General features: G+C 43.0%; 1 protein-coding gene across 1 annotated transcript; it reads right to left on the minus strand.

Moving 5' to 3' along the window:
* Positions 1-14105: 14105 nt before the first annotated feature.
* Positions 14106-78590, minus strand: SLC5A9 (solute carrier family 5 member 9). Its single transcript, XM_032218843.1, is given in 18 exon segments — positions 14106-14700; positions 32276-32311; positions 32314-32388; positions 32391-32430; positions 34666-34820; positions 34823-34880; positions 36345-36513; positions 37311-37461; positions 37569-37676; positions 38466-38601; positions 40989-41211; positions 42900-42956; positions 43531-43649; positions 44445-44609; positions 46702-46806; positions 72814-72885; positions 75224-75428; positions 78415-78590. Coding segments are annotated over 17 exon segments (2040 nt in total). The 5' UTR covers positions 75353-75428; positions 78415-78590; the 3' UTR covers positions 14106-14458.
* Between the last annotated feature and the right edge of the window lie 65589 nt (positions 78591-144179).

Raw genomic sequence — 144179 nt, forward strand, 5'->3', positions numbered from 1 at the left:
GGGGGGACAAAAGCTCATTAGCCCCAGGCCTGTCGGAACAGCCAGGTTTTAAGGGCTTTGCGGAAGGCCTGGAGGGTGGTGAGGGTTTGAATCTCCACAGGGAGCTCGTTCCAAAGGGCCAGAGCAGCCACATAGAAGGCCCTCCTCCGGGTGGTCGCCAGTCGGCATTGGCCAGTGGATGGAATTCAGAGGAGGCCTAATCTGTGGGATCTAATCGGTCTATTGGAGGTAATTGGCAGCAGGCGGTCTCTCAAGTACCCAGGTCCAATACCATGAAGGGCTTTATAAGTGACAACTAGCGCCTTGAAGCGTATCCGAAGACAATAGGCAGCCAGTGCAGCTCGCGGAGGATAGGTGTAACGTGGGTGTACTGAGGTGCACCCACAATCGCTCACGCGGCTGCATTCTGGACAAGCTGGAGTCTCCGAATGCTCTTCAAGGGCTGCCCCATGTAGAGCACGTTGCAGTAGTCATCTCAGTGAGGGGGATTCCTCCTTCTGGGCCCAGCCAGGTTTCAGTAATACATGCCAGGTCTGCCCCCTCATCTAAAATTAAGTCCCGGACGAGGGGAGCCTTGTGCACCACAGACCTGGCATTTAGCAACAGCAGCCTGAGCCCAGGGCCCTGACTACTCATGCCATCTGGCCTTGGAGTGGGACTAATAGGGCCGGAAGGGGGGATCTCTGTGACGTAGTGAACCCTCCTTCCCCGGTAATGGCCAGCCCTAAAGTCCCCGCCATATCTGCCCCTCCCAGTTAGGACCATAATGCTCCAGCCCACTCCTGTGCCCATGGGCCCCCCACCCTCCCCCATAGCCACCATGTTCCCCGGCAGGCCCTTCGAATCATACATACTAAGGACGGGATCCAACCTGGGCCCCCCTAACACTTCTGCAAAGCACTCAGTGTAGGAGGTACCCAGTCACAGCCCCAGCCTTCACACCATACACAATCAAACAACCAGGCAATCCCCACAACAATTTAAAAACACAGATACAACAATATAAAAATAAAAGTGGGTACATCCATTCAACCACACTCATACCATGCAGAGTAGCGGGGGGGGGGCGTCCAGGATGACGATGGCGGTGGTAGACACAGCCAGCCGCCGAATCCGCCGATCCCGAAAATCTCCGCCAACCCCCGCCGTTCTAGCTGGTACTAACGAATAAGTCCCCTGGCTCCCCTAGCTCCCTACTCACCGTTCAGATGGAATCGATCAAGAAAGAAAGGCGGGTGCCAGAGATTGGCAAAAACGCTGCATTCAGCAGCACGGCGCCCCCATCTTCTCCTCCACGCCGCATAAACAGCTCCAGCTCTAGGCCACCACAGTTCCGCAGCTGGGAAAACGACCAGAGGCGGCTGTTATTCAAGTGCCGATCCTCACACACTCCGCGAATTTCAGCCCTTTCAGGACCTTTTGTTTGAAGTTGTAATAGACTCTGGAGGCTCTCCTAGATCTTCTTTCTCCTCACCGGCTTCTATAGAGTGAGAAGCCAGGCAGCCATCCGGGTCCCGCACATGCGCAGTTAAGGTACCTTAACTGACAACTGTATTTTCCCTAGCTAAGATGACATTTAAACTGGAGACTTCGACATATCAGCTCCAGCTTCATAGCCTTAGAGTGGAAGGGGGGTTTGCACTCATCCCCCTTCTTACGGAATTTAGCTGTTGGACTACAGTTCTTATTTGAATCCCAAATGAAACCAAGGGCAAAAACGAAAAGAGAATATACTCTGAGAATGAATTAAGCAGCCTGCAACTTTTTACTATCAGAGAGCTAACTCACTATCTAAAATGTACTCTTAGCTTCACATTCAAACTTTCTTTCAATAATATCCCAGTTTAGAAGCTGGCAAGGAAGACATTTACTGCCATTGCTGCTACTGGGAGCCACAATCCTTTTGTGCTCTGCTAAAATCTGTAGAGGGTTAGCCGTGCATCACAGCCTCCATTCCCCATGGGAGGAAAAAAACCATCAAAAGACGGTTGTCTGAGATGACCAACCAATGTGCTCGTGGCACTTACTGTCTGCAAACAAAAGAGGCTTTCCCAACCACCACCCATCCTCTGGACGGGTCAGGCTTGCATGGTCCCTAACAGGATACTAAAAATCTCCAACCCTTTTTGAAGGGAGCCCAATTATTGGGAGGGGCATGTAGGAGTCCTAAAACTTGCAGGGGACACTTTGAGTGCACAACATCCTCAGGTTCCCATCCTGTGGAGAGCCTACTCTCATCCCGAACCATTCGTTAACATCTCTTTATCAACCGTGTTGTCTTAATCTCTCCCCACCCATCACCCATCCCCACTCCTCCAAGGAAAATAGCCGCTCAATCACCCCTTATCTTTCCTTTTCTATCAATCGCGCCTCGTGACCATATTGATAACTGCCAAAAGCTGAGCACCCTTGTGTCTTAGCAATAAGGATCGGGATGGGGGAGGCGCGGATCGCAACCTTCACAAGACAGAGGGGAGAGGTGAGAGAGGGGACACTCTGCTGGCGTTGGGGGTGGAGGAAGAAAACCAACCCCGATCATCCTTTCTATCCCACCGCAACAGTCTCGGAGAGTCCCAGTCCTGGGCCCTTCCCCTTGGCAGGACAAAGAGCAGCCCCCACTGGCGCCTTGCCCCAGTCGTGGCGCCTCTTCCTGTAAAATATTCCTAGTTATTTTAAAAAGGGCCAGCAACAGCCATGCTGCGCCCTGATTGGCTGGGGCGCAGCATAGGCTGTTGCTAGCCAGATAATGTTCATTGATTGGCCGAGGTACTGCGTCAGCAATTGCTGAACAGTACTCGGCCCCCGATTGGTTGTAATATAGTTACATTGCTAGTATAAATACCTTGGCGCGATCTTCGCTGTTTTGAATCGCTGTCAGCTCCTGTTCTGCTTGCAATAAAGCTGTTCTTGTTGAAGTCCTGGCTCTCGCGTCGTTCCTACCTCGATCCTCTAAACTGGCAACGAAGGTGGGATCCAGCGATTCCCGCAGAGCCTAGGACAACGAGCGAGGGAAGAACATTAGCCAGCCACACAAGCCGCGATCTCTCGCCGGCATGCGAACGCTGGGGAAGAATTTTTTTTCTTTTCTCTCTCTCCGCTCCTTTGCTATTTTCATCAACACACGGGCCACCATGGCATCCGCGCTGCCTCCATTTGCACCCTTCGGATCGGCTGGTGAAACCTGGGAAGGGTTCATAGAGCGATTCGCTTCCAAGAACCATGGCCAGCCGGAGGAGGAAAAGTGCAGTTTTTTTCTTAGCTGTTGTGGCCCCGCGATGTTTGCGTCGGCCAGAGCCTTGGCCGCACCAAGGCCCGCTTACAAACTGGGATGGGACAATTTGATGGCCAAACTCAAGAGCCACTACACCCCAACACCATCCAGAATCGCCCACCGTTTTGCTTTCCGTCGCCGCGTCCAGAAGCCAAACGAGACTGTTAGCCAGTTTCTGGAGTCGCTCCGCGTCACAGCGGCTCAGTGCGACTTCCAGAATCTGGATGAAAACCTGGTGGAGCAGTTCGTGTGCGGCGTGAGGGATGTCAACCTGCGGAGCCGAATGTTCAGGCACCATGACATTACCTTGCTGCAAGCCGTGGAGACTGCCAGAGCAGCTGAGCTCTCTGAGCAATCCACGGCTGACATTGAACGCCTGCAACTGGCTTCACCCATGCCTGCCCAGGTGCCAGGATGCCCTCCTCCTGCTTCTCAAGCTTGCCTGGTGGATGAGCTGCTACCACCTGAGGACCCCTCCAACGAGGTAGTGGGGCAACTTAGGGCGCAGCCTAGGCGCACCCCACCACCACCTCCAGCTGCGTCTCCTGCCTACGGGTGTGTTGGCTGTGGCGGCCGCCATGCCCGCACAGCCTGCCCATTCAGGAACACCACCTGCCGCTGCTGTAATAAGAAGGGGCACATCGCCCAGGTGTGCCGGGCCTCTCTGCCTGCTCCTTCTTTCCTGCAACCGACCGCACTGTCCCAAGCGCAGCCGCGCCGCCAGCCGCCGCGGCCCACTCGGCAGGCTGAAGACTGCCATACCGTCTACCTGCCTGACACCGCCGAGGGCACCGTGAGCCAGGCGTCTGCCGGAGCCCGGAAAGTTGCTGCCTCGGTCCAGCTGGAAGGTCAGCCCTGCCGGATGGAGGTGGACTCCGGCTCTTCTCGCTCCCTGATTTCCTGGGCTGCCTTCTCCTGTCTCTGCCCCCAGGTCTCCCGTGCCCAACTCCTGCCTGCGGACACGACCCTACGGGACTACCAGGGGTCCTTTATTCCCTGGGGTCCTTCCCCATCTCTGTAGACTATGGGACCTTCCATGGAAAACTGCCCATCCTAGTGGTTAAGGATTCCCTCCCTGCATTGCTTGGCCTTGACTGGTTTGCTGCCTTGGGTTTGTCTATTGGGGAGGTGTATAGGGTGGCTCCCTCCTCCCTTGAGGACGTCCTGTTAGAATTTGCAGACGTCTTCGATGGCCAATTGGGCTCCTACAAGGGCACCCCCATCTCCCTCAACCTCGATCCCCAGGTTGCTCCTATTCGGCTAAAGGCCCGCAGGGTGCCCTTTGCCTTAAGGGCTAAGGTTGACGCCGAGCTTGACAAGCTCCTGGCGCAGGGCATTCTCGAACCCGTAGATCATTCGCACTGGGAGACCCCAATCGTCCTCCCGGTCAAACCTGACGGGTCGGTGCGGATCTTCGCCGACTACAAGTCGACGATCAACCTTGCCCTTCAGGCAAAGGGCACCCTGCGGGGTGTGGTGCAACACCTGCTCCATTCCTTGGGGCAGGGTTGCACATTTGCCAAACTGGATATGGCGCAGGCCTACCAACAGCTCCCGGTGGATGACAATGCGGCGGCTGCCCAAACCATCGTCACCCATCGTGGGGCTTTTCGTTGCCGCCGCCTTCAATTCGGCGTTTCCGTGGCCCCGGGGATCTTCCAGAGCCTCATGGAGCGATTGCTCCATGGGCTCCCAGGCGTGGTTCCGTATTTCGATGATGTTCTGATCGCTGCGGCCAGCCGCTCAGAACTCATCGAGATGCTGAGGAAGGTCCTCTTACGTTTCAGGGGCGCGGGCTTAAAACTAAAACGCAGCAAATGTTCATTTGCTGTCCCTAGGGTGGAATTCTTGGGCTTGTTGATTGACGCCCAAGGCATCCACCCCACACCTTCTAAGGTGTCAGCCATTAGAAATGCCCCTGCACCCACCTCCAAGGCGGAGCTGCAAGCGTTTCTAGGGCTTTTGAACTTTTATGCGCCATTTGTACCGCACAAGGCGTCACTAGTCGAGCCGCTGAATCGGTTGCTCGACCGATCAGCGGCCTGGCGCTGGGGGAGCCGCGAAGCGCATGCGTTCGCGGCTGTCAAAGAGACGCTGACGTCATCGGCAGTCCTGGTTCAGTACAATGACAGGCTGCCGTTGACGTTAGCGTGTGATGCCTCCCCCTATGGTCTAGGGGCTGTCCTGAACCATGTCCTCCCAAATGGCTCAGAAGCCCCTGTGGCTTTTTACTCCCAGACACTCTCCTCCGCGGAGCGCAACTACAGCCAGATTGACAAGGAGGCTCTGGCTGCAGTGTCCGGGGTTAAAAAGTTTCACGACTATATCTATGGTCGGCACTTTACCCTTGTCACTGACCATAAGCCTCTCCTTGGGCTTTTGGCAGGCGACAAGCTGACCCCCCCCATCCTCTCCCCCCGGATGACACGCTGGACGGAGTTCCTTGCAGCGTATTCATATACGCTGCTCTACCGTCCGGGCAAGCAGCTAGGGCACGCTGACGCCCTCAGCTGCTGCCCCCTGCCGGAGACTGACCCCTCCCCCGTGCCAGCCCTGTCAGTCCTCTCGATAGCGTCTTCCGGCCTGCCCATTTCAGCCGCGGATGTCGCGGCCTACACGAAGGCCGATCCAATTCTCGCCCAGGTCTGCTCCTGGGTTCTGAGGGGATGGCCTACGGACAAGGTGGCTGATGGCTTCCGGCCCTTTAAGGACCGGCAAGCGGAGCTCTCCCTTCACGGGGGGTGTCTCATTTGGGGGGATCGGGTCGTGATCCCTGCTTCACTTCGGCCCCAAGTCCTGCCCCTGCTCCACAAGGACCACCCAGGCATAGCGCGCATGAAGGCATTGGCCCGCAGCTATGTCTGGTGGCCTTTGCTGGACACAGAGATAGCGGCCTATGTAGGCCGTTGTACCACCTGCCAGCTCTCCAGGCCAAACCCCCCAGCCGGGCCTGCTCTAGAGTGGGAGGCTCCGAGAGGCCCGTGGTCATGCCTCCACGTGGATTTCGCCGGCCCCTTCCACGGCCAAACCTTCTTGATCGTGGTGGATGCCTACTCTCGGTGGGTGGAACTAGTAATCATGACCTCCACCACAGCCGAGAGTACGGTCAGGGCCCTCCGCCGGCTGTTCGCAACCCACAGGTTGCCGGACGTCCTCCTCTCCGACAACGGGCCGCAATTCACCTCCACCACGTTCCAGGAGTTCTTGGCCAAACAAGGGATCCGGCATGCGCCCACAGCCCCGTACCACCCGGCCTGCAATGGCCGGGTGGAGCGGGCGGTCCGCTCAGCAAAGGAGGCGCTGGGCCTCATGGACCGGGGCGACTGACAGACGAGGGTGGTGGCTTACTTGCTAAGCCAACACTCCACTCCCTGCCCAACAACCAACAAAAGCCCCGCGGAGCTCTTGATGGGCCGGCGCCTGCGGACCCCCCTGGATAGGCTTCATCCGCTCTATTCAGGGGACCAGCCGTGCAACCTGGGGGTCCTCCCTTCCCGCTCTTTCAATCCGGGGGACTTAGTCTGGGCCCGTTCATTTGCAGGGGAGACAAAATGGGTACCAGCCGTGATAAACTCCCTGACCGGCCCGTGTTCTTACAGGGTCGGACTGGCCAATGGATCCGAGTTGAGGCGCCACTTGGATCAGTTAAGGAGGCGCCTCCCTACGGAGCCCAGCGAGCCTGGGGAACCGGGACCGGACAACACGGCCACTCTTCAGCCAGAGTCGACGTTTCAGAGCCTTCCCAAATCCAGGCCCGGCCTACCCGGTGTTAACAAACAGTTACGCTCCAGTTGAGCCTCCTCAATCCGGCCCATTGCGTCAATGGGCCTTCCCAAAGTCAGGCCCAGCCTACCCGAGCGCCCCCTATTGGAAAGCGCCCCAGTCATCTCAAGCCACCGCAGAATGCTCGCCAAGTTACACTCCTCCCTCTGTTTACAAACCCCAGCTACCCTACACTCCAGCTACGGCCGCGCTACCCCGGCCCGGCCTACCTCTGTTGGTGAGCCCGCCTTCTGGGCCGTCTCAAGATGGCGTCACTCGGAGCTACACTCCCTTCAGGGAGGAGCTACCACGAGCAGGTCCTACCCCTCCGACGACTGAAGGCGAACTGAGGAGATCTGGGCGGGTCTATTTGGATGACTACGCATGCTCCACCGGGGGAGCATGCGCAGAACTGGGGGAAAGGGGTGTAAAATATTCCTGGTTATTTTAAAAAGGGCCAGCAACAGCCATGCTGCGCCCTGATTGGCTGGGGCGCAGCATAGGCTGTTGCTAGCCAGATAATGTTCATTGATTGGCCGAGGTACTGCGTCAGCAGTTGCTGAACACTACTCGGCCCCTGATTGGTTGTAATATAGTTACATTGCTAGTATAAATACCTTGGCGCGATCTTCGCTGTTTTGAATCGCTGTCAGCTCCTGTTCTGCTTGCAATAAAGCTGTTCTTGTTGAAGTCCTGGCTCTCGCGTCGTTCCTACCTCGATCCTCTAAACTTCCAGAGCTTTATATCCGCCTCCGATGATGGCAGCGCCGGTAGGGGAGTCGCGTGAGATAGGAAGAAGGAGAGGGATATGCGCGGTGTGGGGAGCGCCTGCCCAACGGCGTCCGCAGCTCCCACCAAGCGTAAGGTGGCCAGATTATAACACAGGGCGACAGATGATAGTTTGAGCGGGCACGGCCGGCGCAAACTACCATCAGTCGCCCCGCGCTCATCAAAACAAGTCCGGGGATAGTAGGTGTTGGACAGGAACGCTTCTGGTGGCTCCCGGGCGGTGATGACACCACCATCCGCTCGCCGGCTCTTCCCGTCCAGACGTCCGAAGCCTTCCAGCCCGCCCGGAGCGAGTCAGCTGTGGTGCAGCCGGTGGTGGGCAGGAAGGCTTCTGGCGGCTCCCAGGCGGCGATCCCACTGGCATCCACTCGCAGCTCTTCCCGCCCGGACACCCGAAACCTTCCAGCCTGCCCGGGGCGAGTCAGCTGCAGCACAGCCGGTGGTGGGCAGGAAGGCTTCTGGCAGCTCCCGGGTGGCGATCCCACCACCATCCGCTCGTGGCTCTTCCTGCCCGGATGCCCAAAGCCTTCCAGCCCACCTGGGGTGAGTCAGCTGCGGTGCATGGCGGTGGCATCTTCGCTGCGAAGCAGAGGTGCAGCAGCGCCAGCAGCAGGGCAGCCTCCATCAGCCTGCCCTGCGACTCCTGTTAGTGAGTCCACAGGTTTGATGAGAATAAATTCTATAAGAGTCAAAAGAAATATTGCTTGAGAAAGAAAGCTGCAATTTGGATCATTCTTGCCTGTATCAGGTGCATCACATCACTGCCCAAAAAATATGTATGGCCACTAGATGGCAGCAATGAAACACTGGACATTATGAGAGCCAGTTTGGTACAGGGGTTAAGGTGCTGGTGTAGAAATTGGGGGTCCCATAATTCTAATCTTCTGATAGGTATAAAAATTGGCAGTTTGACTTTGAGTCAATCATATTCTTTCAATGTGACCTGTCTCACAAGTTGCTACTATGGCAGTGGTGAAATTAAAAAATTTTTACTACCAGTTCTGTGGGTGTGGCTTGGCGGGTGTGGTGTGGCTTGGCGGGCGTGACTTGCTGGGCGTGGCAGGGGAAGGATACTGCAAAATCTCCATTCCCACCCCACTTTGGGGCCATCCAGAGGTGGCATTTGCCAATTCTCCGAACTATTCAAAATTTCCACTATCGGTTCTCCAGAACCTGTCAGAACCTGCTGAATTTCACCCCTGTGCTGTGGGCAAAAGTGGAGATATGAGAGCTTTGTAATTCAATAAGGAATATAATTCATAATAAACATTATATATTATATAACAATAATAATGATAATTCAGCCTTATGAACAGTTTGCCTCCCAGAGTAAGGGATGCTCCATTGGTGGAGGTTTTCAAAAAAGAATGCACATCCGTTTGCCTGGCATAATTGATTTAAGATCTCTTGTTTTACATCATTCTTCCCTTGGAGGACTAGAAGACCTCCAAGGTCCCTTCCAACACTACAATTCTATGTTTCTATGTATCCCACTTTGAATGTACAAATAAAGACAGAGTGTTTTACTGACAATTAGTAGTTGTTCAGATTTTTCCAGCCCATATATGGTACTTGTGTTAGGAGGGGTGTGGTACCCTAGAGGTGGAGCTCTCGCCTCACAATCAGGGGGCTGTGAGTTCGATCCTAGGTAAAGGCAGATATTTCTCTCTCTGAGCACCATTAGAATATATCTGCTGAACAAACTGCATTGGCAACAGGAAGAGCATTCCACCACTAAATACTCTGCTAGCCCGATTCAGTTGCAAAGACTCCACCCCGCAAGGGATTATGCAGACATACTTGGGGCTCTCCTTTTGCTAAATTCTTGGACTGTAACTGATATGTGCATCTTCTGACTTCAACTGATCTTTTTTGCACATTAATTTTCATTTTATTTATTTATTAAATGCATATACCATCCATCTCTCCCAGAGGCAACTCTGTGTAGTGCACAACCAAGTAAAAGTAACAAAATAAAACATCAAAACATTAAAATAATAAATATTAACATTAAAATAGACTGAAAATGAACAAAGACGGCCAGAAGGAGTGCAGGATACACAGGGTGTGGAGGTAGAGTCTTATCTCAGCCTATTAATCATCTCTAATGTGAAATGTTCCCAAAAGAACTCCAGGCCTATTGGCAGAGCCAGGTTTTCAGGCCTTTTGGAAGGCCAGAGGGTGCAGATCTCACCTCAAGGGGTATAATGTTCCAGAAGGCAGAAGCCACAGAAGAAAATGTTCTTCTTGTGGAACTTATAGAAGACAAGACGTTACTTGGCCTTATGAAGAATCTCTGTACCAAAACTCTACATTGCCATAGAACCTTTACTAATGAGTTAAGGTAAAGGTAAAGGTTCCCCTCGCACATATGTGCTAGTCATTCCCGACTCCAGGGGGTGGTGCTCATCTCCATTTCAAAGCCAAAGAGCCAGCACTGTCCAAAGACATCCCCGTGGTCATGTGGCTGACATGACTAAATGCTGAAGGTGTACAGAATGCTGTCACCTTCCCACCAAAGGTGGTCCCTATTTTTTACTTGCATTTTACATGCTTTAGAACTGCTAGGTTGGCAAAAGCTGAGACAAGTAATGGGACCTCACACCATTACGTGGCACTAGGGATCCGATCCACCGAACTGCTGATCTTTCTGATCGACAAGTTCAGTGTCTTAGCCACTGAGCCACCACATCCCTATTAGTGGGTTACTATGTCACAAAATATGCCCAAATACTCATGAATATATAGCAAGACCAATCATCAGTTAAATCTCTGAATAAAGTTGAGTATTTTAAAAAAAAGAATTGGGATGCATATTAGTTACATAAATGGTCTCTTAACAGCACAGTCTTTTATATTTGAATGAGCGTTCAATATATTTTGAATACTGGATGAAATAGATTGTAATGTTACAAGTGGCTTAACTGGTAAGCAAGTATCTTATTAATTTTTTCTGCATTTAGAACAAAAAAATGAAAAGCAATTTACAGACTTGCCGTTCGTCTTCCTTAATTTTTTGCAAATTTGTTTTGCTTACGTGTACTAAAAAAAATTGCCTAACCAAGCAACTAGTTTGAATGAAATATAACACAATAACATTTTAAAACATTTTCCCAATGAATTAGTGTAGTGACATATTTGTAAGAGTTTTGTTGTTAATTTCATTTCCTTTTGCTCAGTAAGCCTGACAAAAAACCCCAGCAAGCCATTCATCTTAGTTTAAAAGAAGAACCTTTTTTTCCTGGAGCAGCAATGAATGACCTTGATAGATTTGTCAAGAAAATGAATGATAATCATTTGCTGATTGACATAGCCTTAGCAGCAACGATTAGTAAAGAAATATAGACTGAGTTCTTTAAAAATGCCTGCTGCCTATGGATTTGGTTCTCAGTTATAACTCAAAGCACTGCAATTGTTTGCAATTGCATGCATGTCTCCTATGTTGTTGATAACTTACTTTGCAAGAAAAACATAAAAATATATTCAGGTGCCGTGATCACAAACGCCTGCATATAGCTAGAGTCTGAAAATAATCTATGTTGTAAATTGATAAATACTGCACATTGTTTGCTATGGTGATACAAGCAGAGCCAGGGTTGAGTGCTCTTTAAAACAGTGGCCCCCAACTTTCTGGGCACTAGGGATCGGTTCCGTGGAGAGAGATTTTTTTCACGGACCAGAGGGAGCATGATTTCTTGTGCTGCCTGAATCCCGTGGATGAGGATTCTCTTGTTTGCGAGGCCCAGTTGATGGCATGCCATGGCCCAGTGCCAGTCCCAGGACTAGGGGGTAGAGAATCCTGCTCTAAACGAATGCTCCTGTTATTATGGCTGAACAATATGAATCCAATCTATTAAAGAGCAGCAGACTTGCCACCACATTCAGATCCAGAATGTATGCCAGCCAACAAAAACAATAAGAAAGAAGTGGCTCCCAAACTAATAGTCACCTATAGGTAGCCCTGTCAGGTGATGAAATAAATGTCCTTCTGGGTTCGGCTCCAAGTGGGGAAAAAGACACTGGAGACATGGAGGCTGCTTGGAAAGATGGTTTATTGTGGACAGGGCCACATGGCTTGAGCCCTGAACAGAAAAGGTGATCACATGCTTCAATGTTGGTGGAGAAGAAGTGAAGGGCTGAAGGAGGGGCTTGCTAGGCTTTTTATAACCTGTTCAGTCCCACCTCTCTGTTTCCTGTTCCTGTGTAAGAAATGTATTCTGATTGGTTGTCAGACTCCCATGGGGCCATGGAGGGGTTACTCTCTAGGCTGTGTTTTGAATTCAGGTATGGATGAGTTCTCAGATGCCATGTGGTCAGTTGGGGCCAATATTATCATGCTTTCCTGTAGCTGCTGGTGAAGTCTTTATTATGTAAAGTGGACTAGCTTGGCCGTCTTAATGGCCCATTAATTAATGGGCAGGAAGCTACAAGCAACTATTCTGTCTTTTAAAACATGTTTCTTTCTTTTCACATCCAGAGAACTATTCTGCCCTTTCAATATTTCCTAGGATATTTCATTTTTCTGGGAGAGGGCTGGATGATAACTTCCCACACAGGATTCCAAGTAACACCCCTAATGAAAGAAGACAAGGCTTGAGTTTCCTCAAAATTCCATTTTATTAGAGATGTCATCTTGGCACATCTGGGAAAACCTGTATCTGAAAGCTTCCAGTTTTTCCCTACCCAAAAGGAAGTTCAAGTCCCTGCCTAGCACCCACATGCACATCACATGATCCAATCAGACACCATCCAAAACTTGGAGATGCCACCAAGTCACCTCATCGCAGCTGCAGGGCAAGGTGTCCTGGACTCTCTGAGAAAGAATGTTATTTTGACTATATGTCACCTACACCCTATATAATCCCTCCCTCCAGTGGTGGGTTTCAAAAATTTTTAGTGGTGGGTTTCAAAATTTCTTCTGTAGGTGTGGCCTGCTTTGTGGGAGTGGCTTTCCAGCCATGTGACTGGGTGGGCATGGCCAACTAGTAAAATGTGGTGAAACTCACTTAACAACGCTCTTGCTTAGCAACCAAAATGTTGGCTCAGAAACTGAGCCAGTTGAAGCACGCAAGTCTTAAAGCTGGTTTATATTAGTTCTTACTAGGTTTATTAATAAGGTCAATAAAATAATTGACAGAATGTATGCCAGGGAAGACTTGAATCAGAAAAACAATCCATATCTGATTGGCTGCAGAAAGACTGTTGCATTGTTATCATCAACTCTAGGAGTGCACTGATCCCAAAAGGAATGGTTGAGGTCTTAGCTTGGTGATTCGGGAGATTAAATCAAGAACTGCCCCAGGTCAGAAATAAGACCCAAAACTATACAGAGAAGAAAAAATTAACGTTCTACAACCTCTTTGATTTGAGTCACTGTTTCAGCACAAACAATAGGTTTAAATAAAAGATAAAGGTAAAGGTTCCCCTCGTGCACATGTGCTAGTCATTCTTGACTCTAGGGGGCGGTGCTCATCTCTGTTTCAAAGCTGAAGAGCCAGCATTGTCTGAAGATGTCCCCGTGGTCATGTGGCCAGCATGACCGAGGTGGCGCAGTGGTTAAATGCAGCACTGCAGGCTACTTCAGCTGACTGCAGTTCAGCAGTTCAGCTATTCAAATCTCACCGGCTCAGGGTTGACTCAGCCTTCCATCCTTCCGAGGTGGGTAAAATGAGGACCCGGATTGTTGGGGGCAATATGCTGACTCTGTAAACTGCTTAGAGAGGGCTGAAAGCCCTATGAAGCGGTATATAAGTCTAACTGCTATTGCTATTGCTATGACTAAATGCTGAAGGTGCACGGAACGCTGTTACCTTCCCACCAAAGGTGGTTCCTATTTTTCTGCTTGTGTTTTTACATGCTTTTGAACTGCTAGGTTGGCAGAAGCTGGAACAGGTAAAGGGAGCTCACTCTGTTATATGGCGCTAGGGATTCGAACTGCCAAACTGCCAACCTTTCTGCTTGACAAGCTCAGCATCTTAGTCACTGAGTCACCGCGTCCCATGTAAATGTTATTGCAGGAAATGCTATCATGAACAAAAGCAATTTCATCATATCTGCTGGAGTTAATGCTAGACTGGAAAATATGCCACTACGCATTCTTTCAACTGCACTACTGTAGTTCTTTTTGAGAATTTTTCATGTGAGCTTTTGTGGCTCCAAGGCAATTCATGTAATATTGCCTTTATACTCCCCTTTATTTCTTAAAGGAGAAGCTTTATTTCTTAAGGAGAAGCTTATTCATGCCAAAAGGATTTAGAACGAAGTATTATACAATGACAAGAACTCTCTGTAAGAACACCTTTGGTATTTATTGAAGTTTATCTTGTTTTACAAAAACCCTTTGAGGTAAGTCAAGTCTGTTTCTTACTTCCCTGAGAATTTCTGTCATTTGAAAACTAAAAGTTAAAACTACAAGGAGTGACATGAAAAGGAGAGATTACTTTTTCTACACGTCTGAATAGTTTGTTTTCAATCTTTTCAAATTAGGTCAAAGACCAAACAAAAGTAAGCCAGGCCTTGGATTGCAAATCATTTCTGGTGGTCCATTTACTGGTCTCAACAACAATTTATAACTCGTTTCTTCAAAGTATGTTCATTGTTATTATCTAGCACTTGGGTTGTTCTTTTAAACTAAACCTAATCTTCTGAGTTTTTTAGGAGCTTACTCAGTTCATCCGAAGTAACCCATAAAAAGATATTGATAGCTAAAAGAATAACAGCATTGCTATTACAAACAGCTTTCCACAGTGGCTCTTCCTTGATGTTGGTGAGCTTCTTCTGAGCGGCTGCTTCCTCTTCTCTGGTTAAAGGGGATTTGGGGTTGACAGAAATTCCACAGAACCAGAAATAAAGTTTTTTCCAGAAAGGATATTTCACTTCTGTAAGAAAGAAAAGAATAAATTAGTATGCCTTGGAAGCTTTCTCTCTCTCTCTTCTATATAGTGATTACAGACACACTGGAACAGGTATGGTTCAGGTATGGAACAGCTGCTGGTGCGAGGCAGGATGGCCGCTGGTTCCCTCTGCTCTGTCCGGTGGAGCAGAAAAACGCTAAAATAAACCGGCGTTTCGGATCGGAGCCCTACAAAACAGGGTCCCTGCAACGGAGCGAGATCCAGGGGACCTGAATAATCAATCTCTCAGAGGGTCGACGCTCCCAAACGTACTTCTCCCATGCGGCAGCCTGGAGTGTGCTTTGCAGCTCGTTTAGGCTGACGGAAATGGCGGCGCTTCACTAAAGTCTTCGCTTCGGCGTTTTAAGCCTTAGGCGTTTTAGGCATTTACAATCTCGTAGGATACCTGCTCCGGAGCTTGTCGGGTGTGAGTCCCTACTGGTGAAGTTGGACCTCAAGGGTCAAGTGGGTTTGCTGCTAACGTACCTGCCTCCCAACAGCGTTGCAGCAGCCCTCCCCTCGCTCCTCGAGTCGGTAGCCGAGCTAGCAATTGAGTTCCCCAGGCTTATGGTCCTGGGGGATTTCAATCTGCCTTCGCTCGGTGAACACTCTGATGGGGCGCAGGAGTTCATGGCTTCCATGACAGCCATGGGCTTGACCCAGGTAATTCGGGGCCCAACTCACTCAGTGGGTCACACGCTCGACCTCGTATTCCTCTCGGAGCAGTGGAGTTATGATCTTGGTCTGAGGGGTAATGAGATCATACTCCTGTCGTGGTCAGACCACTGCCTACTGAGGCTTGACTTTCGGAGGCCAAACCCCCACTGTAGGGAGGAGGAACCGACCAGGTGGTTCCGCCCCAGGTGACTTATGGACCCTTTGAGGTTCCAGACGGAGCTTGGGGTTATTCCTGATACTCTCGCCCACAGTCCGGTGGAGACTCTGGTTGCTGCCTGGCACTCGGCAGCATCGGAGTCCCTTGACTGGATTGCGCCACTACGGCCCCTCCGGGTTGGCGGATCCCGGAGGCCTCCTTGGTTTACCGAGGAGCTCCGGAGAGGAAGCACCGGAGGAGACACCTAGAGCACCTATGGAGGTCCGATAAATCCGAATCGAACCGAGCACTCTTAACAACTTGCCAAGGAGTACATCAGGGCACTGAGGACAGCAAAAAGATCGTATATTGCCACCTTGGTTGCGTCCGCTGAGTCCCGCCCAGCCGCCCTGTTTAGGATAACCCGCTCCCTCCTAAATAGGAGGGATACGGGGGACCCCTTGGAGGGTAGGGCTGAGGATTATGTCCAGTTCTTAGCGGACAAAGTTGCTCGGTTTCGGTCGGATTTGGACTCCACCTTTGCAGATCCAGCCGAGGCACAAGAGGATAAATTGGCAGACCATCCCTGGGTTGAGTTTCAGGATGTTGCCCCTGGGGATGTGGACAAGGCCATGAGAGCTGTGAGTGCCTCCACTTGTGTACTGGACCCGTGTCCCTCCTGGCTGGTTGCCAACAGCAGTGAGGTGACACGAGGCTGGATCCAGGCGGTCGTTACCGCCTCCCTTCGGGAGGGGCACTTCCCCTCTGCACTTAAAGCGGCGGTGGTGAGACCCCTCCTGAAGAAGCCATCTTTGGATCCAGCCGTTCTCAACAATTACCGTCCAGTCTCCAACCTCCCCTTTGTTGGGAAGGTTGTTGAGAAGGTGGTGGCCTTCCAGCTTCAACAGTCCTTGGAGGAAGCTAGTTACCTTGACCCTTTCCAGTCCGGCTTCGGACCTGGTTACAGCACAGAAACTGCTTTGGTCGCATTGACCGATGATCTCTGGAGAGCCAGGGATGGAGGCCATGCATCCATCCTGGTTCTCCTTGACCTCTCGGCGGCTTTCGATACCATCGACCATGGTATCCTTCTGCGACGACTGCGGGAGGTGGGGGTGGGAGGCACTGTTTTGCAGTGGTTCTCCTCCTACCTCTCGGACAGGTCGCAGTCGGTGTTGGTTGGGGGGCAGAGATCGACCCCTAGGCCCCTAACATATGGGGTGCCGCAGGGTTCGGTCTTATCCCCCCTACTATTTAACATCTACATGAAACCGCTGGGCGAGATCATTCGGAGGCACGGGATAAGATACCACCAATACGCGGACGATACCCAGTTGTATCTGTCCGCCCCGTGCCAACTCACGGTGGACGTGATGAGCCAGGGTCTCGAAGCCGTTAGGGACTGGATGAGGGCTAACAAACTGGTACTCAACCCGGATAAGACTGAGTGGCTGTTGTTTTTCCCTCCCAATAATTTGGCTAGTGTTCCATCACTCAGGCTGGGGGGCCAAATTTTACACCCCTCAGACAGGGTTCGCAACTTGGGAGTCCTCCTGGACCCACAGCTGACCTTTGACCACCATCTGTCGGCTGTGACCAGGGGGGCATTTGCCCAGGTTCGCCTGGTGCGCCAGTTGCGACCCTACCTGAACCGGGAGGCTCTCACAACAGTCACTTGGGCCCTTGTGACCTCTAGGCTGGAATACTGCAACGTGCTCTACATGGGGCTGCCCTTGAAGAGCATCCGGCGACTTCAGCTAGTCCAGAATGCGGCCGCGCAAATGATTGTGGGTGCACCACGGTTCGCCCACATAACACCTATCCTCCACGAGCTGCGCTGGCTACCTGTTGATCTCCGGGTGCGCTTCAAGGTGCTACTTACCACCCATAAAGCCCTCCATGGTAGTGGATCTGAGTACTTGAGAGACCGCCTCCTGCCAATTACCTCCTTACAACCTATTAGATCACACAGATTAAGCCTCCTCCGAATTCCATCCGCCAGTCAGTGTCGACTGGCAACTATGCGGAGGAGAGCCTTTTCAGTAGTAGCTCCGACCCTTTGGAACGATCTCCCCGTGCAGATTCATACCCTCACCACCGTCCAGACCTTCCGCACAGCCCTTAAGACCTGGCTATCCCGTCAGGCCTGGGGATAAAGATTGTAATCCGTCCCCACCCGAATGATGAATGAATGTTGTGTTCTACTTTTACTTATGTATTGTTTTATGTCTTACTGTCTTGTATTCCCCTCCCCATAAATTGTAAGCCGCTCTGAGTCCCCTCAGGGAAAAGGGCGGCCTATAAATAATAAACCATAAACCATAAACCATACAAACAGCCTCGGACCAGCGTTTTTACGATCTTTTATCGTCCTAGCTTTGGCCCTATTTCCTCTGCTGATTGAGAGGACCCTGGTGTTTATTGTCTCCGGAGGACTACTGTTATCAAAGGAGGTGGGTGATTCGAACGAGGCTGGGTGAGGCAAGGCAGCTGGTTTTCTCCTGGCTGCTGTAGTCTCCCTAGGCACCCCCCCTCCCTCTCTACTCTGGTGGATTTATTACTGGGTGTTTTGGCGTTTTTGACATCTTTGGCCCTGTTTCCTGGTATCTCCTTAGACTCTGTTGACCGACTTATAGTGGGGTAATTGGTCTAATATGGGGCGGTATAAGACCTGGCAGTCGGCCTTACAGCCACTACCACAACCCCTTAACCTACCCCCAAGGCCTTTTCTACAGCACGGCCTCTCTTTTTCTCCCTGGCCCTCGGTTTGCTCTTACTTATACGGGACTTCACCATATGATTCCTTACTTACAGCTACTGGACACCGGACCTACGATCTAGTCCTGGTTGGTACAATCATTGCCGCCCGTTGCAGTTAAGAGACTCCGTCTTAGCCCTTTTGGTGCTCCTATCCCAAGACTACTTACACCACTTTTACCATCTATTACGCAAGAAGAGGGAAGATAAAATCTTTCTCCCTCTTTATATCTCTGTGAATCCACCGGACTGGACTTTATATGAACCCATCCACAGACTTTACCTGAACTTGCACACTTTTTACATCTTTTAATACTTGCGCAATTATTCTTGTATGGTGAGTGTATGGGATATGCATGTGATTGAGTGAATGATCCCACTTTTATTATCCTATTATTGTTGTATTTTCTGTGTTTTAATTACTACGTGGGGACTGCTTGGGTGAACGAATGAGTGTGTTTGATTCGGAGGACCTGTCGAGGAATGCGGGAGCCATAGGGGTGGTTGGTGGAACTACGGACACGGGAGTGGGCCGGAGCATTACGGTCTTAACAGGGAGGGGCAGATATGGCGGGGACTTTAGGGCTGGCCATTACCTGGGAAGGAGGGCTTGCTACGTTACAGAGATCCCTCCTTCCGGCCCTATGAGTCCCACTCCACAGCCAGATGGCGCGAGTAATCAGGGGTCTCAGGCTGCTGTCGCTAAATGCCAGGTCTGTAGTTCATAAGGCTCCTCTCGTTCGGGACTTAATTTTAGACGAGAGGGCAGACCTGGCATGTATTACTGAAACCTGGCTGGGCCCGGAGGGAGGAGTCCCCCTCGTAGAGATGTGCCCAGAGGGCTTTCATGTGCTCCAGCAGCCGAGGGCCCAGGGAAGGGGTGGGGGTGTGGCCATTGTTATCCGAGAGTCTCTAGCACCTCGTAGGATCCCTGCTCCGGAGCTTGTCGGGTGTGAGTCCCTGCTGGTGAAGTTGGACCTCAAGGGTCAAGTGGATGTGCTGCTAACGTACCTGCCTCCCAACTGCATTGCAGCAGCCCTCCCCTCGCTCCTCGAGTCAATAGCCGAGCTGGCAGTTGAGTTCCCCAGACTTATGGTTCTGGGGGATTTCAACTTGCCTTCGCTCGGTGAACACTCTGATGGAGCGCAGGAGTTCATGGCTTCCATGACAACCATGGGCTTGACCCAAGTAATCCGGGGACCAACCCACTCAGCGGGTCACACGCTTGACCTCGTATTTCTCTCGGAGCAGTGGAATTGTGATCTTGGTCTGAGGGGTAGCGAGATCTTGCCCCTGTCATGGTCGGACCACTACCTATTGAGGCTTGACTTTCGGAGACCAAACCCCCACTGTAGGGAGGAGGAACCGACCAGGTGGTTCCACCCCAGGCGACTTATGGACCTTTTGGGGTTCCAGACGGAGCTTGGGGTTATTCCTGATACTCTCGCCCGCAGTCCGGTGGAGACTCTGGTTGCTGCCTGGAACTCGGCAGCGACGGAGTCCCTTAACCGGATTGCGCCTCTACGGCCGCTCCAAGGCAGTGGATCCCGGAGGGCTCCTTGGTTCACTGAGGAACTCCGGGAGATGAAGTGCCGGAAGAGACGCCTAGAGCACAATTGGAGGTCCAGTAAATCTGAATCGAGCCGAGCACTTTTAACAACCTGCATCAGAGAATACATTCGAGCAATCAGGACGTCTAAGAGATCACGTATTGCCTCTCTGATTGCGTCCGCTGAGTCACGCCCAGCCGCCCTATTTAGGATAACCCGTTCCCTCCTAAATAGGAGGGACACGGGCGATCCGCTGCAGGGCAGGGCTGAGGATTACGTCCAATTCCTCGCGGACAAGGTTGCTCGGCTCCGGGCGGACCTGGACTCCAATCCTGCAGAACCAGCCGAGGCACTAAGGGATAATCTGGTAAGCCATCGCTGGATTGATTTTCAAGCTGTTACCCCTGAGGACGTGGACAAGGCGATGAGAGCTGTTGGCGCCTCCACATGTGTGCTGGACCCATGCCCCTCCTGGCTGGTTGTAAACAGCAGAGAGGTGACACGAGGCTGGATACAGGCGGTTGTTACCGCCTCCCTTCGGGAGGGGGTCTTTCCCCCCGCTTTAAAGGTGGCGGTAGTGAGACCCCTCCTGAAGAAACCATCCTTGGATCCAGCCATTTTAAACAACTATCGTCCAGTCTCCAAACTCTCCTTTGTGGGGAAGGTTGTTGAGAAGGTGGTGGCCTTTCAGCTCCAGCGATCCTTGGAGGAAGCCAGTTATCTCGATCCATTCCAGTCCGGCTTCAGACCTGGCTACAGCACAGAAACTGCTTTGGTCGCATTGACCGATGACCTCTGGAGAGCCAGGGATGGAGGCCATGCCTCCATCCTGGTGCTCCTTGACCTCTCGGCGGCTTTCGATGCCATCGACCATGGTATCCTTCTGCGACGACTGCGGGAGGTGGGGGTGGGAGGCACTGTTTTACAGTGGTTCTCCTCCTACCTCTTGGACAGGTCGCAGTCGGTGTTAGTCGGATGGCAGAGATCGACCCCTAGGCCCCTAACACATGGGGTGCCGCAGGGTTCGGTCCTGTCCCCCCTTCTTTTCAACATCTACATGAAACCGCTGGGTGAGATCATTCGACGGCACGGGATAAAATACCATCAATATGCGGACGATACACAGTTGTATTTGTCCGCCCCGTGCCAACTCAATGAAGCGATGGACGTGATGAGCCAGGGTCTTGAGGCTGTTAGAGACTGGATGGGGGTTAACAAGCTTGTGCTCAATCCAGAAAAGACCGAGTGGCTGTTGTGCTTCCCTCCCACGAATTGGCCAAGTGTTCCATCTCTGAGGCTGGGGGGTCAAATTGTACGCCCCTCAGATAGGGTTCGCAACTTGGGAGTCCTCCTGGACCCTCAGCTGACTTTTGAACACCATTTGTCAGCTTTAACCAGGGGGGCATTTGCCCAGGTTCGCCTGGTGCACCAGTTGCGTCCCTACCTGAACCGGGAGGCCCTCACAACAGTCACTCGTGCCCTTGTGACCTCTAGGCTGGAGTACTGCAATGTGCTCTACATGGGGCTGCCCTTGAAGAGTATTCGGCGACTTCAGCTGGTCCAGAATGCAGCCGCACGAGCGATCGTGGGTGCACCTCGATTCACCCACGTAACACCTATCCTCCGCGAGCTGCACTGGCTGCCTGTTGATCTCCGGATGCGCTTCAAGGTGCTAGTTGTCACCTACAAAGCCCTTCATGGTATTGGATCTGGGTACTTGAGAGACCGCCTACTGCCAATCACCTCCACTAGACCGATAAGATCACATAGATTAGGCCTCCTCCGAATTCCATCAGCCAGCCAGTGTAGACTGGCAACTACTCGGAGGAGAGCCTTCTCGGTGGCTGCTCCGACCCTCTGGAATGAACTCCCCGTGGAGATCCGGACCCTCACCACCCTCCAGACCTTCCGCGACGCACTTAAAATCTGGCTATCCCGGCCGGCCTGGGGTTAAAGATTTTAACCCCTACTCGAATTGTATGACTGTTGAGTTCTTAAATGATGTAATGCTTTTATGTTGTAAATTGTTTGTCCTTCCCCCACCCCTTTTGAACTGTGAGCCGCCCTGAGTCCCCCCAGGGAAAAGGGCGGCATACAAATAAAGTGAACTGAACATATATTTTAGAAACAGCGTAAAATAGGGAAGGATGGTTATGAACAGATGAAGTTATACGTAGTCCACAACTTATGACCATAAGTGAGTCCAACATTTCTGTTGCTAGGCAAGGCAGTTGTTAACTGAATTGGGTCCTTTTATGACCTTTTTGCCATAGTTTGTTAAAGCAACTATGTTAAGCACTTGCTAAGTGAATCCTGTGCTAAACAAATCTGGCTTAATGTTAACTTTGTTTCTCAGAAGCTGGCTGGAAAGGTCATTAATGGTGATCATTTTATTTTTTTTATTTATGTATTTATTTATTTATTTATTTGTTTATTTGTTTGCCTATTTATTTGATTTGTCAAGCATGTATGAGAAAACAAGTATAAGTATGAATATAACATATAAACATCTAAGTATAAGCAGGTATATGTATATACATAAGAAATGAGTATGAATAAATGGGGACAGTAGGATAGGGGTGGTAGGCACGCTAATGCGCTTATGCATGGCCACTTAGGAATGGGGTGAGGTCCACGGTAGACAGTCTGATGTTAAAGTTTTGGGGGTTTGGGGAAGAAACCAGAGAGTCAGGTAGTGCATTCCAGGCGTTGACCACTCTGTTGCTGGAGTCATATTTTCTGCAATTGAGTTTGGAGTAGTTTACTTTAAGTTTGTATCTATTGTTTGCCCAAGTATTATTGAGGTTGAAGCTGAAGTAGTCATTGACAGGTAGGACGTTGTAGCAGACAATTTTGTGTACTAAGCTTAGGTCAGACTGTAGGCAGCATAGTTCAAGGTTGTCCAGGTCCAAAATTTCAAGTCTGGTGGCATAAAGTATTCTATCATATGCCCCTGGGACAGTCCAAAAAGTTGACCACTTCTCAAGAACAGTATTGTGCCTACTCAAAGCAGAAGGAAGGAGGGTGAAAAATGTGGCTCATAGAAAAAGGCTCCTTCTAGTTTCTGTCCTGTTCATCATAGGTTTGAACCTTCCATGAAGAGCTTGTTACCTTGACTGATCTTTCTTGGTGAATCCCCCCCCCAAACTTCAGTCTTACCATCTATAATACACATAAGGAGAACTCTAGTTCTGAGCTCCTTAGTTAAGAGGTGCAGCTAAATCCTGGATTGTTCATTCAGCCCGCTTTCCGTAAATTCTCTCCAGCAAATTAATTCTATTTACATTCTGATTAGTCTCAGCTGCAACTGCTTATAGAGCATTAACTTTGTATTAACCAATTATGAGGGTGTCTAATTTTCCATGCATGCTGGCTTTGCACAATCACCAGGGAATAGGACTGTTGTGTGTTCTCCTGCCCTTTGTCTCTCTTGACTCTTGTCCTTTTAACAGTGTCTCATCCCAGAATGTGTGGTATGAACAGCCTGCCGGGGAGAATGGAGGCTACGGGAGGGGAAGTGGGGCCTACGGGTGCGGGGATGGGCCGGTGCATCCCGGTCATAGTTGGGAGAGGCAGGTTTGATGGGAGTTATAGGGATAGCCATTACCAGGGAAGGAGGGTTCGCTACGTTACAGCGATCCCCTCTTCCGGCCCTGTTAGCTCCACTCCAGGACCAGATGGCGAGAGTTGTCAGGGCCCTGGTCTCAGGCTGCTGCTGCTAAATGCCACGTCTGTGGTTCACAAAGCTCCCCTCATCCGGAACCTAATATTAGATGAGGGGGCAGACCTGGCATGTATTACTGAAACCTGGCTGGGCCATGAGGGAGGAGCCCCCTCACTGAAATGTGCCCAGAAGGGTTTCAGGTGCTCCACTAGTTGCGACACCAGGAAGGGGTGGGGGAGTGGCAGTCATCATCCGAGAGTCACTAGTTCCTTGTAGGATCCCTGCTCCGGAGACTGTCGGGTGTGAGTCCCTTCTGGTGAAGTTGGACCTTGGGGGTCAAGTGGGTTTGTTTCTAACGTACCTACCTCCCAACTGCATTACAACAGCCCTGCCTGTGCTCCTTGAGTCAGAAGCCGAGCTGGCGGTTGAGTTCCCCAGACTTATAGTGCTGGGGGATTTCAACCTGCCGTCGCTCGGTAAACGCTCTGATGGAGCACAGGAGTTCATGGCTTCCATGACAGCCATGGACTTGACCCAGGTAATTCAAGGTCCGACTCATACAGCGGGTCACACGCTCGACCTCGTGTTCCTCTCAGAGCAGTGGAGATGTGATCTAGATTTGAAGGGCATTAAGATCCTGCCCTTGTCATGGTCAGATCACTTCCTATTGAGGCTCGACTTTCGGAAACCAATCCCCCACTGTAGGGTGGTGGAACCGATTAGGTGGTTCCGCCCCAGGCGCCTGATGGACCCTATGGGATTTCAGACGGCACTTGGGGAGATACCTGACTCTCTGGCCCACAGTCCGGGGGAGTCCTTGGTTGCTGCTTGTAATATAGCGGCGGCGGAGGCTCTAAACCGGATTGCGCCTTTACAGGCCCTCCGCAGCAGTGGATCCAGGAGGGCTCCTTGGTTTACTGAGGAACTCCGGGAGATGAAGCGCCAAAAGAGACGCCTAGAGAGATGCTGGAGGGCTAGTAACTCTGAATCCAACCGAACACAATTAAGAGCCTTTATTAGGACTTATCTAGTGGTGATATAGGTGGCAAAATGTGCACATTTTTCCTCTCTTATTGCATCTGCAGAATCGCGCCCAGCCGCCCTGTTAGGGATAGCCCGCTCCCTCTTGAAAGGGAGGGATACGGACGAGCCTTTACAGGGTAGAGCTGAGGAATTTGTTCAGTTTCTGTCGGATAAAATCACTCGGATTTGGACGGACCTGGACTCCACTTGGGACGGTACCAGCCGAGACGCCGGGGGAAGGTCTTGATCGGATTTTGTGGAGCGAGTTTCAACTTGTCGCTCCTGAGGAAGTGGGCAAGGCCATGGGAGCGGTGAGTGCCTCCACCTGTTTACTGGACCCGTGTACCTCCTGGCTGGTCTCGACCACAGGGAGGTGATACGTGGCTGGCTCCAGAGGATTGTTAACACCTCTCATCGGGAGGGATCCTTCTCGCACCCTCTAAAGGATGCGGTGGTGAGACCCCTCCTTAAGAAACCTTCTCTGGATCCAGCCATCTTGAACAACTATCGCCCAGTCTCCAACCTCCCATTTGTAGGGAAGATTGTTGAGAAGGTGGTGGCCTTTCAATTCCGACGGACCATGGATGAAACAGATTATCTGGATCCCTTTCAGTCGGGTTTCAGGCCTGGTTATGGCACCGAAACTCCTTGGTCGCGCTGATTGATATCTCTGGCAAGCCAGGGATAGAGAACATTCCTCTATCCTAGTGCTTCTTGACCTCTCAGCGGCCTTCGATACCATCAACCATGGTATCCTTCTGCGACGGTTACGGGAGGTGGGAGTGGGAGGCACCATCTTAAGGTGGTTCTCCTCCTACCTCTCGGACAGATCACAGTCGGTGTTGGTTGGGGGAAAGAGATCGACCCCTAGGCCCCTCAAATATGGGGTGCTGCAGGGTTCGGTCCTGTCCCCCCTCCTATTTAATATCTACATGAAGCCGCTGGGTGAGATCATACGCCGGCACGGGATCAAATATCATCAATATGCGGACGATACTCAATTGTATCTGTCCGCCCCGTGCCAACTCAGTGAAGCAGTTGATGTGATGTCCCAGTGCCTGGAGGCTGTCAGGGTCTGGATGGGAGCGAACAAGCTTGCACTCAATCCAGATAAGACCGAGTGGCTATTGATGCTGCCTCCCAAGGATAGTCCAGACATTCCACCTCTTAGCCTGGGGGGTGAAATTATACACCCCTCGGAGAGGGCCCACAATTTGGGTGTCCCCCTGGATCTACAGCTGACATTAGAACACCATCTGTCAGCTGTGACCAGGGGGGCCTTTGCCCAGGTTCACCTGGTGCACCAGTTGCAGCCCTACCTGGACAGGGAGGCACTTCAAACAGTCACTCATGCCCTTGTCACCTGAAGACTGGATTACTGTAACACGTTCTACATGGGGCTGCCCCTGAAGAGTGTTCGAAGACTACAGTTGGTCCAGAATGCAGCCGCGTGAGCGATAATGGGTGTACCTAGATACACCCATGTTACACCTATCCTCTGCGAGCTGCACTGGCTCCCCATTGGTCTCCGGACGTGCTTCAAGGTACTAGTCATTACTTTTAAAGCCCTACATGGTATAGGACCTGGCTACCTGAGAGACCGCCTCCTACCATTCACCTCCCAACGACCAATAAGATCGCACAGGTTGGGCCTCCTCCGGGTGCCGTCGACCGGTCAATGCTGGCTGGCAAACCCGTGAGAGAGGGCCTTCTCTGTAGCTGCACCGGCCCTGTGGAACGATCTACCCATTGAGATCCGGACCCTTACCACTCTCCCGGCCTTCCGTAAAGCGACCAAGATCTGGCTGTTCCGGCAGGCCTGGGGCTGTTGATTAATATCCAGCCCCACTTAGACTGAATGGATGGTGTATCAGTTTTAATAATTGTATCTTTTCTTAACTTTTTAAAATGTTTTTATTTTGCTTGTGAGCCGCCCACAGTCCCAATGGGAGTGGGCGGCATATAAATTTTATTAAACTGAAACTGAAACTGAAATTGTGTGCCTGCCAAGAGAAGCCTCATCTGCTGAAGATCTGCATCTCTCTTGGGGTAGGCAGATGAGAAACAAAGAAGTTCCAATATCTTTCCAGAACCATTTAGAAGAAACAAGTTCTTCTTATGTGTTCATATCAAAGGTCTCTCTTCTACACAGCTTCTAAATACAGAGGTGCCTTGATCCCACACATTTCCTACAGGAAGGAAAGAAGGAAGGAAGGAAGGAAGGAAGGAAGGAAGGAAGGAAGGAAGGAAGGAAGGAAGGAAGGGAGGGAGGGAGGGAGGGTGGTCCCCAGAAAAACAACAAGGCAACCAGAGGTGATATTCATCAAGTTCTAACCAGTTCTAGATAACTAGTAGTGGAAATTTTGAGTAGTTCAGAGAACCGGTAAATACCACCTCCAACTGTCCCCACCCACATCTATTCTCTGCCTCCTGAGTCCCAGCTGATTGGGAGGGAATGGGGATTTTGCAGTAACCTTCCCCTGGAGTGGGGAGGAAATGGAGATTTTACAATATCCTTCCCCTACCATGCCCACCAAGCCACATCAAGCCACGCCCACAGAACCGGTAGTAAAATTTTTTGAATCTCATCACTGAAAGCAATTTTTTAATTGTTTAAGGAAAACTCTATATACCTCAATGGTAGCCAAATTTGGGGGAATCCCTAATGATTTGCGGTTCAAACTCTTCAGTATAAAATTGGTCATGAAAAAGCCTATATTTCAATGTGCCATTTTCTTCCCCACTGCCTTCTAGTCAGTCTTAACTTCTGGTAATTGCCTGGAGAAGTCCATGCAGTTTTTTTGGCAACATTTTCAGAAGTGGTTGCCATTGCTTTCTTCGTAGGGCTGAGAGAGAGTGTCTGGCCCAAGGTTACCCAGGTGGCTTTGTGCCTAAGACAACATTAGAAGTCACATTCTCCTGGTTTCTACTCCAGTGCTTTTAGTAACTACATGAAGCTGGCTCTCTTGTATGGGTATTATATTGTTAATTGTCAACTTTGTTCTCGTTTCCAAGAATCAATTCCTCTACCTTTAAAAGCTGTACAAGCAAGACACCAACAGCCTCCACTTTACAATGTGTGAGTTACCAGGTGTGACATTATGATAGGAGGCCCATTGCTTTTATAGGGATACTATCATTGCAAGCACAAAACAAAAGGGGCAGGACTTCATAACACAATGCCTGCCATTTTACAGATTTTGAAATTACCCTTTCTACCATGGATAACCATGAGAGAGTTGAAGACAGGGGTGTCCAACCTTGGCAACTTTAAGACTTGTAGACTTCAATTCCCAGAATTAATTCCCTGTCCTGGTTTAAGATCTTATGATGGAAGCATGGGTATTTACACAATCTTGACTTAATGAAGCTACTATGAGAATGGAAATTCAAATGGAGCTTGTAGAACTGCAGTATGTATGAGAATAAAATAAACACACCCACATACAGTCTTTCTATAATAATGCAATGATACAGTTTATGAAAAGATGTTACATTTCTTTTACAGTTGGTGCTAATAACCTAATAAAGATAACTGTTGATCCTCAGAGGTGAGGACAGATGAGATGGATTATGTGCAAACAAGATGACAAATAATTACAACTTTAGTCTCAACAGCTGCTTCAAATATGAATTAAAGTGCCCACTGGAACTTCAGATTACAAAGTCTGGTTTCCTTCTTGTCACTCCTTAATAGCTATCAAATTTAATTCTTTTGAATGCTCCCAAAATAAGAACCACATATTGTAATTAAGATACTTCTTTTTTTACTTTACTGTACCTCTGATAATTTACTTACTTCAAGCAATTGGAATTTAAAGTGTCCATACATTTTAACTTTAGTTCTCAGACACTAAATGATGGGTCAGAGAATTCTAAGTGCACAATTTCATGAATAAAAGTCACTGGTTATGGGGGGTGGAGCCTGGATGCCGTGACAAGAAGACGTGCGATCTCAAAGCTCTGAGATCGCACTCGATACTTTTATTGCTGGGGGGTTCCAACGGACCTAAATCATCCCAAAGAGATGGTGAACAGGAAGATTACATCTTGGTGATCTTGGGGATATCGCAAATCTCCGAGAAAAGCAGATCTAAAGTCTTCTGCTGGCAGTAAAAATTCCAGTCTTTCAAGGCTGACAAAGTCAGGGCAATTTGGAGGAGAAGTGTTTAGCTGGTAAGAAACTTTTATTGTTTAAAGAAAAACAGACTGCCTAAAATTTTTTTACAACTAACTTAAATCAAAGAATAGAAGATCTTAGCGGCGATTTTGATCTTTCCAATGGTTCTGGACAGTGATTATCTTACTTTTTAAATGTTATTTACATGGATTGATTCTAAGTAAACCTTTTCAAATGGATGGATTACATCTCGACATTTTTATTGCTTGGCTGTTCTGGCTTAAGATCTGATAAGATTGTACAGCTGTTCCTTTGTAGTTTGTTTTTTCTTGCGAATCTTTCAGTTTTGCTGAGCTTTAAGAAAAAATACAACTGCATATAAACATGGCGGTCTCTTCAAGCATCTCTCCAAGTGATACTTTCAAGCGTTGAAGAGGGTGTTTGATACAGAGGAAAGATTTGAGGGAAAATTGGATTATTTGGTGTATTTGGCAACAAATTGTGATGAAAAACTAAGGATGTTCATCAAATACAAAATAAGAAGATGGAAATTCAAAAAATTGAAATGGAAAAACGGAGATAAAGAATTTGAGCTTGTTGATATTCGTGACAATTGGTTTATTTCTGAGGGAGGAAAGAATGGAATATTTGAAGAGGAGTTAAATGGAGAGAAAATTTACTTCAAAGGACAGGACATAGAAGGAGAAGAAAGCACTAAAGAACTTATGGACTATGAAATACTATTTGCAAAACATTTGATAACACTGCTGAGAATTAAAGACAAGCTGATAAAGGAAAACAAAGGAGGGTGTCAACATTATATGAGAGATACCACAAACAAGAAGGTGCAAAGATCACTTTGTATGGACTTGTTCAAAAAGATGTTTGGAGAATTGGATCCACAAATGGCAGTAGATATAAGATTGTTCTGTTATTGGAGAGATTACAGGTTGATAGATGGAAGAGTATAATTCAAAATTAGCTAAACTTAGTTAAATCCATTGGTAATAGGTATAGTTAAATAAAAATTGATAATGATAGTAATGTATACAATGTTGAGCTGTTATGATAAGTAATAATTGAATATGAGAAGGGAAGGTTAGAAATATTTTTGGACTATATATAAAGATTATTAATAACAATAATAATTATAATTAAAAAATAAAACTATATACAGTTAAGTTTTAACTAATAGGGGGAAATGTTATGATATAGGATATAGTTAAATAAAGGATAATGATAATAAAGTTATACATGGAGGATTAGAAAATTTTGGTATTAAATATTATGGATGTTTAGCTAAAACAGGATATGAGGATTTAATGTTAATGGAGGATTTTACAAATAAGTAAATGAAATGCCAGCATATGGCTATGTGTTGAATTTTGGTATACTTAAGGATGAAGGATGTTTAAATAACTGTAGTCAAATAAAAGTGGAGGTATGATGATGTTAATATAGTAAATATTTGAGTTAAGAAATTTGAGTTAATATGATTATATTTGATGACGGTGGAAGAGATGCACAAAAGCTTTTTGTAACCAACTGATATACTTTCTACAATATATGTTTGTTTTGAAAATAAATAAATAAATAATTTTTTAAAAAAGTCACTGGTTATAAGCAGAGAGTAGATACAGATAGTCCTCGTCTTACAACAGTTCATTTAGTGACCAAAGTTACAACGGCACTGAAAAAAGTGATTTATGATCATTTTCCACACTTATGGCCATTGAAGCAACTTCATGGTCATGTGATTTGCATTCAGATGCTTGACAATTGACTCACATTTATGACGGTTGCAGTGTCCCAGAGTCATGTGATCCCTTTTTGTGACTTTCTGACAAGCAAAGTCGTGGGAAATCAGATTCATTTAACAACTGTGTTACTAATTTAACAACTGTGTTACTAATTCAACACGGTGGTGATTTCCTTAACAAATGTGGCAAGAAAAGTTATAAAATGGGTAAAACTCATTTAACAAATTTCTCAGCAACATAAATTGAGGGCTAAATTGTGGTTGTAAATTGAGGACTGTTAGGGATGTAATCTTAATCTTGGGTTGGATATATATATATATATATATATGTATTTGTGCTGATAAATAAATAAAGGGAGACTAGTATAGATCTATTTCAAGCTATTTAGCTCTCATCAGCTAGCCATACCCTTACTGGGATTCGAACCTGGGCTGTATTACATATTAGGCAGATGTGTTAACCACTAAGCCACAGGCTCTCCTCCTTTATCAGCTGAGCCAGGGAAATAGATATGTAATTTGGGTATGCCCAAATATGGGAGGAAGCTCACTGCTTCCATTCTCTGTCTATCGGCTCGCCACAAGAGACCATCCAGACAGAAACCCAATATTTTTACTGTTGCCTTTGTTACATTTGTGTTGTATTTGTGTTGATAAATAAATAAAGGGAGACTAGTATAGATCTATTTCACTCCCATATTTGGGCATATATAATATAGCCAACCCAAGATTAAGATTATATATATGCTATGATTGAAATAATGTTATCTGTCACTTTAAATGCTCAAGTGAGATGCGATTGGATGCTGTTGCTTTAATCAGCCATAAGAGGGAGTAGAAACTACTACTGGTTGTTCCTGGTTGTTCCTGTATGTTCTCCGTGCTTGTTATTGGAGTTGAATACTGTATAATGGATGGTGGCTACTCTGTATGTTAGTTACCTGTCTACATGGTGAATTGAGAGTTCAGGCATCTGAAAATCAACGTGTTGTATCATAGACTGTGTATATAATCAGACTACTTATCGCTTGTTTTGGGAGAATGTTTATCCTACTTTATTTTTGTTAACGCAAGTAAAGTTATCCTTGTTTTAACTTCGCAGCTGTGATTGATAGTGTGACTATTCAGCGGCACATTCCTTTTTACCTTCTGCTACTGCGACCAAATGTATTTGATCAACATAGCTCAGCAAGAACTAGAGTGGGGATAGGAAAGCTATTGTTTTATTTAAGTGTTTATATGTATACCATCAATCATTTACTGTGTTCTCAAAATACAAAATGGAAACTGCATTTGAATAGAATTATGTCTAGTAATATAAAAATAATATTTAAAAAAATGACTTCAGGGTGGCAAAGAAATGAAACAAAGACTATATACTTTCCCATTATTTATTCAATCTATACACTGAGTGTATCTGAAAAAAAAAGCTGGATTGAAAGTAGAAGAAAGTGGCTTTAAATTAGAGGAAGAATCACTAATAATTATGCTATGCTGATGACAGTTCTCTCGTATCCAATTGCGAAGGAATTCAAGCTCAATTAATAAAATAAATCCCACCCAAATTACCATAATTTGTCCTGGATTGGGCTTTCCCTATGAGACCTGGGAAAAAAAAATAACTCTATCCTAGAAACCCATGTGTATATATATATATACAATTGTGAAGACCTGTGGGTGGGTGTTTTTTTTAAAGGGGGCTTATAGAGGCTGATTATTTTTCAAAATGTGGTCCCTTTATTTAGTGGGGATAAGTAGTTAGGATTACTGTTATTATTTATTATTATTATTTATTTTTATGTTATTATTTATTTTTGTAAACGGAGTGGGGAAAGGAAGGAAGGAAAGAAGGGAGGAAGGAAATGTTACAAACCGCCATGTTCTTCGTCTGTGAAATCTATGTTCTCCATGACGAAATCACTGAATCCTTCTCCTTTTGGGAAGTATGTTCTGTATTTTGATGGATGCAACTCTCCATGTCTTTTCAGGTGTTTCACTGTATCTAGTCCACCATGTTAATCTGGCAATCTGAATAATTGAAAATTAGAAACAACAAAATAAAAGTTAGAAAGCTGCTTAAGTCTGATGGTTTAACAAGGAAGAACACTATGTGCCTATCATTTGGCTGGATAAGATAAGATATACTACAACTCACTTTGTAGATGCTTAAGCCCAAATTTATATAATTCTACTGAGTATAAATCCCATTGAAGTCACTGTCTCTCAATCTCAAATCAATGTAACTTGTATCTTAGAAAAAGCCATGTATATTACATTTCTTATGCAAAAATGGGCCCACAATCAAACACTGACTGTAGTTTAAACTCAGACACACTGACTGGATTAGATACCTTCTATTTTAACCAAATTACTGAGCAAGATGGGAATATAACATGGAAGAATAGTTAATACTATTCTGTATAGCTTTTCAACAGCATCTAACTTGTAATTTGTTTGGAATGTATATTTATTTAAAGCTTGTTTCTATAGCTAAACCATTTCTTTATTTTTCCTTGGCATTGCTACAGTTTCTAAAATTACTGCTGCAGTCTTTTATTTTATTGAATGACCAGACATCTTTCTGCCTATTCTTTGCTTCAGATTTGCTTCCTCCCAAGCTGCTTCTATAAATATATATGGACAGTGCGGGGCCTCTACATAAAAAAGTAACTCTCAAAAGCTGCCTTATAAAAGAAGAGAAGTTTAAGTAGTTCGAATTTCAGGCATAAATATAGAAGACGGTTTCAAGTTGTCACAAAAAGCTATATAATCTTCCAAAGATTGATTGCTTTGTTTAGAATAGAATAGAACAGAACAGAATAGAATAACAGAATTGGAAGGGACTTTGGAGGTCTTCTAGTCCAATGCACTGCTCAGGTAGGAACCCTATACCATTTAAGACAAATGGTTATCCAATCTCTTCTTTAAAACTTCCAGTGTGGAGGTATTATAACTTCTGGAGGGAAGCCCTTACACTGATTAATTGTTCTAACTGTCAGAAAAGTTATCCTTAGTTCTAGGTTGCGGCTCTCCTTGATTAGTTTCCATCCATTTCTTCTTGTCCTGCCTTCAAGTGCTTTGGAGAATAGCTTGACTCCCTCTTCATTGTGGCAATCCCAGAATAGTGGAACACTGCTCTCATGTCATTCCTTCTTTCATTAAACTACCTAACCAATTCCAGCAACCAGTCTTTATATATTTTAGCCTCCAGTCACCTAATCATCTACGTGTTCTCTGTACTCTTACTAGAGCATGGGTGTCAAACTCACGGCCAGGAGCCAGATCTGGCCTGCAGGGTGCTTAGATTTGGCCCATGGGGCTGCCTTGGAAACAATAAAGGACTGGCTTGCAATGCCTCTGCTAGAGAAAATGGAGCTTGGGAGGACCATGTGTAGCTCTCCTGAGTTCCGTTTTCACTGGCAGAGGGATGCAGGAGGCCATTGCAGCCGAAAATGAAGCTCGGGCGCCCCTTTTTGCTGGCAGAGCACTTGAGCCATCACAGGCACCTCCGACACAAGTGAATAGAGCTGGCCATGCCCAACCTGGCCACGGCCCCCACCCCTCCCAGGTCAAACACAACCCTGATGTGGCTCTCAATAAAATCAAGTTTGACACCCCTATACTAGAGTCTCAACATCTTTTTTACATCATGGCGACCATGTGTTGGCTTTTTCTAATCACTTCTAGCAGGATATGGAAATTTCCTACATTGAAGACAGACATCTAATGAATCACAAACTCATTTCATAAAACCAGTGATATTTAAATGAAATGTTTATGTACTTGCTGGAGTAAAACTTTTTGTGTCTCTTTTAAAGTAGCGAAAGAAATCAAATTCTTTGTTACTAAACTTTGATTGTACAATGTAATTGAGATTGGTTTGGAATGAAATGCTCTTTTAAATGCCAGAGCTCCAACAATATTAATCTTTTAGCTCACAAGATTGATGCTGTCTCTACTGAAATACAAAAGAGGGTTCAATTAGCTCCATTACATTTCCTCCTCAGCTGCCTGTTGTAATATAATTTCTTATCCACTGTCTGTCTCTCTTCTTGATAGCATGTGCATTGTGCATTAGTTGCTTCACAACGTGGAAACCAGGCTGTTCTCCATTTCCATTTACATGTACATATTCAAGAACTTTGTACAGCAAGAGTTTACCAAAATATTACTATCCCAAACACAATGCTCTTAAGATAATAAAGCAAGCAGAGGCTAAAAATAGATTTGAAACAATAGATTTCAAGCTAAAATATCACTTACATTTTCTTCTGGAATTGGTGGTGTGCAGAGACTCACAAAAACTATAACAGCAACTGTGAGCCCAAACAGAATAATAGCAAAGTACAAATAGTGAACATTTTTCAATACAGATGGTCTTTGATCCTCCTCACCACATGAAGGTGCTTTATAGATAATTCCATAACCATCCGAATAAATCCCACTACTAGTCCAAACATTAGGCCCCAGAAAGCTCCCTAGAAAAAATACAAAAAGATACTGCTATTGACATAAATCTGGGTAACTTCAGCTTATTTACAGGCTTCATTGCTGAGTTTACGTTGAAAGAGGTTTCTTTACATACTTATTTTAGGGTAAATTTGATTTAAAGTACTTTTATTTAAAATTAAACAAAATTTACAATGTTAAAATTGTAACAGAGAGATATTTATGAAAGCCAGTGTTGTCTCAAAACTAAAACAGTGATATATAAATCTAATAGAGTTCCCAGATCAGGAGTACAGGATTCTCTACTACAAATGTTGAATCTCTTTACTGTCATCTAATAAGAATCCAGATGTTTTAGCCCAGATGTAATAGCCATAAATGTAGAATGTCATCTATTAAATCTCTATTTCCAAGTCATTTATGTAGCAGTTTCTTTTACTCATAAGTTATTGAGAGACTTACCAAATCTGGGTAGCAAAATCTGGATGGCAGCAAGATATTAAAGTTTTCTATATCCATTTGCCGCCATCTAATGTATTAAGAGTTTTGCATCCCAGATCTATATGAGAGACTATAATAAATTAAAAGATTAAAAATTATACAACAACAGGTTTGTTTGAAAGCTCGATCAAATAACCAGAAAATGTTATACTTCTAACAGTAGGCTAAAAGAAACTACTTATCACACTTTGTTTTTGTTCCTTTTTGTAATTTATCTTCTTTACCAAAAATAAGACAATGGTTATTATCTTTTCCCCACTGACTCTCCATCAGTTAGGTTTTATTTTGTGTAGTCAATATTTGACATGATTTCCCCCCCAAACTTACTGAACTTTTGTTGCACACCATGGGTTTTGGACATGCACAACTATTGTTCTTAAAAAAGAAAGGGCATGCTATTTGTGATGCATCATGGAATAACTGCATTGTGATTATTGACTCTTGCAGCAAGTTAAGCAGAAATTGACTTGTGGGGAATTATGGAACTTAGTTTGACTTGCTGATATAAGGATAGGATAAGAAGAAAAGCTATTTATTAAGTTTATTGAAAAGAGACTAGTGAAATAGCACTTGATTCCTGTGGATAGATCTCCCACATAATTATAAAAGGCTGGGCTCTCTTGAAGTCTCAATCAAAGCAGATTTGATGGTTGGAAGATTAAAAGTAGGAAAATTCTGTCTCAGAATAAGAATTACTTTCTAAACTTTGGGAGGAAATAAGAGAATGCAATTCTTTATAATATTTCGTTCTCCTCCCCCTTTCCATTCCTTCCTAAGCCTGTCACTATTTTCCGTTAAACCAGTAATCAAAGTCTTAAGAATCTTTTTAAAGTGAAACTGTGCTCTAATGGGACTAAATTCCAAAGATGTTGCATTCAGCAGTCAATATAATTGTAATGAATGGTCTTGTCTGCCCTTAAAAAAACTATGAAATGATGACATTGGGGAGATACTATTATTCATATAAATCTTCTCATTGATTCTGTACTTACTGGCTCATTGATTCTCCTGCAGAAGATTGCTAGGATAAACAGAGCAGTGATGGGTGGCGCTAGGTAACTGGTTATTGACTGAATATAGTCGAAGAGCTGACCGCTATTGGCTGTCTGGATGATGGGGATCCAAAGGATGCTAATGGCAACGAGAATCAGAACAAACACCCTGAGAGAAGGAGAGAAAGTACAGTTACTTTTGTACAACTTGAACAATCTAACTTCTTTCACTGAACTTCTTGGAAAATAAAGTGGGGAGGGAAGCATTACACTCCTGGACTTTGGGGAAACTGAACAAAAGATTACTTTAAAACCAGATACAAAACCAGATACAAAAATATTTCATAAATCAAAATGAAGAAAGGGGAGGAATCTTATTACAAGACATATACAAAGCTACTATCCAAAATGATTGCTTCACATCCCATAAATGTAAGACATAGGTGGTGACTATGACAATTTACATACAGATGTCATTTTCAATGCTGCAGGGCTATCCCTTAAATGTTTAAAAGCAGATAACTAATATCCCAGAATGCAGAACTGTGAATGGAGATTGGGGGTCATCAGTTCTGGAGGCCAGTGGTTGATATGGTTATCTGCTTTGGTATCAGAGCTTTTGTGGTGTTATTTGGGCTGCTTCAGCTTTTATTTAAAATTATGCACAAAGCCCTTGCTAGGACTTATACTTGGCTCTATGAGAAAGGGTTGCAGTCTTGTCATCGCTGTAGAATTATTTGGTCTCCAACAAGATTTTATCAGAAGCCTCTGCGAAGAATACTTGGCAGATGGATACATGAAGCTGCCACAGAAGCAGCGAACCAGATGTTGATGAATACAATGTGGAACTGAGTACATCAAATTAACCTTGTCAAATATGCTACCCGCTAAACGTTTTTGGATTTCAACTCCCAGAGCCCTAACCATTCAGGTAAGTGCACAAAACTCTAGTAAGACAAAAATTACCTTCCAACAATCATGAGTTCCTGCTCTGTAGCTTTTTTACGAAGCTGCTGCCAGATATCTATGGCAAAGAGAGTACTGCTGCTATTGAAAATGGAGGTAAGAGAGCTCATTAAGGCAGCCATAATCACAGCAATCATGAGACCACGGAGTCCTAAGCAACCAAAAAGAAACTGGAGTTAGCTTCTATGTGCAAGGGAGCCCTAAAATAGCTGATTCAGAATCTCCCCTCATTCTCAGAGTAAATGAAGCTTATCTCACCAACAGGCATGAGTTCCATTATCAGTTTAGGGTAGGCAATGTTGGAACATCCCACTTTAGCACCACAAACTATTTCACAGATTACTGGATCTACACAGCCCACTTCATCTGGCGTAAGGAAACAAAAGCATTGCAATTCAGCTTTACAGATCTCGTGGAGAATAAGAGCCCCAAAGACAAAGGTCTTTCATACTTCCGTGTTACTTCATATTTCTATTCAAATGTTATGAGCTTTCCTATTCTGCCTACAACCGAGATGGGGAGCTATGGCCCCTTTCTGATTTGTAAGACGTCAACTCCCAAATTCACGAGCCAGGGATGCCTGGAGTTGAAGTCCACTGATCATAAAAAGGGCCATGGGGGCCCACCTCTGGCCTAAAGAAAATAAAGAATAGCATTCTAAGATACTTATGGGCATGCTTGTAATATTGGTCTGAAAGGCTTCTTCTAAAGAACATTTGTTCATTAGTTTTTCACCTTCCTGGGACATAGCTGAGAGCACAGGAGAAAGCAGGACAAAAATATTTGGAAAATGTTGATTGTGGAGACTTTGTAAATAAATTATATTGAACAGGTACACTAAACTTTCCTGGAAGAAATAAAAAATGCACAGCTGAAAATAGCCTTTTATTGCCAAACATTTCTAGTGCAATTTTCAGGGGGCCCTGGAGACTGAATGTGGAAATATGTGAGCTTCCAACAGAACATCTCTGGTTGCTCTTAGGAGGGCCTTTTCTTACACTTTCAGCCAAATTAGATATTTCCATGACTAAACTCCAAGCAATGTTTGTTCTACCATGTGGGTATCCAATTCTCTAGATCATTGACTGCTGCTCAGTTAATGAAAAATGATGTCTGAAAACACCCATGGCATTCCCACACTGAGAAGCAGCTTACCTGGAAAAAGAGCTCTGCTAATCATTCCTGGCATGACAATAAAAAACATAGGGAGGATTTTCAAATATCCACCAAGTATTGATCCACCTTTGGCATGAGAGATGTTCTTGGCTGAGATCGACCTTTGCACAATGACCTGCAATGAGAAACTTGGTGGTAATGATTTCCTTCTCATTTCTTTGGCCAACCGAAACAAACGGAGCTGTTGTTTTACTTTAACTGATGGAAAAACCTTTCAATCGCCAAAATTTTGAAATTTCTATAGAGTGCCCAGTGCTTGCGAAAGACAACATCTAATATTAAGATAAAGTATTTGCCTAATAAACCTTTGTCAGACGAAAAAACCTTTGCCAGACCAATCCTTGAATACAGCTTGTCTGCCTGGAATCCACACTATATATTGGACGTTAATACAATTGAGTGGGTCCAGAGGTATTTTACGAGAAGAGTACTCCACTCCTCTGCTCACAATAGAGTACCTTATGTCCCCAGGCTTGAAATTTTGGGCTTGGACAACCTTGAACTAGGCCCCTATGGTCTGACCTAAGCAGAGTACAAAGTTGTCTGCTGCAATTGCTATCTTCAAATGACTACTTCAGCTTCAAACTGCAATAATCACGGGTAACAAATAGAGACAACTCAAAGTAACCACTCCAAACTCGATTGCAGAAGATACGACTTCACATAGAGTGGTCAATGCCTGGAATGCTCTACTTGACTCCATTATTATTTCCTGAAACCCCCATAGCTTTAACCTGAAACTGTCTACTGTGAAACTCACTCCATTCCTAAGAGGTCTATAAGGGGCGTGGCATAGCGCACCAGCATGCCTACCAACCCTATCCTACTGTCCCATTTATTTGTATTGTCCATGTTTATACTTATACTGTTATCTTGTACATGTTTGACAAACTAATAAATAAGTAAGAAATAATAAATTTGTCGAACGATCAAATATTTAAAATACACATCAATTCAGTTAAAATAAGGTAGCCCTCAACTTACAACCACAACTGTTGTGGCCTGTTGGCCACTGACCCCTCCAGCAGCCGAATCAGAGGAGGAGGAGGTGTGAGAGTCAGGGTCAGCATCAAGGCAACCTGTGAGCTCCAATGGGGAAGAGGTAATGGAGCTGGCAGAGAGAGAAACAGAGACAGAGCCTGGGTCAACCCTCAGATGGAGAGTCAATGCCCCTCAGGTGTGGTGGTGGCTGATGAAGAAGAAGAGGAACATCTGGGTCCAGTGCCTGACACAATGATGCACAGAAGGAAGAGGAGAGGAGAGCAGTGGAAATCCATGGCCAATCCTTGGGAGGGAAGAGCCACCGCTGCTAGCAAAGCCCTACCCTGGCTCTGGGGATAAAAGGCGTGGGGGTGGTGGGAGATGAATAGATGTGGCAGACAACTATTCATCTTCCCACCGGTCGGACTTATTACCCAGCATTGAGAGAGACTGGCTGCTGGCGCTCCTAATAAAGGAATCTTTGAGTTAACTTCAGTGGGTCGTCGTGTTGGGGAGCTGGGCCAGAAACAGGAGCCCAGAATTTCTGTTGATAAGTTAGAAGGTTTGTTAAGTAGTTTTTACCACCATTTACAACTTTCTTGCCACAGTTGTCAAGTAAACCACTGCAGTTGTTAGGCTAGTAACCAGGTTGGTAAGTGAATCTGTCGTTGCTACTGATTTGCTTCTCAGAGGTTGCAAAAGGAGATCACAACAGCCCTGAGACTCCGCAAACCATCGTAAATATGAGTCATTTGCCAAGCCTCTGAATTTGAATTAGGTGACCATGGGGGTACTGCAAGGGTCATAAGTGTAAAAAACAGTCTGTGTAAAAGTGTAAAAACCACTTTTTTCCAGTGTTGTTGTAACTTGAAAGGTCACTAAATGAATAATTGTCAGTTTAGGACTGCCTGTATACACATTTTCATGTAGTATTTAACAAATAGAAATGAATTTTCCAAGTGTGAATTTTAACACATTGATTAATATAGGTGACTTCCCTGCTAGCTGAAGTAGGCGAGGTGGAATTGACATCATTTGTTTCTTTACATCATTTATGTAATAACATCATTACACAAATGGCATCTGGCAATGTCAATACAATAGAAATTTGAACCTGAAGTGCACTGCACTGAGGTCCATTAAATCAAGGTTTCACTCGAATGTATGTTTGACTGTGGCTATGAAGATGAATTTGCTTCTTTAACTGTGGTAGCCCCAAAGGTCAGAAAATATATTTTGTATTTCATTGTTTCCCTCTCTTCCTGCCCAGCAACAGAAGGCTTTATCCTTCTTTTTCCCTAAAAGCTGAGCGATACAAATTATTCTGGGTACTGTAAGCGTAAGGAAGGAGAGCTCTCACATCCTTCTCATGCATCTTTACTGAAAAATTAAATGGCTTTTTGATTCCATTGTAATGTTTTCCATATGTATTATTCAGTAGGAAGCATTGTTAACATCCTTCCATGGAAGTGAATCATCAATCTAAAGTTCAAGGGAAGGGGAGAAAGAGATTTATTTTACCTGATCAGTGCACCAGCACCAGAGAGCAAGAACCGAGAGGCCAAATAGAAGCCCGGGCCATGGAATATCCCCAGTGATGGGGTCTCTCATCATATGGAAAGCATCTTGTCGTGGCAGGTGGCAAGTTGTGTTTGGGACAGTGATGTTAGGTATTGCCTGACTGTACTTCTCTTGCAGTCCTTCATACCATCCAACTTTCTCAAAACCTGAAAAGAAAAAAAACCTACTTCGTTCATTCATTCATTCATTCATTCATTCATTCATTCATTCATTCGGTCGGTCCCAGATTGTTGGAGGCAATATGCTGACTCTATAAACCACTTAGAGAGGGCTATAAAACACTTGAAGCGGTATATAAGTCTAAGTGTTATTGCTATTGCCATTGATTGATTGATTGATTGATTCATTCATTCCTGCTCCCCCCGTGTAATGTACTCTCTCTGAGCCAAAATAGAAGCTAAATTTGTTATACAGGCTGGCATTTTGTGATTAGTTTTCATTAAGAAACATCTCACATACATGAGGTGATGGAAGGGAGATGTAACCATTTATCTTTAACCTTCAGCCATTTAATTTGAATCTTATCTGCCATTCTAAATGGGAGGGATTTTGGTGCTGATATGTGTTCTTTGAAAAGTATGATTATAGTTTAAAACAGAAACACAAAGTATAAATAGTGCAATATGATATGTGACACAAGCCATATGTTTAAGCTTACACATTATATAAAAATAAAAAAACATTAATTATATTAAATTAATATTATTTAAATTATATTTAATATATTAATATTACTATATTAGAATTTCTGGATTGTTGGGTATGTAATTACTACACTGCTGATAATTGTCTGCCAGTCTGAGCCATCAGCGCAATTTCTTTCTTGACCAGACTGTCTGATATGATGAATAAATATTTCATGGTGACATTGTTCCAAATTTTGAAGCATTACAGTGCTACTTTGTTTGATCAGTACTTAGATAACACAGGATTTTATACTCTTTTAGGTCATTGTGTAAAAATTTTGGTAAATGAAGCAGGGCTGGGCTGCTGCAGGTTTGTCCAGGTTCAGGAGAAACTGTAACTAACGTTATGGCCACTTCAGAGAACCTCCAAATCCCTCCTCTGGCTGGCACCACCCACCCACCCCACACCTCCCAGGAGTCTCCACTCAGCCCATTTTGGATGCAAGGTAAGTGCAGGCCCCACTTGGGGAGGGGGAAAAACGGGCCTCCTGGAAGGCATCTGGAGCCTGTGGGAAGCAGTTTTCACCCTCTTAGAGGCTCGAGGAAAGCCTCAGGGGCCTGGGGAAGGTGAAAATGCCCCCTCTGCCATGGTGCTGGAGGTCGATTAGACCATGCCCATCATGGCCACGCCCACCCAACAACCAGGCAGAGAACCCATTGCTGAACTTTTTGAAGCCCACCTGAAGTAGCTGAAGGAACAACTATGTTTTAGTCTGTATCCCCCTCTGCATATTAAAAAAATGGTTTTATTCCAACTGGTTTGATTCAGGTGACCCTGAGGGTACAGATAAACCCCCAAGTGGCCTCAGTGACTCTCAGAGAGTTAATGACAGACCAATCTTCAGAGTATTAATGACCAGATGACTGCTAAGGAATATAAATTCTTCTGTTTCCCACCATTCAGCCAGAACTGAAGAAGCTTCTTGGATGAGAAGTAAAATGTATTCAAGGAAAAAAAACCCAATAAAGTCTAGTTGTCTTTTGAAAAACACCTTTGACCTCAATGATTGAGAATTAGATATTCCAACCATAAGATAAACTTCTTTTGCACCACATATTGCTAACCTCTGATGACCTTTTCAAAAGCAAAACTCAAGAAATCTATACTAAATTAGAAATGAGAATAAGAAAGTAATCAACGCAATTCCTTCTTCTTACTTATGACATAAGAACCAAAGCACCAAGTACCATAATTACAGTTTGTAGAGCATCTGTGTATATACTGCAGTCAAACCACCTGCATATAAAAAGAAAAACAAAGACTGATTCAGCCACAGGTGCTTCTAAATAGTGATGATCAAAGTAGCATATTCACATTAGCTATATGCTATTTACATTGTAAACAACTATGTGCATTCATTTTAATTTACTTTGATATGAAGAAAGCTAGGAAGCTAATATCAGTTCAGTTCCATTAGCCCGTTCTTATTTATTCTTAGGCTAGGACATCCATAGGGTGAAAAAATGTCAAGATGTCAACCATGACCACCAATTGTAACCATCTTCCTTTCAGATCCTGTAGACTTGATATTTTTGATTCCTGTCCCACCCTATGGATGCTCCTGGATTCTGGGATAATGATAGTCTTTCATGGTGACTTTCATAGTAGAAAAAAGGAAGAAAGTGGTTCATTGTTCTGAAGTACTTTGATGGTTATTTCAGAACCCAGTTATGAGTTGAGATACTCATACTCATATTTTACAGAGTGCTCTCATCCAATGTAACACATGGGCTATTTCATACATACAAATTATTTCTGACCAGGATTAGTTGTTCATGCACTGTTATACTTCTACACAGCATAGTTACCTGCAATAGTGTAGATAGCTGTCACTATTAACAAGATCACCGTAGAGAGATAGAGATTCCAACCAAGGGACATTTGGATAAAAAGTGCACCAGAAAAAATATCTGTCTGAAGTAAATGGAGAAAGAGAGAGAGAGAGAGAGAGAGAGAGAGGGAGAGAGAGAGAGAAAAAAAAGAGGGGGGAGGGAGGGAGAGAGAAAAAGAGTGAGAGGGGGAAAGAGATGTTAATTGTGCTAGTTATTATAGCTTGACTCTTGCAAGTAAAGCAGGTGCCAAAGCTAGAAAAAGTGTCACCTTTGATACTGGTGTATGGATGGCATCTATCGCTGATACAAATAAGAGAATAACAACGGTAGAAGGAGGTGTTCTAGTCCAACCCCTGCTCAGTAGGAAATCATATATCATTTTTGACAAATGCTGTTCAATCTCTTTTTAAAACCTCCAGTTTTGGACAACCCACAACTTCTGGAGGCAAGTCATTCCACTGACTGATTGCTCTGACTGTCAGGAAATTTCTCCTTACATGTAGGTTGATTAGTTTCTACACATTGCTTCTTGTCCTGCCTTCAGGTGCTTTGAAGAGTAGGTTGGCCTCTTCTTCCTTGTGGCAGCCTCTTAGATATTGGAACATTGCTGTCATGTCACACTTAGTCCTTCTTTTCATTAAATTTACTTTATTTACTTTGCTTTTTATCCAATTTATTTTATTAGTTCTTTAAACTATGTGAGACAGTCAGGTTGGCATCTTTAAAATTCTTTTAAGGAAGTAGTGGCAACATGGACATGCTCTATTAGAACAATTATTGCAATTGAGAATAGTGGGATGACTTATCCAAGCAAACATCCTTGAGTACTAAGTAAACCATATATCCCAAGGCTATGATTTTTGTCTTGGATACATACCGATATTTTGGTGAATATATACAAAATGAGGGATAGTACAGATAGGTAGATTTGAATCCTTTGTCCTCCAAATCTTTTCTTCATATATTCTGGCATGGTAACGACTCCAGAAGAGAGGTAAACTGGTACAAAGATCCAACCAAGGACTAGCAATGCCCAGGTGGCCTATCAGGAACCAAAAAGAAAGATACCACATATGCAAATAGTGTATAAAATTATTTATTGCTAGTAAATGGCAAAAGAAAAATTGTGAAAACAAATAATATAAATGACAGTAGGTAGATGAGAGAAATGATTCCTTGAATGAATAGCACATCTTCTAGAACAGTGGTTGTCAACCTTCCCAATGCCGCAACCCTTTAATACAATTCCTCATGTTGTGGTGACGCCAACCATAAAATTGGTGTCTCGGTTCCTAAGACCATCGAAAATATGTCTTTTCCAGTGGTCTTAGGCAACCCCTGTGAAAGGGTTGTTCGACCCCCAAAGGGGTCCTGACCACAGGTTGAAAACCATTGTTCTAGAACATTAAAAAAAACCTTTCTTTTGAGGGTAGGTCAAAAGATCTTAATTAAGTGAATTTATAGGGCATCAGAAAATCCAACATCAAAATGAATGATCTTGCTCACACTTTAAAATCACATTTTCACTTACATTAAACCCTTCCTCCTTTTTTCTGTTGATTTTAGGTACAATTTATTCTGAACTTTTATTTCTGTCAAGTTTTCAAGGTATAGATAAAGTGATGAGGCTTTGACACTGGACTTGGCGGCTTATACTATTAGTCTTAACACCACATAAGCAGGTAATAAAGCCTAGAAAACTTGGCTTGCTTTGAGAATCAGACCTAGTTAATTCTTAAATAGAAGAACCTCAGAAAATCCCAAGACAGAAAGCTAGACTGTGGAAGTTGAAAAATATCCCAGAAGATGACAACGTCATCCATTTTATCACTACGCTTAGGACTTTGATGGCTTCTGGAGATTCCTTTTTTCATTCACTACCATATAAGTTACTGGACTCCAGCCTTGCTTCTTTGCTGTTCTAGTAAGTGTGCACGAGGAAATGTATTATTGGGTGACCTTCAGCACCAAGAGAAATAATTCATCTTAGAAAAAGCTGAGCTCCAGTTTTTTGGCAGCTGAGAAGTTCAGATATCCCTCAGGACTGCGCCATGAGTGAAATATTGTAACTGCAAGCAATGTTACTCAAAGCATGGAACAATCTTGGCCTTCAAACGATTCTAAGACAAAGTTGGCTTTTAAGTTCACTTGGATTACTACAAAGACAAGGGTCAAGGGTCACAATATTGTAGGGACTTCTCTGCTGGAGCAACACAATTTAACCTGAATTCGTCATGAGTTTATGTTCAGTATGTTTTAAAATGCCAGTTTTTGCCAGCCTTTTCTTTAGAACTAGATCTTTTCTTGAATATTTAGTAAATTCTTTTCACACTGGATTTTCAACCCAGTGGGGTAATTTTTTCCTTGGCTACCACAGAGATCATATAATCATTATAATCACATGGAATTGATTGAAATTAAATATCATTTTCTGGGTGCAAAAAGATCTTTAAAATATATAGGAACTCTGCCACAATGAATGAATCAGGCCATATCAATCTGCTAAAAATAATCAAAAATGACATCCATTCAAGTACATTAATTGTGCTATCACAAGGGAAGTTCTGCCCCTTTTGTATATATTGTGTGACATAACATAATGGATTATATTGTACTTCTTCTAAACATTAGCACGTACATTTTCTGAAATGGACAGTGAAACTACGGTACATGTAATCCTTGTTTAATGTTCACTCACACAACAACTGTTCAAAGTTATAACAACATTGAACAATGATACTTATGACAGGTCCTTGCAGTTGCAGCTGTTGTTACATTCCTGTGGTCACAAGCTACACACTTGGCAAGTGGCTTGCAATTATGACATTGCAACATCTTGTAAACACGTGATTGCCATTTGCCACCTTCACTGTGGGTTTCTAATAAGCAGGCCAATAGGGAAACTGGGAGGTCTCAAATGGTGATCATGTGACTGTGGTATGCTGTGATTGGTCAGAAGTTGCCTAAAAACAGCAACTTGGACTGCTGGAACTGTAACTTAGTGTGGTCACAGGACATTGCATCTTACAACCATGTCACTTTAGCAACACAATAATTTGACCAAACCCACACAGGAATCCCATAGGAGTCCTCCAAAACCACCCATTTGTAAAAACAAAGCAAAGTCATCTCACATTCCACTCAAAGCCTCCAACAGCCAGTCCTCCTGCAGCTCCAGTGCCTGCTAGACCAATAAATAGGCCACTCCCCACATTGCTTGACATCAATGATGCGCCAATCTGAAACATATAATATACAGAGATTAGCTCAGAGATAGGAAAAAGAGCATTCATGCAGTAGTGAATAAACATAGAGGAAAATATCCAGGACTGTTCATTGATGGTGGATTTTCTTTGTCTTAAAAGAAAATCTGAATAACCTTATCCCAAAGTTTTACAGCAATAATGGAAATAATCAGTATGCTCTTTTGTGTAAAATCTTGCCAATCTGTGGACTATTGAAAAATAACTATGAGGCAGGGACGTGCAGTCACCGGAGGCAGGGGAGGCAGGGCCTCACCAGTCTCATGAGGAAAAGGAAATAAATTTTAAAATAATTAAAAAAGCCAAAGTAGTTGCTGCCAGACTCCAAGTCACAGTGACTCTGAGTCTGCTTAGTGCTAACTGTAGGGGGAGGCGAGAGAACTATGGGCCTCCTTTGCATAAGGAATTTTTCACCTTTAAGAGTTAAGCAAGGGTTAAAAAGCGAAAAATTCCTTATGCAAATGAGACACGTGATTCTCTTGCCTCCTCCTGCAGAGGGCAGTTTGTTTAGAGGCTTTTTTAAAACATTTAAGCGGAGTCATCCATGTGGTGATTCTAGCAGCAACTATCCTAGCCTGCCTGGCCCTGGCTAGACCAAATCTTGCATATTTGACACAGCTGGAAAGTATGTGGGTCAGAGAGAGGGGGCAGGAATCTGACCAGGGATAGGACAAGTTAATTAAAAATTACGCCAGCTGAGAAAGAAGATGCCTGCAGGCAAATATCAAAAGAATTGTAGACCCACTCGGTTAAGGAGTGGAAGAGGGGGCCCGATCACCCCCCTGGGCCCGGGATAGCGTCCCTTCCAAACGGAACCAGTGTATCCTAATGAGGCTCTAGGTTTGTGTGGGAGGTTAATCTGCTGCATTTCCTGTTGGTGGCCATGAGCTCCCGGGGCCGCAGGTCAGCAAAAAGTGTGTTAGAAATAGAATATGGGAGGGTGGAGAGTGTTCCTTGAACGCCCCTCCAATACATGTTGGAAAAAAAAAACCTTCAGAAAAGTTTTAGTAAAGTCTCTGGCAGAGAAATTACCCTCACCCCCATTGCACAAGCCTCAAGGAGGTTGTTTGCAGGGATCGGTAGTTAGAGACACATATGCTGTTGTTAATTTGAATTTGAATTTGAATTTGATATTATTTGTATGCGCCCTTTTCCCTGAAGGGACTCAGGGTGGCTCACAACTCAAAAGGTTATCAGGGTGCGGCAGCCTGTCTCAGTTGTGAAAAAACAACCCAAAGATAGATGGAAAAACTTCCTTGGAATCCTTCTACAGGGCTCCCAGGTGCTGTGTGGCTAATAGATTCCCCACAATAGTCCCAGAAATGGGATTAGAGATCTCTTGTTTTGTGTGTACTAAAAGACATTGTTCCAAGATTTGGGGTGCCTTTCTGCAGGGCATCAGATTCTGGCCCCATGAGATGAATCAAGGCCCCACCCAGATGCAAATGATGTGTTAATGATCTTTAAAAATATGCCAGCGTGGGCTGGGAGATCAAGAATTGGACTTTTAAAAATATGCCACGTGGCTAGGAAATCCAAGATTATGGAACACCCCAAGGCAGAGGCAGGTATTAACCATCTATTGCATAAGGAGATAGAACATTGGGCATAACTTTGAGCAAACGTAAGGCATTTAGCAGGTAATAAAAAGGTAAAGCCTATTGAATGGGACGATCTCGGTAAATTGGACTTGATTAATTTTATGTACTGTCTGTTGAAATTCTAAGGTGTGTCTAAGTCTTTGTGCACCCTCAAGGTAATTGAAACTAAGATGTCTCCAATCCAAAAGGACACGAGAAAAGTTTCATTCTTGTAGTTATTGTGTGTTTAAATTATTTGATTTAACAACAAAACCAACTAATAGGAGACAATTATGAAGGGGTTTTTTTTGGTTGTAGCAGGGTATTGTAGAATATGGATACTGAATTTTGCCCTCCTAGTCAAACCACCATATGAATCCACAAAAGAGACATAGATAAGAGATAAGAAACAAAAGAAAAAGAGGGCGTCTGAATGTTTTAGCTTGCATGTTTGTCTTTGTTGATGTGTTTAAGTGTTTAAAAAGAGAAAGAGTGAGTGTGTCTCTGAGATCAGTGCCCTCCACCTGTGTAGCCTTAACATGAAGTGGTTGACACTGAAGGGGTAGGAGACCCAGGGAGACAAAAAAGTGGAATCAGATATTGGTTAGAATGAACAAACGGTCCCATTAGGTGGGGCCAGGAGAAAGGAAACCAAAAAAGGTTACAAGAGGAACAAATCAAGTGGACCACAAACCTGGTCCAGAGGGAGCAGTTGAGACAAAAACTCAAATTGCCCCTAAGGAAAATTTTATTGCCAGAAGCTGAGGGGGAGCTACATAAGGTGTGGATATGCGCCATTCTCAATGACTGATTTATATAAGTGGAAAAATCAAATTCCTGCATATAAGAAAATCCAGATGAGATGCATGTCCATCCATTTTTCTGACTCACCAGTCCTGCTTGAGCTGACATACAAATTCTGATGGAAATTTTATTAACCCCAGAGAAAAGAAGACGGGTGAAGATAACCATGAATAAGCCTTTGCAGAAGGAACATGAAAAAAAAATCCAGACTGACAGGGTTACTGAAGGAACCAGATTGGGACCTAGTCCATTCAGCTGAAAACTATGGACCTTAGTTTTGGTAGGATTCACAAAAGTTAAGAATTCAGGAAGGTCTATATAAATTCAACAGAAATAGGAAGGAAAATCTAGAGGAAATCCTAGAATGCATTTATCAAAAACTTTAGGCAAAATATCACATTCGAATCTGAGTTTGAAGAAGTAAGAGAATGATCAATATGATCTTCATTGGTCACTCTGCAGATGACATTAGGGGTAATAAATAAATAATACAGAAGACAAAAAGGGGGGGCATGACAAAACGTATTATTGGGCTCAATTTCAGAGAGAAAGACAGAAAGAGTGGGAGGCTATGGAAACTTGCCAGAAGAATTGTCGAGGGAGGGGCCAAATAGATAGATCCATGCCCATCAGAGAAAGACCTTCCAGTTAGCAAGAAAAGAAAGCCTGAAGGTCTGTGTGGCTTGAATAAATGAAATGCATGAAAGGTCTTTAGAAAGAAAGAAAGAAAGAAAGAAAAGAAAGAAGAAAGAAAGAAAGAAAGAAAGAAGAAAGAAGAAGAAAGAAAGAAGACAGGATGCAACGTAAAGCTGAATTGCTGACAGTTGCGTTGTCAAATAATTCCAAAGCAGAGGTCAATGTATTTGGTGAAAAGAAAAGAAAAAGGCCACTGACTACAAAATGTCCCAAGACATGCCTGAATGCCCAGTTCCTCTTTTGAGGTGTGATCCTATGCAAAATGGGAGTTACACTGTCCTTTGAGGAAGAAAAAATGGCCCTAAAATGAGGCACCCCCCCAGATGAGATATGGCGGTAATGGTGGTTCAAGAATTTAATCCACCAGGCTATGCATCTCATCATGTACCACTAATATACAAGTAAAGCCTCCAGCCATGCCTGTCTGCCTACCACCTCAATACATAGAGACAGCCAAAAACTGTTTGCTTTGGGGAAAACCTAGTAACTGGTCACAAGAGGCAGTTTGCTTGCCAAGGATTTGAAAAAATAATAATTCACCTACCTTTTTGGCAAAGTAATGCGCTACTCCAATAAGACAATAGGAAATGAGTGAAAAGAAGCTGTGTGCCAAATTGCAGGATGAGGATTTCAAATTTTGCACTTCTAGCCAAACCTCCTTACACATTTGCAAAGCGGGGTGAAAAGAACCCTTTGTTTGGGGTTTAAAGCAGAAACAAGTGTAAAAAGCCCTGAAGTCAGGCTCTGATAAGAAAAGGGAAGTTGGCAACAAACTGTGGCTTATCTATGTAAACAACTGGACTGTGTTGCAAAAGGCTGGCCACATTGCCTAAAGATTCTAGCCACCACGGCTCATGATAGAAGAAGCTAATAAATTAACTTTTGGACAGGCTACTTTTATTTACACAAGCCATGCAATTCAAAGAATTTTAGAAATGAAGGGACATTTATGGTTAACAAAGCCAAGTAGCAAAATTATGGGCTTTATATGGAGCATTACAAGAGAACAAAGAATGAAGGGTGAACTTCTGAACTGACTCTATATGCCTTCCTTACTTTGCATATCAATACTGCTGATTATGGGGAAAGGTGTCTTTTAACAGCCTCAGGAAAGAAATTAAGCAAATGTGTGAATCGCACTGTTAAGGAAAAGATAAGATTTACCCCACGTAAAGGACTCTAAATCTGGATGGTTGGATCCAGCAGAAAAGGGAAAAGCAGCTGACAGAAAAACAAGGCTGTCAGCAACCCGAGGTGATCAGAAGCCACCCTGACATGATAACTTATGCAGCATTGAAAATGTGAAGGAGACTGAGCTCCAGATATTCCAAAGCAGAAGAACTCCATCTTACATTGACCACTTACATGCACTGTGTGCCCATGTAAGTGAAAGGTGTAGCATGTGTGCTCAGTCAACTCAAAGGATATTATCCCATGGATTCATTAGCTATTGATTTCACAGACATGCCCAAGTGTGGGCTATATAAGGCAATTGTAGCCATAAATGGGTGAATGCATTGCCAATGGCAACTTTAGTCTGTGTGATACTCTATGCAAAAGGGATTGGGTTATCTCCTTTTGAAGTGATGTTTGGGAGACCCCCAGTTATAAGTGCTAACTTGAAAAATCATATAGGGCACCTAGGTCAAATAGGGGCCTATGGGTGAACCAAAATGGTGAGAGAACTGAAAAGAAATACAAGAATCCAGCAATACTGTGTGTCCCTCAGTCCACCATGTCTGATCACCCCTAGTCATAATATTCAGGTGGGAGAAAAAGTATAGGAAAAAACACTGGAAAGGAGAAGAATTTGAAACCTAGATGGAAGGACCCGTATACTGTGGTCATGTAAGTAAAAGTGTTGGAATGCAAGTTTTGGATCACTGGACTCAAGTTAAGCCAGCTGCTGATGTGTATTGGAAGGCAGACCAGGATGAAGCCCATCCTCTAGTGATATGCTTTAAAGAAACACTCCCTATAAGCTTCCCTACCGGCAATGGTAAGCTCTACAGGGCAGAAGAAGAAGCCCTACTGAAGTCACCCTCTGGAAGCTGACTTCTCAACGTACGACTGAAGAATTGAAGGAAGGAAGACAACGTTCCATTTATTAGCTATAAGATGTATTAGAAAGTTTGAGCACCTGTCAGGAAATGGCAAGCCAAGTATTCATAGACATAACTACTTTATCTCTTGCTTTAGTGAATGTACTTAATTGTGTATTGCATATTCATCCCCAGGAATTGCCCCCTCCAGAGGAAGACAGTTGCTGAGGCTAAAATCATTGACTGTGACAAAGAGGAGTGTGAATCTTCTGTCGACACTTATGTTTGAGGAACCGTGGGAATGGGTTCTTTGCAGTATAATAGGAGCCTGGCATTCCTGTTCCTATCAGAGGAACAATGCCCATCTGAAATGTATCTTATGTATCCGCGAGCTGCACTGGCTACCTGTCGATCTCCGGGTGCGCTTCAGGGTATTGATGACCACCTTTAAAGCACTCCATGGTAGTGGATCTGGGTACTTGAGAGACCGCCTTCTGCCGATTACCTCCCTTCGACCGATTAGATCGCACAGATTGGGCCTCCTCCGGATTCCATCTGCCAGTCAATGTCGACTGGCGACTACACGGAGGAGAGCCTTTTCTGTTGCAGCTCCGACCCTGTGGAACGATCTCCCCGTTGAGATTCGTACCCTCACCACCATCCAGACCTTCCGCACGGCCCTTAAGACCTGGCTCTCCCAGCAGGCCTGGGGATAAGTTTTTAAATTACCCGCCCGAGTGTTGGTTGACTGTTGAATGCAAGTTGGTGTTTTATTATCTATCTTGTTTACTCACTGTTTGTCTTGTATTATTGCACCCCCTTCCCGTGATTGTAAGCCGCCCTGAGTCCCCTCAGGGAGAAGGGCGGCCTATAAATCGTAATAAATGTCTAAAAAAAAAATGTCTAAAAATCTTGCCCCCAGGAAAATCCTTGTAGATATAAAATTGATTTGCATCATGTCTCTGCTCACAAGATCTTCCAACAGAAAGTCACCTCCACTTGTTTTTTTTAACCGAAGGGAGGGAAATTTGACCACTGGAAGCTGCCCAAGGCCATTCCACCCACCCTGAATTCCCGTTTGGCTTTCAAAACAATCCAATATGGGAATTTGTGTTCACTTTTGCAATATCTCTTTGAAGGACCAGGCCTCAGGAATAAGTTAATGGATCCTAATCAAGAAGTTCCATTATAACTCCTGAGTGATATGATCCTAGCAGGAATCTTACAAGTCTGGACTAATGAAAGGAACCTCCGAGCCCATGCCTTCTCCATGAACATCAGCATATGTGTAGGAGAAAATGGAGTTTTCTTTCTATGTGGGAGAAATGCATATCTATGTTTATCCACCAATTGGACTGGCACATGCACTCTAATAAACCTCCTCCCTAAAATGGGTGGTAAGTAGGGAACAGACCTTCCCTGTACCCCTCATGGGACATGTCCAGAAAAGAGTGCAGCTCCTAATTCCGCTATTAGCAATCTTGAGAATAAGGACTGCAGTTGGAACAGGTGTAGGTGGAATGACCCACTCCATTACACAGTTCAGGCAGCTGTCAGAAGAATTCCAAGAAAGCCTGAACCAAATTGTGAACTGGCGTGTCATACATATTTTAACTGCTGAAAAACGTGGGCTATGTGTATTCCTGGGAGAAGATTGCTGTTTCTATATGAATAAATCAAGAGCGATCTGGGGAGGGGTAGTTAAAGAACTACGAAACCCAGCTTCCTCAATTGGTTAAAGACCACAAGACTCTGAATGGTTCTCTTGGCTACCAGAAACAGGTTGGATTAAACAAATGCTGTTGCTTTTATTATGTGGAATTGCAAGATATTATCCCTTCCATAATATCCTTGCTTAAACAGCTTGTTATGAGGTCTGTAAAAGAGATACGGGCTGAAAAGGAGTTAATGTTAATGGAAAGCCTAATCCCACATACCTTCATGGAAGATGAAGCTTCAGATACTAGCTCCTATATTCAAATTGCACTCATAGAAGAAGGGAAAGTGATTCTGGAAGACAAGCCCTAAGATGTGTATTGATGTGCTATAAGATTTGCTATTCTGTATTCTGCATGCTTGTATTTTTAATCTAACAGGCTAGACTCAATTGTGGGTATTAATAGAGTCTAGAAGGGGGGGATAAAGCAGCCGTAAAGTGAGATTTGGACATTAAGTGTGAAAGCTACTGGGTCAGGCTGGACAGCCTCTTAGAACCCCTTTACTTCTATATTAAAAGTCACATAGACAAGAGTTGGAACTTGCAATAGAATAACAGGGACAGTTAGAAGTTACTTAAAGGAAGTGTCCCCATTCACTAACCACAGGATGTTCTCGCCAACGTCCCTATGTCGAAACTTATGTTGAAAGTCCAAACCACAAAGTTCAATTAAAGTTCGTTAATAACACGTAAGCCATACCTGAAACAAAAGGAGAAGTAAGATCCCATCTCCTTATAAGGTTTTCTCCTCAAGGTAACCACTAAGAAATGTGTTAAGTATTTCCGTGTTGCAATGCTTTTGAGAATGTATAAGAATGTGTGCTTCGATAATTAAGGGGGTTCAGAACTTGCAATGCTAAGCCATGGGCTAGCTTTCTGAACCTGGCTGCCAAATAAACTTTTCCTGTATCCTGAGAAATCTAACGCCTGTCATTTTCTGCAACAAAAATGCCCCAAACATTTCCTGCTTTAATTATACCACTTCCTGGTTTGTTCCAGCAAAAGAGCCACCTCATCATTTCATTACGTTTTTAAATGCTGGTGGAATCTCTGCCTGCTGCCTATAAGGATTTTAAAAGCAAAGACAAATACCCACTGAACTTGGCTTGTGCATAGCATTTAGTATTGCTATTGATCTGTTGGGCTTGATTTATTCGATTTATTCCCAACAGAACCTACAAAGCAATTCTTGGACATTCTTATATATAATCCTACAGATTAGTCTGAACCACTGGTCTCCAAACTTTTTGATTTTATCAATGCCATCTGAAAGAAGAAAAAAGAGCATGAATTCCAAATGGATGTTTTCTTATTTATTGATATATTATATGCATGTACTACTGCATATATATTGGCATACTGCATGTACTATAAAGCATTTATATTGCAAATGCTTTAAAATATCCCCCAAATATATAGTTTATATATTCAGTTCACTATTAATGCAGCTTAATTTCCTGCTTTTTAAGTATAAACATTAAATGGAAATACAACATTCTAACATTTTCTTCCTGCATTCCTGGACTATGTATATACATATCAATCAATCAATAAAATAAATAATTGTACACCCCACTTTGGGGACTATTAGTCTAGGCAGACCTGGCATGTATAACTGAAACCTGGCTGGACCAAGAGGGACGAGTCCCCCTCTCAGAAATGTGCCCAGATGGGTTCCAGGTGCTCCACCAACCACGACACCAAAAAGGGGTGGGGGAGTAGCAGTTATTATCCGAAGGTCGTTAGCTCCTTGCAGGATCCCTCCCCAGAGATTGTGGGGTGTGAGTCTCTCCTCTTGAAGTTGGACGTAGGGGTTCAATTGGGCTTGTTCTTGATGTACCTACCTCCCAGCTGCGTCACAACAGCCCTGCCTGTGCTCCTAGAGACAGTAGCCGGGTTGGCAGTGGAGTTCCCCAGACTAATGGTACTGGGGGACTTCAATCTGCCATCTCTGGGTGAACACTCTGATAGGGCACAGGTGTTCATGGCTTCCATGACAACCATGGACTTGACCCAAGTAGTTCAGCGTCCAACTCATAGAGCGGGACACACACTCGACCTTGTATTTCTCTTGGGGCAGTGGAGACGTGGTCTTGAATTAAGGGGAATAGAGACCTCGCCCTTGTCATGGTCAGATCACTCCTTGCTGAGGCTTGACTTTAGGATGCTACTCCCCCATCACAGGGGGAGGTGGAGCCGATTAAGTGGTTCCGCCCCAGGTGCCTGATGGACCCTGAGAGATTTCAGAAGGAGCTTGGAGAGATACCTGACTCCCTTGTCCACAATCCGACAGAGTCCTTGGTCGCTGCCTGGAATGTTGCGGCGGCTGAGACACTGGATTGGATTGTGCCTTTGTGGCCTCTCCGCGGCAGTGGATCCAGGAGGGCACCTTGGTTTACCAAGCAACTCCGGGAGATGAAGCGCCAAAAGAGACGCCTAGAGCGATGCTGGAGGGCTAGTAACTCCGAATCTGACTGAGCACTATTAAGAGCCTTTATCAGGACTTATTTAGTGGTGATACGGGTGGCAAAATGTATACATTTTTCCACTCTTATTGCATCCACGGAATCTTCCCCAGCCGTCCTGTTTAGGGTGACCCGCTCCCTCCTGAAAGGTGAGGAGGCGGGGAAACCCCTGCAGGGAAGAGCTGAGGAGTTTGTTCAGTTTCTGTCAGATAAAATCACTCAGATTCGGGCAGACCTGGACTCCACTTGGGCAGTACCAGCGGAGATGCCGAGGGAGAGTCTTGGTCAGATTTGCTGGGATGAGTTCGAGTTTGTCACTCCTGAGGAAGTGGACAAGGCCATGGGAGCGATGAGTGCCTCCACCTGTTTACTGGACCCGTGCCCCTCCTGGCTGGTTTCGACCAGCAGAGAGGTAACACGAGGCTGGCTCCAGATGATTACGAATGCATCTTTGCAGGAGGGGTCTTTCCCACGTCCATTAAAGGAAGCAGTGGTGAGACCCCTCCTCAAGAAGCCTTCTCTGGACCCAGCTATTCTCAAGAACTATCGTCCTTTTTCCAACTTCCTTTTCTGGGGAAGGTTGTCGAGAAGGTGGTGGCGCTTCAACTCCGACGGACCTTGAATGAAGTGGATTATCTAGACTCCTTTCAGTCTGGTTTCAAGCCTGGGTACAGCACGGAAACCGCTTTGGTCGCACTGACCAATGATCTCTGGCGGGCTAGGGATAGAGGACATTTCTCTATCCTGGTGCTTCTTGACCTCTCAGCGGCCTTTGATACCATCGACCATGGTATCCTGCTGCGACGGCTGGAAGAGGTGGGAGTGAGAGGCACCGTTTTATGGTGGTTCTCCTCTTACCTCTCTGACAGGTTGCAGTCGGTGTTGGTCAGGGGGCAAAGGTCAACCCCTAGGCCCCTTAAATGTGGTGTGCCACAGGATTCGGTCTTGTCCCCCCTCCTATTTAACATCTACATGAAGCCGCTGGGTGAGATCATTCGACAGCAGGGGTTAAGTACCATCAATATACAGAAGATACGCAATTGTGTCTCTCTGCCCCGTACCAGCTCAGTGTAGCGGCGGACGTGATGTGCCGATGCCTGGAAGCTGTCAGGATCTGGATGGGAGTGAACAAACTTGCACTAAATCCTGACAAGACTGAGTGGCTGTGGATGCTGCCCCCAAAGGACAGCCCAGACAGTCCATCCTTAATCCTGGGGGGTGAAAATTTACACCCCTCAGAGAGGGCCCACAATTTGGGGGTCCTCCTGGATCCACAGCTAACACTGGGACAGCATCTGTCGGCTGTGACCAGGGGGGTCTTTGCCCAGGTTCGCCTGGTGCATCAATTGCGGCCCTATTTGGATCGGGAGTCACTTCAAACGGTTACTCACGCCCTTGTCACCTCAAGTCTGGATTACTGCAATGTGCTCTACATGGGGCTACCCTTGAAAAGTGTTCGGAGACTGCAACTAGTCCAGAATGCAGTCGCGTGAGTGATATTGCGTGTACCGAGGTACACCCACATTACACCTATCCTCCGCGAGCTGCACTGGCTACCTATTGGTCTCCAGACGCAATTCAAGGTGTTGGTTATTACCTTTAAAGCCCTATATGGCTTAGTACCTGCGAGACCGTCTACTGCCACATACCTCCCAACAGCCAGGAAGATCCCACCGACAATGTCGGCTGGTGACTCCCCGGAGGAGAGCCTTCTCTGTGGCTGCTCCGACCCTTTGGAATGAGCTACCCCCAGAGATCCAGACCTTACCCACTCTCATGGCCTTCAGAAAAGCTGTTAAAACCTAGCTATTCCAGCAGGCCTGGGGCTGTTGACCTCATTGTTGAGGTCCAGCCCCGATCAGAACGAGTGCATGTGTTGCGATTTTAAATCTGTCTTTTTTATTTTTTATTATTTCTTTTTCCTCTTCTTTTTGTAAGCTGCCCAGAGTCCTTCAGGATTGCGTGGCCTATAAATTTTATTAATAAATAAGTAAATAAATAAATAAATAAATAAATAAATAAATAGACAGCTGACAGCAGTATGGAAATCTGTAATGCCAGTTCAAGCAGCTATCATGGGCATTTGAAAATTATCAGAGCCTTTCAAATGATTCCTGGATAGCACCTTTGGCCAAATAGATTAGATTAGATTAGATTACTTTATTTGTATGCCGCCCTTTTCCCTGAGGGGACTCAGGGCGGCTCACAATTCAAGGGAAGCGAAGGACAACAAGTTACAAACATGAAGACAATACATCGTTAAAAAGCGCAACAGTCATACTATTCGAGTGGGGTTGAAGTCTTTAGCCCCAGGCCTGTCGGGACAGCCAGGTTTTAAGGGCTACGCGGAAGGTCTGGAGGGTGGTGAGGGTACGAATCTCCACGGGGAGTTCGTTCCAAAGGGTCGGAGCAGCCACCGAGAAGGCTCTCCTCTGGGTAGTTGCCAGTCGACATTGGCCGGCTGATGGGATTCGGAGGAGGCCTAATCTATGGGATCTTATTGGCCTAGTGGAGGTAATTGGCAGTAGGCGGTCTCTCAAGTACCCAGATCCAATACCATGAAGGGCTTTGTAGGTGACAACTAGCACCTTGAAGCGCACCCGGAGATCAACAGGCAGCCAGTGCAGCTCGCGGAGGATAGGTGTTACGTGGGTGAAACGAGGTGCACCCACGATCGCTCGCGCGGCTGCATTCTGGACCAGCTGAAGCCGCCGAATACTCTTCAAGGGCAGCCCCATGTAGAGCACATTGCAGTACTCCAGCCTAGAGGTCACAAGGGCACGAGTGACTGTTGTGAGAGCCTCCCGGTTCAGGTAGGGACGCAACTGGTGCACCAGGCGAACCTGGGCAAATGGCCCCCTGGTCACAGCTGACAAATGATTAGGTTTAGGTTTAGGTTTATTGGGATTTATATGCCGCCCTTTTCCCTGAGGGGACTCAGGGCGGCTTACAACCACAGGGGAGGGGGGTGCAAGGTCAGAAACAAAACAATATGTGCACAAAGAAAAAATAATAAAACACAACTTTCATTCAGCAATCAAACACTCGGGCGGGTAATTGGAAACCTACCTTTTTGAAATGATGTTCAAAAGTCAGCTGTGGGTCCAGGAGGACTCCCAAGTTGCGTACCCTATCTGAGGGGCGTAGTATTTGACCCCCCAGCCTGAGAGATGGAACACTTGGCCAATTAGTGGGAGGGAAGCACAGCAGCCACTCGGTCTTATCTGGATTGAGAACAAGCTTGTTAACCCCCATCCAGTCTCTAACAGCTTCAAGGCCCTGGCTCATCACGTCCATCGCTTCATTGAGTTGGCACGGGGCGGACAGATACAACTGTGTATCGTCCGCATACTGGTGGTATTTTATCCCGTGCCGTCGAATGATCTCGCCCAGCGGTTTCATGTAGATATTAAAAAGAAGGGGGGACAGGACCGAACCCTGCGGCACCCCATATGTTAGGGGCCTAGGGGTTGATCTCTGCCCTCTGACTAACACCGACTGCGACCTGTCTGAGAGGTAAGAGGAGAACCACCATAAGACAGTGCCTCCCACCCCCACCTCCCGCAGTCGTCACAGAAGGATACCATGGTCGATGGTATCGAAAGCCGCAGAGAGGTCAAGGAGTACCAGGATGGAGGCATGGCCTCCATCCCTGGCTCTCCAGAGATCATCGGTCAATGCGACCAAAGCGGTTTCTGTGCTGTAGCCAGGCCTGAAGCCTGACTGGAATGGATCAAGATAACTGGCTTCCTCCAAGGACCGCTGGAGCTGAAAGGCCACCACCTTCTCAACAACCTTCCCCACAAAGGGGAGGTTGGAGACTGGACAATAGTTGTTTAGAACGGCTGGATCCAAAGATGGTTTCTTCAAGAGGGGTCTCACCACCACCGCCTTTAGAGCGGGGGGAAAGACCCCCTCCTGTAGGGAGGCGGCAACAACCGCCTGGATCCAGCCCCGTGTCACCTCCCTGCTGTTAACAACCAGCCAGGAGGGGCACGGGTCCAGCACGCATGTGGAGGCACCTACAGCTCTCATAGCCTTGTCCATGTCCTCAGGGGTAACAGCTTGAAAATCAATCCAGCGATGACCTACCAGATTATCCCTTAGTGCCTCGGCTGGTTCTGCAGGATTGGAGTCCAGGTCTGCCCGAAACCGAGCAACTTTATCCGCGAGGAATTGGACGTAATCCTCAGCCCTGCCCTGCAAAGGATCATCCATATCCCTCCTATTTAGGAGGGAACGGGTTATCCTGAACAGGGCGGCTGGGCGCGACTCAGCGGAAGCAATCAGAGAGGCAATGTAAGTTCTTTTTGACGTCCTGATTGCCCCGATGTACTCTCTGATGCAGGATGTTAAAAGTGCTCGGTTCGATTCGGATTTACTGGACCTCCATTGGTGCTCTAGGCGTATCCTTCGGCGCTTCATCTCCCGGAGTTCCTCAGTAAACCAAGGGTCCCTCCTGGATCCACTGCCTCGGAGAGGCCGTAAAGGCACAATCCGGTTAAGAGCCTCTGTCGCTGCTGAATTCCAAGCAGCAGCCAGAGTCTCTGCCGGACTGCGGGCGAGAGTATCAGGAATAACCCCAAGCTCCGTCTGAAAACCCAACGGGTCCATAAGTCACCTGGGGCGGAACCACCTGGTCGGTTCCTCCTTCCTACAGTGGGGGTTTGGTCTCCAAAAGTCAAGCCTCAGTAGGTAGTGGTCTGACCATGACAGGGGTAAGATCTCACTACCCCTCAGACCAAGATCACAAGTCCACTGCTCCGAGAGAAATACGAGGTCGAGCATGTGACCCGCTGAGTGAGTTGGGCCCCGGATTACTTGGGTCAGGCCCATGGCTGTCATGAAAGCCATGAACTCCTGCGCTCCATCAGAGTGTTCACCGAGCGAAGGCAAATTGAAATCCCCCAGAACCATAAGCCTGGGGAACTCAATTGCCAGCTCAGCTACCGACTCGAGGAGCGAGGGGAGGGCTGCTGCAACGCTGTTGGGAGGCAGGTACGTTAACAGCAAGCCCACTTGACCCTTGGGGTCCAACTTCACCAGCAGGGACTCACACCCGACAAGCTCTGGAGCAGGGATCCTACGAGGTACTAGAGACTCTCGGATAACAATGGCCACACCCCCACCCCTTATCTGAGGTCGCGGCTGATGGAGCACCTGAAAACCCTCTGGGCACATCTCTACGAGGGGGACTCCTCCCTCCGGGCCCAGCCAGGTTTCAGTAATACATGCCAGGTCTGCCCTCTCGTCTAAAATTAAGTCCCGAACGAGAGGAGCCTTATGAACTACAGACCTGGCATTTAGCAGCAACAGCCTGAGACCAGGGTCCTGATTACTCGCGCCATCCTGCCTTGGAGTGGGACTCATAGGGTCGGAAGGAGGGATCTCTGTAACGTAGTGAGCCCTTCTTCCCTGGTAATGGCCAGCCCTAAAGTCCCCGCCATATCTGCCCCTCCCTGTTAAGACCGTATTGCTCCGGCCCACTCCCATGTCCATAGTTCCATCAACCACCCCTATGGCTCCCGCGTTCCTCGACAGGCCCTCCAAATCAAACACACTCATTTGTTCACCCAAGCAGTCCCCACGTAGTAATTAAAACACATCGAATACAGTAATAATAGGATAATAAAAAGTGGGATCATTCACTCAATCACATGCAGGTCCCATACACTCACCATACCAGTTGAAAATTGCACAACCGTGCAAAGTTCGTACAAGGCTTGTGCCAAGATAGGAGAGGAGGTCTTAATGTTCTTAGCCTTCTCCTCTGCAAGGTCCAGTAAAGAGGGCAAGGTCCAAAGTCCGTGTTGGGTGAGGTGGTTGCAAATGGAGGGGGCAGGGTGTAAACGCCAGATTTTAACAAGCAATAGCTTCGCAGTCTCACCCCCTCCAGGTCTGGATGTAACCCAAAACAAAAGCCAACAACGGTCCATGGAAGGTATGTAGATGGTAGGCAGGGGAGTGTCTTGTCTTCCCCCTCTCCTATAGGCCTGAGAGGATCCAAAGTCTGGGGGTGGTTGGAACAGGTTGAGAGAGAGGGGCGGGTGCGTCGGTTGTTAAAACGCCAAGTCCCCACCCATATTTCTGCCATCCTCTATCGCTCCTTCCATAAAACGAATGCACCGCAAAAACACAGTCCATGGCGTCCTGAGAGTTGTAATTAGGTGGGCGCTGGCAAGGGAACAGGAGGAGGCTTCGCAGCAGCGAAGGCAAACAGAAGAAAAGATATTGCCAAAGGACAAAGCCCAGACACAAAGAGCGAAGGGGAGAGGCTGCGACGACGATGACGAGGGAGCCGAGCGAAATGGAGGGAAGGGGGGGGCGTCCAAGGAGGGCTACGGCGGCGGCAACCACAGCCAGCCGCCCGATCCGCCCAGTCCCGGTCAGTCCAGATAGATCCCTGCTCTCCGGGGCTATGATGATGAATAGTAATGTCAGATTAATAGGGCCCCCAAAGCTCACCCCTCGGCTAGATAAACTAGCAGTCACCGAAAAACAAGGTAAAAACGCCGCCGTCAGCAGCACAGTGCCGCCATCTTCCTCTCCAAGCAGCGCGAATAACTCCGAGGCTGCCGAGAATTGCACCATCCGGGAACGCCCAATAGTGGAAATTCTTCAAGATGTTCAGTCCTCTCGTGTTCCCTGGGCTCCAGTCCACCCAGGGGACCTTTTTAGGTGGATTTTCAGCAGATTCCGAAGGCTCTCCAGGGCTTTCTTCGCCGAATTTCTGCAGAGCGAGGAAAGCCTGGCAGCCATTCGTTTGGTTGCGCGCGCAGTAGGTGACTTTCAAGATTTCCATCAATATGTCATTCAATTCATCAGATTTATGATTCAATTATCAATTGGGGGGAATTTGGAGGAGGGGATGGGAACTTAACTGTATAATAGAAGCCCTATCCCTTTTATTTGTTTGTGGCACCTTTTTAAAAGGGATAGATCTTCAATCACATGGTCTACCGTACTGTATTTCTGGATTTCCTGCTGTTTATACATACTTTAAAACTGGTTGGACTCCTTAAATATAGAATATATAAGGTCTGGTGCTATCAAACATTTAAAAATAATATAGCATCATTAACTAATACTGGGACAAATATGGCACAAATCTATTGAGAAAAAACATGCTGTGTGATTATTTGGAAACAGAAATAGAAAATCTATCATTTTACAAACAGTGAATGGGCAAGCTACATGATTAGCAAGAAAACCAGGGAATATACTTTTGAAGTCACTGAAGATCTGAACAGGAAGAATTGGCCTTGCTGAAGCCATTTGAGAATTTATCAAATCTTGGACCCAGGGTTTCAGTATTACCAAAAACTCAGGCCAGACCAAACCTCACAGAGGGGGATAAAAACTTGCTCTCAGCTTTTGCACGATGGGTTTCTTTGCTTTCCTGCCTCCATTTCTGTATATAACGTTGGCCCCATTCACCAAAGACCCAAGGGACCCTATCATGATAGCTAGCTGCTCCATAAACTTCTGGGTGGTCCCATAAGAAGCAGGAACTTCTCAAGCCAAAATATTTGTGGATCTGAAAGTGCTATAGTAACTGTTGCATGAAAATAGATCTTTGGGCAAATATTTAATCAGGGTGGTTGAAACTTCAGTTGATGCTTCTGTGAAAGACAAAGCTTCCTTGACAAGTAGTAGAGTGCATAGTTTAAATAGCAGTACAAAAGGATGTATGTTAATAGTAGCTGTAGTTAAAATATACAGAATGTATATTGTATATTGTAGGTGACAAGAATCAGGAAACACCTTGGTATTTACTTTAACTAGTATTTATAAGTTGCAGTAGCAATAATCAAGGTATAAATGTGTAAGACAGCAGATAGGAGATCCCAGTTTTTGACAGAAGCATAGTTTAATTAAATAGAAATAGGATGAGATAATCATGTGCCAAGGTGATAAACTGTGTCACTTAAATGAGGCTACTAATTATAAATAATTTGCAATGTTAAAGTTTACAACTTCCCTGCCAGGTTCTTTTAAAAAATATTGAAGGAAAAGTCTGATTTGTTCTGTTTATCTCCTACTTGCAAGTTGCTTTTCTTATGAAGCCTATAAGTAGTGGATAGCATTTCTCTGCCCTGTCTGGATTAACCAGGATAAAGCCTGGTTAAAACGTTGATGAGATATTTTCTAGTTAATACCAGCTCTATACACTAGGTGGAGAATTTTTTTAAAAAAAATTCCCCAAGAACAGATCTGGGTATTTTACAGTCCTCTGGCAACACCTGGTCCATTGGTTCTCTTGTACAGCCTGTGTGAGGTCCATCGAAAATTAGAAATCAAATGTAAAGAAGTGTATGCTAATGTATACAATACACCCGCGTTGCTTTTATTTTATTTTTATTTTAAAGAAGTGTAAGTCAATGCATGCAATGCAACTGCTATTTTAAAATGTACATATATGCATGTATGCATGCCTAATTCATTGTAATCAAAATAATATAATTTAATGGGTTTTTTTTAATAAAACGATAAAACTAATACTGAACAGAATTCAGTTCTGTGTATTGGTTACAACCCTACACAACATTTCCAGTTTCTCATGTGGCCCCTTGCCCACCCCTGCCCAACAAGGCAGTTGCAAACTGATTTTGTCACATGAGAAAAATGTACAGTCATATCCATGAAGCTCATCTCAAAGGGGATTTGATTCTTCTTTCTTTTTTTCAGATCAGACCCATTCTTGTCTGTCCGACAAACCAACCACTGTCCATGCATGTATGATTTATACATCTATAGTCAAGGTTACTCATCCCCATATCATTAGCTGACAAAACTACTGCAGTGCACTCTACCTGAGACTGTCTTAGAACTCTACTCATAACATTCAGTTGATGAAAAATGATGAGATGCGCCTTAGCTATGAAATGTCAGTCCTACACGGCCCACATTGTCTAACAAAGGGTTTCCGGAAGCTGATCAAAGTGGTAATTTTAGCCTATGAACTCCTATATGGGTTCCCAACTACCTTCATGAGCCTCTTCTCCATCCAGTATTGCCCTATTTAGGCCATGTTTTTTGGGAATAATTGCGGTTGTCCACTTTCATCTGGTGATGGTGATAGTAGAGAGCAGAAATACAATATTGTATTTCTGTGCATATAAACATAACCTGGGAATACCTTTGAATAGGTGGTGCTAAGTCCTTCAATCATACCAATAGCAATTGAACTTAGACTTACATACCGCTTCACAGTGCTTTAAAGCCCTCTCTAAGTGGTTTAAAGAGTCAGCATATTGCCCCCAACAATTTGGGTCCTTATTTTACGGACCTCGGAAGGATAGCAGGCTGAATGAACCTTGAACCTGGTAAGATTTGATCTGCCAAACTGCTAGCAGCCATTGATCAGCAAAAGCAGCCTGTGAACTTCTTGTGAACTTGACGCTATTCCTCTGTTGGTGCAACCTACAACTGCATTGACTTTTTAGCAGCTGCTGCCCACTGCTGTCTCATAGTTTTCCACTAGGATTCATGGATCCCTTTTACAGTTACTGCTGTTAAGCCACATATCACCTATTCTGTCCCTGTGCATTTGGTTTTCTTGCCTAAGTGCTAACCTAACCTAAAAGCTAACTCTTCTCAACATTGAATGGCATTTTGTTGGATAGGGTTCAGGGTTCAAGTCTGTTAAGATCTTTCAAGCCTATCTTGTAAACTGTTGGTTATTCTCTCCAGCTTGATATCATCTGCAAATTTGTTGAATTTCACTTCTATCCCTTCATCTAAATTTGCTTATGAAGATATTGAGAACCACTGGGCCTAAGACAGAATCTTGGGAGACCTCACTGAATATTTCCCTCTATACAGATGTAGTTCCATTGAGGACTATACGTTGAGTGTGTTTGGTCAGCTAGTTATGAATCCATGTCCTGATGGTGCTGCCTATCCCACATTTTTCTATCTCACCAAGAAGTAGGTTGTGGTCTACTTTGTCAAATGCCTTACTGACATCTAAGTATACTATGTCCATAGCATTTCTCTGGTCCACTAATTTAGCCACTTTGTCAAAGAATGCAATAAGATTTTTCTACCATGATTTGTTTTTGACAAACCCATGTTGGCTTCTAGTAATAACTTTACTTATATCTAGGTGTTTACAGAGTTGTTGCTTAATTATCTTTTCCAGGATCTTCCCAGGTATTGATGTCAGACTTATTGGCCTGTTATTTTCTAGATCCATTTACCACCCCACAGGAACTAGATCAACTGTCTTGCAGTCCCTTGAAAGTTGTCCAATGCTCCATGATCTTTCAAATATATGGTTCAGTGGTTCTGAGATCATGTCTGCCAGCTCCTGTTTAATCTTGCCACAATAAAGATATGTGTCTTTGGGAAGGGAACATCTTTATTTCCTTAAGATACAAATGCATATTGCACAGTCAGTCTCTTTACATCCCACCTGAGATGTTATCAGTTCTGGCTTCAGAGAAAGGTTTCTAGTCTTATCCAGTATTAATATTTTAACTATCCCAAAGGTGAGAAAGCCTTTGCTTAGGGCTCCAAAGTGCAAAGGAATAAATATAACCAATGTTCCCTCTAAGCTGCGCGGGTGTGCGGCCACGCACATGGCAACAAAACACCGCGCAGCAGTTTCCAACTGCCGCCCAGTGGTTTTTGTGAGACGCCTTCCACGATAATAGGAGAGGAGAGCCAGCCTGGAGACAGCAATCACAAGCCAGAAAGTAGCTGAGAGAAGGGGTGTGGGGGTTGGGAGAAGGCATGGGACAGGCTCCCAGGAGTGGCTGCTCAGATTTGCCATTTGAGAGGGGGGGAGGGAATAGGAGAAGGAGGAAGAGGGGATGGGGGGAGTGAGGGAGAGGGAGAGCGTGTGTATCCCTCCTTCCTTCAGCCCAACACTCTTGCTGGCATCCCGGCCAGATGAGAAGGACTGCAGAGGGTCTCCTCGAGTCTAGGACAGTGAGTCATTCAATGGGAAACGTGCCTCTTGGAAGGAATGACCTGGCTTGACTCCCGCTTCGTCTCTCCTGTCTCCGCTTCTCCGTTTGGTCGTTGGGCGGCAGATTGAAAGTGGGAGCGAAGCCGGGTCATTCCTTCCAAGAGGCAACTTTCCCACCGAATGACTCACTGCCCTAGACCCTCTGCAGTCCCTAGACCCTCTGCAGTCCCTCTCATCTGTCCGGGATGTCAGCGAGAGTGAGGGAAGAGAGAGAGAGAGAGAGAGAGAGAACGAGAGAACGAGAGAGAGAGAGAGAGAGAGAGAGAGAGAGAGAGAGAGAGAGAGAGAGAGATAGTTAGTTAGTTAGTGGGCAGACTTAGCACCTTGTTTCTCTGTGTGTTGTGTATATATACATGTCTCAATGGGTGCAATTGTGCAAGCATTTTTTTCCTCTTTAAAAGAATTTTTGGATTTCTCCTCACCAAACCTTTAAGACTGAAAGAGTTAGAGTTGAAATATAAAGAGATTGTCAATCGCTGTTAGATTGAGAGGCAATTATGGACTATCTTGATTATATCCTCCTTAGAAAGAATATGCTACTGTATGGTTGAGAAAAAGATCAAACTTCATTCCATGGAAACCCAACAAAGTTCATAGGGAGGGTTTCTTTCTACGATGGGCTTCTTGGGTCAATGTGAATATCAGTTATCAAAAATGTAGGTAAAAAGTTAAGCAGGCAATTACAAAAAGGGAAGCCAACTTTCTGAATCTGTTTCTTTGCACTTAGTGACATAAATAGACTAATGTTCTGAAAACCTGACCTAAATTACTATATATTTTAAAGAGCTGTAAAGCTATGCTGAAAAAGTTGTTCTCACGGTATTGTGATAAATTCAATAAAAAGAAGGGAATTCTTGATGAACTTAAGGAGAAATGAGAGTATTGGATAGTAAATGGACAAATAAAATTACCAATCAAAGAGAATATTTGCACCTCAGGGTTGAAATGAGATGTTCTCTTACTCTTTCGTCTTCCTCTCTTCTCTCTCTGTCTCTCTCATCCTCTTTCTCTTTGTCTCTCTTCTCTTTCTTTCTTCTTCTTTTCCATTCTTCCTTCACTTTCTCTCTCCTCCCTTCTCTCTCCTCTTTGTCTCTTTCTGTCTCTCTCATCCTCTTTCTCTTTGTCTCTCTTTCTCTCTCCTTCTTTCCCACTCTTCTGTCACTTTCTCTGTCCTCTGTCTCTTTCTGTCTCTCTTCCCTCTTTTTTTCCCTCTCTCCACTCTTTTATCACTTTCTCTCTGTCCCCATGCTTATCTTCGATTGATCATGTTTGCAATAATGTACCTTCTTTCCTAAATAGGCGCAGTTCCCTTACCAGACCCCTCGCTCACTCAAACACACACACACACACACTCATGGATAAAACCATTTTTCTTCATTCCAATTCGGATCCTATAAATCAATTGCTCTGTGAAACATCTGTGAAAAAAATTCAGGTGCTCAGGCATGAAAATGTGCTGCTCAAATACTATACTTTTCCACACACACTGAAAAAAAATTAGAGGGAACATTGATTATAACTCTCAGAAAAGAAAAGGGGTGGATGGGTGAGAAATCGCAGAGAGACCATAAGAGATTTCACTTTGAAAGGAGAAAATGTAATCTTCTAAATGCTATTTTTATTATATGTACTGTATATATGCATGCTTGCATGGGATGTGTGTGTCCTTAGGATTGCAAGCTTACATAGGCATTGAAAGCTACTTGAAGTTGCTTGGTATGATTGATGTTGTTTAAAAATGAAAGTTCAGATATTTTGAACTAACAGATTGTATGCTGGTGCTTACAATGAATCTTCTAAGTGTCATCTGTCCAGTTCTTTGTTCAAACAAAAAGAAATATGGCTGTGAGATTAGATGACTAAATTTGCTTCTTAGGTATAGCATCTCATCATAATGAATAGTGGGGTTTTCTTTTCTTTTTAAGAATTAAAAACACAAAGCAACATTTGGTCTTCTTAAGGGCAGAACTCAATTAGTTGGGAGTGGGTCAAAAATCAATATGGAGTCTTCATAAAAACAAATCAACATATCTCTTCTGGGACTCAATTCTCATGAAATTTGCCTTTTCTCTCAAGATATTTAACCTAGTAAGGAAGTTGTTGGGTGCAACTGGCTTCCTCTAAGCTTTTTAAATTTCCTACAATATTACTGTAGGTGAACAATAGGTTAAATATCACTGGGGCACAAAGCACACCAAACCTTTATATATGTGTGTATTTGTGTGTCTATTAAAGGTAGGAGGGAAACATTGTCTATAGAATTTACAGTTCATATAACCCAAAGTTGAAGTTCAATGCCACATTCAGCTTGCAGTTAAACTCTCAAAAGATCTACAGCATTGTATTATTGAGGGAGGGTGAAAAAGATATTCATCCCACTGACACTTATTTCTCTGGGCCTTTAAATTACTATTATATTACCTTTTTGTTTCAAAGAAAATGTGTCCTTCAAAAAGTTTATGCCTTTCCAGTGAATCATTTTGGAGATTTAAATCCAAGTGGTTTAGCACAGAAAGCTACAATCTTTACAAAGTTGCTCAATAAATGAAGAAGTTATTAGACAGTAAGGGGGGGGGGACCTATTTTTGCCATAGTTTCAGCTAAGAGAATAATAGCTCTTCTGAACCTGAGGGATTTTTATTTTTATTTTAAAAGAAAAATCTTGAAAATCTCTATTATTCCCTTGTGACTATGCTAGGTTTTCCCTTATCCCCATTCTCTTTTCAAAGCCATGGTGATCATATTTTAAGACCCAATAATATTTCATAAATTCCAGGTGGCATTGTACATTGGTTTGTGTACAAATATGAAGTTTAGCTATTTAAATCCTCAGTTGGTTGCCAGAAATATGCTGCTTGAGATAAAGTTTTTTATTGCTTTCCTTGGTCTCATTGTATTTTAAATAGGCTACCTGAGTAGCCTATTGTATAGTTGATTGCCCCCCCCTCCTCCTAGTGCTTAGCATACTAATTATTTGGCCACCAGAAGTATCTATGGAGTGCTATAAAAGGTCAAGATGGTAACAACAACTGTGTGATTGAAGCCTTAAATGTCTTGCACTTTAGGCAGCCCATATCAACACCAGTGGACATTCCAGACTGCAGCAAGGCTATGATTTGCAGAGTTGAATGTCCCTTATTGCATATTTACTATAGCTGCTAATATCTAAGTCTACTCTCTTTTTTACTTCTTTTTTTTGAATTAGTGTAACATAGGGTTTTCCCAAAGCAGCTAGTGTAACATAGCGTTCCCCACCGAGCAGTGCAGTGGTCTAGAGGTGACATGCTTGCCTCCCACTAGGAAGATTGAGAATTTAATCCTAAACAGATGTCTCTCTATCAGGGCGCAAAGAGAAAATATCTGCTACAAACTCCATGCAGGCATCAGGCAAGGCATCCAACCAGCAAATGCTCAGCTCCATTCAGTTGCCATGGCTCCACCCCAAATTAAGGGATTAAAGAAAAAAAAAGGCTTCCCCATAGTGGTCAATATTGATACCCAAAGATCAATGGAATCATCCAAGGGGTCAATAAATGTCAGGTGGGATCAAAAGAGGGTCAGTTAATGTCTGGGGGATCAAGTGGTTGACAAATGATGTAATATTTATTGGAGTGAATTTTTTTTTTGGGGGGGGTCTCTATAGTGTTCCACTACATGCTCTAGTCTTAAAGGGGAGGTAGTTAGCAGCAGGATAGTACTACCCAGGGTTGGATAGTCAGCCATTATGACAGCAGCCTTGAGTTGTCTCCTTCCTCCTTCAGCTATTCCTTGCTGACCTTGAAGCAGTCAAAAAGATGTTGAGACTCTACAAAGAGTGCAAAGAAGAGCAACAAATATGATTAGGAGACTGGAGGCTAAAACATAGGAAGAATGGTTGCAGGAACTGGATATGTCTGGTTTAATGAAAATAAGGAGTAGTGGAGACATGATAGCAGTTTCCAGATTCCAATTTCTCAGAGGCTGCCACAAAGAAGAGAGAGTCAAACTATTCTCCAAAGCACCTGAGGGCAGGACAAGAACCAATGGGTGGAAACTAATCAAGGAGAGAAGTAACTTAGAACTAAGGAGAAATTTCCTGACAGTTAGAACAATACTCAGTGGAACAACTTGCTTCCAGAAGTTGTGAATGCTCCAACACTAAGAAGATATTGTATAACCATTTGTCTGAAGTGGTGTAGGGTTTCCTGCCGAAGCAGGAGGATGGACTAGAAGACCTCCAAGGTCCTTCCAACTCTGTTATTCTATGATCAAGTTGGAAATTACTGTGATTGTACTTTGCTTTCCTCCATTCCTCCATTCCCCCATTCTTTGAAATGTTCACCCCAGCTCCGGGATAATTAGCAAGAAGACAATTGACATTCATATTTGCATTCATTGGAAAAGAAAGGATAACAAGAGAGTAAGTAGGCACACAATGGAGAAGACACTTGACTGACTGCATAATGTTTTCAGGGCTGCTAGGGACACCATTTTCCTTTCAAGGTGTATTGCAATGACCCCATTGTCACATGATCATGATTGCCAATGCTCTCTGTCAACTTCCCACAAGCAATGCAGAAGTCAGCTGGAAGTCAAAAGTTGCTCCTGCTCCACTGCTGTTTTGCCTACCTGTGGGTCATTCTGTTTACCTGTTTACGTAAGTAAATATTGACTTACTAAATTTTGCTTGCTACTACAATTATTTTTCCATTTAAGATATATACTCTTCTTAGATGATCATACAGTATTGGGGTGTGTGCTGTCCCAACAGTATATAGCCAATTAAGAATTAGAAGCTGTCTCCTTTAAGCAACTATCTCATGGGAAATGTAACTACCTTATGGGAAATGTAGTCCCATAACATGTGACCACATCTGTGCTCCCTGATTGGGCAGTGGGGTATTTTGCCTGGGAAATTGTTTTATTACTGCGCACTCACTGAATCGCTATCAGCACTACCAGAAGCAGCTTTGCACCAGGGGCATGGGTTAGAGGAATTAATGTCTTTTTACACTACGTGATGGGACAGATCAGGGAAAGTCAGAAGAATCTTAACACTGAACTGTAAGTTTTGCTATTAAGGATTCCTGACAATAAACTTGATCTGAAAGTTATTCCCAAGCGTGGAGTTAACTGGCTGCCCGAGCAGAACCTCATTGCCCGGGGCAGAACAGGGTGTATGGATATGATCAGTCTAAAATTTAATGGTTTTTTTTCTGGTTACATCAAGTTACACTACATTCCTCTCCAAGGATGACCTAAGAGATCACAGGGTTATCTAGTTTATTCTAAAGACAGAATCTGAATTTTGAAAGAAAAAAAAAGGTAGTCTATGCATCTGATCAGTTTGATGCAGGAAGTTGTTCTGTTTTGGTTTAGTTCTATTTTGTTACCATTTAGATGTATCGAAACTAGAAGTATATTGATAGTTATATGTAGGAAGACTGCCTTTTATCGTTTCTCCATCTCTTGCATTTAAAGTTAGAGCTGCCAAAGAGTCACTTTACTGAGGAGATAGGTGGCATATAAATTAGAATGGAACGGAATGGAATGGAAGGAAATAGAATCCAGATTGCAAAAATCCAAATAGCCATGAACATTAGTTTTCTTTTCTAACAGCATTAGTTTTCTGTGTCTCTCAGATGTCACATGATGGGCATCTATCTAAAATCAGAGTTGTGATATTTTCAAGCATAAATATAACTAATAAAGTATTTATACTCACAGGCCACCATGTCATGGATCTTCCAGCCAAAAAATAGCCTCCAACTGTTCCTCGACTGGCCCGAAGAGAAGACTAAAAAAAAAAGGAATGAAAAAGAAAAAAAATACTGAAATAAGGAAAACACTGGCTTGGATTTTAAGAAAATTGAATGATATGACATTCACCAAAGAAGGAGGGAACTACAATTTCTTTTATAAATGACTTGAACTCCTTTGTGTGGACTTTTTCCTAAAAATGGCTAAAATATGAACTGATGACTTTAGAACTTATTTATTTAAATGTTTGATTAAGAAAAGAAGGTGACAGCTTTACCAGGTAGATTAGACAGGAAACATGGCCAGGTAAGCTAATTTCACTTTATTGTAAACTACATTAACAGGATCTTGCAAATCTGAAAAGATAATTCACCCATGGTCACCTTTTAAGTCTGAGGGTCCATCCTGAGTCTCTTGCTTTGCCCACTATGCAGCTGTGGGCTCTGCTTCTTCTTATCTGATTGTTCCCTAGACAGCATCTCTGGTTTTCCAAGATCATTCCCACATACTATTACAAAAGGGAACTATAATACATAATTTGGGTGGGTGAATATGATAATCATGCTTATAACTCCTTCAAAGAAGATTGCAACTCATTTCTTTAGATATTTTTATTTTGCCTTTTATTTTCTTATCTCCTTTTTGTATTCTTTTAACCTTCTTTTTTCCAACTTTTTCTTTTTGTTTCTGGATTTTTTAAACCTATGCAAAATCTTCTTCTAATAAAATTACTTCTAAGAAAGGAAGAAGTATTTAATGGAATAAGAGATTTATTCCACCTCTTCTCCTTTCAGACCTCTAAAAGTGTCTAGGTTGTGGGCCTAGACCAATGTGGTTGGCACTGGCTACATTTAAACATAGGTGAGCCAGGTTTCAGACACCAGTGGATGGAGGTGAATCAAAAATATCAAGATGGTATATGAAAGTATGGGATAAAAACCCCACTGCTTTTTTATGTGCAACCACAACTGCATAGCTCTTTTGATCTCACTGTTGACTCCTCTGGCTAAGGTAATGTTCCACATGTGTCACAATTGAGATTTTGTTTTTATCCTCTTTGGAGCTGGAATTTTTAGTTTTTAAAACCCCTGTTAAGTGCACTTTGGTACTAAAGACAAAAGGGTTCTGGGGATTGAAAAAATGGAATGTGAGACAGTATTGTACACAGCTTGGTGGCTTCTCCTTCCTTCTACAAAGAAGCTTTTCAAAGGGGTATAGACAGCACAAGGAGAAAGAAAGATAGGAAAATATTCCTGGCTGAAATTCTCTACAAGGAAGAAGTGCAGAGAAATATATGGAACAGAATTCACATGTTTGTTTTACCTGCTCCACCTTTTTCCTTAAACCTTGATCTATTGATTTATTTATGAGTCTTTTATATTGCCTCAACTGTATGCAACACATAGCAGGCATGCTTCAATACTTATTCCCTACTTGGGACACTGGCATTCAAGGTTTTATGCCAGAACACAGTGAACTTGAGGCCGATACTATCTTCAAGACTGGAACACAATACATTCGTCATGTAAGGAATAAATACATCCACCACTAAGTTAGTGTAGATGGATTGTGATAGATCCAAACACTTCGAGGTTTGTATATTAAATGCAAAATTACAGAGAGGAGGTTTGGATTTATCACATGTTGGGTATGAAAGAGGCAGACATGGCTGCTGACACTCTCTGAAAGCAGAAAGTTGGAGTGATGGATTCGGAAAAGACCTAAGGACAGTCTTTCAATGAGAGAGTATCTCCTTTGCCTCCAGAAGCCCTCAGGTTCAATTGCCCAGCATTTCCAGATAAGGGTTGATAACCCCTGGCCCCAAACCTTTGGGAACTATTGTTAGTAATTGTCAGCAATAGGCTAAATGAATTAATGGGCTGATCTGGTGTAAGGCAACTTCTACTTGTCAGCAACTCTTCTGAAACATACTGTTAGTACTGCAATTGCTTCTATAAGCAATGTTGTAGAGCAACAGTGAAAATAAAGAATGCTGTGGAGAACATTCCACTATCTTTCGTACCTGTGGTATCAGGAGGAAGGTGCATACATTCACCTGCGAAACTAAACAGTTGTCTGTGCGATAAATAACATAAATAAGAAGTCTCCCTTTTGCAAAGAAAATGATTTATTTTCAAGCTAAGGTTTGTGTTAGGAAGCATCAACCTTAGTTAAAGTTGTGTATCAACCTTAATGCAGCTATCAGGCAAAACAAACACAAAATAAAACAAAACCAGAAACAAGAAGCCTGTGACTTTCTGCAGGGCCATTATATTGGCCACCTAAAAGACACAGATAGGCAGACAGACATGCAGACAGACAGATAGACAGAGCGAGCTTCCCTAATTGCCAAAATGGCCATTTATGGCACTTACCCATATTCCTACAGCTAGGACAAAGATGAAATAAATGACGACCACAATGATGTCAGGAACTCCAAAGGCAAAACTCTTTTCTTCAGGCTTGTCATTAAGTGGCTCAGCTGTGGCCGATGTCTGGCTCATGATTGTCGAAAAGTGTTGGCTGTTGCCTCTACAATTCAGACTGGACTTTGGACTGGACTTTTCTTTATTACTTTCCCTTAATAAATATTAACAGATTTGAGAAAGTGAAAGTGTTAATGAAACAACTAGGAAATCTATCCAAAGATACCAGTTCTGAGCATTTGACAGCCTTCAGCTTTACTGAGCCCCTGATACTGATCTGGATTATGTTTCTGGTACTTCTGTAATGTGTGAATTAATTTTATAACTTTGTTTTAACAACTTGAAAAATTGCCCATAACGCTTATCTTGCCTTATGTGATAATGTGCTGACATTTCTAATATGTTTTAGTGGTTGTACAACCTAAGTTTCTAAACAATTCTGGAAAACTTAAAATTTATTTAAATAGGAAATAATGAGGGGCCCAACCATGGATGTATACCAATGGTTGATTCCTACTGGTTTGAACTGGTTTGGCCAAATCGGTAGTGGTTTGGCGGCCTGGATCGCTGGAACTGGCAGCGACCCAGGCCTGCCACGCCCCCGAACTGGTTCCCCAGTGTCACCATCTTGTTTTTCAGTTCTGGGCATGCACAGAACTAATTGCACTGTGCATGCACACACAGCATGCATCAGCACACAGCAGTAGTGCCTGCTGGAACCCATCTCTGAAGTAGAACCATTCAAAGCACAAGTCAATATTTGAAATGATTCAATAAATCAACCAGTTGCATTCAAGGAAATTAAAATGTGATTTTTCTATTTTGGGTTTCCGCAAAGCATCCATTTTTACAGTTAGGATTAGCCCACTAAAAACAAGGAAAAAAATTGCACAGTTTGTACTGGAGATAGATAGAATGCTGACAAATGAATTATTCTCCAATTCTGGGGGAAAAAATCCTCTGTCTGCCATTCAAGATGATAGCGGTGCTATCAAGGTTGTGAAGATCCTTTAAAGGGGTGTTTGGTCAAATATAGTAGTATGGTAATGTGTAGGTAGGTAAAGATTCCCCTCAGACATATGTGCTAATAGTTCCCGACTCTAGGGGGCGGTGCTCATCTCCGTTTAAAAGCTGAAGAGCCAGCACTGTCCAAAGACATCTCTGTGGCCAGCATGACTGAATGCCGAAGGCTCTCAGAATGCTGTTACCTTCCCACCAAAGGGGTTTCCTATTTTTCTACTTGCATTTTTATGTGCTTTTGAACTGCTAGGTTTGCAGGAGCTGGGACAAGTAATGGGAGTCCGTTACGTGATACTTGGGATTCGAACCGCCAAACTGCCGACCTTTCTGATTGAGAAGCTCAGTGTCTTAGCCACTGAGACACCAAATCTCTTGCAATGTGCAACTAGTCAGTTCCAAAATGAAAAGGAGACTTTGGAGTGCTCAGTCCATCTTTGGGTACCCCCTTAAGCTTGATTCTGGGTTTATACAGCAGCTGAACCAACATCTTCCCCAAAACACTGCTTTGGATACAAATAGGTGCATATTCCTGCAGTGGTGCAAATGAAGCATTTCTCTTCAAATCATTAAAACTGTTCCATTCCACCCTCCCCACAGGCTTCTGCAATTATTTTGGCAGCTGTTCCCAGGTGATCCCAAACATTTCTGCGGGCCTGGTCACTTTGTTTTACATTAGTCACAGCCTTCCTGAACTCACAAAGGTATATTGTCTTACTGAACTCAATGAGATTTAATTTGTAGAGAATAAATATTAGAGGAATAAGTTATAAAGTGCCCATCCTAATAAAACAATTTCAAGAAACCTTTTAGCAATGGTGCAACACAAAGCGGTTTGTATTAACACAGCACCATCTTGTGGGTATAAAGCAGAAAGTTTAATATACAGCCAGAATTACTTTGCTCTGGTCAGTAAAACGTTCGTGTTTTTCTCGTGTTCCTGTGTCCAGAATTAATGGCTACCCGAGATGTGTTGGGGATTATTTACATTTAATCTTTCACAATGTTCACAATAATAGAAGCACATTACCAGTTGTGGGAAAAGCTGGCAGTTAGGGAAGAGACAATCTACAAATTGAGCAAAAATAAATGTGAGTAAGCTGAAAATGTCCTCATCTTGACAGCCTACCTAGCATCAAACTGGCTTATACCTATCATTATTCAACTATCCACTTTTTTTAGTATTAGAAAATTGACCAAGTGTTTAATATCTCTCTCTCCCCCTCCCTTCCCCTCCCCCTCTCTCTCCCTCCCTACCCCCCTTCTCTCTCCTGCCAGATTTTTAATGAAATGTCTTAATGTCACTTTTAGCCATGCTATCACTTTCACTATATAAAATACATCAGAATGTTTTACTGCAGAACTTATCTTGAAGTTCTGAAGTCAGACACAAAAGTATATTCTCTTCCCTCCTCTATTTCTTTTTTTGCCTTTGGAAAGCTTCCGGAGAAAGATACAGCTTTTTCCACATCTGAATCACAAACAAACATTCTGCACAGTGTGGTAAAAAAAAAAAAGTCAAGTTGGTAGATGCCATAGTATGATTAAAACGACACATATAAAGCAGGTGGAGCTTTGATTGCACTGTCACAGTTGCCATCTCGGTGTTTGTTGTTTAATTGTATCCTGAAGATACTCTTGAATTTAATTTAATTTAATTCTAGAAATGTCAGAAACCACATAAAAGTCTGAAGTGTTACTCTTTCTTTTGAGGTCTTCTTGTTCTGCCCTTCCAAATACAAGTGTCATGAGAGATACAGAAGATTACCAGAGATCCATCTAACTCACCTTCACAGTCTTTGTAGGTAGAAATGACCCTAAAGGAAACCTGAGTGTATCCCTGAATCTTTCTATAAAGAATGCTATCAAGTAAATATAATAAATATAAGTATAATATAATCCTGGAACTTTTGCAACCGATCCTACATGTTTGATGACAATGATGAAAACATAAATACCATTCTTAAGCATAACAGAAGCATAAGAAGAGCTAAGCTCTCTTTAATAAGCAATTGAAAAACCCAACCTTTCATCCTGACACTTCCTTCATCACCACCACCACTACCACCACCACCACCACCACCACCACCACCACCACCACCTGTTCCTGAGGAACACAATACCTTGAACTCTTCTCCTTCCTTTTTCTTGGCTCTTTTCTTCTCAGTATTATTCCTGTCTTGCATCATTTTTGGTTCATGTCAAAATGAAAGAAAGCAATAAGCTGGCCCGGGAATCCACCTTTACATTTAACGTTATGTGCATTCCTTCCTGGTACACCCTCCTTCTCTCAGCTGGGTTTCACAACTTGATACTTGGCTGAATGACATTTGCTTTGGCTTGGCTTATTTATCTTACGTTGCCAACTTCTGTCAAAACCACCCACCCAGAAAAACTGGCCATTGATCATTTCAGTCGGTGTGCTCCACCTAAGACTTTCATCTTTGTCTGGTTGCATTTCATTTCAAAATAGTAAGAGAGCACTTTTAATATGAAAATGTAAATGTGATTCTACATAAACAGGCAAAATAATTGAGGTTGACTGAGAATTCAAAGCAAATTCAAGATATTTGTAGTATGTATCCTCAGTTGGGGGACCAGGGCCACAAATGGCCCTCAGAGAAGGGGTTTTTAGTAGTCTGTGGGTACTCAAAATACTTCTGAAATACATTTCTGTCTCAACTCTATTAAGAATTGTGTTTCCCAAAGTCCTTCCCAGATTCAGCTCTCCATGTGATCTGGGATTTATTAGAGTAATAGCCTATTTTACTAGAATATGCAATGCACATAGTTCAGAAAATAGAAACAGAATTAGAGAAGAGGAACAGAAATGGAGAAAAACATACAGTCTGTTGAAGAGAAAGGAGAAAACAGTAACCCTACTCTATTCCCCCAAAATTATTATTTAATAAATAATGCCACTTGTTCTTAAGTTATTCCATTCATTATAAACAGAACATATGATATGTGTTTGTGTGTGTGTGTGTGTGTGTGTGTGTGTGTGTGTGAGAGAGAGAGAGAGAGAGAGAGCACATTGATAATGGAGAAACTAGTACCCACATTACTAGTCTTTTACCTCAACATACCTGCAACACTGATAGCAGTGGAAGCAAAACTTTATATTTGTTATTGATAAAAAGAAGAGAAGAATGTGGTAGTAAAGCTATTTTACTAGCTACTGTGGGAGAAAAACCATACATTGCATATAACACTAATGCCACAGAACCCTGATAAACTAAAATAACTAACAGAAGGGTTCAGTGACTTCAGAAAAAAATGATTTATAGACAGATACTTGTTTTAATCCAATACCAAGAGGAAGAGATAGATTTTTACATCACAGAAGTCATGACTTATGACTCTGGCATTCATACAGAGCTTTGGAGAAATTAAAAGTCTTTGTGTAGGCTGGTGCTAGGTATTGTTCGAGAGGAATTCTTAGCACTAGACTAGCCTATACAAATACTTTTTCTCTATTGCCAGTTATTTATTTATTTATTTATTTATTTATTTATTTATTTATTTATTTATTTATTTGTAAAATTTATATGCCGCCCAATCCCGAAGGACTCCGGGCGGCTTACAAAAAAGAGGAAAAAAAAGTTAGGAAAGAGATCTAAACTACTTTTGTTTTAAAAAAAAATTAAATTGCAAATACACAGAATTCTTTAAACCAAGAATCAGCACTCTAGCATTATCCACGTGTACAGAGCAGGTTTATAGATTTGAGTTTCTGAACTGTGTGTGATGGGAGAAAAAAATGAAATTTTGCCTTTTTTTTTTGTTGATTAGAAAGGTTCGGTGTTATAGAAATGGCTAGTATATACTATTGTATAAAAGTAAAAAGTTGACCTTGTAATGTTATCTTCTACTGTGCCAAAGAAAATGGGAAGTCCTTTTTCCTTCTCCTGGTTTTCCATTATTTTTTTCTATTTTCCTTTGTATCTTATATTCTGATAAAAAATAATAAAAAATGACATGTAAGAATTTAAGGACTAAAAATCAGGAATCTAGTAGACCCTATCTAAGTATGGGAGGCTGTGTGGAAAGGGAGAATAGATATCTGGCTTACAACAAAAACTACAAAAGGTTGAGGGAAAAACAACTGTTTCAATATATTTTTGGTGCATTTATAGGAAAAAACAATACCATCATTATACAATGATGAGTATTTTGCAGACTTCATATTTATAGTAATTTTAAAACTGAGCAATATGGCTTCAACATTTAAGCTCTGAAATCCAGAAGAACACTTGATATCAAAGTGTAATACTTCAGAAATTGGTATTACAGCAATACCGATGCTGAAGCACCAGCAAATAGCTTTTATTAGTAGAGTATAAACTGAAGTTTAAGGCAATACACACAGGTAAAAATGTAGTTTGTAGCAGTATTGACTGCAGTATTCAGAAATATTGTTAAAGTAATGTAACATAATACACGGTAGGAAGATGTACTTAAAGCCTCTTTCATAAAGCATGGAATAACATTCCATTTTCAGCAATAGCCCTACAATACCTCCCCAGAGAAAGTGTACATTTTAAAACTAAAATGGAAATTCCCACACAAAACATCTCTTAGGTATTCTCAGTGCTATGAAAAAACTGAAAAGAGTCAAAAGAACATTTTTATAAGCAACTAAGACTCCAGGGAATCCTGACTTGGATGTACTGAACACTGCAATAACTTATCCTAATATTAATTGGGTTTTCAGATAGCCCCTGATCCATCAAGAAGACAGAATTAACTTGACTTTTTCTGTTCCAGTTTTAAAGTGGTGCACAAACTAGGCCATGCAAGCTATTTATAGCTCTACATATCTAAGTATTATTTGGGGCTGCCTGGCTCCTATTAGCCCCTCTGGTCTCTGGTCATGGGTTTTCAGGGCTTTCAGGCCTCTTGGCAATGGGAGAATCAGGACGAGAGGTGAGTTTTGGTTACCATTGCTACCAGTTCGGTAGTAAAAAAATTGTGTTCTGCACCCGTGCACATTTTCATTTAAAATGACCTGCACACAACATTAAAAAATGAATAAAAATTACATTTTTAAAATGAAGATTATTCTGCGCATGTGCAGAACGGAAAATCAAGATGGTGCCACCGATCATAGAACTGGTATGATCATGTGTCTGCCGGAGTTACTACTTATTCGGCCGAACCAGACCGAATAGGTAGGAACCCACTTCTAATGAAGACTCATCCATTGTACCAATAACTCCCCTTTCCTACTTCTCTTGTCTACACAGCCAGACCTAATCAGATCCCTGAATTATCTGCGCTGAGAAGAATATCTAGAGAAGTTGTGTATCTTGGGTGGGGAACAGGGACGGGCTCCTGCCAGTTCTGACATCTTCTATAGGAGAAGTTCCACAAATCTACCATGCTGTTTAGAACTGGTTCCAGCTCCCTCCCCCTGCCCATCCACATCATGCTTGCCCCGCCCACCGCTCACTGATTGACTGGCTCACCAATCACCCCGCCCACAAGTCCTATTTAAACCTTAAAGTCTTAAAGCTGTCAAGTTTGAACATCCCTGGATTTTTTTCTAAAGGATTAGGGGTGCAAGAGTCTTGTAACAACTTTAAGATGCACACTTCAATGCCAGAGTTTCTGAGCCAACATTTTGGTTGCTAAGGAAAAGTGTTGTTAAGTGTGTTTCACCACATTTAACAAGTTGGCCATGGCCACTCAGTCACATGAATGCCAAGCCACTCCCACTTGGTCACATGGCTGGCTAAAAAAATTTGAAGCCCACCACTGGTGGGGAAGCATCACTTTAGCCATCAGCAATTCTAACCCACAGTAGAGTTTTACAAAATTTACAAAATTGTGGAACTGTCAAAAGGAGAGAAGAATAGTACTTGAAGTTGTGATGGGGATTATTTCATGAGGAACAGGGTACAATATTTCCATCAAATGAATAATTGGTACTACTCGTCTGAGGGTTTATACACAGTTCCAGCCACTGAAATATATGGCTATTCTCAACTTATTTCATGTGCCTACTCATAAAGCCAGGATGTCAACAGAGTCTGTTCTTGTTTTTCTTGTTTCTCTTGGAAAGGATTTGAGTATAGCTTATGAGGAAATACGCTCCAGTCAAAATCACTTCCTGGTACAGTACAAGAGTTAAAGAACAGCTCTGCACATGTTATTTAATACATTCACTTTTTCAGCCTCAAGGAACTCAGAACAGTAATTTAATATGTCTCATATATTCTTTTCCCTCTCTTCCTCCCTCCTTTTCCTTCATGGATATGCAGAGGCAAGTTCTCTAGGTAAGCAGGGATATAAAATATGTTTCCCTAGACAAATCCAATTCTTAAGTCCCTACACCATATTGGTTTTGTTTAAGCCTAACCCTAACCTTAAGGTATATCAGGCAGCACAAAAGTAGTCTAATAGTAGTCATCATTCTGGCTATTTCTAATGAATCTCTTGATTGTGCAGATAGTAAGCAAAAAGAAATATCTACCAAATAAGTTTTTTTTTAAAAAAATCTTATATTCCAACTTTTTTTAAAATTGACTTTAAACATTGTCCTTTGACTTGTGGTTCATTTATAGGCAGCTTTGTAACTTAACTCAGAATTGCCAATTGCAAAAAGCTCAAAAGTTTAAGGTATGCTTGTTTGTAGCAATTCACTAGCCTTTTTCTGAACTCTATGCTTTTTGCCTTTTTCATTTGTTATAGCTATTACAGTAGAGTTGGATTTATTTGCACTATAAACATTACATAATAAGAGGCAGGCCTAAGAAGAGTTTAGCTGGATGAAGAATGTATGTTCAGAAGTGGCAGCTGGTAGTTACGTTATGCTGCCTATAACTAGAAGGCAATATTCATCTATCATCAATGATTCAGAATCCCCTATTGCCAAATCCCTTTTTCATAACTCTAAATTATAAAAATGTGCTGTCATTGTTGTTTTTTTAAATAAAATCCATGTAATCTCTTGCATTGGATTGTGCATGTGTGTGCATGTGTATGTTTATGCTGAATTGTGAGGATTGGGAATGTGAAAGGCTTCTGATAAAAGCAAACAATTATCACACTATCTTAAGAAATAGCATGTAAACATTATTATGCTGCAAAAGATTCATTTTCCTCGGGGGGCGGGGAGCGATAGTGCTGGAAATCCAATTAAAACCAAGACATAGCCATTCTGCTCCATTAAAATCTCAAGCTTTACGTTCTAAGTGATACTTGGTTCCTTCTCTGGAACCTGATTTCCATTGCATAATTATTGTTTGCTTTCTCCATTGAGCAGAGGAATTTAAAATCAGAATCCTAGCCTAGATCTGAAATCAAGCTACTACACCGAGCATGAGGTTGAAATTATTTCATTTAAATTTGCAGCAATTTCAAACTGAGACCAAAAGATCCCCATGGGATGTTCTGTGACACTTCATAGCATAGCCTTTATTAATATTTCCCCCCTTAAACAGCAACAACAAACTGTGCAACATTTTCTTCTTTTGCCAAATATGCCACCTCATTCGCAGCATGCTTTAGAATTTATTTATTTTTTAATGGAATTGCTTTCCGCAGCCTATATACATTTTATCACAATATAGTACCCCTTTTCTTTTACTTTTTAACTTTCTTCTACCACTCTCTGGTCTCCTTGCTTTTTGAAAGAGACCTTAAAGAAGACGTTTGCATGTTTTGTTTTGTTTTCAGATTTAATTTAACCGGTTTGGCTGCAGATTAATTGAGTAGAATTAAAAATCAAATGGTCACTCTTTTTCTACTCTGATTAACAGAAATTTGAGGAAGCCATATGTGGAATGTTGCTTCCTTAAATTTACCTTAATCTTAATCTAGTTTTCTACTAAATTGATGGGAAAGGGATTAAAATGCAGAATAATGTTTTGGTATATCACAGTAGTACATTTATTTCTTTGAGTTTTTCTGTCTTCCTAGTGAATTCTAAAAGCTATGGTTTCCGTATGCATCCCAATGTTCACACAGTTCTTTTATTAGGAAAAGGTAAAGAATATCCCACACTAGCTGTTTCTGGCTCTAGGGGGCAGTGCTCATCTCCGTTTCAAAGCTGAAGAGCCAGCACTGTCCAAAGACATCTCAGTGGTCATGTGGCTGGCATGACTAAATGCCAAAGGTGCATCAACCACTGTTACCTTCCCACCAAATTGGTCCCTATTTTTCTACTTGCCTTTTTTACATGCTTTTGAACTGCTAGGTTGGCAAAATCTGGGACAAGTAACAGGAACTCATTCCATTATGTGGCACTAGGGATTCGAACTGCTGAACTGCCAACCTTCTGATTGACAAGCTCAGCATCGTAGCCACTGAGCCACTGCATCCCTTTTTGCTCTTTTATTAAGAGCATCTAGGTTATGCTTAAAATGAAGACATTATTGCCAGCTCTCCCTTCCATTGGTTCTATCCTTGGAAAAATAAATTTGAGGAAAGGACCTAGAAACATTCTTTTGAAGATATTTACACTATAAAGTCTGGAATGACTATCCAGATATTTCATATAAGCTGTGGCTTCTTCAAAACTAACTATGCTTTAAGAAATTGCTTGGGTACAAAATGGATGATTGCTTTCAACAGTCAGTTAAGTTACCTGCAGAAGTTAAGCCTTTTGAGGGAGCATGTGCATAACTGTAGGTTTTCCAATCTAACTTACTTTGCTGATGCACCAACAGCTGAAAATTTTGATAACATAACAGCCTGACATAAATCTAAGAAATTATAAATGCTATCAAGTGAATTTGCCTTGACTTGTATGACTACTGGGAGTCAATTGGAAAATCTGGCAAATTACTAGCTTCAGGCTCTAGCATAATTATCACACTAGAAAGATGATACTGGTTGAAGACATGTCACTCACTGTCTCTCACACAAAAGCAATTAGAGCAATTTAAACAATTTCTCTCAGCTCTTTTTTTTCCACGAGGACATGTTCTAACTGAGGAGATGACAGAGAAATCCCACTCTTAGTAAACAACTACAGAATTTATTTGCACTATACTTCTCTGCATACATAGTTAGCAGGAGCATGAAAATGGCAAGGACTAATTACTATCTTGCCGAGTGAGGTAGGGAAGGACAGATACCTATCAGGACTTGGGATTTAGCAGAAAGCTAGAAAGCAAACACTTTTCTCAAGGCTAAAAGACACCTTTATCTCTAATTATTTCTAACTATATGCAGATTACTACACATGAAAACACATATTTGTGTCAATCCAGGCACCATCCTTCTAACAACATTCTTTGCAAAAGCCATAATACTCTATTTCAGATCTATAGATAGCATTTTCCAAGATTGCCTTACATCCAAGAAAAGATTGAAGTGGGCTATGGGCGAGCAAGAGCATATCTCCACTATTCTGTCTCTGGCAGTTTATGATTTTGCCTGGAGCTGATGGGGTTTCTGGATAAGCAGATCTCCCAATGAGTTACATACCTCCATGTAAATAAAGGTAGTCCTCAACTTACAACCATCATTGAGTCCAAAATTTATGTTGCTAAGCGAGACTGTTGTTAAGTGAATTTTACTCCATTTTATGACCTTTCTTGCCACAGTTGTTAAGTGAATCTGGCTTCCTCACTGACTTTGCTTATAAGAAGGTCGCAAAAGGTGATCACATCATCCCAAGACACTACAACCGTCATAAATATGAACCAGTTGCCAAGCGTGTGAATTTTGATCACATGACCATAGAGATGCTGCAACGGTTGTGTGAAAAGCAGATGTCACTTTTTTCAGTTAGAGGTGGTGCAGTGGTTAGGGTGCAGTACTGCAGGCCACTTCAGCTGACTGTTACCTGCAGTTCAGCGGTTCTAATCTCACCGGCTCAAGGTTGACTCAGCCGTCCATCCTTCCAAGGTGGGTGAAATGAGGACCCAGACTGTGGGGGCGATATGCTGACTCTGTAAACCGCTTAGAGAGGGCTGAAAGCCCTATGAAGCAGTATATAAGTCTAACTGCTATTGCTATCATGTAACTTCAAATAGTCACCTAAATGTTATAAGTCGAGGGCTACCTATATACAAATAGACTTAATCAGTGTGGGTCTCCCCATTTACTAATACAACTTTTGTTAGCCAACTGGGCAGCTTGGGCTAAAGAGAATGTTACTGCATGGTGATGTTTACATCTACTCCTTATAGATGCACATTTAATTTTTAATTCAGGTTCTGTGGATATTCCTTTTGGAATGCAGAATTGTACTGTCTTGTTTTTCTGGAATCTATTTGCTTTGCTAATCTGGAGCTCTCCATAGATGTGGAAGATTCAAGCTGGGTATTGCATTGGATCTCTTAATTCCTTAAAACAGCCTTGCATTTTCCATAAATCAGTGCTTGTCTTGAATAAGTGAAAGGCATATGCCCACCACTGTGTTAAAATACTATCATCACCTGGTTCAGTCATAGAAAAGAACAGTAACATTACATTTGGTTTGTATATCTGCCCTTCTTATTAAGTGATCCTGGGTGGCTTCCAACAGTTAACAGCAACAATCTAATAAAAAGAAGTTAAAACAGATGTACAAACATATCAAAACACCAACAACTACATTTAAATAATTATGGTCAGTGCAAAATCCATTATTGCATCAACACAGCATTGTAAAAGCTCCCAACTATTACAGACCATTGCCAGGCATGATGGCACAGCCACGTTTTTCTTAAAATCCTGGAGAATCAGGCCAATGTAAGATTTGGAGGAATAATGTTCCAAAGAGTGGACACCACAGCAGAAAAGGGGCTCTTCTTGACACCCACCAAATACACTCCTTTGGAGAAGGGACTCATAAAATGCACCTCCCTGGCTGGACCAGCTGGGATATGTAGTTGTAATTGGGAAATATCTCAGATTGCCTGGTCCTAAGCCATATGGCGCTTTACAAGTTATTACCATCACCTTAAATTAGATCCCGAAGTATACTGGCAACCAAGACAGCTTGCAGAATACTATAAGCATATCAGAGGTGGTATTCAGCAGGTTCCGGCCAGTTCTGGAGAACCAGTAGCGGAAATTGGAGTAGTTTGGAGAACCAGTAAATGCCACCTCTGACTGGCCCCACCCCCATCTATTCTCTGCCTCCCAAATCCCAGATAGTCGGGAGAAAATGGGGATTTTGCAGTAACCTTCCCCTTGAGGGGGGAGGAATGGAGATTTTACAGTGTCCTTCCCCTGCCACTCCCACCAAGCCATGCCTACAGAAACGGTAGTAAAAAGTTTTGAATCCCACAACTGAAGCATATCCTGACTGTGCATATAACTGCCTATGCCACTGTATCCACTGTTTCTATTCCTAGTAATTACCAGTTACTCTCCAGGGTGATGGATTAGGAAGCCTAAAGTGCTTAAATGCTGTCTTTGGATAGTGTCCAAATATTCAGAAAATATAATACCAGCACATGTCTTTATTATTTATTTAAGTATTAAGGTTATCTAGCATCCCATCACACATTTGTGATTCTTAACTCTATTTGATTGTTATCAGTGACATACAACAATGACATGGGCGCAGGGAGACATTACTATAAGAACTGCCAGGGCATTTTAGTGCTGTGGTTAGGTGGGAATGTTTGTGTTTAAGAATGTGAACTGAAAGAGATCCACTGAGACACACATTCTCCCTTATGATGGACTGATTGTTCAGAAATATCATGGATTGACCACATTAGTTTCTGAGGTTGTTATTTTAAAAGTGTGAAATCCAAAACTAGCAACCTAGACCTGCTGTATGATCTAAAGCATCTTAACTGGAGCTCATCTGCAAGTTACATAATCATTATGTAAATGATGTAATAGTTAAATCATTATGGAAATAAATAAACAGTTAAAAATTACTCAGGAAGTATACTTGTTGAAATTTTTTCAAAGAAAGAAAGAAAGAAAGAAAGAAGAAAAGAAAAAAGAAAAAAAGGAAGGAAGGAAGGTAGGAAGGAAGAAAGGAAGGAAGGAAGGAAGGAGAGAGATGAATGAATGAATGAATGAATTTATAGCCACTGCATTCTTTGTATCTATAAGGCTTGCTTTGTTTTGTTAAACAGTAGCCAACAGAATGACCATTCATTGGTTCAGTACAGTAATGCTGACAGCAGACTAGTTTCTCTTAAATTTAATGATTAGATTCTTCTTATCTAGTGTGAGAAGGTCTAAGATCTTTTCAAAACAATTAAAAGCCATTTAAAAACAACAACTCACCCAAACCTGTATGAGCTTGAACCAAAACAATATCTGCTAGTTAAATCATATGAAGTCCTTATGTAAGAAGAAGGAATTTAGTGGAAAAGCAGTGGAAATCAAGGTACCTATCATCTGGAACTGAGAATATTTCTTTCCATCTACTGTACATTATGGAGAAAACATCATTATCACCCCTTTTCTGCTGGTAGACTGCAGAAGAATCAGAAATAGGAGTGATTTTCTTTGATGTTTTTCCAACAATTCCTCAACCAGCCAAATACAGAGCAACCCATTAGACAACTGAATTGTTAGTAGACAAGAAGAATGATCAGTAAATCTAAAAATCTTGTTTCAAATGAGTGTTGGTGCCGGTTCATATTTTCCGGGTAAGCAGTTTCTGGCACTAAACTTGTTCAGGTTGTTTTATACAGCAAATAAGGAACATTTTTTTTAAAAAAGTCCATTTTGTTTCTAGAGTCCAATGATAATTTTCACTTGTGTGTGCATTTTTGGGGAAGAAAATCCAACCTCTGGATTGCATCCTTTGCATCACATGCGTGCCATAAGTCAGCTGGTTAAAAGAAGTTTCCATCACCGAAACATTGCCAAGACAATCTCAATCTTACACGAGAAGAGACCCGAATACAACAAGACCAACATACCTACACCGTGAAATAAATATGTGTGTCTGTGTGTGTGTGTGTGTGTGTGTGTGTGTGTGTGTGTGTATGTGTATGTGTATATATATATATATATATATATATATATATATATATATATATATTAGTGTCACAACCCCTGGTAAGCCCCAATTATGGGAGGAAGCTAACTGCTTCCAACATCTGTCAATCGGCTCGTCACAAGAGTCCATCACGACAGAAACCCAATATTTTTACTGTTGCCTTTTGTTATATTTGTGTTTTTTTTATTTGTGCTGATAAATAAATAAAGGGAGACTAGTATAGATCTATTTCAAGCTATTTAGCTCTCATCAGCTAGCCATACCCTTACTGGGATTCGAACCTGTGCTGTATTGCATCTTAGGCAAACGTCTTAGCCATCAAGCCACAGGTCTCCTCCTTATCAGCTGAAGCCAGGGAAGAAGGTATATATTAGTGTCACAACCCCTGGTAAGCCCCAATTATTTATCAGCACAAATAAAAAAAAACCACAAATATAACAAAAGGCAACAGTAAAAATATTGGGTTTCTGTCGTGATGGACTCTTGTGACGAGCCGATTGACAGATGTTGGAAGCAGTTAGCTTCCTCCCATTAAAAATGCAACAGTATACAAGTGCAATCATGTTACTTTAAAATCTGGCACATACTATATTTCCCCCCTCCCCCCTCCCTCCTATGACCCCACCTCCCTTCCCCCCCCCCGACTTCCCAGAGCCCGTACACGGTATAGCTTTTTATCAAACACAATCTAAAATATATTAAAACCAACGAAATTAAAGAAAAAAGAAGAAAAAAAAAGAAAGAAAAAAAGAAAAAAAGGTCAGTACAGTCTCTACATTAAGGACTCACTGGAGAAGAGCCTAACCCTGCAAAAGATTGAGGGAAAAAGAAGGGGACAGCAGAGAATGAGGTGGCTGGATGGAGTCACCGAAGCAGTAGGTGTGAGCTTAAATTGACTCCAGAGGATAGTAGAGGACAGGAAAGCCTGGAGGAACGTTGTCAATGGGATCTTGATGGGTTGGACACGACTTCGCAACTAACAACAACAGCAGAAACTGCTATGTAAATACTCAGATCCAGGGATTTTTCTGAGTTTTAGACATGAGATAAAGTGAGAATGTCCCCCAAAGTATTGGGTTAAATTGGGAGGGAATCAAGAATTCCAAACATTTTCAGGACTGGTTCACCTTTAAAGCAAGCTGACTGGGGATTTCTTTCTTTCTTTCTTTCTTTCTTTCTTTCTTTCTTTCTTTCTTTCTTTCTTTCTTTCTTTCCTTCCCTTCCTTCCTTCCTTCCCTTCTTTCCGACCATTCATACTGACAAACGTTGGTCTTATCTAGTAATTTCTTTTCCTTTTATTGTCACTATACAAGACAACCTATTTCATGTTCCAGCAGATGGTGCTAATGTTTCATAAAGCACATATCTGTCAAAGGAGTGCTGCTGTTGCTCTTTCCTTCATAGGAGAGTAAGACAAATCTCAGCAGCATATTCTGTGTTGTGGGTTCACATGATGCAGCAGGGCACAGATTTGTGTTTTCTTGCCAGACAGTGTGATTCTCTGGATATTGTTTATGACACTACCTTTCTTTTGGCCACACTTACATTTTCATGGAGTCTGGCAACTTGGAGGAGGGAAGCAGGAGACAAGGGCTGTTTACAACCAGAAGTGATCTGAGCAAGAATCTCCCCATTCTCTAAGTCACAGAATTTAATACCCCTCCTTTAAAATATACAACATAGAACTGAACTGCACTCTTTGAAGCTTGAATAAATAGAAGAAATTTTGATTCATAAGGAAATCATGGATGCTGTTGAACAGTTCACTTTTTAAGGATAGGTCTCAGTCTATTATAATCTTATCAATTAAGTTTGTGTAGCCAATGCTATTTACCTTCTTAAACTACAACAGTTATGCTCTTCTCATCAAGGCTGATCTCAGGCAGACTCATCTGTCATGTCTAGAAGTTCACTGGAAATATACAAGGCACTTTGGCATGTTCATCATATATATACAGAAGTTTCCTCTGGTTCCTGGTGGACATGTCAAAAGGAGTCATTGGAATATGACATCCACATTGTTTTACTCTTTGGAAGCTTGCTGAAAGAAATAGTATTTAATAAATACTTTTAAGGGGAAAAGATCATATGAGGCACGGTTATCCTATCCTATCCAATCCCTTTCCATCCATCTATCAAATTTAGTTACTGCCAGTCACTGTTCCCTCTAAGGTGCGTGGCTGCGCGGCCGCGCACGTTGCAAGAAAACCCCGTGCAGCAGTTTCTATCTGCTGCGCAGAGATTTCTGCAAAGGAAACGTGTGGAAGTCCTTTGCAGGCGGCTACAACTGGGTCCGGCAGTGCTGTTGGAGGAGGAGGAGGTGAACCAGCCTGCCACCACCGGCCACCGCCAGCTCCGCCGCTCTTCCTGCCCCCTTCCCAGCCCCACAGTCCAGCGGTCGCAGCAGAAACAGCCCCGGGTCTCCGTTGCTGCTCCCTGCATTTTCTGGATGGGGATCCCTTGGAGAGGGGATTCCTTCCTGCGAGACCCCATCCAGAAAATGCGGGGAGCGGCAGCGGAGACCCGGGGCTGTTTCTGCTGCGACCACTGAACTGTGGGGCTGGGAAGGGGGCGGGAAGAGCGGCGGGGCTGGCGGTGGCCGGCGGTGGCAGGCTGGTTCGCCTCCTCCTCCTCCAACAGCACGGATTTCTGCCCAACGCTGCAGGGGCGCCAGCGGGAGCTTTGGCGACTTCACCTCAGCCGCAGCACTGGGCAGCAAATGTGTTGGTGCTGTTGGAGGAGGAGGAGGAGGCGGCAGCAATAGCACCTGAGGACAGGACAAGAAGCAATGGAAACTTGTCAGAAGGAGACTCAAGTTGGAAATAAGGAGAAATCTGACAGTAAGAACAATTAAAATCAATGGAATCTTAATTCATTTGCTACAGGTTTTCAAAAGACTGGACGGCCATTTGTCTCAGATGATATAAAGACTCCTGCCTTGGACAAGGGGCTAGACTAGAAGACCTCCAGTATCCCTTCTGATTCTATGATTTTAAAAACCACAAGCTTTTTACAGCTCGCTTGCAACTTTACCAAATTTAATTCAGCCATTTCCTTTTGTTATTAAATGGGTATTGCTAGTTCAATACACATGCGCTCCACTTTTAAGATGCTGAAAAAATCCCCATGACCTGCAACAAAATTCATTCTTCCACTCTTATCTTGCCCTAACTTCTGATAGGTTCCTGAAATATAGATCTATAAAATTTAGTGAAAATATTTCTATCTATTTTAATACAGACTCGTAAAACAGATTGGGACAAATGACATTAATGCTCTGGGATAATAGCAGGTTTACTCTATTTGGATTTTCAGATAAAAGGTATCTTTTGTGCTAAGTTCTAACAATGTAGTTCTCTAATGTAACTATGAAACAGTCCAAATATATAATTCCCCTCAGGGAGGAATTCTGGGAGTTGAAGTCCACAAGTCTTAAAGCTGTCATGTTTGAAGACCCCTGTTTTTTTTCCCCCTAAAGGGTTAGGGGTGCAAGGGTCTTGTAACAACAGCTTTAAGACTTGCGTGCTTCAAATGCCAGACTTTCTGAGCCAACATTTTGGTTGCTAAGCAGGAGCGTTGTTAAGTGATACTGATATTATATAACACTTTTAATTAAGCGGGTACCTTGAATAAACATAACTTTGAGTTTCAAATAATACTGATTTTGTTGTTGTCTTAGGTGACATCTGTGAAAAAAATTCAGGTGCTCAGGCATGAAAATATGCCGCTCAAACACTATACTTTTCTGCTCACACTGAAAAAAAATTAGAGGGAACATTGCTGCCAGTCTCACTCTCCAAGGGTGCCTGATAGAAAAGGGCCTTACTCAGAGCCCCGAAGACAAGAAGGATAAACTTAGGTTTGTGATCTATCCCTATTCTAGAAAATGCTCTTGTTTTCTCATGACCTGATTCCCAAGAGGAGTAATTAAGAAAGAGAAGGAGGAAAGGGAGACATTTAACTCTAATGAACTTCTTAATAAAAAGTTAATTGTAGGACTAAGTGCAGCATAATCTTCCTTTTGAATATGGAAACACCTTGAATAGTCTACAGAACAAATATTGCATATTACATTTCATAGAGCCAATGGACACAATTCAATCTTAGAACACACAGCAGCATAGATAAATGCATGTTAGTAAGAAAATTTCTTGGTCTGACTACTAACATATAGAGGCTCATTGTGCGAATAATGGGGGAGGCATTGAATATTTTTGAGCAAATATCCAAACAGAGTTATGTACGTTTCTGATGACAGCTGCGCAAACACAATTTAATATAGTAGATCCAACAATTAAAATCTGTCGGCCTTCATTGGAGGGAAAAATAAACACAGGCCCAGTGCTATGTGAGTGGTTTTCAAAAAGAATCAGTCTGAGAAGAGACAGTTGTTTCAATTCATTGCAACCCTAAAGAGGAGAGAGAAAAACCCATAGCCATTTTGTTAGTGGCTCTTTGCTGCCTTCTTCCAACAGTTGAATTAGCCAGAGGAAAGCACAGGTGAGAAACAGGTGGGAAACTGTAGAATGAAAGTACAAAAAGTAATTATTTTTATTGGCTACCTCATAAGCGCTATACCCAAGAGTGTTAACATTTTAAATAATCATGAAGTAATAATAACTGAAAAATCAAATCTTTGATTATTCTGTAGTGAAATAACTGGTAGAAGATTGAGTTTAATTGACCACAGCAGTAGAATTTAGAGAGAAATTTTCTGCTAGGCTAGATTGACTAATCTGCTATTCTCTGCCACATAATAGTTTGTGATATTAGAACTGGGTAGATGTTATAATTCAGGAAATCTGAATGCAGTAGATTGGAAAAAGATAATAAATAACAGGTACTGAATCTCATGCATTTTGGGGGCAGTTACAGTGATCATTTTATTCAACAGTAGAGCCCCTTTGGTTGTACAAAAAATTATCAACTGTTTGTTGTGAATATACTCCCAATATTCCTGTAGACTGGTGCTGTCGACTGGAAGAGCTATCAGAATAACTTATAGCCTAGATTCCATAATACATCTGAAAGAGTCTGTCAAAGTCTGCCTTATAAAAGCATTATTTGCTATGATTCAGGCTTATAGGCACATAAACTCTTTCAAACATTATTGCCAGATACAATCCAATTTTCCCCTGTGTACCACCATTGACATCTCTTGTGCATCTTTTTAAGATTCCTCCAGGTGTCTGGTTTTCATAAAGAACTGGGACTAAGGATTGTGTCTTGCAACTGACAAAAGCAGAATATGCCCACCATCTGCTAGGCACACTATGAGAAGAAGAATGGACTTGATTCCAAAACAGGATTTCTTTGCTTTGGCAAATTGTTCTATTTTGTTTTTTTTTCCTCATTAGGGAAGTATAGTTAAGGAAAAACCTTAAAAATAACTGTGAGCCAAATTTCTTCTTTCCTTCAGTTCTCTGCTTGGAAGCTGGAATGGGAAAGGGAAACCTAACCTATTGTTCCCCCACAAGCAAGCAGTTGAAATAGGGAGGGCTAGAAAAAATAAAAGAGCAAAACAGAATCAATCTCTAGAATCAATCAGTAAGCTAAATCTGAAGGCATCTTGAATGAACTCTATCAGTGAATTACTTTGGTTAAACAAATACACCACCTTTAAGTTCAAGCTTGATCCAAGAATAAACCTAAACTGGAAAGCCATATTGAAAATTCAGTAACGGTCAGCTTGGAAAGTGTCCAGAACCCTTCACTACCAACTCAATGCCTGGTCAATACCTGGTCAATACCAGGTATATACCTAAAATGCACTACCTGACTTTATTGTTACATTCTCAAACCCCCATAGCTTCAACCTTAAAATGTCTACTGTGGACCGCACTCCATTCCTAAGAGGTCTGTAAGGGGGTGTGCATAAGCGCACCAGCGTGCCTACCATCCTTGCTCTACTGTCCCCATTTATTCATACCCATTTCCTGTGTCCATGTCCATGTTTATACTTATACCTGTTATCACATACATGTTCAAGAAGCTAAATAAATAAATAAATAAGTTGCAGAAGTTCCTCAGATCACAATTGCTAAAAATGGTTGCATTTATTTTTGAGAAGAAAACTATGAAACCTGTTATTAAGCACACCCAAACTCTTTACATAATTTAACGATAAATGCAAGCTCCAATACTCTGCACAAATATACCGGGGGTGGGGGAGGGGGCAGAAAGTGTTAGCTCCATTCTTATTTTTGGCGAGGTCAACCTGTTGTGATCTTTCTCTGCTAAAAAATTTAAGTGTAGAGATTTCAACATCTGTGATATGTGTAACAATTGGTGTTAGTTTTTCAGCCCTAAACTTTCCCTCCCCACCTGTCTCTCTCTTTTTTTCTTCAATTTCTTTACATAATCTCAAAAAAACCTATAATTTGTTCCCACCAAGAGAACAGCACCTGACTATTTGAATGACTATTCAAAATTAATGAGGAGTAGTTTTTAGGATGGATAAACAAAGTGCCAGTCCTGATGGCAATTTTGTGCCTAAGCATTTGCTGATTCCAGTAGAAGCTAATAATAACCTAATTGTTGCAACATGATTAAAGATAATTATATTTTTTGCAATGGCATTTCTTTTTTCCTAATTTACTTGGTTGTACTGAGAAAAAGCATGTTAGGAGAAAAAGCAAAGAGACCAGAAACCAGGGTAGTACATAGTGTGTTGGTGACATACATGCGATAGACAGTCAAAAAGGAATTTGAAATTTGGTATGGAGTGAACCCATACTCCTCGTCAGAAGAATGGTAACTAAGTAGAAAGACTATTTGAATGATTTAGTTCAGATGGAAAAATGCGGTTATAAATAAAATGGAAGCACTATAATGGTCCAAATACTGTTATGCTAAAGTGACCAGATTTTAAAATTGGTAAAGCGGGACACCATTGGCAGGCGGGATGGGGCGGGGGGGTGTTCTTGATTAAAATTTTTGCCGCCTGGTGCTGAGGTGAAGCCGCCAAAGCTCCAGCCCATGGCAGCAGCGGTGCTTCCTCCCCCTCCACTCGGAGCACCTGAGCTGGGTTCCACGTTACCCCTGCCCTGCCCCCTCCTCTGCTGCTGTGCTTTTGAGGAGCCATCAGGCCTTTTTTCCTGCTCCCGCCCCTCCGTCACCTTCCTACTGGCTCCAGTGGCCTCAAGGCTCTTCAAAAGCAAGGCGGGAGCTTTGGCGGCTTCACTTCAGCCGCAGCGCCGGGCAGCAAATCCGGCGGTGCTGTTAGAGGAGGAGGAGGCAGCAACAGTTAGTCCAGTGGTGGCGGCGGCTTACCGTCAGTCCAGTCGCCCCGTGCTCATCACAACAAATCACTGCGGCTGCGCGGGAGTTGAAAAGTGCTGCATGGTGTTTTCTTGCCTTGGGAACAGTGGTCCCGTGGGGGAGTCTCCGGCTGCTGCGCTCGCCTCGCCCGCTGGCCCCTGAAGTGCGCGAGGGATGCTTTGGGGAAAGGCTCCGCTTCCAGACCCCGCCGAGGGCCACACACACAGGTGGCTCTTTTCGGAGAGGCGGAGACTTTCCCATGGCTTATCCGGGTGGAAGTGGGGCTGGAAAGATGAGCCACTCCCCTGCCCATCCGCCCGCTCACTCGCTACATCCCACCCATGCGAGCGGCAGCGGATGGGCAGGGGAATGAATGAGTGGCTTACTCGCTCCCCGCACATCTGCTCGCTCACTTGCTACAGTACCCAGCCCATGCGAGCAGCAGAGGATGGGCGGGGGAACGAATGAGCGGCTCAATCGCTCCCTGCCCATCCTCTCGCTCACTTGCTACACTACCCAGCCCATGCGAGCGGCAGCGGATGGGCAGGGGAACGGATGAGCGGCTCACTCGCTCCCCACCCATCCAGTCGCTCACTCGCTACAGTACCCAGCCCATGCGAGCGGCAGCAGATGGGCGGGGGAACGAATGAGAAGCTCACTTGATCCCCGCCCATCCGCCCGCTCACTCGCTACAGTACCCAGCCCATGCGAGCGGCAGCAGATGGGCGGGGAAACGAATGAGCGGCTCAATCGCTCCCCGCCCATCCGCCCGCTCACTCGCTACAGTACCCAGCCCATGCGAGCGGCAGCAGATGGGCGGGGAAACGAATGAGCGGCTCACTCGCTCCCCGCCCATCCTCTCGCTCACTTGCTACACTACCCCGCCCGTGCGAGCGGCAGCAGATGGGCGGGGGAACGAATGAGCGGCTCACTCGCTCCCCGCCCATCCGCTCGCTCAAGCGCTACAGTATCCAGCCCATGCGAGTGGCAGCGGATGGGCGGGGAAACAAATGAGCGGCTCACTCGCTCCCCACCCATCTGCCTGCTCACTCGCTACACCCAGCCCATGCAAGCGGCAGCGGATGGGCGGGGGAACGAATGAGTGGCTCACTCACTCCCCGCCCATCCGCTCGCTCACTCGCTACACTACCCCACCCATGCGAGCGGCAGTGGATGGGTGTGGGAGCCAGCGAGAAGGCACCAAAATTAAAGCAGGATCTTTTGAGAATGCCCCAGGACGCGGGAAAAATTATGAAAAGTCGTGGCTCCCCACCCATCCGCCCGCTCACTCACTACAGTACCCAGCCCATGCGAGTGGCAGCGGATGGGCGGGGGAACAAATGAGCGGCTCACTCGCTCCCTGCCCATCCGCTCACTCACTCGCTATACCCAGCCCATGCGAGAGGCAGCGGATGGGTGAGGGAACGAATGAGTGGCTCACTCGCTCCCCGCCCATCCGCTCGCTCACTTGCTACAGTACCCAGCCCATGCGAGCGGCAGCGGATGGGCGGGGGAGCGAGCGAGAAGGCGCCAAAATTAAAGTGGGATCTTTTGAGAATGCCCCAGGATGTGGGAAAAATTATGAAAAGGCGTGGCTGTCCCGCCAGATGCGGGACGTCTGGTCACCCTATATTATGCACGAGAGGAGAAAGAAAAATATATAACGTGATCAATAGCAGGAAAATAACGCATACATGTGCCTTTTCAAGATTTTGTACTCAAATATGTTTTGACACTGGTTGTGAAAAATGAGAACTTTCTGTGGGATATTATGGACCAGGAGAGCTTTGGAGTTGGGGCCCTTGCCATTAAATTTGGTGTAAAGTTTTTGATGGCATGTTCTGTTTTATTGAGGCCCTTTGAGATTAGGAAACAATTTAATTCAAGAGCTGTTGGCTCCCATTACTCTAGTCCAACATATATGGATAGCTTATTTGTCAAAAATAGCTTTTTGTCCATCAATTTTGCAAATACAGCTTGGGAATTCAAAGTTTTATTACTTGCTTTTAGTGCTAGAATAAAGATTGCAATAATGTAGTAATAATATGGTACTGATACTGATTCACATTGGTAGATATCCTACTTCAGAAAATAGAAGAACAATCCTGTAGTGTGCTCAGTAGCATTGGCTCAGGTATTTTTTCTGGGCTATGTGGTATGGCTGGGGCTTAAGGGCACTGCTTTGCATTGGTTCTGTTTCTTCCTATTGAGAATTGCTTAGAATGCAGGGATAGGGAGTTAGACTCAGGGCGTCACGGCGTCTTCACATGACGTATTGGGACTTTCCCCTCTTTTTCTAAACCAAGCAGGGGCATAGCCAGCACATGACGCATCCAGCCCACGGGCTGCAAGTTTGACACCCTTATTCTACAGGGTTTTATTTTGTCTCCTATATTCTTCATGAGGTTCATAAAACTGTTGATTGAGGTTCTTTGGAGCTTTAGGGTGGGACATGACTGATATGCTGATGACATCCAGCTTGATTACTACTTAACATCTAGCTCCATGGAAGCAGCCAGTACCACAAACCATGGACTAATCTCCCCCTCTCTCTTTATTGTATTTTTATTAAGTATTTTTAAGAAGAAGAAAAAGAGAGGGGGGGGAAGAAAAAAGAGAGAGAAAAAGAAAAAAGCACAATGTGAATGAATGGGGAATTTTAAAGTATCACTAAATTAGATTAAAGTTTAATTGATTCATTTTGAATAACTGAATATGCTATATCAGTCATTGGCTAACAATTTGTCGTTGCATGCCAAAAGCGCGCACACGCACCCATAATGCAATGCACACAAGATACCCCCGTGACCTGCCCCCATGCATGTGTGTGTGACCATCCCGTGTTCCCCTGACACTCTGTGCATGTACATGCATCCCATTTTGGGTCTAGTAGGCCTCCCTGCAGGCTACTGGGACCAAAAACAGGCTGCAGGGGAAGCATGCCACTCCACCATCCCCCATGCATGCACTTGCGACCCACGCCGCCACGCATGCACACGCAGCCCCCATGCATATCTCCCGCATGCGCCCTGACAATCAGCTGGCCGGCATAAGTTGTGTGCACATGCGCGGTGGATCTGAGCTGGGGTGATGGCTCATGTGCCCACAGAGAGGGCTCTGCGTGCCACCTGTGACACACGTGCCAGAGGTTTGCCATCACTGTGCTATATCATTTTAAAAATTGCAGATTGCTGTTAAACTCCAGGTATTATGTGAATGTCTATAGCAATATTTAGTTCAGCACATACAATAAAATGAGATTAAGCATTAGAGTTATTTCTAATCTAAGCCATCAAGGACTTTGCATTAAGAGAAATCCAAATGTTGTGGTTCAAGGCTGTCTATAGAGTTGTGTTCTGACAACTCTGGTGAATAAACCAGAACAGAGGCTTCGCTGTTTGCCACTATTTAATTACTGAGATAACAAATCCTTTGGCTGAGGACCCAGACAACTCACATTCAATATAATAGCTTGGCAGCAACCCAGATAGTTCAAATAAGGCAACGCAGATAATCAAAACGAACAGACATGGCTAGAATACAGACAGATTTCTTCAATACTAGTTCGAATGGTTGTTTCCTGCAAATGTCTCCTCCCAATACCTCACTTATAAACTCTCTTGAGACGGCCCAATCCACAACCATTTGTGCTTAATTATCTTCTATGAGACTGCCTACCGAGTTGTGACTTTCTCAGCCCTTCTCAAGCTAGCATCAGGGACAAACTGACTGATCTTCCCCCCTGCTCCATGCCTCAGGCGCTTCCTGGTGGCCAACCAGCCTCTCTGGTTCCTGCTCTGAGTCTGAACCCTGCACAGGATCCTCCACATCTTCCATGGCAGACTCATATGGTTCCTCACTATCCGAGTCCATCAGCAGCTCAACCGGATCCTGCTGGGCCACAACAGAGTTGTATTCCAAAAATAGTTTTCACGTTGAGCTAAATTCTGTGTCAGATTTCCTTTTGCAAAATTGTTGTGGACATCCTAACATAGTCTCACAATTTAATTACTCCCCCCCCCCGTGGAATTATAATTTTGTATACTTTGCAGTAGTAAGTGTGACGTGTCCTTTCAACAGTTAGAAAAAACGCTGACTATTCTTGATAAATTGCTGAAGGAGGAAAAAGAAACCAAACTGAAAACCAAGTAGCTCTTACTAAGGCCAAAAAAACCCCAAAAACAAACCCCAACCAAAACTCTGAAGTATGAAACTAAGCAGTTTACAGATTGAAAATAGTTCTTGGCACCCCTCCCCCCAACTGCTATTGGAGTGTAGGTGGTGTCTTTGGCAACAAATATGTCTGCATAATTATGACTGTGTCAAATTCAATTTTTTTTATTTCCTGTCCCAGCATGACTAGTGTTGCAACGGTGAGTAATAATGATCAAAATCCCAGTTACTATCGATTGGAAGAAGGCGGGGCTTAGCAGTGAGAAGACGGATTTTCAGGCTATTCCTGAAATTCCCCTATTCTGAAGCATTTGGACGGTCCCTTTTTGGACCCAAGCTGTCCCGGAGAGACAGTGAAAGGTAGGACGAGATCCAGTGGCCCCAGAGATGTTCGCAAAGTCTCTGGGAGCTTGGAAATTAACCTCCTTTGCCAGTGACTTCCGGATTAGCCATAAGGCTAACTGAAACTGCAGATAGGTCCAAAGAATGGCGAAAGTGTTTCCAGCTGGTAAGGTGATTTTATTACTCAGAGAGAGACAGTCCGCCTAAAAATTCAAGCTAATTTAAATTAAAGAACAGAAGAATCTAGCGGCGATTTTGATCTCTTTATTGGTTTATGGACGGTGGTTATCCTACTTTTTAAATGTTTTAAATGCTATTTACACAGACAAAGAATAGATTACTCCAACATCTCCTCTGATCCTCTGCAAGCGGGCTGTAAACCAATTCACTATAATTTGGCTCCTTACAACTTGATACTTTTATTGCTTGGCTGGATTGGTCTAAGATCTGATAAGATTGTACAGTTCCCAGCTTGTTTTTATTTGCAAATACCTCAGAGCTCTCAAGAAAAAAATACTAACTGCGTACAAATATGGTGTCTATTCAAGCCTCTATTCAAATGATTTCTTCGGCACTACAAAAATTATCTGCCACACATGATAGAATTGAGAGGAAACTGGATTATCTGCTGTTTCTAGCAACAAAATACGAAGGAAAAAATGAGAATGTTGAACGTTTGAATGTTCTTCAAATACAAACTAAGGATGTCAGAGATAAAGATTCTCAATTTGCTGATATTCGGGGCAACTGGTTTACCTCTGAGGGAGAAAAAGATGGAATGTCTGAAGGGGGAGCAGCCACACAGAAGATTTACTTCGAAAGACAGGGCGCAGGAGGAGTGAGAAGCATTAAAGAATTTATACTTTATGAAATACCATCTGCAAAACTTTTGATACCACCACTGAGAATTAAAGACAAGCTGATAAAGGAAATAAAAGGAGGACGGCAGCATTATATGAGAGCTTAAGCAAAAGGGTGCAAAGATTTCTTCGTATGGGCTTGCTCATAAAGATGTTTGGAGAATTGGACCCACGAATGGCAACAGGATTAAGGTGGTTCTGTTACTGGAGAGACACAGGCTGATAGATGGAAGAGTATAATTTAAAACTAGCTAAACCTAGTTAAATTCATTTGTAATAGATATAGTTGTATAATAATTGATAATGATAGTAATGTATATAATGTTGAGTTGCTATGATAAATAATAATTGGATATGAGAAGGGAAGGTTAGAAATATCTTTGGACTATATATAAAGGTTATTAATCACAATAATAATTATTATAAAAAATAAAATAAAACTATATACAGTTAAATCTTAACTAATATGGGGAAAATGCTATGATATACGATATAATTAAATAAAGAAAGGAGAATGATAATAAATTATATACATGGAGGATGAAATTTTTGGTATTAAATATTATGGATGTTTAGCTAAAACAGAATATGAGGATTTGATGTTAATGGAGGATTTTATAAACAAGTAAATGAAATGCCAGCATGTGGTTATGGATTAAATCTTTGGTATAGTTAAGGATGAAGGATGTTTAAACAACTGTAGTCAACTAAAAGTGGAGGTATGAGGATGTTAATATGGTAAACATTTGAGTTAAGATATTTGAATTAATATGAATTAATGGAAGAGATGCACAAAAACTCGTTGTAACCAGCTGATATACTTTTTTATAACATACTTGTTGTGTTTTTTTTCTCTGTTTTGTTTTGTTTTGGTTTTTTTTTTTACTTTCCCCCCCACTGTTGTGGGTATGTGTTGTTTATATAACAAAAAAATAAAAAAAATTATCCCAGTTACTATCCATCTTACTATTTGACGTTTGTGCATATATCCAAGTTCTAAATGGCTTAAGAGCTAAATATCTATGGAACCATTTATTTAGCCATGAACGTGCTCAGTTGCTTAGAACAGCAGATGTTTCTCTGTTGCCAGGAATTCACATTCTCTGGTCTTGCTTTCAGGCTACAAAATGTGCTTTCCAAGAAGATCTGTTTGGCTTCCATCCTCAGAATAATGGAGAAATTAGTTTTTATTTTTTTTAATTTTTAATATGAACATATATTTGACTTCTGATTGTTAGAAGCCAATTAGATTGTTGAAATAAACAGAAAGGTAGGCTATACATTTGGAGGTTCGAATCCCTAGTGCCCCGTAACAGAGTGAGCTCCCGTTACTTGTCCCAGCTTCTGCCAACCTAGCAGTTCGAAAGGACGTAAAAATGCAAGTAGAAAAAATGGGAACCATCTTTGGTGGGAAGGTAACAGCATTCTGTGCTCCTTCAGGATTTAGTCATGCCGGCCATGGAGACGTATTTGGACAGCACTGGCTCTTCGGTTTTGAAACGGAGATGAGCACCACCCCCTAGAGTTGGGAATGACTAGCACATATGTGCAAGGGGAACCTTTAACTTAAATAATATTTTGATTTGAGTAATGAATTCAATGAAGCAGACTCATACAAACTTCATACATTCTTAACTTAGAATGATTTGATGTTTCTAGAAATGTTCTTATCTATGTAGGAATGGATAGTACAAAACTTGAATATAAATACTCAATGCTCATACTAACAAAGCTGCACTACAAATATTTATTTATTTAATTTATTATTTATTTATTTATTTATTAAATCGATTTATAGGCTGCCCAATCCCGGAGGATATCTAATCCAAAGTTGTTTTTTTAATCTTAAATAAAAAAATATTATAAAAGAAAAGTGTCTTTGAATTACTGCCCCTTGCTGCAGTCCAGGGGTGGGTTCCTGCCAGTTCTAACCTCTTCTATAGAAAAGGTTCCACAAATCTACAGTGGCGTTTAGAACCAGTTCCAGCTCCCTCCCCCCGCCCGTCCACACATCATCAAGATGAAGAGAGAGAGAGGAGCAATTCTGGGAGTTAAAGTCCACAAGTCTTAAAGCTGTCAAGTTTGAACACCCCTGGGGTTTTTTTTCTAAAGGATTAGGTGTGCAAGGGTCTTGAAACTTGATAGCTTTAAGATTTCCGTGCTTCAAATGCCAGAGTTTTTGAGCCAACATTTTGGTTGCTAAGCAAGAGCGTTGTTAAGTGAGTTTCACCACATTTTACAAGTTGGCCACACCACCCAGACACAAGGCTGGCAAGCCACTCCCACCCGGTCACATGGCCAGCAAGTCACTCCCACAAAGCAGGCCACACCTACAGAAGAGGTTCTAAAAAAATTTGAATCCCCAACTGGGATGCCTGTATCTGTAATTTCCATTGATCGCCAAAAAAACCTAGAATTACATAGAAAGGAGAATATGTGTTAATAAAATACATATTACAAACTAGCTACTGTGGTAAACAAAAAGATTTTTAGAATATAGAATAATGGGATTGCAAAGGTCTTGTAGTCCAACCTCTTGCTCAAGCATTAGACCATGCGCCCTTCTGGACAAATGGCTGTGCAGTCTCTTCTTGAAAACCTACACTCACGGAGCATCCACAATTCCACTGATTAAATGTTCTCACTTAGATCTCCTTAGTTTTAGGACATTTCTCCTGAAGAAATTTCTCCTTAGTTCTAGATTGGATATCTCTTTAATGTTATTTCACCCACTACTTCTTGTTCTGTCTATCAGGTGCTTTGGGGCATAAGTCAATCCTTTCTTCTCCATGACAGCCCATAAAGTACTGGAGGACTGCTGTCATATCACCCTTAATCCTTCTCTTTGTTATATTAGGCATACCTAATTCTAGGGGTGAAATTCAGCCCGTTCTGACAGGTTCTGGAGAACTGGTAGCAGAAATTTTGAGTCGTTCAGAGAACCAGCAAATGCCACCTCTGGCTGGCCCCAGAGTGGGGTGGGAATGGAGATCTTGCAGTATCCTTTCCATGCCACGCCCGCAAAGCCACACGCACCAAGCCATGCCATGCTCACCAAGCTATGCCCACAGAACCGGTGGTAAAAAAAATGAATTTCACCACTGCCTAATTCCCTCATTTTAGTTTACAAACCGATTATCATTAGATTATCAAAAAACATCATTGTTCTTCTCTGCACCTTTTCTAGGACTGCAATAGATTTATTTTATTGTGGTGACCAAGATTGAATGCAATATTTCAAAGGTAGTTTCACCAGTGCAGTATAAAGTGGTACTATCATTTCACAGGGCATTGAATTTATCCCTCAGTTTATGCAAGCTAGGAATGCATTAGCTTTTTTTTTTGCACACTGCGAATTGGTGGTCTTATAAGGATACATAGATTGCTCTCATAATTAGTATTCTGCCTCCTTCCACCTATTCTACATCTGTGCATTTGATTTTTGTTAACTATGTGTAGGACCTTACTTTTCTTACTGAATATCACATTTTGATGGATAGGGACAAGATTTTTCAAGATTTTCAAGATTTTTTTGAACTCAGCTTATCTTCTAAAGTATTGACTATTATGAATACACTGGTGTTATCTGCAAATTTGATCAGTTCGGCTTCTATCCATATATCCTAATAGTTTAAGAATATGTTGAAAAGTAATGAAATTAAGATATAATCTTGGGTACCAAGGGTCATTTCAAAAGTATTGTACTAAAAAATGAAGGCTAAGCAAGTTTGGAAAGTCAGCACTAATCTAACTATTTTCCTCTCTGAATACCAAGGAGACTTAACCCCAATACTAAACGGATTTTTCCTGCAAAGGGATTTTTCCATGTATTTAATCAGTAAACATAGAAAAGGTGGCCTAGAAAAGTCAGCACCACCCTACACAGAAAAACATGCTGTGAATCTGTTGGCAATGCCCATTCAAATTCATGGGAACCTAACCCTAACTGAATTGCTCCCCTATGGGATTTTTGCATCTATTTTACCAGGAAATGTAGATAAGGTGGGCTATGACTCCGTTGTAGATGTCAATTTTGCTTTCCAAATTCATGGAGACATAAACCCAACCATAGGAGGATTTGCCTCCCAAAGGGATTTTTCCCATTTATTTCACCAAGAAACATAGAAAAAGAGGTCACAAAAAGTCAGCACCACTCTACACAGAACAATGTACTACAAATTGCATTTGTAGTAATGGATGCAGCACAAATCCATTGGTGAAGTCAAATTTGCTCTCCTAATTTATAGAGACTTAACCCTCACTCCAAGTCAGTTTTCTCCCCAATGGGATTTTCCCATGAGTTTTATCAGGAAACACAGGGCAGGTCGAAAAAGTATACCACTCCCTAAGTATACCAATTCACAATGTATCCATTGGCAATGTCCATTTGACTTTCCAAATTAATGGAGACCTCACTGTAACCCTAAGTGGGTTTGCCCCCTGATGGGATTTTCCTATGTATTTTACCAGGAAAAGTAGATAAGGCGAGTCCAAAAAGTCATCATCCTCCTAAGCATATTGATGTGTTAGAAATCTGTTGGGGTTGTTCATTTTGCTCTCCAAATTCATGGAGACCTAACCCTAAAGTCATGTTAAGTGAAGTTTCTTGTCATGATTCTCCTGTTAGTTGTTCTGAACCCTATAAATCAAACCATTTGATCAACCTTCATACTGTTACAAACAAAAACAGTCTTCAACATTCTCTGTACTTGCTTTCTTTCTCTTTCAGAAGTTCTGGTGCTACTTTTGGACTACAGAGATTTTAACTGGCTCTCAACCAAGATGGCAAATAACGAGATACATTTGCCTGATATCATGAGCAGGCCCCTAGCAATAGAGCCAGGGGTACTGTAATCTGATGTGTCACAAACAAAGCCTTGGGAATGCAAAGATTTCTGAATCAAACTCAGAAGAGGTTAGGAATAAGATCAGGATTGAGCTTAATTATATTCTGCTGCAATTGCATTTTACTATTGCAATAACCTGTTTTCTGGAAGGATGGGAAACAAGCCCAGGTTTTCTTCTTCTTTCTTTTCATAAATGGGTGGGACTTTCCACATATCCTTTGTTAAGCTGGGATCACCAACTTCAAAGAGATCAAGCTAATTTGAATCAAAGTAAACTTTTCAAAAGATCTGCATTAGATGATGAGGGTACATGTCTGAAATACCACCTAAGATGTTTCCATAATGCTATGTTTCTGAGCGATTCTAGAGCCTTCCCTCCATATCAGCTTTACTGTGAAGTATCTGGCACAAACTCCAACATTAAACCAAAGTAGATCATGTTAAATTACAGATGACTCAGTGATGTCATTATCTTTAAAGTGATGTTTACGGTCTAAAATTTCTCTCTTCTGATAAATCATATGATGGGAATTATCTCATGGTTGATTCTGTATGATAAAAAAATTAGGTGGATTTCATATGCTTCCAACTTTTAGAAAAACATCATTCTTAATCTTATATGCAAAATATATAGACAAACACAGTCAGACATTTATGTTGTTTTGAATGGAATTTCTTTCCAAGATTCTTTGTGATAATTCATGAGTTGAAAGTTGTAATGAAATGCCATGTTATAGCCTGTAAAAAGACGACAAATACAATTACTATATTTTACTTTTTCCTGGGATGAATATTGCAGAGCAGTCCTTCACTTTGGGGGGAAAATTCCAACATTAGATGTGAACAATTTGAATCCTTGCTAGATTTGTTCAATAGGATCAAAACTAAAGAGGATGGGCATTTGTATTTTTGTGTATTGTGCTTTTTCTGTATATCCTGTGCCACCACCAAAACACATAATATCAGAACTGTTTCTACAAACTTTCTTAGTTCTGTCATGGAATGTCTTTCCTTTGCATTTACTGTGTTGTATGGCACTTCCACACTGGAAACGTTCCATCTCCCACCTACATTCACCAATATATTTTCATGTGTTACTGAAAAACACAATCAAATTTCATTGACTCAATATTGGAAAGTAAATTAAATCCTTAAATGCATTGCCTCTGATTTTTCAGTTGTGTTCCTGCACAGAGAAATTGCTCATAGATATTACTTTAGCTGCCAATCTAACATTTTCAGTGGATCAGATGACATGAAACCTAAAAGATCAAAATGCAATCAAGTGAATGGACTTTGAATTCTAGCTTTCTTTTATTTGTAGCGTTATAATTTCTTCAAAACTAAGAAGATGCAGTTGTCACTTCTATTATTTTCTCTATAGTGTGAACTGTTGAGGTGCTGACTATTACCTTTACGAGCTTAGCAGTACAAGATTGGCAGTGCCCTATGCCCTCTTGTCCTAAATGGACTCTGGATTTCTTTTTCTTGCAGTGATGTATTTATTTATTTATTTTTTAAAACATGAATGTCCACTTTGAGGAAAGATTGCAAAGTTGCCCTCTGATTCATTTTAAAAAGAGCAGTGAAAGTTTAGAGTATGCCATGTACCTTAATCCCAGCTGAAAAGAAAAAGTACAAAGAGTCAGGAAACAGGAAGTGATACTTTCTACCAAGGGAAAACAGATCTCCGCCCCCTTCAAATTGGAATCTCCCGTGTAACTCAACAAATCTATATGTCAATCTCTGGATCAGCCTGAATACCAGATGATCAACAATAGTGCCAAGAGGCCAAATAGCAAAGTGGAAAAAGCAGAATAGTGTCTCCATGCTTGTCAACAGCATTCAGCTTGCTTTTGAATGCAGGCTTAACATTCTTCTGGAATCATGCTTAACTGATGTTCAGTTCCTTTTGAACATGGGTTTAGAACAGAAGTGCACAACCTGTGGCCCATGGGCCACGTATTGGCCCTGGACAGCTAGTAATGCAAGCCCAGAACATCATAAACATTTAATATTATTATGTGATTTGTAATACATAAATGATATTATGTTATTTTATATGTAGCCCAAGACAATTCCTCTATACTCTGTAGACCAGGCAAGCCAAAAAGTTGGCCATTCAAGGTTTAGAGTTTTTTCACAATATCAATAAACCACATATTTCCAACTTTCAGCTGATATCCAGTGACAGCTAAGCTGTCTTTAAAAGCTGAATGAAATGGTATCTGTTTGAAGCTCTGTCTTTTCTTAAAATATAAAGACAAACATAACAAATGGACAGGTTTCAATTGCATTGTTGTGGCTGCCATCTTGAGTTTTTTTACCACATTCTATGGATACCCTGAGCAAAAGCAATGGCCTTAACATGGATGCTCTCTTTGGTCAGCCTCTACAAGCAGCTTAAAAAGAAATACCAGTCAAGTTACAACAACATGCAGAAAATATTTACAAGATGACAAGGAGAATAAAGTATGCTTTACCCCAAATAAATACTTACATCTCTGCATTCCTCAGTATATATGTATGCATGGAAAGCTCTGGCATTTAACATTACTTATGATTCAATACCTCCATGATACATTTTGCTGTTCTTAGGACAGCAAAAATATTTGAATGATTTAACTTCAGTTAATCCTGCCCTAAACTTGTAGAAAGAAATTATTGATTGTTCCATGATTTTTGCTGTCTGCAAAGACTAGTTAAAAATTGTGAACTTCTGTTTCTATTAACAAACTGTTACTCCTAAGAGGCAAGGGAAATATTTACCTTGAATGTCATTAAGTAGATCCAGTAATGGATCTTTTACATAACATATATTTTGGCTAGAAGGAAATGAGTTGTAGAGGTATAGATCTAAGTACCACCAGTGTTTGTTTACTCCTAGTAGAAAAGCATGTCTAACATGATTAATTCTATAGCTGTCTTTTCTTTTCAAGCTGATTTTATAAACCTGAAGCAGTCAATCAACATGCCTTTCCTTCCAATCTGGCCCTTAACTTCATAAATCATATCTCAGTAGAAATATAACCAAAGAAGTATTTTGTAATCAGCAAAGAGGGAAGTGGATGGAATCAGTAACAGACTGCCTAGGTAATTGCCAGCTGTTTTTGAGATTAGTTAGATTTTGGACGTGTCAATTCATTATGTTTTCTCTTTCCAACAAAGAGGAAGCCATCTTTCACACAATGTTTAATATACTGTCAAAGTAACATAGCACTGTCCACACATGCATAGTTTTGTTGTGGTAGCAAATGGGTCATGACTGAATGCCACCACTTTAAAATGTAGGCTGTATTCAAACTAAACAAAAAGAAAATGACTAATCAATTATACATTATTGAAAATGAGCCCCGAAAATAGTTAAAAGCATATAAAAGGTGCATATTAATTTATAAGCATGAACGATACAAACTGCAAAAAGAATAACCATAATTATCGCAATATGACATTTTTATTTACTCTTTTTTTTACTTGCCAAATTTATATAGCTAACCATCTCACAAAATATAACTCTGGGTGGCACACAAATACAGTAATGTATCTTGTAAAAAAGAACATTGCCATGTGATAAATTGTCATCTACATGTCTAGATGCTTATATTGATGACTATAAGGTTCTGGTTAATGATAAAGACCTCTCTTGGCTAAAATAGCAACATGGTTTGTTATCAATTTCTTCTTGGACATATTTTTCAACTTCCCCATATACATGAGCCAGAAATCATCATTTTTGACCCGGAACTCAGTTTCCAACAAGAAAGACAAATTGGTGGTTTACTGTTGGAAAACCCAAAAAACAACTCCATTCAGTGATCTGCGTTTTCACTGAGGTTAGACCAAAATAGAACAGAATTATCAAACGAACTGGAATGAACCAGAAGTCATCATTTTTGACCCGGAGCTCAGTTTCCAACATAAAACACAAATTGGTGGTTTGGGTTGGAAAACCCCCAAAAACCACTCCATTAGGTTGTCTGAGTTTTCACTGAGGAGTTAGACCAAAATGTATCAGAATTGGCAAAAGAATTGGAATGAGCCAGAAATGGTCGAATTTTGACCCGGAGCTCAGTTTCCAACAAGAAACACAAATTGGTGGTTTACTGTTGGAAAACCCAAAAAACCACTCCATTCGGTGTTCTGTGTTCACTGAGGAGTAAGCCAAAAATGGATCAGAATTCCCAAAATAACTGGAATGAGCCAGAAATCGTCATTTTCGACCCGGAGCTCAGTTTCCAACAAGAAACACAAATTGGTGGTTTACTGTTGGAAAACCCAAAAAACCACTCCATTCGGTGATCTGAGTGTTCACTGAAGAGTTAGACCAAAATGTTTCAGAATTAGGAAAAGAACAGGAATGAGCCAGAAATCGTCATTTTTGACCCGGAGCTCAGTTTCCAACAAGAAACACAAATTGGTGGTTTACTGTTGGAAAACCCAAAAAACCACTCCATTCAGTGATCTGAGTTTTCACTGAGGTTAGACCAAAATGGAACAGAATTATCAAACGAACTGGAATGAGCCAGAAGTCATCATTTTTGACCCGGAGCTCAGTTTCCAACATGAAACACAAATTGGTGGTTTACTGTTGGAAAACCCAAAAAACCACTCCATTAGGTGGTCTGAGTTTTCACTGAGGAGTTAGACCAAAATGTATCAGAATTGGCAAAAGAATTGGAATGAGCCAGAAATGATCGAATTTTGACCCGGAGCTCAGTTTCCAACAAGAAACACAAATTGGTGGTTTACTGTTGGAAAACCCAAAAAACCACTCCATTCGGTGTTCTGTGTTCACTGAGGAGTAAGCCAAAAATGGATCAGAATTCCCAAAATAACTGGAATGAGCCAGAAATCATCATTTTCGACCCGGAGCTCAGTTTCCAAAAAGAAAGACAAATTGGTGATTTACTGTTGGAAAACCCAAATAACCACTCCATTCGGTGATCTGAGTGTTCACTGACGAGTTAGACCAAAATGTTTCAGAATTGGGAAAAGAACAGGAATGAGCCAGAAATCGTCATTTTTGACCCGGAGCTCAGTTTCCAACAAGAAAGACAAATTGGTGGTTTACTGTTGGAAAACCCAAAAAACAACTCCATTCGGTGATCTGAGTGTTCACTGACGAGTTAGACCAAAATGTTTCAGAATTGGGAAAAGAACAGGAATGAGCCAGAAATCGTCATTTTTGACCCGGAGCTCAGTTTCCAACAAGAAAGACAAATTGGTGGTTTACTGTTGGAAAACCCAAAAAACCACTCCATTCAGTGATCTGAATTTTCACTGAGGAGTTAGACCAATCCTGCAAGACAGCCTTTATATCCCTGATACCAAAAGAGGATCAACATCTTACTCAACCAAAAAATTACAGACCTATAACATTACTTAATATAGATTATAATTTTTTTACTAAAATACTAACGAATAGGTTAATGTTGTTTATTCAGCAATTGATTTATAATGATCAAACAGGTTTTATACAAGGGAGACAAATGAGAAGTAATGTAAAACAAATTGTGAATATACTGAAATATTTGGGAAAGAATAACCAACCCCCTGTTGCGTTTATATTTCTAGATGCTGAGAAAGCCTTTGATCGAGTGAATTGGCAATTTTTATTGAAAATAATGCAAAAAATGCAAATAGGAGAGCAATTTTTACAATCAATTAAAGCAATATGTCTGACAAACAGCTCAAACAGTCAATTGAAGCTTAACAGATTCATTTAAAATCGAGAAATATACAAGGCAGGGTTGTCCCTTATCCCCATTATGGTTTATCATAACTTTGGAACTATTGTTGAACAAAATATGGGGTTCAGATGATTTACAGGGAATCAAGATTAGGCATCAAGAATATAGAGTACGTGCTTTTGCGGATGACTTGGTTATAACATTAACCCAACCACAGGAATCTAGTAAGGTTTTAATGAATATGGCCAAGTGTTCTGACCCCCCCTTGATGGCTCGTTAACAAACGCAGGCAGGCAAACTAAAAAAGGACTTTTCACTTTATCAGTTTACAGTTCAAACTGGCTTCAAGCCCAGAAATAACATAAACATAACTCTCCGATAAGAGTTCAAAACAAAAGCTCTTACAAACACACTTTTCCAAGTGTAACAGGCATAAATCACCATTAATAATCACACAATGTTTTACCAAACACGGAACACACGAAGGAACGTTGACTCCAGCGACTGGGGCGTGGCAGCATCCCTCCTTTTATCTCCCAACTTGCTTCTAACCAGCCCCCAGCTGCATAATGAATCTTGATCCCGAAAGAACTCTCAGCAAAACTGCTGAGTCACAACAGCCAAGTGTCTGGATTTAAAATAAATTTAGGGAAAACAAAGATGCTAGTTACAAATATGAACACTAAACAAAGGGAAGATTTAGAAGGAATGACAGGATGTGAAATAGTTAAAAAGGTCAAATATTTAGGAGTATATATTTCAACTTCAAATGGGAAGCTATATAAATATAATTATGAATCTCTATGGCGTAGCATACAGACAAAGATGAAAAATTGGGAGAAATTACAATGATCTTTGCTGGGAAGAATAGCAGCAGTGAAAATGAATATTCTACCTAAATTTTTATTTCTTTTTCAAATGATACCAATGCTTTAAAAAGATGTGAATTTGCTAGAATGGCAAGAGGGCATTAATAAATTTGTATGGGCAGGGAAGAAGTCGAGAGTAAAACTAAAAATAATGCAAGTTGTGCATGAGAGAGGAGGTTTGAAATTACCCAATTTAAAACTATATTATGCAGTAGTTTTATCGGTAATTAGTTACTAGATTAACTTAACAGATGATAGAATACTTAATATCAAAGGGCATGATTTGGTATATGGCTGGCATGCTTACTTGCTATATAACAAAAAGGTAGATAAGAATTTTAAAAGTCATATTTTGAGGAATGCTCTACTGCGGGTCTGGAAAAAGTATCAATACAAATTAAATGACGATACCCTTGTGGGCAATTCCTAGAGACGCAATAGAAAACATAAATAGGTTAGGTTAGGTTAGGATAAGTTTATTTATAGACCACCCTTTTCCCTGAGGGGACTCAGGGTGGCTTACAACTTATATAGGAAGGGGAAACATACAATGACATATAGGACAATACATAATTAAAAGAGTAAAGCAACATTCATTCAACATTCAGGCGGGGATGGATTATAATCTTTAACCCCAGGCCTGACGGGATAGCCAGGTCTTGAGGGCTGTGCGGAAGGTCTGGAGGGTGGTGAGGGTACGAATCTCCACGGGGAGATCGTTCCAAAGGGTCGGAGCTGCTACTGAAAAGGCTCTCCTCCGCGTAGTTGCCAGTCGACACTGACTGGCAGATGGAACTCGGAGGAGGCCCAATCTATGCGATCTAATGGGTCGTGAGGAGGTAATTGGCAGGAGGCGGTCTCTCAAGTACCTAGATCCACTACCATGAAGGGCTTTGTAGGTGGTAAGTAGCACCTTGAAGCGCACCCGGAGATCAACAGGTAGCCAGCGCAGCTCGCGGAGGATAGGTGTTATGTGGGCGAACCGAGGTGCACCCACAATCACTCGCGCAGCCGCATTCTGGACTAGCTGAAGTCGCCGGATGCTCTTCAAGGGCAGCCCCATGTAGAGCACATTGCAGTATTCCAGCCTAGAGGTCACAAGGGCCCGAGTGACTGTTGTGAGAGCCTCCCGGTTCAGGTAGGGTCGCAACTGGCGCACCAGGCGAACCTGGGCAAATGCCCCCCTGGTCACAGCCGACAGGTGGTAATCAAAAGTCAGCTGTGGATCCAGAAGGACTCCCAAGTTGCGAACCCTGTCTGAGGGGTGTAATATTTGACCCCCCAGCCTGAGTGATGGAACACTGGCCAAATTATTGGGAGGAAAACACAACAGCCACTCGGTCTTTTCCGGGTTGAGTACAAGCTTGTTAGCCCTCATCCAGTCCCTAACGGCTTCCAGACCCCGGTTCATCACGTCCACCGCTTCATTGAGTTGGCATGGGGCGGACAGATACAACTGCGTATCATCCACGTATTGGTGATATCTTATCCCATGCCTCCGAATGATCTCGCCCAGCGGTTTCATGTAGATGTTAAATAGTAAGGGGGACAGGACCGACCCCTGCGGCACCCCATATGTTAGGGGCCTAGGGGTCGATCTCTGCCCCCCGACCAACACCGACTGCGACCTGTCCGAGAGGTAGGAGGAGAACCACTGCAAAACAGTGCCTCCCACTCCCACCTCCCGCAGTCGTCGCAGAAGGATACCATGGTCGATGGTATCGAAAGCCGCCGAGAGGTCAAGGAGAACTAGGATGGAGGCGTGGCCTCCATCCCTGGCTCTCCAGAGATCATCGGTCAATGCGACCAAAGCGGTTTCTGTGCTGTAACCAGGTCTGAAGCCGGACTGGAATGGGTCTAGGTAGCTGGTTTCCTCCAAGGACCGCTGAAGCTGGGAGGCCACCACCTTCTCAACAACCTTCCCAACAAAGGGGAGGTTGGAGACTGGACGGTAGTTGTTAAGGACGGCTGGATCCAAAGATGGTTTCTTCAGGAGGGGTCTCACCACCGCCGCTTTGAGTGCAGCGGGGAAGTGCCCCTCCCGAAGAGAGGCGGTAATAACCGCCTGGATCCAGCCCCGTGCCACCTCCCCGCTGTTGGCAACCAGCCAGGAGGGGCACGGGTCCAGTACACAAGTGGAGGCACTCACAGCTCTCATGGCCTTGTCCACGTCCCCTGGGGCAACATCCTGAAACTCAACCCAGCGATGGTCTACCGAATTATCCACCTGTGCCTCGGCTGGATCTGCAGAAGTGGAGTCCAAATCCGACCGAAACCGAGCAACTTCGTCCGCTAAGGACTGGACATAGTCTTCAGCCCTACCCTGCAAGGGGTCCCCCGTATCCCTCTTATTTAGGAGGGACCGGGTTATCCTAAACAGGGCGGCTGGACGGGACTCAGCGGATGCAACCAAGGTGGCAATATAAGATCTTTTTGCTGCCCTAAGTGCCCTGATGTATTCCTTGGTGCAGGTTGTTAGGAGTGCTCGGTTCGAATTGGACTTATCGGACCTCCATAGGTGCTCTAGGCGTCTCCTCCGGTGCTTCCTCTCCCGGAGCTCCTCGGTGAACCAAGGAGGCCTCCGGGATCCACCACCTCGGAGTGGCCGTAGTGGCGCAATCCGGTCAAGGGACTCCGATGCTGCCGAGTGCCAGGCAGCAACCAGAGTCTCCACCGGACTGTGGGCGAGAGTATCAGGAATAACCCCAAGTTCCGTCTGGAACCTCACAGGGTCCATCAGTCGCCTGGGGCGGAACCACCTGGTCGGTTCCTCCTCCCTACAGTGGGGGTTTGGTCTCCGGAAGTCAAGCCTCAGTAGGCAGTGGTCTGACCACGACAGGGGTATGATCTCGTTACCCCTCAGACCAAGATCACAAGTCCACTGCTCCGATAGAAATACGAGGTCGAGCATGTGACCCGCAGAGTGGGTTGGGCCCCGAATATAGTACAAAAACAGGATGTAATTACATACAGACAGCTTCTTACCTTAGAAAGAGGTGTACTACAATTAAAACCCTTGAATGTACTAAAAAAGGAAAAGGTAATTCAAACATGGTTTTAGTATGGGCAGTTATAGGCCAGATGGAAAAGAGATCAAAAAATCGGTTTTATGCAAGACGATAATTTACTAAAACAAATCAGAAATCAAAGTTCAATGCATATAAAGAATCTTTATAATGCATTAATAGAAATGGATTAGGAAACAGAATTAGTCAAAGACCGTATGATAAAGTGGGCCCAAATTTTTGAAGAACCAATAATGTTGGATACACGGGAAAAGATCGGAGTAAGAAGTGTAAAGTTTACACAAGCCCAAAATTTTAGAGAAAACTTTTATGAGATGTTTTATAGATGGCACCTAGATCCTAAAAAACTGGCCTCTAGGTATCCGAAACAAGGAATGATATAATTTGTTTAGAGCTAGCATAGCAAGGAGGAGTTAAAAAAAAATTAATATCAACTTTCATTTGAGCTTTAAGTTTTTTAGAATGTTTTTGTTAAAATGTATACCCTGTATTGGTTCTGGGAAGTCGGTGGGGGGGAGGTTGGGGGGGTTGCGGGGAGGGTGGGGGAGCGAAGTAAATATTTGTAAAAGTTTCTTTTCAAAATTTTCATTAAAAAAAGGCATTGCCAATGGAGGGAAAGCTTCAATGTTTCAGGCCTTCCCTCCATTGGCAAAGCTTTGTGCTGCAGATTTCATCCAGACCTGCATTGGCAGAGAACAGAGGTACTGTGAGACCACGAGAGATCAATAGCATGAGATCTTGCATTACTGATCTCGTGTGATCTTGCAGTACTTTAGGCCTCCATTCTCTGTGTACTCACTGAAGGCCTGAAGTGCCAAATCTGGCCAAGAAAGCAAAGGACCTCTAGATTTTCACAAGGTGAGTACAGGATCCACAGGCCTAGTGCCTATGAAGACCCAGCATGGGGAGGGGGGTATATGCAGGGCGAACATTGCAGAGCCCCTGTTGTCATTTGTAAGGGCAAACAACTGCTGTGGTGCTGCAACATTCATAGTTTCAGGACTTGTTCATAAACACTAGGGGGCGCTCATCATATAACTTTGAATGTTCGCTAAGGGAACTCTCATAACCTGGGGATTACCTGTATTTATCAACTTAGTATTCATAGGTATTTATGACCACATTTCCTTTTACATGAGGAGATGCTTGAAACACTTTAGCAAGTTATCTTGATACTCTTTAACAGAAATGTCTGTCCAAAATAGTGCATTTAAGATCTATACATAACATGACATTCTTTGCAAAAAAATAAAAAAATTTAAAGTATTTTCCTCTCTACAGCATTGGTGTTGTATTTCTGTAGCAGATTAGTATAGAATACGAAAGGAAGAGAGAAACCCTTGGAATGTGCTCTAAATTAAGAGTGAATGTGACAGAATCCAGAGCCCACTTAATAACCATGTAAATATGTTTTACATTTTCTCCAAATGTTTTAGATTTTAGCTACATTTGGAAACAGCTCTAACTATTGGAAGAATATAGTGCTAAATTTTCAAAAATGACAATTCCAACTTACATTGCTTTAAATAAATATATACAACTCACAGAATAATACACACTGCAACAAATGCTTACCTTGGCAATGCATATAAGAAAGCTTGACCCACTATCTGCATCACTCAAAACTAAATATCTGAAGACTTCAAAGCCCTACTTGCAACCTGAAACTTTATTTATTCAGGAGGAGTCGGCTATGTAAGCACCCATTGTAATCAAATAGGTTTTGCATTAATCTGAAGGAGGCTGATGGACTGCATGTTAATGCAACAGTAGAAACAGTTATTATATATTCAGTAATGGTAATTATGATCCAACTGTTACACTTAGTATTAATAATATTGTACAAATGCAATACTATCAAAATGACATTAAAATTTATCACTAATAACTATATATTGACACATCTGGTGCTGATGTTTCCACTAAGCAGGGTCACTGATCATCCTTGTTATGATATATGGATGCAAGATATGGACTTTGCATGAGAACAAGGAGACAAACAACTTTGAACTCCAGTGGTGGAAGAAGCAGATATATTTCTTGGACAGTCAAGATTCAACACTAGAGAAAATCAAGCCTGAATGGTCATTAGAATCAAGGAACATGAAATATAAACTATCATACTCTGGGCACATTGTGTGGAATTAGGCATTTATAGAAAAGATGCTAATTCTGGGCAAGAGAGAAAGAGAAAAAGAAGCTACCAAAAGAAGTTACACTCTTTATTATCTACATTCTGCTTAATTGTGTCTTTTCATCTTAATCCTCCATTAGAATTTTTACAAAAAAGATTACTAAAGATCCGATTCATGGTGAAAGTACCATTAGAAGCATTTTTGCTGACTTTCACAAATTAAGCAGTTTAGTACTTGCTTGGTAGTAAAATGTGAAGCGATCACATTTGAGGGTACCTTCCCTTCCATTTGGATCTTATTGAATAATTCCTTGAGAGGTTCCACCATTTCTAATTGTAAATTTTTGTAATAAGCTGATGTCAGGCGGTCTGTACCCGGTGCTTTCCCTACCTTTAACTGTTTAATTACCTGGAGAATTTCCCCTGAAGTTATTGGTTCATTCAATCCCTCCCTCTGCTCGTCTTTAACTATAGGTATTTTTTCTTTATCCAGGTATCTATCTATATCTAAACCTTGTATTTCATGTACAATCCTGTAAAAAAATTGCGAAAGGCCTTTTGGATCTCATCCTGTTGATACACTTACTTCCCTTTATAATGTAATTTCGATATATTACAGGGTTTTTTTTCCTAGTCAAATGTGCTAACCATCTACCAGATTTATTTACATTACAAAAAGTGCTATGTTTTGCATATAGCAAGTTAGTAGCCACCTGGTCTGACATCGGCATATTAAATTGCTCTCTTAATAAAGTAATTCCTTCTTTAATCTTCTTGTCTTCTGGTTTTAGTATTAACTCCTGTTCTCTCTTCCTGATTTCATCTTCTAGTTCAATTCTCTTTTCCCCCTGTTTACATCTATGTAACCTATTTAAATTTATCAGAACTCCTTGCATATGTGCTTTACTTCCTCCCAAACCATTTCCATAGATGTACCCTTATTCATATTAAAAACAAAATATTCTCTTAATTTTTTTTTACATTCATTAATATTTTTCTCATATCTAAATAAGTTTTTGTTCAATCTCCAAGTCCTTCTTGCTTGCGTCCCAAATTCCAACTCCATCCAAACCGGATTATGATCTGATAAAGCTCTGGAACATATCTTCGTCTTCTTTACCCTAGAAAGCAAATCATTGGTTGTTAGTATAAAGTCAATCCTAGAAAAGGATTGGTGTCTATCGGAAAAAAATGTAAAGTCATATTCTTCTGCATTCCTTTCTTGCCAGATGTCTCTCAGTTCAAAATCGTCCAACATATCGAAAAAGAACAGGTAATTTTGCTCGCATTTGGATATTTTGCGGGAGACCCTTCTTGTCTTTCTTGGTATCCATAACACCGTTCCAGTCGCCCAATAGTATGCAAGATCTATAGTCCCAATGTACTAACTTAGTATGGAGCGTTTTATAAAATTTATCTTGTTGATTGGGAGCATATATTCCAATTAGAAGTATCCTTTTCCCTTCTAATACCAGTTCTATTGCAATATATCTTCCTTCAATTAATTCGGCTTTCATGTCCTTTCTTAAGGAAATAACTATACCATTTTTCTTCTCAGGAGCAGAGGCTATAAAGTGTTGTCCAAGTCTTGTATTAATCAAGTATTTCTGGTCAGTTGATCTAATATGTGTCTCTTGCAGGCAAATTATGTCATTCTTAAATTGTTTCAGATAGTGATTTATTTTCTTCCTTTTCTGTGGTGAGTCTTGTTGCTTTTTTACCTCTTGTTCCATTCGCCTGGTAATCATGTGGGTTTGTCTTTGCTCCTTGGCTCCTTGTAGCTCTGAAAGAGGAAATTGGTCCAGCCTTTTGTAAAATGTGTTTTTTATTTTCCATTTTTCATTTTCATACAGTCACATATATACTGTGCATAACCAGGGCCATACAACATTAAACAATAAACACAGCAATTCCTCTTGTCAACAATACCCCCCAAAATAGAAACCCAATATACCTCTTCGACCCTCCATACACCTCTTTCTTTCGCCCTTCTCCAACTTTCCATCTTCCCTCCATCATTCCCCTCTACCCTACTTCCCCTCCCCCTCTACCACTCCTCTCTCCCAGTCCACTCCCTCCCTTCCTTCTCACCCTCCCTCCAATCCTCTCTCCTGCCCTCTCTCCCCCTCTTTCTTCTATCCCGCTACTCCTCCCTTTGGTGTATTTCTACTACATGTCAATATATTCAGCTTGTCCTATTTTTACAGTGAAAATAAAGAGAAACAGTATACATGTGAAATCGCATTGCATTGAAATCTAACACATACTATTTATCCCCCCTCCCCCCTCCCCTAACACCCCCCTCCCTTCCCCCCCGACTTCCCAGAGCCCGTACACAGTATAGATTTTTAACAAACACAGTCTAAAATATATTAAGACAAAAGAAATTAAAAAAAGAAGTTAATAACATCTCTACATTGAACTCAGCTTCTTCCTGTTGCACTAACTTTGAGCAGTTTAGATTATTCCTGATCTTAAGCATAGGCTATCTGGAATTTCTTAGTCCCGTATTTGTTTTGTATATAGTCAATCCATTTTTTCCAGTCTCGTTTATATCTCTCATTTGAATGATTTTTAAGATATGCCGAAATTTTAGCCATCTCGGCTAGGTTTGTAACTTTCAATGTCCATTCTTGAGTTGTAGGCAAGTCTTCCTTCTTCCAGTATTGCACCACCAACAGTCTTGATGCCGTTATTAGGTGCAGAACCAAATTAGTCTCTACCGCTGTAAAGTCAGTACATACACCTAGTAAAAATAACTGAGGAGTAAACTTTATCCTTCTTTTAAAGATATTTTGCATAATCCACCACATTTTTATCCAAAATGCCTTAACCTTTTGACAGGTCCACCATATATGAAAGTATGTAGCATCGAGAGAACCACACCTCCAACATTTAGGCTGTACATTTAGATACATAGAAGCCAGCTTTTTAGGATCTAAATGCCATCTATAAAACATCTTATAAAAATTTTCTCTCAGGTTTTGTGCTTGTGTAAATTTCACATTTCTTACCCATATTCTTTCCCATGTGTCCAACATTATTGGTTCTTCAATATTTTGAGCCCACTTTATCATTCAATCTTTAACTAATTCTGTTTTCGAATCCATATGTATTAATACATTATATATCCTCTTTATATGCATTAAACTTTGATCTCTTATTTGTTTAAACAAATTATCCTCAACTTGGATAAAACCACTTTTTTGGTCTATTTTCCACCTGGCCTGTAATTGCCCATACTGGAACCATGTTTGAACTACCTTCTCCTCTTTCAATACCTCTAAAGATTTTAATTGTAGTATCCCCCTTTCCGAAGTGAGAAGCTGTCTGTAGGTGGTTCTATTCAGCCTCCAAGACCTTCTTGCCTGAACTACCCTTCCCAATTCCATCCAAACTGGGTTATGATCCGAAAGGACCCTAGCCACAATCTTTGTCTTCTTCACCCTAGAAAGTAAATCATTAGTGTTTAGTATAAAATTAATCCTTGAAAGGGATTGATGTCTATCAGAAAAGAAGGTGAAATCATATTCCTCTGCGTTTCTTTCTCACCAAATATCTCTCAATTCAAAGTCGTCCATCATGTCAAAAAAAGGTTTGGGTAGCTTAGCTCGCGTTTTAGCATTTGGGCGTGAGGTCTTCTTATCTCTTTTAGTGTCAATCACACCATTCCAGTCACCCAATAGTATACAAGACTTATAATCCCACTGTACTAATTTAGCATGAAGATTTCTGTAGAATCCGTATTGCTGTTGATTAGGAGCATAAATTCCCAAAAGTAACATCTTTTTCCCTTCTAAGATTAGGTCTAGCGCGATATATCTTCCAAAGGGATCTGCTTCAATTAGTTCAGCCTTGATGTCTTTTCTTAAGTATACAACTATACCATTTTTCTTTTCCGTAGCAGAGGTCACAAAATGTTGACCAAGTTTGGGGTTAAGCAAATATTTTTGATCAGTTGATTTGATATGAGTTTCTTGCAAACAAATTATATCATTCTTGAACTGTTAAGATAGTGAAATATTTTCTTTCCCTTCTGTGGAGAATTCAGTCCATTGACATTCCATGTTAAAATCTTAGTTGTCATCTTTGGTTGCCTGAAGCTTTTTTAGAGCCTCCTGCATGGCCTGTTTAACCTTTGGCCTAGCTCCTCCCATGGCTTCTGAGCTTGTTGCTGTAACTGCTTGATCAATGGCCGGCGATTGTTGAGGTTGTTGCATTTTAGCTTGTTTTTCCATTCGTCTGGTAGTCATACGGCTAGGTCTTTGTTCCATGACACCTTGCCCTTCCGGGGAGGGGAGATGGTGCATCTTGTCTGGTAGTTGTGTGGTTTGCTGTCTATCTTGTCCTTCTTTTTTTAAAATATAATTTTTATTAAACATTATTACCTTTAAAAAACAAGAAGAAAAATACAACAACATAAATACAACGACATAAGCAAGACAAATCATACATAACAATATAGAGTAAAACATACAGATACAAATGCCGTTTTAAACATACAACCCCCCTCCCCCCCCACGGTGACAGTCATTCACAGCCCAATTTTTTCTTTCTTTCCTCATTATTAGGTCTCTAAGCCACATCTTCTCATTGCAAGATTCAGGGATCTATTACGGTACCTACGTTAACTTTCCCCATTTTAAGTCCCTGCTGTTCTCCTAGTCGCCCACATATACCATAGGTTCCAGCTAAGATAATGTTCTGTTTCTCCTTTGTCTCTCAGCCAGCCCGTCATTCTGTCCATTTCTGCACATTCGTAGATCTTTTTAATTATAGCATCTTCCGACGGTATAGTGGTGGATTTCCAAGATTGTGCATAGGTTATTCTTGCAGCCACAATTATATGCAGGCTCAAGTGCCATATTGAACTGCTTATGTTATCTGGTTTGATGCTTAGTAACAGGTTCTCAGGTCTCCATTCAATGTTTGCCCCGGTAACCTCTTTTAACCATTTTTTAATCCTTTTCCAATATTTCGTGGCCTCAGTACAGGACCACCAAATATGATAGAATAGAGGTCAGTTTATTTTCCAAAGTGCCAGAAGGCAAGACAAGAAACAATGGATGGAAACTAATCAAAGAGAAGCAACCTGGAATTGAGGAGAAACTTCCTAACAAGGAGGACAGTTAACCAATGGAACAGCTTGCCTTCAGAAGTTGTGGGTGCTTCATCACTGGAGGATTTTAAGACGAGACTTGGAAATGGAAAAAAACACCAGGCACCTTTTATTGCACATGGTGGTCATGCAATGAGGCAAAAAGATTCTGGAAAATGATACAATCATGGTTGGAACAAATGGTGGGAGATCAAATTTTGTTCAAACCAGAAATTTTTCTCCTAGGCATAATACCGGAGGGGTATAAGAAAGTTGTGCTTTATTTAATTATACATGTACTAGCTGTGGTACATATAACTTATGCGCAGTATTGGGCAAAATAAAAAACACCATCAGAGTTAGATATATTTAAGAAAATTTTGCCCCTTGCAGAAGCAGATAGGCTCACCCTTGAATTAAAAAATAAAGGGGAATCTGAATATTATAAAGTTTGGAACAGAATGTGATTGGATAGAAGGATAGATAATGTATTAAGTAGGCTAACAGTTATTGGATGAGATTATCTGTATATAATGTGATGGTATGGTCACTGTGACTTCACGATGCTGCACTGTTTTAAATGTAAAAACAATAAAAATATTTTTTAAAAAAAAGAAAAGACTGGACGGTCACTTGTCTGAAATGGTATAGGGTCTCCTGCTTGAGCAGGAGCTGGACTAGAAGATAGAGTCAGGTAAAGACATGAATGATAGACAATAAGAGCTACCTAGTAATAATACCAAAGCAGAAACTGAGGCAAGAATATAGAGAGCCAGAGGATTTCAACTTTTCACTTGTAGCAATTTTTTTTAACAAGCTGTTGTTTTAGCCTTGCAACTTTAGCTTTGGCAACTTTAAGATATATGGACTTCAACTTCTAGAATTCCCCAGTTAGCATGGCTGGCTGGGGAATTCTGGGTGTTAAGACCAGGAGTCTCAAAGTTGCCAAGGTTGGATACCTTGTTCTACAGCTTGTTATAAAGCTAAGTTAAACTATGAACCTAGAGGAGAACTCTGAAATCCATTTGGATTTACTTATAACTTTAGATGATTTCCATAACTGAGTTTTTCTAAAAATCCTAAAACTTTAGAGCCAAAATACACAATAGCATAGCCAAACAGCTGAAGAGACAGATGGTTAAGTAATCAAATTTATATAAAAGAATTCCAATGCAGGATATTTTAACCAATATTTTAACTCTTTGAATTAGATAACAATACAAATTGGGGATTGCAACTGGCACGTTGGTTTCAATAAATATCCTGTTTACTAAGTCCTTTTCATTTTCTTCTCTTTGACACTAAATAAGCCCAGTTTGAAAAGTTGTAATAGTTGCTATGAACTATTAACTCTTACATACAAACTCTTACTGCTGGATGGCTATAGTTTCTAACCGGAAGCTGGTGTTGTTGTCTTTCGCCAGCTGCAGATCCAGACTAGAAAAAAGAAACAACCTACTTGACAAAGTGTTATTACATCAGTGGCACTGCTTATCACAGAGATGAACTGGACAAATTTGAAAAGCAAAGCAAACATTCATTTTGTTTTTATTAAAAGGCACAAAAGGTTTGTAGAGTGGTTGACAGAGGCCATATGTGACCTGCTTAGCATTTGTCAAGGATCATTCCAGATAAAAAGTGAAAGGAGTGTCCTGTGAGATAAAGTTATACCGCACCTTAACGAGCAGTAAAAACAAGGAGGAAAATGATTGGATTTGCATGACATGTGGTTCAATTTCCTACAGATTTATACCCAGGTTGCTGAGAAAAGCAGTTGACCAAGAGAATAGTTTTTAAAAATATGGACTCCTGAGGGCTGTTTTTCATCTGACTGAGGGGCAAGGCCCACCTCATCTTTCAAGTTGCTTGCAGCTGGTTGTCCAGGACTCAAAGAAAATATTTGATTGTTCAAGAGTTCTCCACTGAGTAGGGATTTTAGAAAGCCATTTCTAAAAAGAATGTGAGGATTTAGAAACTAAAATTGGAGAATAGAAAGCATGCACATGTCTTTTTAATAACTTTAGGGTCAGCACCTGGCAGCACCCAGCAACTGGCTGATCTCCAACTTGAGTAGGAGGTCAGTATTGATTACTCGAGGGGGAGTACTTGGGAATTCTAGAGCTGCAAGCAAGACTGGAAAGTTGAAGAAAACTCATGGAAGAAGTCAAAGGCATGTCAATTCCATACCGATGCCAAGAAGAGTGCATGGATTTAGTTATAAGGAGTTGAGTTCAACTTTAGGGCAGATTGTCTTCTTTTGATACAACTTTTCCAAACTTTATTTGAGAAAACATTGGAGCTCAGATGCAGAACTTCTAGATCTACCTCTCAATTATACTTTGTCTTATTCCAATGTGTGAATGGTAATCATACACCAAAAGCCCATACTTGGCATTGATCAAATGGGGAAAAGGAGTCTTATTTTCAGTGGACATGTTTTTTTAAGCTGGTTTAATCTTAAACTGCCTGTCCACTTGACATCTTAAATGGTAAATGCATATATGCCCTATATTTTTATACAGTTATGGTATTTTCTGTAACCTTAATCAGTCATTTAGGACCTGTAAATATTCAATCCATTCATGAACATTGTTGGAAATCAACAAAGCCCAAGGTGGCATGTTCTGCTTGGAATAATGAGAGTTGTTCCCTTGGACATTCATAGAAACAGCAGCTATTCTGTTTATGATGCCTAATTCCTTTGGAAGAAAACCTATCCATGCAGCAGTGGTTGCTTCAGATTGAGCTTGCTGTGAGAAAGCAGGGATAGTCCTCTTATCCCTTCAGATTTTGCCATTAGTGCCTGTACGATGCTTTTACTCTGTGGCACAACTGGCATAATTTCCTAAACCTACATAAGCAGAAAAAGGTGATCACTCTGCCTTTTGGTAAAAAAAAACAAAACAAAACAAAACAAAAAAAAACCGAAACAGGAGCATTTTTACGCAGGGTGGAACTTGTTTCTTAAATGTTTATCTGGCTGAATGTTCTCAAGTTCTGCAGAAAATTCCAGACTTATGAGAAACCTATACTTAGAGCAAAAATTATTGTTCCCCTGGAACAAATGAGGGTGCCCAGTGTGGTTCTTATTATTTATTGGTTTTTTTTCCCCAAGTAGCAGCTTTTAAACAGTTCTGTACCTCTTTGACCCTGGATATTATTTGACATAATTCACGTGGACAAGAGCAGCAGAGGAGTGGAAAATATCCCAGGTAGCAGACCCCATCACTGTAGACCATATTTTAGTGGTGCCACACTCTACAAGCCAGGCTACAAATTGGGTAGTCATAATATTTTTGCCAATGATTAATTGCTTGAAAAAGAACAAAATTAATATTCTTGGGCAATAAAACCAATTACTACCATGTTTATTTTTTTAAGCTATAGATTTGCTGTCCCTATGAGAAATGTGATTTTTTTGAAAGTTTAAAAGGAAAAATCCTTTGTCTACATACTTTACTTAGGGGTGAATGAAAGAATAAAATTTAGAATAATTGTTTTTCATTCTCATCCTCTGTTATTAATAAAAACCATACATCCTAAGTATTTCCCCCTGTCCGGTCTTCTTTATTGGTGGATACCTTTGACTGGAATCACACCACAGAGACCTGGTTTGGCCTTGTATATTCAACAGTTTCTCTCCAAAATCAAAATATATGACACAGCAAGCATATAAATTTTGTATAATGTTCTTTAATAGATATTTTTAGAATCCTTTACATAACATATAATTCAAAATAACAGGGAAAAACCCCTTAATTCTTCTATTTCTATTTGTGTGTGTGTGTTTGTGTGTGTGTGTGTGTGTATAGATATAGATAAAGAGATATAAATAGATATAGATATAGTTTTTTTCCCTTCTGTCGAAGTACTTGGTCTGCCCAATATGAGAGAGAGCATTCTGCTTCCCTTTAGCTTTTCAGACTCACTCCAGGAGCCTTCCAGGCAGTCGTTTACACGACAAACTATTTCGAGTTACAGTTTTGCTGATAAATAAATGAAGGGAGATTAGTATAGACCTCTTTCAAGCTATTTATCTCTCATCAGCTAGTCATACCCTTGCTGGGATTCGAACTTGGGCTACTTACATATTAGGCAGTTGTATTAACCTCTAAGCCACATGTTCTCCTCCTTGCAAGCCTTTATGAACTATATGTATATCATCTGGTTCAAAGGGTCAGTGTAGTTCTGAAAAGTGCTTCCTTGCATTGGGGTACTTTTCTAGAGCATTAAAATTGTAAAGCTGATCCCCCAGTTTCAACAGCTGAACTCCACCGAATAGGGGTGCTTGGAGGAACTTCTGAATGCTCTTCTGTATATTTGATATGTACACAGAGCAGGGACATGCAGTCACTAGAGGCAGGAGAGGCGTGGTCTCACCAGTGATGAGGAAAAGGAAAGAATTTTAAAGAATTTTTTAAAAATAATGAAAGCCAAGGTAATTGCTACCAGATTCCAAGTCACAGTGGCTTGGAGTCTGCTTAGTGTTAAATATAGGAGGAGGCGAGAGAACTGGGGGCCTCCTTTGCATAAGGAATTTTTCGCCTTTTAAAAGTTAAGCAAGGGTTAAAAATTGAAAAATTTCGTATGTAAAGGAGGCACTGATTCTCCCGCCTCCTGATCTGGGATAAGCGAATCATGCCTTGCACTTGAGCGACTGCGCAATTTAGCCTTCCTTGTAAAACGCGCCTGTGTTGGAAAAGTTCATGCTCCGAGCAAGTTCAACTCTCCAGCATGCAAGTACCATTATGTCTACGGAGGGTTCTCAATATTTCAGATCTGCGCTTTTTCCAAAGGCGAGTGGACTTTCTGCCCCCCCTTCAGACGTAGAAGAACCAAAAGCGTCATGGATGAGAAGCAAAACGTTTTCAAAGGGGGGGGGAAATACCCCAAGAAAGTCAACTTGCCTTTTGGAAAAAAAAAGCACCTTTGGGACCACTTCTTCTTGGGTTAATGAGGTAGGGGGGAATGTGATTTTTGTCGGCAATAAATCTGGAGCGTTGCCCTTTTCTGTCCTGGAAACGGGTTTTCTCTCGCTTCGGCAAGGTCACTTTTTTTACTGCTTTGGTATTTGGGTTTAAATATGTGGGGTTGACAAGCGTGTTTTCGATGTTACCACGAACGAATCCCGGCTTATTTATATTTATATTATGAAATAAAAGGGGCAAAACGCGGTTCCCGATCCCCTGACAGCGATCAGTGGCAGGGAAGACGCTCAAAAGGGCAAAAGAAAAGGCGAAAGAAACCGAAAAAGCCGCTGTGGGAGTTTGATTTTCAAGCTGGAGCAGTTAAATACTTCCCTGTGAAGTATACCGAGAAAGGGCTCGATGCAACTAAAAAAAACCCAAACAAACCTGTCTGCAAAAGCAAATTTACAGAACGATCTCTGGGAGATTCCCCCCCCCGCCCCAACTTTGCCCACCCACGAACTGGAGTGATCCTGCTCTCCTAAATACGTTTGTCGGGTTGCAATTGTGGATTTCCACGTGCCTTTCTGACTTTCAGTGGCCCGAGTCTTTCGGAATGTCCCTGTGGCGGGGGATGGAGAAGGCGGGGGGGAGGCGGCAGAGCACTGCAGCGGCGAGAAGCAACACCCCCGCCGCTGTGTCCGACAGGCGTCTTGCATTTATGTCCACCATAAACGTGAGACGCTTGTTCAACACAGCAGCAAGAACGTCCCCGCCGCTGCCGCGCTCCCCCATCTCACCCTTGCCTCCTCCATTCCTGTCCGCTGCGGGTGTTCCCTCCCCCCAAGCCGTTTCATCAGCTAACGAAGAATCGGGCCCCCGCCAGCCACGGCATGATTCAACCTCTGCTTTTCTTTTCGAGGCGCCTTTCTCCTTCTCCCACCCCCGCCTCCCAAAAAAACTTCTCACTTCCAACCGGTTTCCCTCTTTTTACTTATTTTTTTCAATAAAGGGTGACATTGTCAAGCAGAGAGCGACGTGCCAGGGGGAAATGCCAGCCGGACCGAGGCTTTAATGGGCTATGAAGGCAAAGAGGAATTAATTGGGTTGGCTCTTGGTTGGCACCAAGGGCGTCCCGAGCGGGTTTCATGGGGAGGGTACATAGGGGGAGGCTTTCCTGCAACTGGCTGAGCCCTGAATGGAGGCGGCTGTTTTCCTGTGGCTTCTTTATGGCTTTGTCAGCAGCGGGATCGCTTCATGCTGGTGCGATTCATATGCAGATGGAGATGCGGGGAAGCAGGGAGGTTGGCAGGAGTTGAAGAAAAGAGGAGGAGGCAGGGGGCCATGGCGGGGGAGCGTGGAAGTGGTGGGGACATTCTCGCCGCTGCCGCGCTCTTGCGTCACCAACCATAATCCTCACCGCACGTCACTGACACAGAGCCACAGGTGGGAGTTGAGGCATCTCTCTTAAGCAGCTGTGAGATGTGTCCCCGATGATTGGCCCCAATTATTTACTTTTATCAGAGCTAATGGATTCTTATGCCCATGTGTTCCACAGCAATTGTTTTATGTACAGCCTTCTCCAGACTTGTACCTTCCAGATGTATCAGAAACCTTAGTTTAGAAAAGGCAAGGATTATTTACTTGTACTAGATCTGAAAAGGAGAAACTAACTTTAGATTAAAGAATAGATTTGTGGCTTGTAGAGATTCTATCTATATAAACCAAGCCTCAGACTCAAACTGGAACTTATTAGGGGCAAATAAATTCTGCCCAGAATCCTGAGGAGAGTAGATATGTCATGAGTTATGATGACTCAAAGGCTAATTTCAGACCACATCTATCTCATGTCCCATTTATGTTGTTAAGGAGGACATTTGTAAAGTGAGTGTTGCCCTTTGTTAAGACCATTGTTGCCACTGTTGGGAAGTGAATCACTGAACTTGTTACATTAGTAACAGGGTTGTTACTAAGACTTTCCCCAAATATATTGCAACACAGCAGCTGCCATGAGGTGACCACGCTTGCCACCTCCTGCACCTCAAAAATAAGGCCAAGCGTTTATTTCGGGATGAAAAGAAAATAAGACCCTGTCTTATTTTCAGGGAAACACGGGAAGTGAATCTGGCTTCCCAATTGACTTTGTTTGTCAGAAGGTTGTAAAAAGATTATCACATGACCCCGGGACATCGCAGCTGTCACAAATATGAGTCAATTGCCAAGAATCTGAATTTTCATCACCTGATCATGGGGATGCTGCAATAATCGTGTGAAATATCATAAGCCACTTTTTTCACTGCTGTTGCAACTTTGAATGGTCACTAAATGAACTGTGGTAAGTTGAGGACTGCCTGTAGTTCTAAGGTGTTTTAATTTCAAAAGAACAAAAGGGGGGGAGGGAGGACCTGATCCTTATTTTTTTCTTATTTGGAGATGTTTTTCCTCCTCCAAAGTGAACAATTAAATAAAGTCAGTTTTACCATCCTGCACCAATCCCCTCCACCCAATTCTTGTAGGCATCAATATACTTCAAAAACCTCCGCTGCTATTTATTAAGTATCTGGGTTCTACCTCACCCCATGGGGAAAAATACAAAGCTGATGTTCCAGGAATCTCGATAGTCATATTTATTTCCAATATTATTTATGGATTTCATATGGACCTGCAGCCAGCGCAAGAAACATGTAAATGGTTGCTAAATTAAGTCTGGTGGTTTAGAAATATGCCCCATGAAGAGGAAAAAAAAATGTACAGGTAAAGCTTGAGGGTGATAGAAGGAGTATCCACCTCTTTCTATTTCCCTTTAACTATTGGAATTCTGATAAACGACTCTGTGAAAAAGGTAATAAAGTACGTTACACGGGATTGCCAATCAGCTCATCCTCCCCTCCCCACCTAACATTCACATAAAGGTGCTCCACCTGAGTTATACAAAGGTTTATAATTTTCCAATCAGATTAGATCCAGTGATTTCTACCAAGTGGATAACAGTTATCAATAACCAAGTCCATACCTCTTCCAGTAATTGCATTTCTCTCTAAATATCAGCATTCAGATAAACAGAGGTCATTGAAAATGCTTTGGGAAGAAATATTTAGTTAGGTTAACAAAAATCCATTATAGGTTTGGCTAGCAAAGACTTGACAATAACATGGGAGATGTAGAGTGATGGGTTTTTGGATTCTGGAGGTTGTAAAGAAAGAGAAAGCAGCTGATGGAGACCATGTGGTGAGGAGATGAAGCATATGTGGGATGAGGGGAGGAGCACCGTTTGCAGAGTTCATTTCACCTGATATAGTGAAGGCCAGGGACACTTTGGGATGAACAGATGTTGTTGGTATTGGAGGAAATTTTCAAAATATATGCAGGGGCTCTGCACAGAGAATCCATGTCCAGCATGGATGAATTTATGTTTCCTATGCTACTATCACTCATGAAAAAAGCAGCTTGATTATCTTAGCTGGAAGTGTTAAAATGAAAAGGAATAGTTGTCTCTTTTTCTCAGATTGAAGGAATGTAGATTCATTCCAAGCACTATAAGTCAATTCAAATCTCCCTTGACTTAGCCTTGACTTCTGGTTAAGTTTGACTCCATGTTGGCTTCTTTGCAACTCTAAAGAAATGATTTTTACCATTGTGTTCTTCCAAAAAGCTTCTCTCCCCCCTCCCCAATTCCTAGGCAGTATCTGCAAGTCCTTCTGGGGTTGGCTCAATTGTTATGTTTCATGAGTATTTTCAAACTGATAATTATGCATATGGTTGGGAAGGATTTCCTATGTTGGAAGATGATAAGTTGTTTCTTGTTTAGTTCATAATGTGCCATTTACTCTTTGGCAACATATTTTGTTGCTACCACCCACCACTGTCTGAAAGTTCTTCATGGGAGAAGTTTAGTAGACATAAATAGAAGAATCTACTGGATCAGAGGAAAAGACCATGAATTTTAGCATCTTATTTTCCTAACCTGATCAACCAAATCTGCTTGAGAAATCAAGAAGCAAAAAGTAGAGGAAATTGTTGCTCTGAATAGTTGGTTTGTCTGGTTTGGTTTTTGTTTGTTAGTGACAATATACCAACACAACAGATTTAAAGCCAATAACAGACAACAAAACTACTGATATTTCATGTCTGATGTCAAACACAAAAGTAGTAGTAGATGGATCCCTACAGCCAACCATACTCCCATCTGTTTCTAGCTGAACCTTCTAGTTTGTTCTGAGGATTTGTGTTACAAAAATTGAATCTGTCAGTTTTGATATCTCCCAAATATGATTTTCTGTTAATCTCATTTTTGCTTCCTTTTTTTATGAAATTGCTAAGATTTTCTACAGAAAGGAAGTGAGAAAAGGTAAATTCACCCACTGTAGCAGCCAAGGCCCTATTAAGCCATTTGCCATTCCACTGCTAAGAATAAAGAAGCAATTCAGCATCAAAAGTCATGATTGAATAGAATATTAAAATATTCCACTTAAATAGTTAAATCTACATATTTTGCTTTTCAAGTTTTTATTTTAAAAAAATGTTTTTTTTAAAAAAAAAAATCAAGGAAGAGAAATCAAACACCCACAACTTCTGGAGGCAAGTCATAACTGTCAGGAAATTTCTCCTTAGTTCTAGATTGCTTCTCTCCTTGACTAGTTTCCACCCATTGCTTCTTGTCCTACCCTCAGGTGCTTTGGAGAATAGTTTGACTCCCTCTTCTTTGTGGCAACACCTGAGATATTGGACCACTGCTATCATGTCTCCGCTAGTCCTTCTTTTAATTAATCCAGACATATGCAATTTCTGAACCATTCTTCATATGTTTAAGCCCCCAGTCCCCTAATCATCTTTGTTACTTTTCTCTGTGCTCTTTCTAGAGTCTCAACATCATTTTTATATCATGATGGCAAACAAGGGTCCATACTTGAGTACATCTTAGTTGTGCCTGGGGGCAACTTTGACAGATCATTCCTTTCAATCTCCAATTATCTGCTAGATTTGCATTTTTACTTATTCATGGATTTTATCCAATATGCACATTAGGATATATTTTATCCAGGTAAAGAAATTTTCAGCATCTCTTGTCATTCTGTATTGATCTTTTCTATTAACTTGCATTTTTAGATTATACCAGTGTTTTGTGTTTCCTCTTGTAAATTGTTGTTAATTACCTAGCTGAAATAGAATCTTCCAATATTTTCTTTGGTTAGCAGCGTCTATCCATCATGAAAGAGTCATGATGTTTTTCTTGGATATGTTTAATGCTGAACACAATCATTAGTATTTAAATATATTATGTGTGATATAAAGGAGGACTCAGAGATAACTTTATCATTACATGTTTTATGGGTGTCTCTTGTTGTGTGGATGTATTTTGGAGCAGTCCTTGGTGACTATAAGACCCAGTCAAGGTTGATATCTTCTGATTTGGATTTTATGTTTGGATGAATGGTTCTGATGCACATTTATGCCCCTTATTTATGACACTTTGTAATGGGATATTATAAACACAACCCTTCACAGACATTAGTATACATTTTACTAGTGAATCAAGTTAGTTTTCATCATGACTTGTATTGTTTATATGTGTTTATGTGCACTTTGGTGGGTAGCTCAACTTTCTGCAAATGTATATGGCAATCAGACTTTATTCCTTAACTCGGGTTCTGGATAAGGTAACAGCACTGATGGGCAGGTAATAGGAAAAACTTAAATTCTTCCAAAGAACCAAATCACCCAGATCAGAACATCAAAAATTGTCTACACAGCATAAATCAGTGAGGGTGAAACTTTTTGGCACAGTGCCCAAACCAGAAGGCATGCGCATGCACATGTGTACATGCATGTTAGAGTGCCAACTGATGACCAGTTGGCCGGTGTGCATGCATGCCTCGGAAACATGACAACCAGCTGGCTGAGCTGGGATGATGGCACGCATGCCCACAGAGAGGGCATAGATCCAAAAAACTACTCTGTGTGCCAAAAAAACCCCAGTGTTTGGGTACTATTCATCCATTTGTTTCTCTCTGTTGTGTGTCTTGTCTATTCCTATTGCTGGCATAGGTTGCTTAATATTTGACTCCTGCTTTGTAGTTCTACACTTATGGAATGGAAACTGCCTAGATTTATTCCAAATAAAATTCCAATGACTGTACAGAATCTCCGCCTGGAAGAATTCAACCCAGCCCTTGGACCTCCTCTGAAGTGGTTTCTGCTTCTCACCAAACCTGCAAGATTTTTGGAATCTTATATTTCAGCATCAGAGTGCCACACTCAATAATGCAAAAGAAAAGAAATACCTTTTAAAAAAACAATGGCATTATTTCACTTGTGAAGGATGAAATGTCAGAAAACGCCATTTAAGCAGAACCTGATTTTGTGAGGGTTATTTTGCATGTGCCACACAATCAAATTTTAGATAACTGAAGGTAAATTCAAGGTCACTAACAAAATGTTCTCTCCCACTTTCCCCTCTCTGCATTTAAACAGGATCTGATGGGAAGAAAAAATGGATAGCAAAGAACAGTCTCCAAAGGGAAGAGCTCATACCACCTGCATAAATAGACCTTTGTAGTATAGCAGCTTTCATGCCTGCAGTCCTATTGTTTCACCAAAGGCATCTCCATTCAACCAATATCCAAGCTTTTGTTTTCTTTGCTGCTTGGAATGGATAGCTTGCTTTCCCCAAGAATAATTTAAACTAGCACCTGAATGCACAGTGTGTGTGGGGGAGGCTGTATCTATTCACAACCCACAGTTAATGGCACTGAGGAGTTTAATGGAAGAGCAAGATGAACTTCCAATAAATCAATTCATTGCTGGACCTCAGCCCCTGCCAATGATGTGAGAAGAAAATTGTGTTAACACACTGTAAACCTTGCCACTGGGATTATTTTTGTATTTTTTAAATACCACACTACATCACATATGGTTAAACTGCTGGAAAAGTGATTTCATTCTTCATCTAAATTATTTGCATCTGGAATTCTGTGCATGCATAAATATCCTTTCCATACATATAGGGGTAAAGCAAACATTGGTTGAATGTCAAGGACATGTATTTTTAAAAGATAAGCTGATAAGGGAATAATTTTAATTAGTTAATTTTTTTCTCAATTTCACTTTGCAACTGTGTTTTTAAAAACCATGCATGGGATTTACATACATCTGATTAACTTCATGTTAATTTAGCTTTAAAACAAGATTGCTTATTCAAAGAATTCCTCTAAGATTTTTTTTTGCTGGAATAAATAATTATGAATTCCTCAGTTATTTTGCTTGAATAGAAAAACTTGCCCCCAGAAGTAAATGCGCCAACACTGGAAGTTTTTAAGAAGATATTGGATATCATTTTTCTGAAGTGATGTAGGGTTTGTCTGATGATAATGGTATAGCCTCAGCCAGGGGCTGAGCAACCCTGAGCAGGGGGTTGGACTAGAAGACCTCTAAGGCCCCTTCCAACTCTGTTATTCTATTCTTAAATAGGAACCACCTTAGTTAAATAAAATTTTGTAGAATTGTGATAGTGTAAAATTACACTAAGAAATGCTACATCTGTGGATATTTTGCTGAATTGTTTAGGTGCTTTACTAGGAGCTTAAGATGACAATTTATGCAACGTATATTAGAAGTTTTAATTACCACTTCTATTGTTTATTATACAATGGCATAATATATTGGTGCAGCTAGATGTCCAGATATTAATAATTATTAGATATAATTATTTGATACAATTATAATTATTAGATATTAATAATATGTGAACAACTGAAGGCTTCTGGGGATTCTTTAAACTCGACTTCAGCTTGAACACCATTGATATTTTTTAAAAAATCACCTTCAGTCAGTTGAAATAAAGGAGCTTTACTTGGAACAGCATATATCCTGACAGTACCTTTAACACCGTCAAACAACATCTGCCTATCCCTGGTTTTTGGGAAGGACTTAGTAAGTAGATAAAAATGCCAAATCCAACCTAAACATTTGGTTGACTACACCAGTGGTCCCCAACCCCCGGTCCGCGGACCGGTGCCGGGCCGTGGAGTACCTGGCACCGGGCCGCAGAAGCCGGGTGTTCGCTGTCCCAGGCGGCCCCGCTGCGGGGAAACGGAAGCCCCGAGAACAAAACAGGCGTCAACGCAGAGAACGGGAGCCTCGCAGAAACAGCCCTTCGGGCGCTTCCTCTGCAGCCGGAAGCTTCAGCGGCCAAGGCGGCTCCACTTGAAGAGGCTCTTCGAAGCTTTTTCCGGCTCCGAGAGGAGGGCTAACCCGCCCTCTCTAGCCAGGGCTCCGGCTTCGCCACATGCGATGCTCGGCGCATCCCCCGCTGCTGCTCGGCCTGCGAACCCCGGCAGCTCCGCTTTCCGGCTGCAGCGAAAGCGGCAAGGCACCTGCCGAGCGCCCCAGCCCCGTTGGCAGCGGGCATACGGTCCCAGCCCAGCTAGCCTCATCGCAGCGAGGGGCTCTCGGGGAAGCCGCCTTGCTCGCCCCCCCGACCGGCTAATTTGCAGGGCGAGGCTTCCCCGGATGCAGTCCCGGCGACTTCCCTTCGGCTCGTCGGAGCTGCCCCGCGGCCAAGAAGTAGCCGGGAGGGCGGCCGCGGCTCCCCTGGGCGAGGCCTGACTGTGTCTCGGGAGGCGCCCACGCGAGCACGGCTCAGCCGGCAGCCGGGCGGGCCTCCGGAAGCGCCGGCGTCCCTCTTCAGTGGGATCGCCGAGAGGCCGAGGGCAGAGCCGCTCCCTTCCTCCCTATGGAGCCCACCGTGGGGAGGGGGCGAGGAGGGAACCGCCGCCCGTCCCGACAGGTGGGGGCGGCGGTTCACCGGGGAGACGATCCGGAGGTAAGCACGGCTGACGACCACGCCCGCCCACCCACCTCCTTGCGGGCCACTTTGGCCTCGGCGTGCCGGAACTTGAACACCCTGAACAGGCTCATGCACCTTTCCCCGCACCTCTGAAGGACGCCAACCAATGACCGCCCTCTGGGCTAGTGCCCAGAACCGCTTCGCGGGAGCCCTGTGGGCGGAGGGGGTGGGCAGGCAGGGGCGCAGGGTCACGAACAACGCCCCCCCACCCCTGCGCGCGCTCAGCGGGCCACGGTAAAATTATCAAAGGCTGACTGGTCCGCGGCGATAAAAAGGTTGGGGACCACTGGACTACACAACCAACCATAGTAATCCTAATGTTCTTTGCTTTAATTTGATGATCAAGCAAGTTTCAGTATTTAAAACAGATTTTACGTCTGATGAAAAGTTAACCATAAATGCTTCCAGTTGAAAGGTGAATAGAACTATCCTTTAATTGGAAACACCTTTGGCAATTTACTGGATTATTAAATGTTTGATAATGTGCCAGTGCAGGCATCCTCAAAGCCACAGTATCCACAGTTCCTATGCATAAAGCAGTTTTCATGTCTGTATGTTATAAACTGAAAATACTTTGGCATTCATTTTATATTGATTTAAAAGTATCTGGTTGATCCCATAGTGTTGTATAAGCCTATCAACCAAAGAATAATAAAAGCCTCCAGGGTGATAAACTTCTGGATAATTGTCTGGATTAAGCATTATCAATGTCTTAGCTTGAACTAATAAACAAAATGCACAATTTTATTTATTTATTGAAGGTTCTTTGATGCTGAAAAAATCATCTCTATGGTTTCATTTTCTATGGTTTTATAGCTATGTCTTCTAACATAGGTGTTTGTTAACTCAGTTTATCAAATTCAAATTTGACAGCTTTGTGGACTTCAACTCCCAGAATTCCTCCTCTCGCTCTTCATCTTGATGATGTGCAGACGGGCAGGGGGGAGAGAGCTGGAACCGGTTCTAAACGGCACTGTAGATTTGTGGAACCTCTTCTATAGAAGAGGTTAGAACTGGCAGGAACCCACCCCTGGTTCTATGGCACTGGCAGCAGCCAGTCAGATAACTGAACTATGGCATTATACCCAGACAGTGGGATAACTGAAGGTTCAATTCCATCACAAAGAATTAAAGACTCAAGGCTACACATATGAACTCTGCTCTTCGGTGAGACTTATTTTAAATAGATACCTGCAGTATATGGAACGTTAGGGAAGTTTTCCAGAGGGGTGTAATGCTTTGCAGTTACCTAAATTGGGGCACGGCAACAAAACGGGTCCTACTGTAAATTTTGTTGTGAGAGCAATTTTCTGTAAAAAGTATTGCCTGTCCTAAGTTCACTCAAAATATTTTGTTTCACTTATTGAAACAGATGGTTTGAAAAAGGACATTAGTTGAGAAAACATAAGTAGAAACCATCAACCTGATTCTGAACCTCTGATAGGAGAATAATGTTTATCCGAGTAATTAGTAAATACTTCAAAACAGAAAACTGCCAAACATAATCACAAACTCTCAGTCGGCATCAAAAAAATATTTTCCTGCATCTATTAGATTCTTGCTAGGAGGTTGCTTGGACTGCTCATATGCAGTCCAAGACTTAACAAAATAAAGAAATAGCACATTTCTGCATACACCGAGACAAGGTTTGTATGTTATTTTTGTAGGAAAAGAACTACCTGTAATTGAAATTTAGGAACAGTTTTTGCCATTGCCAAATGAGTCACTAAATAAATGTCACTTGATCTCCTAAATTTACCATGTTTAGAAATGTTTACACCTTCAATTATTTCTACTTCTGTGTAACATTTCTAAATTTGACAGGGGGGGGGGGAGACTTATTTTCAAGCTCGTTTTGGATACACCTGATGGAATTCCTGGACAATATCAGTGTCCCCTTAGCAAATGGTACTGACTACAGAGATGTATAGATCTGTCAGAAATAAGTGGAGCAGGGATGTGCAGTCACTAGAGGCAGGGGAGGTGTGGCCTCATCATTGATGAGGAAAAGGAAAGAATTTTAAGGAATTTTTTAAAAATAATTAAAGGCAAGGTAGTTGCTACCAGATTCCAAGTCACAGTGGCTTGGAGTCTGCTTAGTGTTAAATATAGGAGGAGGCAAGAGAACTGGAGGTCTCCTTTGCATAAGGAATTTTTCGCCTTTTAAAAGTTAAGCAAGGGTTAAAAATTGAAAAATTTCGTATGCAAAGGAGGCACTGATTCTCCCGCCTCCTGATCTGGGAGCAGCGAATCATGCCTTGCACTTGAGCGACTGCGCAATCTAGCCCTCCTTGTAAAACGCGCCTGTGTTGGAAAAGTTCATGCTCCGAGCAAGTTCAACTCTCTAGCGTGCAAGTAAAATTTCTTTGGTTTTTCCAACCTTTTACCATTATGTCTACAGAGAGGTTCTCAATCATTCAGATCTGCACTTTTTCCAAAGGCGAGTGGACTTTCTGCCCCTCCTTCAGATGTTTCTCTTCTCATGCAAGAGGATAGAAGAACCGAAAGCTTCATGGATCCATTTTGCGCATGTGCGAGACCAAGATGGCTGCGAGGCTCCATCCGCTCTAAACTACCCGACGAAAAATGCAGATAAAACCGCGAGTAACAACTTTAAAATATAATATGAGAGGCTTGTCCGGGAGGCTTGAGACCCTGGGAACCCGAAAAGATCAGCTAGCGGTAGGGGTTACCTCTTCGGGGATAGCCCCGGACCGCAAAAGCTCCAGCGTCTTTAGCGGCTTCCATGCTGGTCTGGCCGCTCGGCAGCGAGGAGGGGAATCTCGGCCTGGAAATGGCGGCGGCGTTCTTCGGCGGCTCCGGCGCCTATTTCATCTTTCAGCTTCGCCTGCCCGCGACGGGAGCGCCCTACGGCCGTGGGACCACCCCCAGGACCGTCTCCAAGCCGTTTGGACGTTACGACCGCGGACCGCGTGGATTCTGGCGGTTCCAGCGGTCCCCGTGCTGTTTCGTCCATATCAGCTGTTCGGCGGCGAGGAGAGGAACCTCAGCTCGGTGGCAGCGGCGTCGTTCTTTAGCGGCCTCATCGCCTGCCCCACTTCCCTACTCTGTCTGCCTGCAGTGGGGACGAGGAACGGGGGAGACCACCCTTGGACTTTACAGACCTGGATGATCCCATTGGCTCTAGGGATTCCGGTGGTTCTCGGGCTGCCTCGGCCATTTAACACTGAGGAAGCAAGTTCCATCTGGAGAACAGCGACGGTGTCCCCTGGCAATTACAACGCCTGTTCCATCTTTTTACCCTACTTATTTTTAGTGGTGTGCCTTTGGGAACTCCTTGGAGTGGTTTTACCCCCAGAAGGAAAACTTTGGACCTGGGCTGCGGGTGGACAGACGATGGCAGCATTGTGTGTTCGCACTGAACCCCCGCAGGACCTTTTGACCAACAAATTTGCAGAAGAAGAGAGGGGCTATAAGACACTCCCCCATATATTCCATCTGAACTATAATTGGTCCCTAGCCACTTTAACTTTGAACATTAAGAGCCAATTTTGCCATCTGAACTCGCACCTTAAATTTTAATCAATTGCGCAACTACTTTAGTTTCTTTCTTTTCTTTCATCTTTCTCTTCTTTCTTTGTATGGGATATGCATGAGATACGTATGAGATGAATGAATGTCCCACTTTTTATTATTATATTGTTGTAAATTTTTGTGTTTTAACTCTTACGTGGGGACTGTTTGGGGGAGTGCATGGGTATGTATGATTCGGAGGACCTGCCGGGAGATGCGGGGGCCATGGGGGTGGTTGAGGGGACCAGAGACACGGGAGAGGGTCGGGGTATTACGGTCGTAACAGGGAGGGGCAGATACGGCGGGGACTTTAGGGCAGGCCATTACCGGGGAAGGAGGGTTCGCTACATTACAGAGATCCCTCCTTCCGGCCCTATGAGTCCCACTCCAAGACCAGATGGCGCAAGTAATCAGGACCCTGGACTCAGGCTGCTGTCGCTAAATGCCAGGTCTGTGGTACATAAAGCTCCTCTCGTCCGGGACTTAATTTTAGACAAGAGGGCAGACCTGGCATGTATTACTGAAACCTGGCTGGGCCCAGAGGGAGGAGTCCCCCTTGTAGAGCTATGCCCAGAAGGATTTCAGGTGCTACACCAGCCGAGAGCCCAGGGAAGGGGTGGGGGTGTGGCCATTGTTATCCGGGAGTCGTTAGTTCCTCGTAGGGTCCCTGCTCCGGAGCTTGTCGGGTGTGAGTCTCTGCTGATAAAGTTGGACCTCAAGGGTCAAGTGGGTCTGCTGTTAATGTACCTGCCTCCCAACAGCGTTGCAGCAGCCCTCCCCTCGCTCCTCGAGTCGGTAGCCGAGCTGGCAATTGAGTTCCCTAGGTTGATGGTCCTGGGGGACTTTAATTTGCCGTCGCTCGGTGAAAACTCTGATGGGGCGCAGGAGTTCATGGCTTCCATGACAGCCATGGGCTTGACCCAAGTAATTCGGGGCCCAACCCATTCGGCGGGTCACATGCTCGACCTCGTATTCCTCTCGGAGCAGTGGATTTGTGATCTTGGTCTGAGGGGTAACGACATCATACCCCTGTCGTGGTCAGACCACTGCCTACTGAGGCTCGACTTCCGGAGACCAAACCCCCACTGTAGGGAGGAGGAACCGACCAGGTGGTTCCGCCCCAGGCGACTTATGGAACCGTTAAGGTTCCAGACGGAGCTTGGGGTCATTCCTGATACTTTCGCCCACAGTCCGGTAGAGACTCTGGTTGCTGCTTGGCACTCGGCAGCATCGGAGGCCCTCGACCGGATTGCGCCACTACGGCCCCTCCGAGGCGGCGGATCCCGGAGACCTCCTTGGTTCACCGAGGAACTCCGGGAGATGAAGCGCCGGAGGAGATGCCTAGAGCACCGATGGAGGTCCGATAAGTCCGAATCGAACCGAGCAATGGTAACCACCAGCACCAAGGAATACACCAGGGCACTTAGGGCAGCGAAAAGATCTCACATAGCCACCTTAGTTGCGTCCGCTGAGTCTCGCCCAGCCACCCTGTTTAAGATAACCCGCTCCCTACTAAATAAAAGGGAAGCGGGGGAACCCTTGCAGGGCAGAGCTGAGGATTATGCCCAATTCTTAGCGGACAAAATTGCTCGGTTTCGGTCGGACTTGGACTCCATCCCTGCAGTTCCAGCCGAGGCACAAGAGGATCAAGTAGACCATCTCTGGGTTGAGTTTCAGGATGTTACCCCCGGGGATGTGGACAAGGCCATGAGGGCTGTAAGTGCCTCCACCTGCGTACTGGACCCGTGTCCCTCATGGCTGGTTACTAACAGCAGTGAGGTGACACGAGGCTGGATCCAGGCGGTTGTTACCGCCTCTCTTCGGGAGGGGAACTTCCCCGCCGCACTGAAAGCGGCGGTGGTGAGACCCCTCCTAAAGAAGCCATCTCTGGATCCAGCTGTTCTTAATAACTATCGCCCAGTCTCCAACCTTCCCTTCCTTGGGAAGGTTGTTGAGAAGGTGGTGGCCTTCCAGCTCCAACGGTCCTTGGAGGAAGCAAACTATCTTGACCCCTTCCAGTCAGGCTTCAGACCCGGTTACAGCACAGAAACCGCTTTGGTCGCATTGACCGATGATCTCTGGAGAGCCAGAGATGGAGGACATTCCTCCATCCTGGTCCTCCTTGACCTCTCAGCGGCTTTCGATACCATCGACCATGGTATCCTTCTGCGACGACTGCGGGAGGTGGGAGTGGGAGGCACCGTGTTGCGGTGGTTCTCCTCCTACCTCTCGGACAGGTCGCAGTCGGTGTTAGTGGGGGGGCAGAGATCATCCCCTAGGCCCCTAACATATGGGGTGCCTCAGGGCTCGGTCTTATCCCCCCTACTATTCAACATCTACATGAAACCGCTGGGAGAGATCATTCGCAGGCACGGGATCAGATACCATCAATATGCGGACGATACCCAGTTGTATCTGTCCGCCCCGTGCCAACTCAATGAAGCGGCAGATGTGATGAACCGAGGCCTTGAGACCGTTATGGACTGGATGAGGGTTAACAAGCTTGTACTCAACCCAGAAAAGACCGAGTGGCTGTTGTGCTTCCCTCCCAAAGATTCGACCAATATTCCATCACTCAGGCTGGGGGGTCAAATTTTATACCCCTCAGAGAGGGTTCGCAACTTGGGAGTCCTCCTGGATCCACAGCTATCGTTTGACCACCACCTGACGGCTGTGACCAGGGGGGCATTCGCCCAGGTTCGCCTGGTGCGCCAGTTGCGACCCTACCTGAATCGGGAGGCCCTCACAACAGTCACTCGGGCCCTTGTGACCTCTAGGCTGGAATACTGCAATGTGCTCTACATGGGGCTGCCCTTGAAGAGCATCCGGCGACTTCAGCTAGTGCAGAACGCGGCCGCGCGAGTGATTGTGGGTGCACCTAGGTTCACCCACATAACACCTATCCTCCGCGAGCTGCGCTGGCTACCTGTCGATCTCCGGATGCGCTTCAAGGTGCTATTAGTCACCCATAAAGCCCTGCATGGTAGTGGATCTGGGTACTTGAGAGACCGCCTTCTGCCAATTACCTCCCTGCGACCAATTAGATCTCATAGATTGGGCCTCCTCCGTACTCCATCGGCCAGCCAGTGCTGGCTGGCAACTACAAGGAGGAGGGCCTTCTCAGTAGTAGCCCCGACCCTTTGGAACGAGCTCCCCGTGGAGATTCGTACCCTCACCACTGTCCAGGCCTTCCGCACAGCCCTTAAGAACTGGCTAGCCCGTCAGGCCTGGGGACAAGGATAGCCGCCCCTCCCGAATGATGAATGAATGTTGCTTATTACTTTTATTATATGTGTCTACGTCATTGTTTGTATTCCCCCTTCCTGATTTTATGTGAGCCGCCCTGAGTCCCCTCAGGGAAAAGGGCGGCCTACAAATGTTAATAAACAT

This window comes from Thamnophis elegans, chromosome 5, assembly GCF_009769535.1.
Source record: "Thamnophis elegans isolate rThaEle1 chromosome 5, rThaEle1.pri, whole genome shotgun sequence".
Taxonomy (NCBI): domain Eukaryota; kingdom Metazoa; phylum Chordata; class Lepidosauria; order Squamata; family Colubridae; genus Thamnophis; species Thamnophis elegans.